This window comes from Embiotoca jacksoni, unplaced genomic scaffold (genome assembly GCF_022577435.1).
Source record: "Embiotoca jacksoni isolate LCO1_2020_lvr unplaced genomic scaffold, fEmbJac1.0.p SCAF_49, whole genome shotgun sequence".
NCBI lineage: Eukaryota > Metazoa > Chordata > Actinopteri > Embiotocidae > Embiotoca > Embiotoca jacksoni.
In genome coordinates this window covers 100790-244968 of record NW_027185402.1, presented here as the reverse complement: position 1 = coordinate 244968, position 144179 = coordinate 100790, and the positions used below count along the sequence as shown (strand labels likewise).

Sequence of the window (144179 nt, the reverse complement as noted above, 5' to 3'; positions counted from 1 at the left end):
ATTAAAATCAGTGTAAATAAAGGCTCAACTTTTTGTGATTGTTACTGTTATATCCAGCCTATACTGCTAGCAGCTGTTTTTACTGCAGTCAATTACTGGAAGTGGATATATTTCCTATGCAAAACTGTTTAAACAATAAAATGAGCTATGCTACAAAAATGACTTCAGTATTATGGCTCTGTCTCCTGTTTATTTTTATTTCATTGGATTTTAAATGATGGCAATTTGGGATATAAATATGAAAGTATCAGTTACATCAGCTTTAGTCTGCGTGTTAGTAAACTGATGAACAGGTGAAGTGCCACATCTGACTGATTTCTGTATTTAAGACAGGAAATACAAAACACATTGAACTGTTGCAGCTACAATTTGTATGTTAGATAAGATACATAGAAGTTCTGTGACCATTTTCTCCGATTTGCTTATAATTGTAAAAAAAAAAAAGTTACAAATGTGAAAAACTTATATCATTAAGATGATTTATCTAAATGCTGCACCATTTTTGGAGGCTGTTTGGCAGAAATGTCCACACACCACATGCGACGCAGCCACTGTGTAATTGATTTGACGTTAAGCCCGACATACGATCTCGTATCAGGCAATAACACGATAACATGATATATTTTTAATAAGTGTCTGTAACACAACTGTAAGGTTCGGGCCTCGCGTCACTCAGGGAAGGCTCTACAGGACCGGACTGAACGAGGGCAACAAGTACTTCCTGCAGGGGTGGAATAAGGACAGTGTCAGATCAGAGAAAAGACGGCTATTAGACTTAAAGTATTAAAGTAATTGGATTCCATTGATTCTCAGAAGTGCGTCTGTGACAGTTTCCCCTGAAAGCAAACATTAGTTTTCATGTCCCGGACTGATCCCATGACCCCACATACCCGTGCTCCATCGTGGTATTACTCCAGCTAATCTATTGTAATACCCCAATCCTTGAGGAATGGGAGCCGGACTACAGTGTTTGGACCGCAGCAGAGTCTGTCTGCTGGGACCTCGGAGGGTCAGGCAAGGTAACATCCATCTGGGTCACTGTGTCAAGTACACGGAGCTCTGATTGAGTAAGGCTTTCTAATGGGATTGAGGACATGGAGGGAGGCAAAAGTCAGGCTAAAGCGCCAATTAAGTCTCATTAGGGACCTGTGTGATGGGCTCAGAGCTCAGCTGGACACTTGACGACAACAACAGGAGCCGTCAGTGGTGCCCACGAGTCCAGGTGCCCCCGTCTGCAGCAGGGGCGCCCTCGGAGTGGTCGTTGAAGCGTTGCATGTTGCACACCAACACCAGAAAAGCCCACCTGGCTTCAGGCAAAGACAAACCAGAGTTCATTTGACTATCATTAAAGAGGACCAACAATGTGGCACACTGATATAAAATTACCCGATCTATAATGGTAATCATTATGCCATTTATCAAAATTGGCCAGTCGAGGCAACATCTGGCTTCAATAGGGGGCTCTTGTCGGTGAGGGTCTTGGCAGCGTCTTGTACCGTACATATTTTCCACTCTCTTTTATCAAGGCCTGCTGTCAGTGATTTGACGAAGCTAAATAGATGATGATTTGGTACTATTATGTTTCGCAGGGCTCAAGCAAAGAAGATTTGTTGATTGCCTTTGTGCTTGTCCATTTTTTTTGTGTGTGTCTCTTTCTGCCCGTATGGATCCAGGAGAGGTAATGGCGCCTTGTGGTTCTCCGGTGTGAGTCTGACTGTGTACCAAAGAGAGGATGGAAGGGGGCGGGGGAAGCACAGCGAGTACTCTCACACAGACCTGTGAGTGCCGGGGCTGGACTGGACTCTTGGACACCAGCCAATGCCAGCACAAAGAACTCTGTCACATCCCCCAAGTTTTATGGGAGGAATATAATATTCATCTTGTGTGCTGTTGGAATCAGGTAATTAATTAATCTGATGATGTCATCTTCTGGCATCAAAGTATGAGTGCAAAGCACTTTATCTAGCAGGAGGTAATTAAGGCAGAATTTGTAGAGATTTATATTTTTTTTGGGGGGGCAGGCAATGTAGAGCTAATGATTTTAATACAAAAAGAACACAAAACAGTGTCTAATATGAAATAGCCTAAATTATAATCCCTCATATTTCTGTCTTTGAAAATGAACACACAAGGGAAGAGGCTTCAGTAATGAGTACTTCACTTAAATGAATCATTTTTGGGAACTATACTTGTGACTGATGCACTTTCATATCTATCTGAAACCAAAGTCTTGGTTTAAAGGATCTGAGACGTCGCAGCACACCCGCAGCTGTCTGGGACCTTGTTCCAGATAGGTGGAGCATACCACTTATTACATTAAAAAAAAAAAAAATATATATATATATATCAGTCTTGTTGTTTAACTATCAACAATACATTCATTTCCCAAAATGTGAAACCTTTTTTCTTTTATTTAATAATCACAGTAATGCCAGTACACCATAACCTGTGCACACCTTCTGAAAAAAAACGCGATGTCGCTCGATGACGTAGTCACTTGCATTGCGGAGCGGCACGTGCGGCTGCGGTGAAAGGTAGGTAGGTAGGTGATGGTAGAAAGAAGGCACGAGGCCTGTATGGAAACATTTAAGTGTTTGAGTCGAAGATAAGGGACAAGATATAAACGACCAAAAGTCATAATGAAGACGGTGTGACGGGGAGGAAAGAAAGAAAGAAAGAAAGAAAGCAAGAAAGAAAGAGGGGAATTATTATCTCAAAGCTCAAAGACGGACACCCGGATGTGGACGCAGAATTCAAAGTGAGAGATTCTGGGTTTTTTTTTGTTTTTTTTTTAACTTTACATTTACGTGCATGTCTTCACAATGTCCATATCTGGAAATGTTGCTTGTCGAAGTTTGTGAACTGTGACAGCCGCTTATATTAAGACAATGCTGCATTGACAACGTTCACAGAGGCTGAAGACGGCTTGTTTTATGCTGACGTCATAATGTTAGTTGGGCGCGAGACACCCGCAGCCAACAAGGCAAGAACTCCCACGGAGCTAGGGCACTAGTGCTCGGTGTTAATATACATGCAGACTATACGCCACTGTTTTCTGTATTGTTGGTTATTGTACCTACGCTGCTTATTATTCACATTCTTTAATTTTTTTTTTTGTTTTATTGGAGACAGCTGGCCGCTGCAGGAGTAAATGCTTTTCCGCCACAAACTGGTCTATTCTTTGAACTTGTTTTGCACAATAGTGTTTTGTTGAAAGTAACAGCGATGTCTATTATATTAGATGAAGGCTTCTTCTCCTTTCTTGTTGCTGGAGTGAAGTTTTATTTTATTTTTATTTTTTTTAGAAGACTTTATTTAGAAGATAAATTCTTTCCATTTAATTTTTTTTTTTTTTTTTTTTTTTGGCCGTGGTATTGTATTAAGAATCATGTAAATTCAGTTGTGTTAATGCCAACCACCAAATTTCTGGTTTTGTGATGGACTGGTTGACCGCTAATCGTTGTTATTACGCGGTTCCCGCCATACATCCGCGCCCAACATATGTGAGCCGGCAGGGCCCCTACTAAACCTACCAGTAGACGCAGGAGGCCATCATCAGACGACATGTCTTAACTGTTGGACGGTGACGGGTGCTTTGTCGTCACGGTAACTTTGCGACGTGGGTCAGATTTTGGTTGGTTTCGGGCGCCAAGCCGACCCGGTTAGGTTTAGGAAAAGATGATGGTTCGAGTTACAGTCGAGCTCTTTCGCAGCACACGCGGCCACAGTTGCAAAAGCACAGGTGTACTAATGATTTCCTGCTTTACACGTAGGGGAACAGAACAAAGCCATCTTTACTGTGACGAGTCAAAGTAAAAGTAAAGTACATGTATGTACATAACTAACGTTAACTGACGTTGCGTGAGAAACGTTACATCATGTAAAAATTTTTTTAACGTTATCTAACTTAAAAATGTCACATACATTAACTCGCACATGTAACCCACCATGCCGTCCTCGTTATACGTCTCCGTCCCCCTGATGACGCGTCCACAAGAGGTCGCAGTTACTGTGACCTTCTGGCCTCCCAGTAAGCAAGCAGCAAGCTACTCGCTCACATATTTGCAACGCTGACCGCTTTATTTAACGGTTTTAATTTTGGGATTTCTAAAAGGCTAAGGAATTTCACGAACGGCCGTCTCTTCTGCCGAAGAACTTTAGCCTTCGTTGAGGGACTTTCAAAATCTCAGACGACAGCCCGCATTTGTTTGCAGAAATGTAGTTGAAGAGAGCTGGGGGAATAAAAGAGGTCTGTCTAAAAGTGCACTGGTCCTAAATAGTACTCTCAGCTCTGTGTATTCCCACACAAATTTGCATAAATTTCATAGTCTAAGTCATGGACTGTGGCTGGAGCGTGTTATTAGTCTGTCCTTCGGTGGTAGTACAGGCCGATCACACTGAGGCTTGTTGTTATCACGTTGAAAGCACCCTGGTATTACACCCAGTGGATTGAGAGTGGGTCTTAAGATCGTGGGATTTGTTCACATATTAAAGCATGTCTGTTTGGATGCGCAGAAAAAGAAACAGGTGTTCAGTGTGTGTGTGTGTGTGTGTGTGTGTGTGTGTGTGTGTGTGTGTGAGAGAGAGAGAGAGAGAGAGAGAGGGAGAGAACTTGTGTGTCTTTGTGTTTTTTCCCTGTGATGTTTGTTCGAAAGCACACACAGAGTGAGAACACGCTGTTCATGTGTGTGTACATGTGTGTGTTTGTGTGTGTGTGTGTGTGTGTGTATGACTTGACAGAGGGGTGGGGGGGGGTGCTTTATTGAAAAGTACTGCTCTCCTCCCCTGTTCAACATGCTGGATTAGCACCAGCAGTTTCCCATGGAGCCGTCTCCTCCCAGCCCCCTGCCCATTTGCATAAGGCGCAGACAGGCGGAGATGTGACAAACAAACCTGGCACACACAGTGCCGGCTGCCTCCCCGACATGAACTCTTTCCCTCTTTCTCGCCACGACAAGAAAGAAAAATAAGACGCAGCTCGAGCGAACCCACCTGCGCTCCCCTTTCATAATAAAAGACCTGTTTCCCCGAGTCCAGGCTGCAGATGAAATTAAAAGCCGCGCCAGACTGGGGTTTCAGGCCTATATTCCTCCTGGTGATCATAGTGATTCACAAGTGCAGGAATGCGAAGGGCTGAAGGAGGTGAGAAGGGCTTTCATTGCTCTGTCATTTGGACAAAACTCCCCTGAATCAAAGTATCCTCCCCCTCGTTTTTCTCTTCCTCCAGGATGGTAATGTTCACCTTAAAACATCTTCACTGTACTGTAGCTACATAACACAGGCTCTCTGCACCGCTGTCTGGCCGCCAAGTTCCTATCAAGCCCCTGATTTATGGCGCTTGATGCATTCCTTGGCCCTGGCGAGGAGGCAGTTTAGCTGAAATATGAGAGGAGATGCAGAGAACACACTCAAACTGAATTTCACTTTAGCCTGCCTGCGCACTGCAATGCTGGTGCAGCTTTAAAAATATGTCTGTGCAGACAAATCCCTTTTTCTATCTTTTGATTGCTAAAGATTTCAGCAATGTGGTCTGTCTGCCTCATCAGCATGCCATGTTAGGTGGGAACAAAAAGGAACTTTTTGCCAATAAGATCCCCTTTTTGTTGGTTGCAATGTGCAGCTTCCCCCCTCCTAAATGACATTGGCACTAAAAACTCCTTCCTTTTTCCCGTGCACTTGCATGTAGTAAATTGCATGCAGGTGTACGTAGGAAAAGAGACCAACACCTTTCCAGTCGTATGTTTTGGTAAATGGCTTTCTTGCTCGTGGAGTAAAGAGCTGTAATCAATCATAAAGGCTTTAAGAAGCAGTTTGTCTTCATTTGGGTCTTAATGTAAAATTGCCGATAAACTGAAGAATCAGATAAACAGAACCAGACATTTCCTAAACAAGGAGAAGTCAGTATATGAAGCGTTCACTTCGCCTGCGTTGCTTTGTCTGCTCCCAAGTTACAACAGTGTGATTACATGCTTTATTAAGTGCTGAAGTGCTCTCCCTGAGTAAAAGCAGATGTCACCACAAGGTCTGTCACTGAGTCTGGATCGGGGTGCCTGTGGTCAGTGTCTCAGCCCGCCTGCAGCTCCCTGTGGTTTCCCATCAATTCAGCACACAAAATCATCACCAAGCCGAGTGGGTTAACAAATATAGACCAACAAAGTCTTTTTTTTTTCTTTCAAGTAGCTGTATGTTTCTATTTCCTTGAACACGTACAATATGTGTACACAAGTATGTTAGAAATTTTAAGACGGTTCACACAAATGATGGGAGGGGGAAAAGGCACATGTTCTCTCCTGCACAATAACGTAGCCTGGCGTGAAAGTAAATGTATGCTGGAGCCTTGTTGCTGTTTCTGTTGGTTCAGCACCATAGACATTCGCACATGATGATGGCGGATCCAGACCTGGTTCAGCAAGAAAAACACTCGTTTTGTTGTTTTTTTGGGGGCTAAATGTAGTCATTGTGAGTATGGCAACCGTCCACAATGCCCTTGCGTTGTCACCAAGCATTCACACGGCTAAGGTGTCCTTGAACAACACACTGCATCTTCGCCAGCTTCTGCTACAAGCTGCTGGTCACGCAGGACATGAGTCTGACCTTTGACCTCTCCGAAGGAGAGCAAACGATTTCCATATCACGCTGCATTTGATCACATCCCAAATGCATGAAAAAGAAATGCATGAGAGGAGAAGAACAACATTCCTCTGGCTGATATTTATACAAACTAGGACATTTATATTAGCATTCAATGAATAAGATGTTTTTTATTTGGACTCATGTCCTGTTTATTTCAGGTTTGTGCTTGTTGTTTTCTTGATCATGTGCACACGTGTGGCCTCTTAAGTTGATTGCTTTTATTTGTAACATCTATCCTGTTAATATGAATTCCCAATTAGTCCTCCAACCCATACGACCTTAAAGGTCATTTGTTCCATTTCATAAATTGGCGCCTTTGGTTAGTTTCAGACACAAAAGACACTTGGTTAGAGTTAGAGAAAGATGGTGGCTTCGGTTAGAATAATGATTTGAACAATGTTTGTGCGTTGAAGTAACTATTTCTCTGAATAGTTTATAGATATGTGAGGAATCGGCCGTTTGATTAGTGAGAGATGGTTGCTCTGTTTAGGTTGATGTTATGAAAATGCCCCGTCCTCTTGCATTTAAAAGTATGTGTAACATTTAATATGCAATGAATGAACAATGGCAGGACATGGAACGACAGAAAAACAATAAACATTGTTTGACAGTCGGTATGCACAGCAAAACGACTCCTCTACAGACCAAATAATCACATCTTGAGACCACAATGTTTCACGGATTTTATTTCGAGGTGACCGCATTTCTGAATTCTTAAAATGAGCGGTGTTCCCCTTTAATGTGACTCTTCCCATATGTGCGCCCTGTGTTTCCCAACACTGGGAGGTAACAATGGGTAGAAATTACCCGCCATTGTATTAATTAATCATTGCACATCTGTAAGTGTGTATGCCCATTTTGGTGCCTGTTATGTTTGTTGACTTGTGTGTGTGTGTGTGTGTGTGTGTGTGTGTGTGTGTTACAATGGTGCTTTGGCACTTTGGCACCTGCGCTACATTATAAACCTAAAGGCTTCGATAATAAGCTGCAGGTGCACCCCTGGCAAACAGGGGGAGGATGCAGGGGGGCGGTGGTGTGTGTGTGTGTGTGTGTGTGTGTGTGTGTGTGTGTGTGTGTGTGTGTGTGTGCGTGTGCTGGCAGGAGGTATAAGGGGGGTGGGGGGGGGGGGGAGGTCACCTGCTGTTGCTGGTTGGCACTCAATATTAGCAAATACATGACGTCAGCCTGGCGCCTATACCTCCTCTATACGGCACGTTCGCTGGCCTTTATTTTTTTTTCAAACAGCGGAAACTACGCTTCTTCCAGGAAACTGGCTTTCAAAGAGCTCCACAAAGAAACCAGCTCCTTTGTCCATCGTTCTCTCCCGTCTGTGGCACTGTCAATAATTATTGATGTTAATTACCATGATGATTAGGGTAATTTCTTTATGGCTGTGTTAGCAGGTATGCAAAGTATGCAGCTGACCACAGGAGGAGCTTCTCTCATTGACAGCACAGAGTCAAATTGACAGCCAATAAGGAGGCAATCGACTACATGAAAATCTGATTACGTGATGAATGGTGCGATGTATAGACTGTGGCAAAGTAATATTGTACTCCCACCTGTGAAAATACTAGTTGGAATAATTGTTTATGTTGGGGGAGGCTACTTAATTTCTATAACGCAGAGAGTGATGTGTTGGTATCCATAAACATCTGCCGCACGTAACTCCTGAGCACACTGCCGCTGCACGCAGTATAGTGTAAGTATTCTGCACAGTTATGCCCCCTGCAGCACATTTCACGCTCACATTTTATATTTTCCATGTGGGACATTTTTTTTGGAAATAGCTCAAATGTAAAAAGTTGCAGACTTTACAAAATTCTTTCCCAGCGTTTTCTTTTTGTAAAGAACCGACTAAAGTTGGGATCATTTTGCCTCTCGAATCTCCTCACCTGCTTAACATTTACTGTACTTTCTGCTGAAACCCTGCTATATTCTCTGTTAATGGCTTCCAGACTTCATCCTGGCTGAGGCACGTTGTTGTGATTGAGCGAGAACTCCCCTCCGAAGCTCCGAACTGCGACCGACACGGAGGTGTTTGTGTGTCTAAGGTATGGCTGACACGACATGGGTGTCCTTGGGTGTTTTACACGCATTATGAAGACGGATCAGGTCAAACCCTTTTGGCCAAAACCAGCGCCATTAATCTGCACCGAACATGAAGTCAAACCTTTTCATGTTTTAAGATCTGAAAACTCTCTGAGGATCGTATTTTGGTTTTAAAGCACATTAACTCTGCAACTGTTTGCAGCCTCACATTAATAATCGGCCCACCTGAAACACGCTGTCGGCTTATGAAATGCATCAAAATGGCAAATTTGAAATCCACGGTTTAGAAGTAAGGTAGCGAGGCAGCATACGGCATATGGCACGGCGTGTTCAAACCTGGCAACAGGCACCGGATTAACAATGAAGATTTCTTCTAAGTGAAACAAAAACCCCTCCAAAAAGGACTGTCATTAAAAGGGCTGCAAGTGTAACCTTCACTTTCATGTGCCCAGGGGAGTGAGCAAGACAAGAGAGGGAGACTTTCTTTTTTTTTTTTTGATTCTTTCAGCTGCATTTGGAGAGACACTGAACATGCATTGAGCTCTTAGGATCTTCTCATCCACGCTTTCCCATATGGCCTATGGATCTCGGCGCAGATCGAAGGATGAGACGCACAAAAAAAAAAAAAAAGAGTCCCATATGTGTGTCTTTTTCTGTTCATTAGCTCCCAGCAAAACAGAAGTACCTCCTCGGCGGCCTGATTGAAATGAACGTTGTTAAGAATGTCAATACGAACGCAGCTCACTTACACGAGGACCTCGCATCCTAAACACGAGTGTTCTCAGATATTTTGACACCGCCTTGTGAATATTTATGAAATATATAGGATATTTCAGTGGCATTTGAAAGATTTACCGTAATACCGCCTCCGTTTATCAGTGCTGTTGGTAAAATTAGTAGGAGGGACCTGCCATCCCGTTGCGTCTCCTCTCTCTTTGCCAAGGAACACAGCTTCCAGTCTGGAGGTGCGGCGCTAACCTGGCATGCCCTTAAAAGCTGAAGCTGCAGCTTGGTACACCTTTTATATCCATTTGGAACACAACTTATTTAGATATCATTCCATGTTATGGTACCTTAAACCTGCGTTGAATGATTTCTGGTCAGTGAACACAACACTGACATATATATATTTTTGTTTTACTGTCATTTTTATTGCTTTGCCCTGTATATGCTGCTGCGACATAAAAATTACCCTCTGAGGGATTAATAAAGTATCTATCTATCTATCTATCTATCTATCTATCTATCTATCTATCTATCTATCTATCTATCTATCTATCTATCTATCTATCTATCTATCTATCTATCTATCTATCTATCTATCTATCTACTGATCGATCTAAGCAACTTAAAAAAAACCAATATTGTGAACACATTAGCAAACAGTTGTGTCTTTATGCAATGAGCAGACAAGAAACATCATTTATTTAGTGTCTTATTTCTGGCTATTCAGCTGCTAAATGTTCTGCTGCATTTACTTGCTGATTTCTAACTTTGTCTGCCGGTCAATCGTTGGCAAGTACAGTTGCTGTTTTATCACTCGTGGCAACCACGCCGTGATGTCACCCATTGCTCTGTAGAGCTGAGGAACTCTAGACTCGAGGGATGACTTTCTGTTGCTCACATAACCTCTGTTTATTTAAAAATACGAAGTGGAACAGCTTTAAGACATAATCTGGCGAAACAGTTTAATGCTCAATTCTGCATATCTACAAAAACACACGATTTTCAGGATTTTGAGGACTATATATACACGGCTGTGGTTTGTTACGGCACAGACCCCAAAACTTCAGGATTGTGCACACTTCTTAACCGACGACTTCGGTTCAATCCATTAATGCCACAGCTCCGCTCCCACCGCAGCGACCCCTCCCTTGGTCAGCTACCAAGTCTAAACAAAGTACCCATTGTACCGGTGCCCTCATTCTTCCTGCAACACCCTTTGAAGAATTTCCCCATCTCTGCCCCCTGTTAACTTAAACCTAAAATTAGTCTTATAGACCCACATCTACCAGTGAGAATATCTCCTTCTGATTTATTATACAGTAGGACTTGCCAAACACCACTTATCTGAGTTATAAAACTCTGCCTGATCTCATTACCTACATGAAGCACTAAAACGTTACCTTTGGTGTCCTGTGACTTCTTTCTCCTTGGACTTACAGTTGCTGAAGTTACAGTGAATGATGGTTTTTTCTTTTTATTTATTTTTTTTATATCTGTCTGGATATTGTTGGACTTTTTTGAAGCAGAACTTTTCACTTGATATTTGTGGAAAATCAGGTGTCAGATTGGGTTGCTGTCGTCATGCGGGCATCTTTCATCGCAGATGTTTCACCAGCTCCGGGGGCCCAACAGGAAATTCCAGCATCCTAAACCCGTCCAGTTCTGGCAGACGGTTTTCTGTGCTGAAACGGACATTACTAATATTTCTTATCACACGGACAGCAGCAATTTGCACACGGCCTCCCCTCGACAGTTTTTTTTTTTCTCCATGTCCCTTGAGGGTCGGGCATAAATCCACTGTTACCTTGAAGAAGGTGTTGACACCGGGCCCAGAACCAATGAATTGCACTGTTGCCTCAATTAGCTGCTCGGGATCTTGTGTCAGAGCCATGAGGACAAGGGGGTGATGTGATACCCTGCAGCTGAGGCTCTGTCACTTACCTGGTGGCCCCATAGTGTGTCTTTGCATATCATGTGCCTGTGCACGCTAACACATACACACTGCCGGCTCTTTTTACATGGATTCGGCAGAAATGCAGCCACAGGGGGCCTCTGTGGGTCCACGACTCCTCCTCGGGCCAGGAATGTACCTCTCTAACCAGGGCCAGGACTGACGGGGAGGGGAAAAAAAAAAAAAAAAGTTACAACTGATGTGATGTTAGATATTCTCTGGAAACTCGTAGTTGCCAGCAGGATTAAGGTTAAGGAGCATTCTGGTGCTAGATCTGCGCTTAGGGGCATCTTGTAGCTCGGAGGAAGTGGTGTCGGCAGAAGGGGGCGAGTGTTCCTCCCTGTTACCCCCTAGCCACCCTCCTCCAACTGCCATCTGATGTGAGGTAACATGTGAGGGCGAGCTTCCATCTGTCCACGGTATACGCTAGCAGAAGGTGCAGCTAATGAGGCTTGATTTGCTGCTGCACCTGCCTCCAATCTGGGGGGTGATGGTAGTGGTGGTGATGGTGGTTGAGTGTGTGTGTGTGTGTGTGTGTGTGGTGGTGGGGGGAGAGGGGGCGGGGATGTGTGTGTACTGGGGATGCTCTATCTCGCCAGCCTCTCCTCCTCTTCCACCCGCCCCCTCTCCCCCTCAAGGTGTAATCATTGGTTAGCTTGTATGGGAGTGCCTGCAGGTTGATGGACCCTGGGAATTCATTAGGAAGTAGGTTAGGCCTCTGGTTGAAAGGGCCTTTTGACCTGCCTCCAAAACACCCTCACATTACAAAGCAGAGGACGATTCAAAGGGAGAGGGGAGTCAGCCAACTCGTCGATGCGTCTTTGCCGCTCACACGATAGCTCGTCTTTTGTTTCAACACAACATTTTGATTCTCGTACTGTTTGTGTGGCGGCTTCTTTTGAAACGAATCCTTCAGAAGCGAGGCTGATTCAGAAACCCTGCGAATTGCTGTTGTTTCGGAATCGGCAGCAAACTGAGGTTTTCTGAAACGCCACCAAGACAAGCTCTTCTTTAGTACTTGAGGATGAGGTTGTTTTCCTCCAGATGGTGTTAGGGGGAGGTGTTATGTCCACATGTTAAATGCAGCATGTTTATCCCCCTTCCCTTTTCCCTGTCACAGATACCATTTGACACAAGAGCTCTTCAGGGGCCAGTTATTCCAGGCCATTGAATCCAGATCAAAACCAGCCTCTGTGTGTTGTTTTTTGTGTTTTTTTTTTGACTCTCCCTTTTTCCTTCACAATCAGTCCCTGACTGCTTCTGAATCTGGAGGGCAAATCATCACCGCAGCTCTGCATTAGAAGCCACAAATATGACCGTGTCTCCCGAGGCAGAGCGTACACCCGAACAGCGTATATTCAGATCTTAAACTTTTACGGGACTTTGTTTGCTGTTCTTGAAAAATGTTAGATTTGCGCATGGCAGAGCAGTAAAAGAAAATCTCTGATCATGTGGTTCTTTGTAGGAATTTCACAAAACAAAAGACAAAGGGCTCGTTGCCCTCAGGCAGCACTTCTAACCGATCGTGAAGCCATTATTGGGAAACCGTCTTTGCAAGCGGCGTGAATAATCCACAAGGTGACGTCATCGCTGACAAAAGCTGTGTGCCACTCTAGATTAATTTCAAATTAGCTGCTCCATTCAGAACAGACTTAAATACATAGAGGCCTGAATTAGAACTTGCATATTAATGACTGACCTGAGCAGACTGGCCTTCCATCTATGCTTAAAATCACCAAACAACAGTTTTTTATCAAGTCTTATATAAACAATATGCCTGATTTGAATTGCATCCACCCCGTTATATGCCACACCTCATGATAGCATGAATACCTGGTGGTTACAATTTGTCCACTCACATTTCAAAGTGGTTGAATTTACTGCAGGCGTCTGAACTGGCAGCAAAACGACACAATAAACGGACTGTATTCTCTTTAGTATCTATAAATAATGTGTGCTACTGAGGCTTCTCGTGACTCTTCAGCCACTTCTTGGGCTGCATTTGACTCTCACTCCGTCTCCTCTTCAGATTCGTTTAAAAAAAAAAAAGAAGATGTCAAACGTGAGAGCCGGTATAAATCAAGAGCTTCGTCACCAAATGAATCAAGAGCCGAGAGATAAATCCGAGCCTTGTGTTGAAATTACGAGGCAGCTCCATGGGAAAAGAGTTTATGCTGCGAATCCGAGAATGCTGATCATCCCATCGGGCTCATTTGTTTACTTTCAAATTCCCTCTTTTGTGGGTTTGGAATTAGAGCAATGTTTGTGCTTGCTTTAGCCATGGGGGAAATCACTGGAGAGGTGATTAAGAAAATGGATACTGCCCTCTTCTGGCAGAAATAATGATCACTTCTCTGTAAATGTATAATGATCACTGCTGTGATCAGAGCGGTGCAGCACAAAATCACAGAGGATGATATGAAATCTTTATCTGAGCTTTTTTTGTCATCAGAAATGTCACAGGAAGTGTAGAAGTTAGACCCCTCCTTTCCCTCAATAGTGCTGAACTCTTGAGACACAATTTAATTACGTGTGTGCGTGTGTGTGTGCGTGTGTGTGTGTGTGTGTGTGTGTGTGTGTGTGTGTGTGTGTGTGTGTGTGTGGGTGGGTGGGTGCGCGCGCGCATGTATGCGAGACATAGTGAATAAGCAGAGGGAGATTTTTTTTACTCACTCCAGCTTGTGCGGAAAGGGAGATAATTTGACTCTGGGTCCAGACATAAATGCAAAGTTAACAATTGTTTGACAATTAAGCAGGCAGGCCGTCATGCTCTAACCAGGTAATTGTCCAAACCTTTTAATGACCACTGCAAATCGTTCATTAAAACGACGTATAAATCCCATATGTTCCCTCTGCCTCTCTCTTGTGTGTAATGGCGCACCAATCTTGCGGCTGACGTGGGTCAGATCTTCAGGCAGGTGGCTGGGAAATGGAGGCAGATGGGCCGAGTGCACGCCACCACTGAATCTGTGAAGTTCTCTCTTCAGTTTCAAGCTGCACCGACGGGCCCTTGAATTATTACCGGGCCCCCCATTCATAATTAGCCCGGGCCTGGTGGGGACCAAAGCCCCACTAATGACGCCTTTGTTGCTGCTGATCTGCGCTGCACAATCAACAAGAGAGGACGTATGACGGGGAGAAGAAGAAGTCCCACATTGAGCGATAACGTGCCTTTAGGGCAGCCTCTCAAAAACAATCACGCATGGTTTCGGCTCTCCCCTCGTTAAAGATGAGTGTTCACATGGGGCGTGAGACAGAGCCTGCGTGTGTGTGAGAAAGAGTAGCTTGTAGGTCTAGAGATATGCCAGTTCCCACAGGCAATATTATTTGATTTGAACCGTCTTTTAGTACCTGTGTGTTAAATACGCCTTTACCTTTTAACAACAATGTTCAGTATAGTTTAATTCACCCACATTTTTAGGTATATATTTCAATTTCAGTTTATTACATGAATTCCTTAAATACCAGTTTTATGTTGTTGTTGTTGTTTTTTTATGATCACGCACCCATGTCTGTTTACATTTATTATAATATATATCTATATGTTAAAAAAAAAAAAAAAAAAGTCTTGCCCAACATGCATCAACATTTAACATCTGATTCAAATTCACCATTTTCTGTCATCTTTCAATACTGAACAAGGCAATAGTGCCTATTTCAGCCTTCAAGTATCTTAAAATGAAAGTAGGGCTCCTGCCATGTTGCGCTTTCCTTTCACTCCAGTAAATAACAGCAGTTCGTTCGAAAGACGAGCAGAGAACAACTTGTACTTTACTGTAAAACTGTCTTTACTTGACACAACCGCTAATGATGTTCTGACCACTTTCATTCCCAGAGATAAAAAAAAAAAAAAAATATGCGGAGACACGTTGTATGCGAAGTATTTCTCCTTAATTTAAGACGAGAGCTCACCAGTACGTTTTCACAGCAGGAAAAAAAAGTTGAGAAAAAAATGACAGGAAGAACACAGCTGCCAGCCACCCACTCCCTCCCTGCTATCTTATTAGCCAGATGACCCGACTAAGTGACCCCTCTGACTTTGGAAACTTTCGGCAGAGGTCAAAAAAGTACATAGGAAATGTTTCCTTTTGTAAAAGCATCAATATAACAATGTAGAAACACTCCATTCGAAGAGGAGTATCGTGTAAGTGTAATGTTTCCTCTAAAGTAGTGAATTGGGAGTATAAAGTTGTTAAAATGAAAATACAGTTGCTTACTTGCCACCACTGCTATTTAGTGGATGATATCTAATGTTATAATATCTGACCTGATTGTTTTGAACATTTTAATGATGTCAAGTGATTTCATAATACTTGCCTAAAATCTATCACATTTTTGAACAAACATCATCCCACTGCCTCCATCTGCCAGCTCTCCTCCACCTGCCCGTTTCAACCCTAACCTTTCCAAAACACACACGCACACACACACACACACACGCACACACACACACACACACGCACACACGCACGCACGCACGCACGCACGCACACACGCACGCACACACGCACGCACGCACACAAAAATAAAGAACCCACTCCCACTGACGAGTGCAGATAAGAGGAAAGGTCACTCATAGGTCTGAAATAATCTCTTTACTTTCTTCCTCTCGGTCGCGGGTCTACCTGGAAGTCAGCTGGAGCAAAGAAGCGAGGAGAGGGAGGGGAAGTGTGGATAGAGGAAACACAAGAGCAGGAAATGAATCACATCTGTGCTTTCTTTTCATATTGAGGACTTCAAAAAGTATTATTTCACATGTATGTCCACATTATTATTCTAGTCATTTCACATAAATGCAGTTTCCTTGAGAGTATGCACTTGAACATCACTTGAGCCTCGGCTACTGGAGGAGACTGAGTTTTTTTGGCAGCTCCTGTCATCTTGGCAACGTGGTGGCACCAGCATCTGTTTCTGGCTCACAGTGGCAAAGGAGGAGCAAGAGGAGGGAATGGATTTATTTTGCACTTTTGGGATCAACCTAAAAAAAAAAAAAACTTGGTCAAATGTGCAGCTTCTAATAGATCCTAAAGTCTTGTGGAGATGATGGCAAAGCTGAGAGTTCTTGTGTTTGGTAGCGCAGTGCGAGTTAGCTGGTTGGTTAGAGGAGTGTGTGGGTGGCGCACTAGCCGAGGATGCATACGTCTATCCAAGTGGGGGTGGTTCGCAAAGTCCAGAAACTTGGCCCTTTTTCAAATTTGTGCATTTATTAGTGTGCATTGACAGCCTGTGTTAAACGATTTCTCTCCACCCACTGGTTAAGTCCAGCTTTGAAGTCACACTTGCAGGGATTACCAATCCATACACGCCAAGGCAGAGGTAAAAAAAAAAAAAAGGAAAATACTCTCAGTGATTGCAGTCACTTTAATTCCTCTTCCGAGTCGAGCGAGTGACTTGAGTGAGGCTGACTTTTACGAGGAAGTCAATAGAAATTAGTTTTAGTGTGCAGGCGGAGTTGCTACATCAGGCCAAATTCAGTTAAATGGAGTTCGGAGGCATCTTTATTTTTCTTTTTAATTTTCAATACACATTCCATTTTGTTAAAGAAATAAAATTTGTAACTTTCTTGGTGAAAGTTAGAGAAAGAGATCGATACCACTCTAATGTAAACCCAAAATGGAGCCAACAGCTGTTAGTTTAGCGTAACAGACTGGAAATGGGGTAAAAGTCTGCTCGTCTCCTCCCTAAAGGTAAAACAATCCACCTACCAAAGTCTCTAAAGCTCACTAATAAACATGTAAAAAAAATGTGTAAAAAATGACAATGTGTGGTTTTTACCCTGAAGTTGCCAGGCAACCAGCCTAAAATCGAGGGATTGGCTGCCAAGAAATAATCTGCCACACAGCTCCCCAAGAAAAAGCACAAATTGTAGCTGTAGCTGCTTACCTGTTTTAGTTGTATCAGAGTTGTATCAGCCTTCTCATGTAACTCTCAACAAGAAAGTTTATTTCCCAAATTGTCAAACTATTTCTTTTGAGTTTTGTGAAGAAAAGAAAAGTTTTAAGGTGCATAATATCTAATGGGTGCATCCAATATGGTCACCGGCATATCACATTTGCATAATACTCACCAGGGTCTACAGAAGTTTAAAACTTCTTTCAATTAAGTTTTTTTTTTTTTTTTTTAATGAATCTAACATTAATGTCTCCCTTCCAAGATGTAATAATTCAGTCTTTGGCACACAACTCTTTTGAAACTGATTATTAAGATGTTGTTCCAGTTGTGTGAACCCTGCAAAATGAACAATGTCTGAGCAGCGCAGTTCGCTGATTACACTGAAACTAAGATGCAGGAAGTCAGCTGTGGAGAAGCCATTTCGGGTTTTTGGCATGTCGGAGCGACTGCTTGCAGCCAACTGTTCAAAACTCTGTTGTTTCACAGATCTGAGCAAAGAGCGTTCACTGATGCAATAAACTGATTAAAAGAGGACATCTCGTGTAATTGTAAGTGGAAAAAAAACTGCATTATGACTCCGTAGAGAAAACCTGACCGTTTTAGATTACTGTTATCACAGGATTCCTCCCACTTTTGCTGAAACGCACATGTTTATTACATGGCTCAGTTCAACACGTCGTGGCACTGTTTTCAAAAGTGCACGTAATAGGACCAGAAGCTAACAGTTTCCAGATAAGATCCCGCTCGTTGCTCCCCTGCTGACCTTCCTGCTGTCAGTAAAACACACATTTACTTCATCAACAGTGCAAAGCTTCTTAAAGAAATCTGAAAATCCATCATTTGAAATGTGATTTCTGCTGGTTTCTGGACATTCTTCGGGGGCACACTGAGGGCAGACAGCCACTACTGTACCTAGTAGATTAGACTTCTCCCACTTCTTCCTGTTTCATTCCATCCAGGTGCATACTGGGAACACTGCCATGTATATCCCTCGGTGCACAACAGTACAGCGCAGCTGTGGAAGCCACCTAAATTTGATTCCTCTCGTCGTAGCCTAGCAACGGTGGGTATTAACGCACACAAGCTGGATGGGTGCAGTTCTGGTGCCAGAGGCAGGATGGGCGCCTGGTTGCAGCTCATTGGCAGATGACATTGAGTGAAAGCTGGCACTCTGAGATTAGGGGATCAGATGCTCACAGCGCTCTTTGCAGGAAGTAGTATGAAATGTAAAATCAATGCCAGGAGGGCTTGACAGGTCCTTTACACTCGACGTGCAGATGTACACAGATACACCATACATAATGTTGTTACACAGCCCATAAACCCACATTACATCAACTCTCTCTGGGAAGAACCCAGTTTCTCCGATGGAAATGTAATATTTGCTGAAACAAACCAAAAGGACATTTAAAAAAAAACAAAAAAACTGTAATCAGATCTTGGCTCCCCCTGCAGATTAGCAAAGTGGCCCAGGATTTGAGGAAACACGCTGGCATCTTTCCAGCAGGCACAAATTCCTAATGTCACCTTTGCTGTTGATTTACTTTGAACAAATAAGCTACTGTTCAGACTTGTTGTGTTAAGAACTTAGCACAGAGGATGTCCTGGCAGCTCCGTGGTCCAAAGTGTGTGCCAGGTAAACACGACTTCCTGGTCTCAATCCAGCCCAGGACCTTTGTCACGTGTCTTTCTCGTGTCACTCCTACCCGCACAAATTAAAATAACCTCAGGACAACGCAGCCAAAAATCACACCTCTTGTGGATTTAAAACACAAGCCGGTAGCATTTCCACTACTGGCTTGAGGCCGCTGAGCGGAGGGGGAGGCAGCTCTCCCCCGATAGTGTTGGCAGCTCCGCTAGCTTCTGTTTGCGAGAATACCAGATGCCTCACGCCACATGCTTCAACCACTTTGATTTCATCTCTGTGCAGTTGTTGATCAGATCTATCTCTGTTTGACACAACCTGCCTCCCCCCCCCCCCCCCCCCCCCTCACAACTTTCATCTTTTCCATGCCGGGCAGGCAGGCGGCCGCGGCTGTCTTGAGATGTCACCCGGTGACGTGCAGTGTCCATCTGGTCTACGTTGTAATGGGCCTGGATGAATGAATGGCCAGCCACTCCACTGCTTCCTTTATGAGTCTCAGCAGTGGTGCTGTCCAACTTTGATTCCCCAGTTATTAGGGAATTGAATTCCCCACTGAGCCGACGCCCAGAGGAGAGGAAGAGAAAGAGACACACAAAAGGAGTGTGAAATCTGTGGCAGTGCTACAGAACACACTGCACAGCCCACCACTGCTCTCTTCCTGGAGCCTCTTCTCTCTTTGTGTGTCTGTAAACAGTCACGCTGCAACCAGAGCCTTAAAACTGGGATAGTTGGTAAAGATTCGTAGCAACAGTCCATCGAGAAGCATAAAATGTTTAAACTGAAGTGTTAAAGTGGATGAATATTGACTCTTTTTTTTTTTTTTTTTACAGAAGTCCAGATGATTTATTCATTTATTTTGTTTACAGTTTTAGGAGCAGCAGTTCAGAGAAAAGCAGGCTGAAGGTCATGTTAATGAACCACGCACCCTATGACAGAGACAGACTCCACTTGGTGGATAACCCTCTGGGGATTTTCCTTCATCTTAAAAACTATCGACCGTTTCCCTCCGAATTTAAAGGGCTCCTACTGGATCCCATCACAAGGGGATTAAAGAGGAAAAGGGCAACTGGGATCACTTGGAGCAGACCCCTTCCACTTGAGCCAACACTCAAGCAGGGATGAAGTGGAGGCGTAGAGACTACCCAGAGGGAGAGAGCACAGAGGGAAGGGAGAGACAGGGAGGTGGCATAGTTTGGATTCCCAATATGTGTCCGGGGAATCCGAAGCGAGGCCAGATGGCACAGGCCTGCCGGTCTTTGGGAATCACAGCATACGGCGGCGGGCTGCGTGGCAGAAGGTAGCGGGAAACAGTGCCGGGGTCAGCTCTTGATGTTGGACGCTCCCCGGAGCGGTTCCTTCCATCCCTTTGAACAAGAGAGCATCTCCACGCAACTGTGCCGCTTCTCTGCTTAATGCGGCAGTTGACTTCAAACACAGCGCTATTCCCTCCTGCCCAAAGCCTCCTGAGTTTGAAACATATGTTATCAGACCTGATGAAAACACTGTGCCAATAACATGCCACTGAGCACCACGCGTGGACATATGTGTTCTGTTTTTGCTGCAACTTTCATCTCGTACGATTTCATTCGACTCACTCGTGAAAACTGACATGTGGAGGCGACGTCACGAAGCCGGAGTGAACGGCGGCGGTGGCGTTCTCGCTGTCTGTCGTGCCGGTGCGCTTCGCTATAGAGCGAAGCGCAATATGATGGCAGCCAATTATATCAGTCAGATTTCTGAGACAGATGTCCAATATAACCTGGTTAGGGCTAATAGGCAGATTTTTAAACAAGAGTAATTATTCATCCTTCACAGACCAGTAAAAGAGACGGATGCTAATATCTGATGCTGAATGTGTGTGACAGGTGTTACCACCAATTTCCCTCAGTCTCCTGTGGCAGCCCCCACTATGAAAACATCTTAAAACACGTCTGCATCCACGTTGCAGTGATCTCACACGTTTTTAACACATACTCTTTGACTTTGGGAAAGAAGCAATTCTGCATGTGCATACTGATTATCTCCCTCTATTTCAGTCTAAATAACAGTTTTTTGGAAGCCAAGTGTGGTGTTATGCTTGTTGTTGCATCTCCATATCCGTGTATAGACTAAGATCCCCTCGTTATTCTCATTAATGGTCCATCTGTCATCTTGGCAGAAGCCCACTGGTATAGAGTTAGCTATGATTAACATTTAATCTATATGATTTTCTAATGAAAGCAGGGGTACCACACTCGGTAATGATTGATTTGTTTTGCTTTTTTTAATAATGGCTCTAGTTGTTGGAGAAGATGTTTTAGTGTGTGCTGATTATGTTGCTATTGTTTTCTTTATTTCATAAAGTGCTACCCCTTTATAGGAATTTCCTTGTTGTGTTTTGCGGCAGTTATCGGTGAGGAAAGCGCCGTCGCTCAGCCATAAGTGATGCGCTCTTTTTTTTTTTTAAATTTTTTATACGGACGGCAGATAATTCATTTCTCAGTTTTACGTAAGACGTGCAGGTTTCACTCGGTGAACTGGAAGCTCTACATGGCTTCTCTTGGATGAAAATATGTGTGCACCGAAATAGATCAGAGAACTATCCACAGTGTTTCGCCGCAGGTCACCCAATGCATGCTGGGCTTTATTCCAACACTTCAGCATTAATCATGAACAGGAATAAACAAGCAAAGAGAGAAATTCATTAGGACTGTAACCAGTCATTATTTTCACCATCGATAAGACTGTTGACTCATTTTAAATAAGATTACTCTATAAAAATGTCAGATAATAATGAAACATTCTCTTTATTGGTCAAATTTGAGTTGAGTGTTTTCCAGTCTGTAAACATCCAGAGTCTCTTTTCTAAGGCTCTTGTTTCAGATAAGGAATAACTAACAGGAAAAAGAGAAAGAAACCTCTCTTCCAGGATGGACAGACATACAAAAGCTATGATGGATATGATGTGTATTGGATCTGGGATGACAACCAATCTTTATTTAACTTTCAAAACTACCCTTCTCAATTTCCTAGATCTTGAGGTGACGTTTTTCTGAATCACTTGTTGGGTCTGACTAGTAGTTGGGAAGTTTACTGTAATATAAAACACAGAAAAGCACTTGATCCTCTGAATCTAGCAATTATTTGCTTTATAAAATTACGAAATCCATTTCTAAACTTGTCACTGATCAATTTTCTTATGCTTTACTAATTGATTCCTTCCACTTATCACATCCTCTCTACTTTCCGTCTGCACTGCAACATTAAGCTAGAATCAAAGACCTGCAGTGACTTGTCTGTGGCCACAGAGTGATTTAGGTCACGTGTGTGTGCCAAAGAAATCAATGGAATGCTAGAAAAATAGGATAATTGATGATGTGAACACACTGATTGGACCTCCAACAGAAACCCACAAGACTGAAATCTATTGATTTTCATACCGGCCCCCAGCTTTTTACTGTCTTTAACTAGCTCTCCAAACTCCCACTCAAAAAATATTTTCTCTAATTATACAAAGTGAAAAACCGACCATATCAATACGGGAAAAACAAAATACCTCCACTCTTCACACGCTGCGGATGCCTGGAGACACCGTCTCGTGTTGCAGCATAGATCTGTAACCGTCCATCGGCTCACCGAGACATCTGCTCTACGTGGCGACGTGAATGGAGCTGCTGGCTTGGGTTCAACCGCGCGAGAGTTGCTTTTGTCGGTGAACGGCCCATTGCGGAGGGATAGGAGGATGGTGTTTACGGTCGCCGCTACCTCCGTGGCCCCCACAAGGAGGATAATGAGATACAGTTGTTATCGGTGACAGCCGAGGGCCACGAGGAGTTGTATCGGCCTGGTGCCGCCACTCTGATCCTCCCAGAGTGGGAGACCAGATTGGGATGACGCTCATGTTCACGTGAAAGCTCTTCTAATTGCTTCTTAGTAGAAACCACACATCTTTAACTGTATTGTATTGTATATCAAATGTTTCTGGAACAGAAATGTGATGTGAACTTCAGATTAAAATGAATTAGTTGGTCAGGAAAGTGGTGAGGACTTTCTGACTTGATTTGCTCAGGTGTTTGGGAAATATTTTGAAACTGCACATTGTAAAAGTAATTACATCACTTTGGTAATTTGGTTACAAATACTCGTTGTTACTTTTGTTTCTTAAACAATTTTTACTCTTTAGAACGCATATATTGCATTATTTTCTATTTAACATATATTTAACCAACAAAAACAAGACACGCTTTAACGAGCTGCTTGCCAACGGGTTTGAGGTATTTACTGACCACCGCTGCAGTTAGCTTAGCCGTAGTGAACAAAAACCAACGACTTCCAACTGAAGAAAGCTCTACACCCACCCACCCACCTATAACAGAAACATGATTGCATCTTAAGCATGTCAATGCAACCAGACGTGCCCTAAAATAGACCGCTTTTTGAAGCCTAATAGCAAATTATGGGATTATTTTCAGATAGACCACCAGAAAACCAATCAAAAGGAGTGAATTTAGGGAATGACACCATTACGACTTGTGAAAAAAAAGTATTATTTGTGTTTTATATAAGAGAGGTTAAATTGGAGCCAGCCCTAGGTGGCCCTAATATGGCACTTTATGGCATTTCAGCATAGACTTCACTCTTCAGACCCGGGAACTATGTCCATTTTTATATCCACTCTAGTGGGCCCCTACTAGCCCACATACTTGGGACAGATTTGTGATGATAATCGCCTGTACAATAGCCTGGCAACAGACAGATTGGGTGTCTGCTGAAACGGCAAACTGTTCCTATCCCCAAATAGTCTTCCTGGGGCAACCAACTTAGATGTAAACACTGAATTTAAATTGTAATCAGTTACACTTCCTGTTTCTCACAAAAGTACTGCACCTCACAGTCACATGCTGAAGCATTGAGAAGTTTTGACCTGAAATATACCTTTGTGTGAACTTTGACACGTCTGTTTCCCGCCCCACTTCCCCCCCACACACAGATGCCATTCATTCTTATCTCAGCGCTCAGGCCAAACATAAAAGCGAATCAGTTGTGGCACACTTTACCCAATATTCTTGCTGGATGTGGCACAACATGTTAATTGATTTGTTCCAAAACCAGATGAAGTGACTCACAGGAATCTGTGCTATATGCCCCTAGATAAGTGCAAAGAAACACAATTTCTGCTTTGAAGAGTATCCAGCAATTATGTGTGGTATTTGCGGACAAACACTATTGTTCATGGAATTTAGGGTCGAAACCGAGGCCCTTACAGATGATTTATGTATTCAGCTGGGGATGGGGGAGGATAAAATGGGCAAATTTCATCTGGCTGTAGAAAGCTCCAGCCCAGCGGGCCTAGAGAAGGCTTAAACATAAGCAGGACGGGTGCCAGGTCCTCTCCTCGGCCATTGTGCTTTAATTAACCTACATAGGAGCTGACTGCTTAAATGTGCAGTGATAGATAAGGCCCCTTGGATGATTGATTTATTTACTGCACATGCTAGTGATTTCCATAACATTACTACCCCAATTACGAACCATATGAGGCACAAAAGTCATTAATACTCAATGTATGTGTGGCCATGAATGAGCAACATACAGTAAAACGTATATTAAATTGGAGATTATCTCCCAAAACATGTCAAATCTTTATGTAATCTGGAAGAAGAATCTCTGGATCAAGATCAGCCAAGGTCACTGATGTTTCAGGGAGGAATGACGAGGAACAGTTCCAATAAATGATCAAGAGATGGTGGATCCACGACTTTTGGAGACATTGTTTTACAAAAGCACACCGGGGCTGGCTTTGTCAAGAGAAGTCTGGCATGGGCCCAGCAGCAGTCTGAGGCTGTGATTGCAGCAGAACGTCTCCATCAGAGAGCACTAGAAGGTAACGGTGGGATTAAAATGGGCACTGCTGGCACATACAGGCGGGCAGGGTGTTTCTTTCTTTTTTTTCCGCTAGGCCATTGTTCCATATGTGCTCCACCTGCGCCTCTCAGAGCCTCGCGCCAAACACACGGCCGGCAGGCTCTACCATCCTTGCTGATTGGAAGTTGCCATAGCGACGCTGGAAGCCGGCGCTGAAAATGGGGGGGGGGGCGCGCTGTAAATCTCAACATGGTATTTTTTTAATTTAGGAAATTGGCAAAGGAAGTGTAGTAAATGAATCGTCGTTAATAATAATTCACATATGGGACAAAACACAATTAGGCTGCTTTTGGCTACAGGCAAAGAGAAGGCAGCTCTCTCTAAAATGTGATCTCATCTCATCAAAGGCACTTCAGCTTTCCCAGTAGTCGGGAGTGAGGAGATAGTACAGTTCTGTCTGATAATGATGTTTATGGAAATAATATCACTGAAGATTATCATCGGACGCAAAGAGCAGCGAGATGGAGACATCAATCATGTAATGATGACCCATAAATTGATTCCTTATCAGCTCATGCAAATGGATGGCGAGCGTGATATTCAGTGCTTTGGTTTATATGATAAACTAACAGAAAACTCAAAGCCCCCCCTCCCCCCCCTCCACACACACACACACACACCTCTGGGAAGTGTACCCACTACCCAACGTTGTTTTGTTTCATAAGTTATTTTTTTCATAAATTGTTTGGAGTGCAGAAGAGAGAGGCGAGCAGCAAAGCTCACCCGTAGCTTTTAATAACACGATGGCCACCATCCAGCTTCAGACGAGCGCCGGGATTGGCTGATCCCTTCACACCCTGGCACCTGGAGCAGCCAGAAGTATGCGCGTGTGTATATATACGTGTGTGTGGGTGAGAGAGAGAGGGAGAGGGTGTTATTGGTGGCTGCACTATTGGAGGCGTGACACCACGAGAATCAAAGGCCCTCACCTGCAACCAAGTGAGAAGAAAAATCATTAAAATGGTTTCAGGCCAAAAGCCTTTGCATAAAATCCAAAAACTTTGTTTAAAAAAAAAAAACATTTTCTCAATTCAAAGTTCAAAGTACATTTCAAGGCAATTCTTGGCTTGGGTTTTGTTATTTTTCGGCAGGTGTGAGGGTACATGCGAGGAGGAAAAACCTGCCTTTCTAAAATTGTCGGGGCCAGAGTTTGTGTGTGACGAACAAAGCGCCAGTGCTGCTCGCAACTCGCCGCGGTGACCCGCGTATTTACGCGTGATTAGCACCCCCTTCCTGCAAACGGCTGTGCAAATATGATATGTACATTTGCATGATTGTTGTCATTCATTTTACCATTAATCCATAATCCAAACTAAACTGGTGGCAAACAGCGCTGTGTGGATGTGTTTGATTGTTCAGCTGTGGTTGCAGGATCTTCTGGTGGCGTAAAATGTGCAAAACGGGGCGTTGGGTGAAGATCACCGCGTCCATAAAGATGGAATAAATGATTTTCTGTCGTTTTCTTGCGCAGTAATCTTTTTTTAGCTTTAGCAGGGATGCATTTCTTAAGTTGGCGCTGGTTTTGCGGCTCCTGCTCTGACTTATCCGGTGTGGACGTGACCTTTCCGAGTCATTGAAAATGCAGAGCAGCGACAGACAAACTGACCTGCGGAGGAATTAGCCGCTGCTCCTTTCGTCTCCTGCAAACCCAACAGCTTGAACACGCCTGGGCGCTGCCTCACAAAGGCGCTCTACGGAGGAGGCCTATTAATCTTCCCAAAGCCTCAAAAAAGCAGAGGAGCCAGTGTGGGGCCCCCGAGTCTGGTGCCCGGGGGCCCCACAGACAGGGGTCCTTGGCAGACTCTGCGGGGTCAATCTTGGCCCCCGATCAAATAGGCGGGGGCGGGACAAGGGCACAGGATGGTGTTACCTGTGCCCTTTAGCAGATGCCAGGCTGCGGCTGGCTCCGGGGAGAGGTGAGAGGATCAGGCCCGGTGCTGCTGGCCTCCACCAACATCAATCAGGACGGAGCTGCTGTTCCTCCATCATTAAAGAGGAAGTGGATGTGGAGTAAGCTGAGAGCTTTTCTCTTTCCAGTGTTTACGGCCCAACGTGGAGCTCGAGTAAATAAGCAACACCTGCGGCCTTCACTGTTGCCTTTGTTGTTAAAACCATCATGAAGAGACACATTTTATTATGAGTTTGATCTCTTGATACGCGAAGTGATAATGGCTGACAGGGTGTAAATCATGTGTTTGCTTGTGCTCAGAGTAAATATTGAAACACAATAGGCCTGTTCAGTATGTTGAGTCTTTTGTGGGATCTAAAAATGACAGTGATCACTGCCAGCAGTTTGCGTTTGCATTTACAAAATGTCACGAATTGTTATGAGACAGACATTTCGGCTGCTGTACATTGTCAGTGCTACATTTTGGAGATGATAATGGCATCGGTACAATGGTGTCTGCTCATTTGTGACAATCTGGTGATCAGCTTTCACTGAAAAGTCTTAAAAGTGCTCCCAGATTGAGACAAGATTGTTGAAATTCAGAGATTTGCAACATGATGAAACTGTTGCAAGAAAAGTTGCTGACGCCTGCGACTCAGCTTGTCGAGTCTCCGGTGGGCAGTTTCAGAACGAAAAGCACATCCTTTTTTCCAACAGCTCATCAGTTCGTGACGAAGTCACCTGGTGAAAGGGATAAACTGTGAGCTGATCGAAAGGGCTCCGTCTTGAACAAAAGAAACAGAGGACCACTGCATCAATTTCTTCCCGAGGAACAACCGTGTTGGACACGACTGTTGCAGGTAACTCACTATCACTATGTTTTTAGACGCTGCAAATGATAAAAAGCTGTCACTTATAATGGAAGTATAGAGAGTTGTTGCTCTGGAAATGTAACTCCATCTCGCCTCGTTGCATTGGTGTAAACCCATGAAAATACCAATGAGCTGATCACATTAACATATACAAGTCTGAGGCCTGATGTGACCTCTTCCCTCGTGCCACGGTTGTCCCAAACATTATTAAGAAATAACATCAGCACTGTATATCACACTGCTACATTAAGCAACATGTGTCTTCATTAAGATGAACAAGTTGAGTAGTCAGTTGGTATAATTAGGGTCACATCATCAAGTCCCTTCTCCCGTTTGGCTGGTTAGTAGTGGTCACAGCTTATCAGTTAACTCACCCGGGTGTAATGAGGCCTTGCGTTGTGCAATTTTTCAGCTTATTTTACTGAGACTGAATGTGCTCCTGTGTAACCACTCTACCTGTAGCGTAGTCTCTCCGGACTGACAAAGCCCGCACAAGAATCCCTGCGAAGAACAGCATTTGGGATGGACGCTGGCGGGGAGACCTCGATTTGAGCCACGCCTGACTTCAGGTAAGCCCGAAATAACCCACTTCTGTGAATCATTTTCTTCTTATGCGCACAAGCACCTTTCAGATCAGAGAGTAAATGTAGCGCAGACACTATTACAGATGACTGCCAGTCATCGTGGTAACAACGGACGGTGTGGTTTGTTGACTGTCCAGTTCTCATAAATACTCGCATTCAAACGATGCAGTGTGTGCAGCTGCAAATAGTCCTCAACAAATACATGATTTACTCCTGTTCGAGTAACGTTTGCCAAGAACTACACTGTCCCACTGTAGTGTGTGTGTGTGTGTGTGTGTTTAATGAAACTATGCTTTTAGTGACCTTTTTAAAAAGCAACAACAATTGTACATGCAGAATTTAGAAGTGGTCTAGGGAGCCACAGACAGTGTCATGGGATTTGTTGATAATAAGCAACATCAATAAACTTTCAAAACCTCTGCAAATAGCACAGCAACTCCATCTGCCGTAGGAATGATTCACACAGTCTGCAGCAAACCACAAAATCATCAGAGGCTCCCGGAAAGCATTGAAGGATCGTTTTAATAGAGCCTGACTGATGGACTTTTGGGGCAGATACTGATATGAGGGAGTAAAAAAAAAAAAATCTGATATCAATTCTGTTTTATCTACAGTGCAAAATCATGATGGAAACACAAAGAACCACATTAAAATGTCATTAAGTAAACATATATAAACAGAATATTTTACTGTTTACATACATGCAATTAAACGATAAACTTCACAGGGAATTTATTAAGTATGAATAATTACAGAAAAGAAACCCTGCAAATGTACCCAGAGCATCTTTTCCTGCCTTATATTCAATAAAAAAAAAAGAGTAATATCAGCCAACATATACACTGATACCAGTATACCTGTGATTGGCCAGTAGAATCAGCTGGCCAACATATCAGTCCAGCTCTACATTTAATACAGCTTAATAATTTGTTTTATTCATACCACAATATTCGTACATGTTGTATAAGTTTATTTCCATCACATAAACAGGGTTCTCATCAGTAACATAATGGTCATGTAATCTGATTATTTCCAGGCTCGGGTGTGGATGAGTATTCTCTTGAGATCAGATCTCTCCCACTCCCATGGGTGTAGTTTTGAACCCAGCACTGACCTTTGTGGAGGGGGGACGAGGTAAAACAGAATTTCATCTCAGACATAAAAAGTCACTAGTTTGTTAATATTATCTACACTCATTAACCAGTTCAAAGTAATGCATGTAAAAAAAAAAAAAATCAAAAAAAAAAATCAAACAGTTGATGTTGAAAAAATGTGCGAGGCGCTGCCCTCTTTGAGAGAAACTTTTAAACTGTGCATAAATCAGACTTAAAAGAAGGCAGAGGACTGCAACTGTGTGTCCTCAAGTAATTTATCAGCAAAGTTAGAGCAGAGACTTTTACATTTTTTTTACTTGCAGGAAGTCGACAGAGGTTTTCTCATATCTCTCCATAAACGTTTAATCTCTTTCATTTGTTGTTTGGGCCTATTCCCAGTCAAATATAAATCAATATCGCCTTATAAAGAATTTAAGTTTCTCAAATGTAAAAAAAAAGGCTGTAATCCGGTTTTCTGATCTGTTAATGTACAAATGTGAAACGTTTTATTTTATTTTATTTCCGTCCAATAAATCTGCTAAAAGCAAAACCCATAAAATGATCCCGTTATTGCGTTAAAGCTCCAGTATCCTTCAGCTGGGTCTATTGCCTCTTAAACAAATAGACCTCGCTCAGGCTTTTCAGTGTGTGTAAGGACTTGTCAGAATAGATGTACCCTGCTGGGGCTGCTGCTCTTTTCACCCCCACAGCCTGCAAGCGCTGAACAGAGCTCTACTGTGCCTCAGCGGACATTGAAATTCCCCCGACGTTTGTACAGTGAATTCCATTTCCTTGCCTTTTGATTCATACTTATTTTTTCCTCCTCTTTTCTCCCTGTGAAGTACCTTTTTGTCCCCTGTTTGAACTTGGGTGAAGAATCGCTCTGCAAATGGAGGTTGGGGTCAGACAAAATGGGCGAACTGAATGACTTAAGAAGGGGGGGGGGAACTATGAAGAAAAGCGGCATGCAGTGACAATAAAAAGGCATTAAATAAAGTCTGTAAATGATGGCTTCTCCTGGTTAAGGCTGTTACTTGAAGTGGGCCGTTTATATAAGAGCAAATGGGGAATTTATCTCATTCAAAGTGGTTCAAAATTTTGAAAGAATTGATGATGAGTCTTAAAAGTTGAACCTCTCCAACCAATCGGTTGGGTCTTAGAAACCATTACTCACTGAAACACAATTATTTCTTATTTTATTTGTTTATTAGCTGTAAACTTTGCTCACAAGACTGATCTGAGACATAAATCCATGTAACTGGAAGCTAAAAGAAGCCATTGGCCCTCCGGGTTCGGACACTTCCTTTCCACAGCAGTGTGGCTGCTCAGTTGTCTCTATAGCCAATCGAAGGTGTCCACAATGACTGAGCTCAGAACAGCTTGTTCTCATCGCAGTCAGGTTCATCTATAGCTGGATGCGGCTTGTGGATTAGGGGATGAAAGAATGCCACTGACTGTGAAATTGCCTGATTTTTATCAGGGATGTTGGGGAGCAGCTGTGCACAGTCCTCTACCCTAATCTTGGGGCTGGAGAGGGGACCGGGCGAGCAGGGGAGGTGTGCGTGTGCATTAGATTTTTCCTCCCTGTGTGTGTTGCGTGCACACTAAGGTGTATAATGGAGAGGTTCTGAATGGTTGTGTTTATGCATGCTCCTTCAGCAGACTAGTTATCGCTGATAAGTTATCCCAGTGTTTTTGCAGCAGTATGGAACCGGTAGTGCCGCAGGGATGCAGGAAGAATTCAGCAGATTACTTGAGGCGACAGCTTGGCTTTTCATGTTTCAATTGATAAAGTCCATCGCCAGTTAAGAGCTGTGTCATAACAATATTATTGATGCGTTGACTGTATAATCCTGTCCCTCCACAATCTAACCAAGCATGATGCTGGAAGAGAGAGGAAGAGGAAGTTTGTCAACATTTTTATGACATTTCCAAGTCCTGTTGCATGATAGTGAGCACATCAACTTTATTGTTTTATTGCCCTTGAAAAGACAATAATTTATATGTATACAGAGGCAGCGGGTCAACTGACTATTTGTGGTTGAACTCTGAGGCTCTATAGAGCAAGTGAGCTTATTTGTTTGGTTTTATCGCTCACAACTTGTTTCAGTTTCCAGTTCATTCTCACTGCTTTCATTAGCCTTGTTCAGCGACACAAAAGGCAGCAGAAAGGCTCTGTACACTACCAGCTTAGCACCAGATGGAAGGCAGACAAAGTTAGCAGTTAACTGGTCCACATAGTTGAGTATTTAGCAGCTGAAGAGCCAGATCTTTTTCTTAGGAGGTGGTGGAGATCAAAATAGAGGTCAAAGGAGAGTGAATTTTTCCCGGAGTGGCCAGATATAAAATTTCAAATTTCTGGTCATGTTTCTCTGTGACTGCTGGATGAGGTAATCAAGTGGCAACCGCCATGATATCACCCTTTGTTTTGTTTTTTTTAACTGCGATTTTGAAGTCCTGAGTCTGGCATTTTAGCTGATGCCTTTTTTGTTTTGTTAGAGCCAGAAGTGACCATATTTGGATGAGATGGGGAGGAATGAGCAGCGGATCTGACTGAGAAACAGAGGAGACGATGCCCACCTGCCAATACCAGCAACCTCAGGCATGTCCCCAAACATACCTCTGTTTTAAGCTTAATATCTAATTAATTATGGAATTATTTTCGTAAACACCACCAGAACACGGTTCAGATAATAACTATTGACTTTTTGAAAAAAATTACTCGTGGAAAAAAAATTATTGACTTATATTTCATGAGAGAAGTTGACACTTTTTTAATGGGAGTCTGTTGGAGCCGGAGATTTTTTTTTTAAAGCTGGCCTAGTGTCCGTCAGTATTGCATTTTAAGGCACATCTGCATTGCCTTCACTTTTCAGACCCGGAGACAACCTTGATTTTTATTTACGGCCTTAGTGTTGTGTTTGTAGCTTTTTTTCCTCTGCCCCCAAAATAAATCAGTCAGTGCAAGTTTAAACAAGTTAATGTAATTTTGATCAATGACTGAACAAATGAAAACACACAATACAATTGCAAAACAGCCCAGCAGGATACGAATACATACAATACAATAGAATGATTGCATACAGAATATTATTGAAGTAAAGGTTTGAGAAGTTGTTTACAGGTAAAAGAGGAATTTTTGCAAAATGTAAAACTCAGGAAATGCTAAATTTGAAATTATATCTCTGTGGTCATTGTCACATTTAGACATTATAGGAACAAATTTACAGGGTGGGAAGTGTCAGTTTGGTCAGCCACATTACAGTATATCATCATTAGAGTCCGGACCATTTACATTTCAGTCATATTATGAAGGGTTTTTTTTTCTCAAAGTGAATATACAGTACAGAGTTCTGAAATGCACTCGGGCTTTGATCCCTTGTCTTTGATGTCCTGCAGCCCACATATAGAAGCATGTTTGGTGTGGGCGACACACGCCGCTGAAGTTCTCCATCTCCTTGTCTCTCTGCGGCTGGGGAATCAGTCTTCGTGGTGGTGGCGGCGGCGCTCAGATATCTGCATACGCAATGATTGGAGGCCTATCTCGGTGGCCATGCCTTACACGCGGACTGAAACATACTCAGCAGGTGACAGGCAAACATATGCCTCAAATGCCATGGGGTCCTGAAGCCGGATCATCTCCAAAGGCTAAACTGGCAGGTCTAAGTAGGGACGGCATTAATACATATTATTCACAAAGAGCATGATTGAACAGAAAAATGTGCCCGGCGTGTACCCAGCTGCTTTGTTGGCACACGGCTCAGCCTCTGCCTGGGTTTCAAGACTGAGCTTGGATTTAGCCGTGCATTCACTGAATTCCCCATGCAGCTCTTATTCATTCATTCAGGCACAGGCAGGGCTGTACCAACAAACTGGTGTCTGTGTGTGTGTGTGTGTGTGTGTGTGTGTGTGTGTGTGTGTGTGTGTGTGTGTGTGTGAGAAATAGGGCGCGCGTTTGTGCCAATTCCCGAATAGTTTTGTAAATGACAGCAAATTCAGATTTTTGACAAGTATATACAGTAAAACGTTTATTGTTCCGAAATTTGCGGGGTTCAAAAAGGCCTCTTTAAGCGTTATTTATTAAATTATACACTTGCTTGCACTGTGCCAGCTGAAAAGAATGAATTTCCCTGGAAAATTAAGCCCTTGATCTTTAATTTCACTCTCACTTGTTGTTACGGTAACCCTCTGTGACATTTCCATGTCAGCGGACGTATAGTTTTACAGTTTTCATTTTCTTTTCCATGACGCCTCATTTACAGATGCATTTTTGACATTTCTTGGCCGATGCCGAAGGAGACTGAACACATGCTTGGTCACGTGTGCAACCAGGCACAGCAAGAATCCACTTTATTTATGTTCTCACCTTGTGCATGCGTGTTTTTACTTTTTCCATTTACATTCATAAACATGTATGGATGCAGTTTTTTTCCATAGCTCGCCTCGCTGCCAACAGGAGGTCAGCAGGTGCTTCTGTGCTCACCAGATGTCACGGTTGTTTTAGACTGAGTCTGATGGCTATATTTGGAGATATGGCGCCCTCTACAGGAAAGAGTTCATGGCTTTTAGGCTAAGTTTTGTTGTCCTGGAGCAGTAGCTCATAAAAATCAATCAGTCTTGCCAATAAAATAAAGAGAGTTTATTCAACTCAACCTTTTTATATAGTGATTCACCTTACAACTATGGGTGCAAATGAGTTGAGTATAGATTTGAAACAGGCTTTATTTAGGTAGTTTTATTTAGTTTAAGTAGAAGCAGTGGACACATAAACATTTGAAACTTTAAAAATTAAGCTTAAATGACAGACAAAAAGTACTTCTGTTTTCAAGTTTCTTTCACACAGATTATCCTTTAAAAGACAAGCTGAGCCAAACATGCAGTGGAACATCAAACATATCAGTAATGATCATTTTGCTTCCTTTTACTATACTCGATTTTATTGGCTGATATTGACCGATCATAAATAAATCAGATCATAATGCTTGGGATTAATTATAACTGTTCTATTTGTGTATTTTGGATATTTATAAGTATTCCCAGAGAAATTAACTGTTTCTATGCACTGATGCCATTTTAATCTTAAGGTTCATGGTTAATGTAAAATATCCTTCCTCCATTACTGTACATATATTTGTCTTGATAACCAAATTTCAGTGGAAATATTTATACCGGAATTTCCTTTTACTTTGTAATATTTGTATTGATGTCGGCCCGAAAATCTTGTATCAGTTGGCTGTACTTACTAACCTGAAAAAGACACTTAGGATTCAAGTTCAATTTAAACAAACAAACACAAAAACTATTGTGGGTAATTGGTGGAGTAAAAGAGTCTTTGTTGTGTGACGAAGCCTGAAAATATGGAAAAAGTAACACGTGATGAACTTGTCTTAAAACAACCATATTCAAATCAGAAAATGAAGCTTATGTTGGTATAAATTATTTGCAGAGATGTGGATTCATACTGGCAAGTTATTTTAACACTTACCTTCACTGTCTGTCGGCTCTCCGAAAGAAATTTGACTGCAAAATAATTCAGTGGGAAGAATGTGATTGGTTTGTTGGGCCTTTATATTTCTGCATTTTTGTCTATTTCCACTCCAGTAATATACAGTAATGTGTTCTATCAATACATTTATGCTTACTTCTGCCAAACTCTCCTTCTGGCGAGTGAGGCAAACTTACCTGCTGTCCTTTAAGTGGCTTGCTGTAAAAATCCGACTCCGCCGGTTGGCTTCCTCTTTGACTTTCATTCACCGAAACACCTGAAGGGGGGGAAATGATCCAATATGCAGCGCTCTGCAGAGAATTGCTCAGTAAAAGGCAATAAAGGACTCTCATTTAGTGCGAGTGAAACTCACTAGATCAAAACACGGCCCTGGGGATTTGATTAAATACCCGAGGATTAATTCCCCGCCACTGCAACTGGGACTGGAGAAACTACAAAGGCATGCAAACACAGGTTTCTTCTGTGCACTCTGAGATAAGTTTTTAAACACTCACTTGGCATGTGATGAACAATGTTGATTTTATCTGTAGGGAGAGAAGACTTTCTAAGCCATTTACAGTTTACACTTTAGTAGCATTTGTAGGGTTTGTTCCAGTGTAACTTTAACCGTACTGCATATTTTTTTCTTCTTGTGTTGAAGTTCCAAATAAACTAAAGTCTTTGGAGCTTCGAGTTTAGCCCACATACCCAGAATGGAGGAATATTTACCATAAACGCTGTCAGCATCCTCTCTGCTGTTGATGATACTGGCTCTCAGATGACTCAACTTCTCCTGCAGAGACAAAGATCAGTGCTTTAATGTTCGACTAAAGGCATACTTGTTTAAACGGGTTTAATAGACTGATGTTTTGCAGCTTGGTCGTAAATCTTTTGGTGCCCTCATGGAGGTCTTCATAGAAACATGCAAATGATGTCTTATGGTGCAACAACAGAGTGGAATAAAAGAACGAGGGGAGGTTATTAGTCAGTTGACTAATAAAGTTGCTTCTTCATAATTACTTTTCAGATGCAGATTTACTTCCTCTTTATTTATTAAAACATGTGATTGCATTGTTGATTTAATAAATTGTATCCTGTCATGTTGTATTTTCTCACCCTATCCAAGCATTTGCTCTATCTTTGTTCCAACATCTCTTGCCCTACCAGACTGTCCATTCCCTCTCTGTCCAGCAGGTGTCCTCAGTGCCTCCTGTCATTCCGGAGTATCCTGTTAATGCACATCTGTCCTTCATTCCTCTTATTAACCACTGACTGCAGACTTTCTACCTTCAAGATGGGTCACATTTACTGTGTTCCTGAGAAGAGTCCATATGAACCCCCTCTTGTGGTAATCACCACCTCAGAGTTTCCTGAAAGCTCCGAGTTGGCTCATGTTGTGGTGGAGGTCATGGAAGTTCATCGATTAGTGAGACTCTTTTGGCGTAATTTAATACATCTGAGGAAAATGTTGATGTTCTCAACGGCCTCACCGTCTCCCTCTGTCATTATCACTTTGCACTTCTTGCATTATGTCACCTGTCTGGTATAGCTTGCTAAATTGTTTGCCTCTTTGGCTTATTGGTGCTGACAACGATGGGTCTTTTGCTGTGCGTGTGTCATTGCCTTGCTGTGGTGCTTTTACGACTAAAGCAACCTCACTGTGCACTTGACTTCCAATGTTGTAACCATAAGCTGATGAGTTCCAGATGAAGGCAGCACAGATAAGCCTGTCTTCATTTTAACCTCTTTTTTTTTTTAAACAAGGTCCAAGTAAAAATCTTTTCAGTGTTACCAGCACAGTCTCTGTCCTGCTTTTGAGTCCAAGCAACACTTAACAGATATGTCACCACCTCCTCTTTACAAATTACATTTACATAATTTTCTTTGGCCGAGTACCTTTTTTTTTTTTTTTTTATCTGAACAAAGGTTTTCCTTTTCGTTTTTTTCCACTGACAAACATAACGCTTCCATCAGTCATTAATGAAGGCAGTGAAGTCAACAGACAGAGAGGTTGACCGATCACTGATGCTTTAATGCGAAGCGTAGCATCCACCTCTCGCCTTCGTCTTACATACTTTTGGCCTCTCTGGCTTCCCATATAACTCATAGCAGACACACCATTTTGAATTTGTGGTCAGTGGTCCATCACTTCATTCTCTTTCATCCCCGTGGGGACCTTTAAAACCCGTAGCTGCCATTGTCTTTATTCTGATAAATGGGCCCTGCACACAGTGCTATCCTACATACCCTATGTGTGGCATGAGCAACAGATGGTCAGCGCTGTTTTCAGGTTTGGTCGTGCATGTTTATCCATTCAAGACCGCCCGTTCATGTGCGTGTGGTCAGCTTGCGTTTTAGTCCTACCTGCTGCTTGGCATCTATCCCCTTCTGAACCTCCTGCCAGTCACTGAAGCCCTCTAGAGCCTCGTCCACCGTCAGTACACCTGCCTTCACCCTCTGCTGGAGCTCAATGAGCTGCTGAAGCCCGTGAATCTGGTTTGGTGCAAAAGTGTCACAGGAGGAGGTGACGATTCCGTCTCGACCGCGTGCTGCAGTGAACAAAAACACGTGCTGCTTTGAGTGACCAGGAAATCTGACCAAAAAAAAGAACCCCATCTCATTTTTTTTTACTGCTGGCAGAACAAAATAATCACCAAACAATAAGTTAACAAGTAATATCATAAATTAAACTGTTCATTCATGTTTTGAATGAGACAGAGATACGGATGTAAAGTGCATTCGCCCAGTACATCTGTAATGTCGGAGAGTCATGCAGATTGTCTGTGATGATCTATGAACTTGTCGTTCAGTGTCACCAAAAGAACAGGAAGGTGGATAAATGCTTTTGTATCCACTATTACAGAATTTATTTCCTCATCTTCTTGGCACCTGGCTGTGCTTAAATTTGCTACCTGCTCCTTTTATTGCTTCCTTTACTGTTTGTGTGCCTCTGCTTTACTTTACTGCTGCTTTAATGACTTATTTCCCCCACGGCGTTTACTCCAGTTTGAATTGATTCAATAAAACACCACAAATTATCAAAGTTTGTCATGATTAACTGATACCATCCAGCAGGTAGTTACAACAGGAAGTCATAGGAGTCGTCAGCAAAAAATTAAAAAAAAAAAAATCATTGGCATCGTAAAAGGCCTGCTGTTCTGCTGAGTAAAAAGAAAATTACAATCTGTAGATCTCAAAGTGATGATACCAGTTCTTCCCCCCCAAAAAGGAGAAATTCAGGCAACTTCTGGTCGACAGTGGAAATAAACAGCAACCTCCGTCTTGAGCTTTAAGATCCAGTCTACCTCATATTTTGTTTGTTGTTTCTGAGTTAGCGGATTTTTTTTTTTATCAGAAAACCTGCGTTACAAACCGAGAGCAGAAAGATACAGATGTTTACCAGGCTGTAATTGTCTGACAGAAAGATGCTCCTGAGCCATAAAGACTCCGAAGTATCTCAGCCGAGTGGTAACAAAAGATATCAGATCTTTTACAGATGCAACATTAACAGAACAGCGTTGCATAAATACCCCAATTACAAGTAGAAGGACTGAATTGAAGACACGATTTAAGAAGAAATAGATATGTAATATTAGGAAAAACTCTCTGCAAATATAAAAATAAGAGTACACTATATTAAGAAAAATGATCCCCATATGAGCATTTATATAGTACATAACATTATTTGACTGTTTTTACAGATGCATCAATGCTAAAATAGAATTGTATATATACAGACAAATATATATTTAAATAAAACCATATGGGGAAATCATTTATAGGGAAACAACTAATACCTCATCTGAACTGCTTTTTTTTTTATTTTTTTATTTATAAGGGATAACCTGAAGCCCAAGTCCAAAAAGATCAGGCATCAGCAGTTACATTTTTAAGTCTTTTCATGCATCACATATGATAAGAAGTTTTGGGGTTAAATCTAAAGCTAAAAAGCAACTCGTAGCTGGCAAATAAATGTGGTGCAGTATCCAGTGTACACTATTTTACATTTTAAATCCAATCCAGTAGAATGAAAGTAATATGTAACGTAAGATAGAAATACTCAAGTAAAGTACCACAATCTGGTACAATCTACATTGGGGTGATAGACACGAGCTTTTACTGGTGACTCGACACTCACCTTGTTTGGTGGGAAGTGAATACAGATCGGCTTCAAGCTGTGGTGTCTTTTTCTTCTGGAACACTGTGAACACAGAGCAGCTTTCAAGTAACATCATCATCGTCATTATAATAGCACATAAAATGTATACAGTCAACATTTATGTGATTTTCTTGGGGTGACGATATCGTAATCAAAAACTATTATTCAAGTCGGAGCTGATCTGAAAAGATTTTTTAGCTCCTGCATTTTAGCTGTTCACCCACAAGATGGAGCCGTGAACTCAATTTACAAACAACCCACTGGTGGACTGCAGCTCAGTGGGAATAGGAAGTAGAAAACATATATCTATAACTGTGTCCGAATTTACAAATATAATGGAATCTGACTAAAAAAAACAAAAACAAGAATGTGTGTGTAAAAATGCAGATTCTTGATTTCTCTCAGAAGACGACCCACATTTAGTCCTGCTTTGAATTAGAGAGCCTGAACCTGAATGATGGTTTCAGTTTGCTAGTGGGAATGAAAGACTACACTGTTTAGCTGTCAGAGGCGGTGGAAGCTGCGGCTGTGTGACCAACACTGGGTTCAAATTCACCATCCCCACCCTGGAAGATAATCCCACCTCTGACGAGACTACTTCCTCGGTGACAGCATCTCCGTTTTCCACCTCGTGTTCAAACACAGCCTCAACTCATAACACAAGCCGGGCTTCATTCACAGTGATGCTGGGCTGCGTTTCCTTGGAGTGTGTGCATTGCTCTACATGTCCACTAATTCCTCTCCGTAGGATTGAATTTCATTCACAGTTGAGTGTGGCAGTCTCACTGAGCTCGAGACATTGCTTCTGACAAAAAAGGAGACTCCTCATTATTTCCACTTGTGCAGTGTTCTCCAATCAGTGGCTCCTCGCCTAATCCTCCACCGCCTCCTCTCTCCTCGCGCACATCTTCGACTGCGGCGGTTGGGAGCGAGGAGCAAAATGTGATCCTTGTGTGGTTTGAAGCTGCGCTGTCTCAATGGATGGAAACCTCAAAATCGTTCTCCTTTCTCTTGTGCGCTCTGGGGACAAGGACGATGGAAAACATGTGTAATGACTTATTCTGGCTGACTTGGCCTTGGCCTGGCCAAGATTGGTTGCAGATGGCAGCCCGGTAGTTCCCTCTCTATTACTGAAGGGGATGGTTGGGACACAGAATTCATTTGGTGCACTCAATATCTTGTTTTGCTTTCTAAGTCCCGTTGGGAAGAGCGCTGGCTCACTAGATACAAGCTCAATAAAAAGCTGCATAATGGGGAGAGACTGCAATTCGTATGTGTGTGTTTGAATGCCAGTGATTGAGAGGCATGGGTGTAATATTGTCTGTGGGAATAACTATTAACTGACAATGTTCATGTTTGCATTTGCAAAATGAAAAAGAGAATTCACGGCTATGTTTTAATGATTCATAAGCCTTAATAACACCAGTCACTTTTGGATGTTTCATCTTCATGAAATATTCACGCAGTTGAAATTGAACAGTTAGAGGCTGTGGGCTCTTGATGCGGGCAAATGGCTCTTTTTCTACCCTCGCTTTTGTTTGTTTTGCAACAGGGAGCGACTGTTCTTGTGGTAGATGGGATCAAAACAAACGGCGTCGCAAAAAAACAGAAAGAAAAAGCCTCTTCGCTCTGTTCAGCCGCACTCCACTGACAATGGTAACGCACATTCCAGGCACTTCCTCCCTCCCACATGAACTCCCCTTCACATACTGTGCATTACTCAGCATTTGTTTTCACGCCAGAATCCTCGGCACGTCTGGAGAGTAGGGAGTAAAAGATACAAACAGAAGAGTAACAAGTCATCACAAGTTACCTTGAGCGATGTAAGGGGTTCTGCTCTCCATCACCTGGGTGCTCTCGGGGCGAGGCGTGGGCGCTGGTGGGCGATTGGCAATAAGCACGGCTTTTGTGGAGTTCAGGATGGTGTCGTATTCATCATTCACCCCCAGTGGTGCGTAGGGATCCTCATCCTCCCCCTCTTTATCCTCTCTGCGTTGCTGCTCCTGCACATCTGCGATGGCGAGATTCCCTAATGCACAAAGTGTTTACTGCACGACTGCCTCGGTGTCATTAGGAAGTTCTGCATGCTGTCATTTCACAGCCGATCGGAAGCAACGCTACATGATGCCTCCGTCAGCAAGGGGAAACTATTCAGTGGTCGGAAATGAACGGCAACCCACCATAATGATATGCTGGAAAAAGAACAATTCCATTACTGGCTTTCCTTCGTCCACCTTCCACTTCCCATCAGTCCCCCCCCCCCCCCCCCACTCACCTGCGTTGCACATCATTTCGTAGACGCTGGCATCGCCGTTGTCCTCGCCTGAGCTGAACATATTCTGTAACAACAGAGCATGAGGAGGCATTTTATGCCTCCACTCACGTAACAAAAGAAGCAGCCCAAGGAGAAGCACTTTCAAGGGAAACAATATTTAATCTGTTATGTTGAAGTTGGAAGACTAATATGTAAAAGTTTTGTTTTTTTCCACCCCTCAGCATTCATCCGATTTGACAATTCTGAAGACAATGCACGCCTGTGATTTCTGGTAAAAATGAGAATTTCTTCTTCGCTCGCTCGACACATCCTCGCTAATTTTCTCACCTGTATCCTACTTCCAAGGCTGGAAAATGAAACGGAAGAGCACAGAGCTGCTAACCACTCTGTCACACTATAGGCTGATATCTGCCTCCAACCAGTACATCATTATTCAGCGTTGTCAGGACAAACGTCCAGATTATTAATTGAGTTTTCTCACCGCATCTGTTTAGGACTTGTTGGAAAAGCCTTTTCAGGGCTTACGCCATGAATTCCAGAGGAGTGCTGTAAACCTGCCCACTAACAGAAAGCACTTTTCTCCCATCAGACAACAAAGCTGCAGCAGAGTCGGCCTATTTCCTAATAGCACGCTGAGTGACTGACAGGGGTATGATCAGGGTAATAATGAAATCAGACAATCTTCCCCTTTCAATCCAAACATATCATTTAGAGAGCAATTCAAGACCCCTGGCTTGACACCAGCCTGCTTCCATAATTAGACGTACAGATAATTATTTACTGCCAACTTCTGATCGAGATGTGAAGCACCGAAGAGCTGCATCGGTAAATGACTTGGGGAAAATGAAAAACTCTGTTTTTACAGTATATTCTGCTGCTGTGTTGTAGATTTTCATCCAAACAAGATTACGGCAACAAAGGGCTCTATGGAGGATAATACATATGGATTACATTTGGCTCCTTTGTTAGTCTAAGAGGATACATTCTGATTTCAATAAGAAAAGTCCCAGGCAGTGACATAACATCAATCTGCAGAATATGAGATGCAGCTCGCTTGGATCAAAGTATCCCTCATATAACCTGCCCTGCTCTGCGTGCCGTTTCCAAGCAACACAGCCAATCACGACACAATTACAATATTATCCTGTTCCTAGTGCTGCAAATTATGTATTGGCTTCCATGAATGTATTACTTAACAGTAGAGGTTCATAACAGGCCCAAAAGGTAGAAAGGACGGGTTAATTGCCGCCGCTTGAACATTGCATTTTAATAGTCGGACGCTGTGCCGAAGCCCAGTGTGGTATTTTCAGAGGTAATTTCTGGACAGGGGAGGGGTCTTTATTTACTAACCGCGAGTGCTGAATCATTTTACAGATGTCTGAAACTGCAGGAGCTCCAGGCATTCCAGACAGTTTTTCACCGCCACAATCCAGGCTGCAGAACTTCAGGCAAAGCGGTCGGTATGAGTTTGTCAGAGGGAGAACAAACCTGCCCGGTCCATGATGAGGAGTGTAAAACTCTATCTACAGCAGCTTAAAACGGTCAATTCACGAGCTGGCTGCTCTCAGCCCTCTGCTCTTGCGTGCTTGCTGTCTTGTAGCACAGCGGTGTCAGGATGAGACCGCTTGATGCACAGCAGATTGCAGAGTGTAACACTGAACCCGTCACACAAGTGCTGTACAGTCAAAATCTGTCCAACTTATTTTTTTTGGGGGGGGGCTAACGGTCAACTCGGCAGGACAGTGGATATTTCACACTCCCGGGAAAAGTAAATTTTGCTCAAGAACGTGCCGTTTTCTTTTAACATGAAACCAAATGTGTGTTATTTAATGCTCCAACAGTCGGCAGCCATACAGCCGGGTGAGGCTTCAACACTGTGGTGCTTTGGGCTAAATGCTAATATCAGTCTGCTTACAACGGCAAAGCGAACAAGTCGATGTTCAGTCAGTTAAATGTTTACCTTGCAAGCCAACATTTGATAATTGAACATGGCTGCGATCCGCATATCGCTTGGTGAACTGCTGCTTTGATGCATCTATTTTGGAGCCAGAAGTGACAATACCTCTTTTTAAGGCATAATATCTAATTAATTATGGAATTATTTTCACAAGGACCTCAACATCACAAATCATAAGGAGTGAAGTTACAACATAATGACCTGTGGAAAAAAATTAATTGACTTTGTATTTTATGCAAAACTTTGACGCTTCTTTGAATGCAAATCTATTGGAGCAGGTCAGTAGTGGCCCTCAGTGGTATTGTACTTCTGCATTGGCTTCACCTTTCAGACCTGGAGACGAGGTCTATTTTCATAAACTGGGCGGATGTGTAGCGCGTTCAATGTTTACTATGCTGGCTTACAGTTGAGCATATTATCACGCCAACATTTGCTAATTAGCACTGAACACACAGTACAGCTGAAACCCCAAGGTCAACCTCATCATGGCGACGGATTAAAAGTCAGGGGGATCGACAAGTGGATTCATCACGTAAGAACGATGAATGTACACAATTTACAGACAGAATATTTACAAGCCATCAACTAGTTGTTGAGATATTTCAACTGGTGGCACCAGCTGACACATCATGGGATTGCTAAAGTCATTACGCTGCGTCTTCGTCATCCTCCGTTAACATAAATTGTCATGGACATCCATCCAGTAGATGTCGAGCCATTTCAGTCGAGTCCCAAGTGTAGCTCTGCCGGTGTGGCTAACAACGGACAAATCGTTTGGTTAAATGTGAAAAACGTTCCGCCGTAGATGTGTCACGTATAATCTAAGCATTGGAAGCGGTTTCTTTTTCCAGAGAGACGATGACAGTAACATTCAAATGATAAACAAATCTCTGGAGTTCGCCAGTAATGACAGTGCCGTTACTGACCAAACAAGTATAATATGTAAAGTAAGGCGAGCACATCACCGGACTGGAGTGAATCACCTAATTTGGCTTTCCTGAATTTGGATAGGAGTATACTGTACGCAGGTGCAGCACGCAACACATAAATAGCTATTTGAAGTGTTTGGAGGGCCTTACAGTCGCAGGTTAGTTTGTATTTATCGAGCTCCACCGTACATCTGAGAGCACGCTGTGAAATCTTGTGTTCGGAGTGCGGAGTCCGCCTAAATGCCAAGTGACACTAAGACAAATTTGTGACCCGCTATTGAAATATTAAATAAGGACTGGGCGCGTTTGTGTTGGTAATTGAGCGAGTACAATATTGCAGTCAGAGCACATAAACATTGTAGATAATGGCAGAGCATTTTCTATATTTGTATTCCAGTACTGCTCCCCTGAATAATTCAGCTTTCCCCTCTGGAGCAGTTCACAGCTAATTAACAGAGAAGTGCGGTGCCAGGGCAGACTACTGGATCTGACGCAGGCCCTGTGAGTGATTCCGCCTGTGTATGAAGCGGGGGACCAATCCATCTAGGATTTATTGACAGTGCTGCTACACTGACGCCCAAATCACTGATGCATCATGGGTTGATTAATTGGAGGGGGGCGGGGGGGTGGACGCTGCAGATCAGTTAATGAAACTGCCCTGCAGAAAAAAAAGGAATTAAACCTCACCTCATAATTACAACTTTTAAAATTCCCCTAATATACCACACGAGCACAGTGTATAGCTGTCGAGAGGAATTTTAATCGCCCTCCAAGAAACCCACAAAGAAGTATTGCTTGTGCGTGTCGAATCTGCCTGTTACGTTACGTCTATAGGCTGGTTGAAGTCCCTGTGGAGAGACCTCTGTGTGACTCCACTGCTCCCCTGTCAGGTGTGCAGCGAGCTCTCACTCGAGCATTCTGATCAAACCTCGCTCACTCTGCAGCCACTCTCAATTAGCAGTTGCGAGGGGGGATAAATACATTTGCAACAGCTGTTGGGGGAGTCTAAATTTCCCTCAAGGGGGAATTCTCTGTGGTTTGACACGAGGCATCAGCAAGAGTTGAAGGTTTTCGGTGTTACAAGTGAAGACGCGAGATAAGGGCAGAGATTTTCTTGTGAATGAACGAGCCTTAAGTTGCTGTCTGTTAGAAATCCATTCAACATGTTAGGGATTCAACAGCTGGCACATTTCATCACCCAAATGACAGCAGTATTGTTTGATTTGCTCACTTATGCTTAGTTAGAGCTCTTCTACAGATAATGCTGCTTCCAGGTTTGAAGATAGCTGAAATACATTTCTTTTCAGAATTAGTGCACATTTGATAAAAGTAACAAAGTGCAGTTTCAAAGTGTTTGTACTCAATTTTGCCATTACAGGAGACTTTATACTTCAATACATCTCCATTACCTTATTAGTGACTATACTTTGCAGAATGAGGCTGTAAACAACAAACTTGCATCAAAAAACAGTATCTAAAGTCATTCAGACATTCAAACGCTGCTTTCACGTTAATGCCTCAGTAATAATAAACCAAAAAATACAATACATGCATAATATTAAGCATATTCTCCCGCAAATACTTCTGTATTGTATTTTTACCTAAGAAAATTTTTGTTGCAGAACTTTTACTTATGAGTATTTTTTGCATGGTGGTATGGTACTTTTACTACACTTATTTGCTTTCTTGCCACAAGTTCGATGAGAGGATTTATTTTACCTTCACGTCTGTACGGTAAATATAAAGCTATCATCTGGCTTTTAGCTCAGTTCTAAGCAGAAATACTGGAAACAGGCGGGAACAGCTAGTCTACCTGGACGAAAGGTAACATCATGGCAACTTCACCGTTTTGATGGGCAGGTGTTCACATAGGATTTTGTACAGATGATATAAAAAAAAAAAAAAAAGGAGACGTAAGATCAGTGTTTGAGCTTTTGAGCTTCAGGTAGGTGGATTTTGTAAGAAGGTTCCAGGTAGCATGAGCTTAAGATGTCACACTTCCCACACTGGTAACGAACAGTGACAGCAGCTCCATTTAATTCTCACATTGTCTCATTCTTGCCTCGACTTTTTCTTTTTCTCTATTCAAAAAGATCATGCCTGAGCTATCATGTTTATTTCTTGTGTTATATTTGGTTTGAAATTTGTATTACATATTAAAATGTACGTGGTGCTTTCAGTCTGCAGATCAGGCAACACCACCGGGTGCATCATGTGTTTTGATAATGTCCTCACCGCCTCACGAAATTAGCATCAGAAGGAACATTATGATGGTTGTGTCCTCCAGGTTGATCAAATTAAAGGATGTGCATGCATGCAAGGCAACTATTAAATTTCATTAGCGAGTGAGTGGCAAACGTGCCGCTCAGGCGTTTGCAAACCTCCACGGTGAAACAGGAGCCCGGGCAGGAGGAGGGTGTCCGTATTATGGAGAAAATTGCAGCCATTACGGCGGAAAATCTCAACATTAGCGGCTACATTAATTGTCTGAATGTATGCGGACGACCTGCGCTGCGGGCCGTTCTGCATGCATGAACAAACACAGCCTTTCAGTCTCTGCGGGGGTGTTCCATTAGGAACCTCACAGGTTAAACATATTCAGGATGAGAGGAGGGGTGGGTGGGTGGGTGGGTGGTGGGGGTTACCCATCCGCTAACGGAGCCAGGAGCTGGGTATAAAGACACTAGTTAGGAGGGAGTGAGGTCGCCCTTGACGCACAGGTCACACTCCCCGCTTTGCACCTTTCTCTCTTCTCCACTCTGTTCATTATTGATAAAGGACCACTCAGTCACAGCCTCAGTGCGGCGCTGGTGTTAGTAAGAGCATTCCTGAGTGCTGCACGGCAATCCGTCCTCCAGCTGTGAGATCTCACCAGCTAGGGGTGCTTTCTGTTGTTTACCTCAGCTGTCAGCAGGTAACTGAAAACTAGTTCCCCTCAGCTGAAATGCCGCGCAGGCAACTCTATAACAACTAATTATGGGTCAATGCGGGTTTTTAATTAGCTCGCAAATCACTGGACATGAGAAGCTGTCATTGGATATTGGCATTTCTAGAAATGTCTTCATGGTATGGAGGGTCAATAACGCCAACAGTAGTTACAAGGATACAAATCATCCTCGGAATATATGACCAGGTTTTTAAAAAGCACGTGGATTGAGTGTGGGATAGCTGACGAGGTGGTAGTTACCAGTGTCTCCTTCAATAAGACGTGAAGCTCCGCGTGGCCTTGGCTCTTGGCGATCTCGGTGGGCGTCCGTCCGTGGCGATTGGCCGTTTGCAGCGCACGCTCAGCACCGGGACACTGCAGAAGCAGGCTGGACACGCTTCTCAATCCGTAGTGAGCCGCGAAGTGGAGGAGCGAGGGAACATCTGCACAGTGGAGCTCCACTGTGGACAGTTGCCCGTTTCGATTAGGCGTGAAAATAAATTTCCATTAAGTCCAGTTATGCCTGCAAACGAGCAGCTGTACATTTACGCACATAATACCTCTCGACGACAACCTCACCAACCCTGTGATAGATATTACTTCTTTTCCATTTGATTACTCGAAGGTGATCTGTTGCAATGTGGGCAATCTTAACACATCCAGGAGAGTCAAAGAAAGACAGCTCGGAGGCCCTTATTGACCTGTTTGTCATGGCAACATTTCCCTCTGCCCTTTTTAGCGGAGTTAAGGATCAATCTCAGGAGCTGAGGAAGCCATCCATCTGCCACATAATGAGCCAAGAAATAATGGAAGGCTTTTTCTTTTTTTTATAGTGAGTAATGTGCATAAGCAAGAGGGAAAGCAGTCCAACTGTGATGTTCAATTCACATCACTGCATAAACGCATGGTCGGAGGGAGAGAGTGAAGGAAATGGACATTTTGTTCTGCTGAAGCATTAGCATAACTGCAGCCAATGTGTTGGATTAAATACTTGAAATAATACTTTGTATTTATTTTCACCTGTTGCGACATGTAGCCATTACTGTGAAGGCCAGGTGCTTTCCACAGTATAACTTCTGTATTTTGGAGTGTGCCTTATGTCCATTTATACTGCAATGAAATATGTAACAACGTCAAATCCAAATAATTTGAGATCGTATGCAAGGGGTTTGAGACGATGGCTGTGTTCCGGCTGGCGTACGTCCCTGAGGACACTCGCATCTTGTGCTCTTACATGTTAGAACTCTGACTTGTGCAGTCCTTGATTTTCGACAGGGCCTAAGCATGTCTCGAACTGCACGCTGTCGTTCCGCTTTTACCGGAAATAACCTTAGTGTTGTTTGAATGCATTACCCAGAAATGAACACGTTTTTGTGCCCTCTGTTTAACGCACGCAATAAACACACTGATGGCTTCTGTCCAACCGCAGTACGGTGGCACTTAGTCAAAAATAAACACTTTTGCGTGGTGTTCTGCACCAACTGCAGCTGTCTAAGATGTCTTAATTTGAAGATTCTTTACATCAGTGTCTCTTTCTTTCCTCTACGTAGACAAGGTGGCAACCGTTGAGTGTGTAAAATGACCATTGTTTCACGCTCAATTTTTGGACCATTTTTTTTTTTGGAGCGCACCATCCGGTGCACTTAGTGTTTCCACACTTGACAGCGTGAGCACACTTGTGTACTCAAAATAGTGAGGGTAGGTATGTAAGTACGCCATTTGTAACACAGCAGATATCTTTGCTTCTTCATCCCTGAAAGACCAAATGTAATTTAAGCTGCAGCGAGTTGAGGTTTTGCTCCAGCTGTGATATAGCTCAGCGAATGTTTTTCCGTGTATAGCTCATAGCAAGCGGTCCAGTGCCGTACCTCCGTCAGGTGTGTTTTCACACTGCAGTCCCTGAAAGCCCCCGGTGGGCATACCCTCCAACAGCATGGACGACAACTTCTGGTCCAGCTTGTCCACAGAGGACACCTGAAGAGCCTGAAATCCAGACATACAGTGAAATATTTTGTCAAGTTATGGCTACAAAGAAAAGTTATAAACGTCTCTTCTGAGACGACTACATTTTAAATTTGGTGAACAAACAAAGGCAGCAAAAAAATAACAACAACAAAAAAACAGTGGGAGTGCGACTGGTGACATAAAGGCACAGTAAAAACGCCTGGTTGAATTCAACCCTACGATCAGCAGAGTGCTGCCTGGCCAGTCCTCGCTTTTAGTCTGAAATTCTCTTGGCAAATTCTTCTTTTGGCATCTCTCAGGTTTGCCCCCCTCAGCAAAAGAGACTTAATCAAATCAAGTGTTGGTGGCGGAAAGGAGGTTAAAACCTGACGTCTCTTTTAATTTCAGAGAGGACTCAGTAAACACTGGCTCGTACAAACATCAGCAGAAATATGCTGATTCAATTCATCTTCTGTTTTTCCACGTCTTTCTAATGGCTGGATGTGGATCGATAATAGGCAGTGTTTCGAGGCGGTGATTGACAAATTTCTATGACTGGGTTACATAAGGATGAGTCACTAAGTAGCATAACACATTTAAAGTGCCTCAGAAGAGTTACTTCCACTGACAGGAGAGGGAACAGAACAGCAGTCAAATGTGCTTCCTGCATTATGAAATCAATGATTGACTATAGTTATTTAAATAAATTTGCAAGTGTTATGAGTTTAAAGTTTGAAAGTACCCTCACTCTTCGTTCTCTTCAATCAAATATAATGTTGGGCTTGCTTTCTATTTTACAGCACAGCCTCTATCAAATATATTAAGTTCAGAAATATAAAGGCCTGGCTTTATTACCAGCCAGTCTTAAAAACTGATCTCCAGATGAATATTTCTTCCGCAAAAATCAATCTTATCTTTTATTAGTATTCGACTTCCATAACGTCTCAACAAGCTGATTAAAGAAAGAAGGATCAAACAAGCAGCAGAGTGCAGGATGTCCTGATATTTTGTCCCTAGTACCAGTCAGGCTCAACAAACACTGGATCCTACATTTCCCATAATGCAACTCATCTGTTTTCCAGGTATAAAGTGACATCTTTTAACCTCTATGCCTCCATTAACAAAAAGAAAGAAAAAAATAGTAAATGATTGCAAATATACACCGTTTATGGGAAAATATCAGAATTCCCCTTTATAAAACTCTGATAAGGTGGATATACTTTGAACTGCCCTTTGATGGCTTTACCTGACACATGAAATCGACAGGGTCTGCTACCCTCGACAGAAGCCAGGTGATTTCTTCCATGCTGGTATAGTACAGCAGCTGTGTGCTGTTCAGTGCCACTCCACCACTATACACAGTCACTCTTACGTTCCCTGCTGGAAAGTCTGCAGTAGAAAACATACACAGATAGCACGCAGCCAGGGCCGAAACAGAAGAGTAATTCATTCATTTATTTATCATACCATCATCATTTGTTCTGATTTTGCTCACCTGGTGCACTGACACACAGGATCCGCTCATTCCAGTGAACGGGCTTCAGTCTCAGCATCTGGTTCTCGCCGGTGAACTCGACCTCAGTGTCGCAGCCAGCCGCCTTGTTTTTCCAAAGAATGAACAACTCGGTGGAGCTCTGCCAAACACACAGTGGATCGCAGAGTACCCAATGTTACGTGGGCTTTATTGGAACAAAACTGAAACGGCTTCCTCCTGACTGGATGAGTGTCTCACCCCACAGGGAACTCTGGAAGGAGTGACCACCATGCTGGATCCTTCAGTCCTTTGCTCTGATGCTGATGGCTTCTGTGCCAAGTGGTCGACATTTGAAGCGGAGGCTGATACACCTGTAAAAGAAAAGATGTCTCACTGGATCGTGCACCAACAATATTTTACCAAATGTGACTTACAGATACCGGTAGGTGCATCTTTAGCCATGCAAGAGGTGCTGCTGGGGGGATGAACAATGTCAGTTGTCTGGTCCATCACTTAGGATCAGGCTGAAATATCAACAATCAATGGCATTATCCACATTTTCTGTTTAAAAAAATAATTTTGAATTAAAAATACAAAGATTTCAGACATTCATGGTCCCCAGACAGTGAATCCTTCTGACTTCAGTGACTCTCTGATCTTTCCTGTCGCACAAATATGAGGTTCTCAATTATGGATTTAAAGCAAATGTCTTAACAACTGCGATTAAATTCCAATGAGATTTGAAATACACATTGAAGTCCCTTTAGCCGGGTCTTACCAGACCCAGATTCATTGCTTCATTATACGGGCCTGGCTAAACTCCATGTGGATTGTTTCTGGTTATTCCATCCTAATGGACCATGTTGGCCACTGAAACGTTTCTACCGCCGCCATTGTCGGAACTACATTTCAAAACAAACACTTGACTTGAACATCATCGCACTTGGCCGACCCCACTGGCCAGTTGGTTGGTCCACTGTGGCTGAGAAAACCTTCACGTGAAGGTTTCACTTTCAGAACGCACTGCAGCTACCCTTACAAAGTATGCGCTGCTGCATGCAGTATGCATACAATTGGGACATATAACTTCGTCATTAAAAATGTGTCTTGACCTTTGATCATATCCATCCTGACCAGGAGCACGACATTTTGAAAATAAAAGGAAAAAAGATGCGTTTTGGAACGAGTGGTACGCTTCTTTTTATGGCTTCTTCTTCTTCCTTTTGCAAAGTGTAACCAGGTGGAGCATGCTGGCCTGCACGCTGCAAAAATATAACCGGCTGCAGGAGGACATTCTGGTATTGTATTGGGACATACTAAATATTTTTCTGGCTCACCAAAATAGTGTGGTAGTGCAGATATTGGAATGCACAGATGGTTTTCACACTATTATCGTAGCGAAGACTGAAGCTGTGACCAGGAGGTGGGCGGAGCCACACTAAAGTGTAATTACTTGGTGACTCCTTAACCTTTTATCCAATACCATCATCAGCTCAAACATTCTATGGTTTATGACTGAATACTTGCAGAACTTGTGACATTTCCATCAGCATTCTGTGTTTAATGCTAATCAGCAATGTGCACTTTAGTGTATCGCATGCTGACACAGTGGTGGTGAAAGCAGCCTGCCAGCATGGCTGTATGGTATTGGTTTAAAATCAACCAAGGTTAAATTACAGTAAGTTAATAACTTTTTGGTATCTTCTGGTATTACGCACATTTTATTTGATTAAAATAGAAACAGAAATGTAAAATGCTAATAATTTCCACTTGTATTTACAGTGGTTTCGTGTTGATTTGTATAGTTACAGAGGCAGTCATGAAGTGCTCTGTCCTTTCCTGGGCTGTGCACTAAAAGCTCATCAAACGCCCACATGTCTGTTGCGTTGTGCTAACAAACAAACTGCATCATCCAGTATGAATAGTGAAGGTACTTCTGGATTAAAATATAACTGTTCATAGGATCCTGGCCTGAAGCACTCCACTGCATCAGTGCAATGAAGTGCTGCAGAGTGCTCTTGTAGTCGCACGGCTCGCTGTGAGTAATCAGTGGTGGCCAAATTTGCATCAAATGTTCCTCCAGCTCGCACACCTGTTTAAAAAGGAGCTCGCTCCTCTGCTTTATGATTATATACAAACAGTACAATTAGGAAAAACAGGCAAGGAGGCAGAGGATAGTTGGCAGGGTAGATGAGGACATGGTACAGATACACAGAGTATCACCATCAGAGATGTCTGCAGCTGGTGTGAGAAACACATTGGGTGTCAATCTTCCACACGAACGATTCACGGGGGGGGGAAAAAAAAAGAGGCTGTAAACAGGTTTCCAAACTGCTGCTTAGGCACTGTCACAAATAATGAGCAGTGTTTTGTTCTCACATTTATACCAGAGGAGCAGCCAGGAGATTTTCCTGGAGGAGGGGCTTGTCTGCAATCAACGTTGTGGTTCAAATTCAGTCTGTTTTTACTGTCATACATTGAGAGATTATTTTTTATGGTGTTAAATCAGCTGATATTGTTATATATTGCTGGTCTTTGAATAAAAACATGATTAATTACTACCCTCTAACTCCCCATGAATTGATTATATAATCATTATCATTGCAGAGTTTCAAGGGACATTGTATTTCAATGCATTTTTTAAATGAAATAGCCTTGTTTAAAAATGTCTTTGAAAACACTGGCAGCATTTGCATTGAAATAATAATGGGATGTTGAGCACAAAACATCAGCTGTTGTAGAGTTGTTAGGAAAGTGAGGTGGGATTTCACACCTGCCTGCTTCGTGAAATAAGGTCAGGGGCCTCTGAGGACGGGAGGTTCTGAGTCGAAGATGCTGGTAGTTCAATTTCACTATTAATCCACTCTGCAGAAGATTGTGGATTTACAGCAGTTTGCACTTTTACTTTCCTTTCTGTGGTGGAGCCAGTACTAAAGTATACTTAAAGCCAAAATAATCTCACACAGAGCTCAAGACAGATTGTTATGAACATGTGATCTGTGATTTAAGAAGGTCCTACAGGGCTGGCTGATATGGACAAAATCTAATATCACAATATTTTTACCACATACCTCAATATTGATATTGTAGTAATATTTTGATGAGATTTATTATTTCTATTAAGTTCAGAAAATAACATCACTTTACTGTAATGCAGCTTTTAAAACCCGGAGAAGACACTTATGTGCAATAACCATGCTACGATATCTAAAATTGGCGGTATTTGGTTTCATATAATGATACAATACCATATCGGTATGTTAAAATAGCTGTTATTTTTGTCATACCTTTTCTTACAATGTCCGTCACCGTGGACAGGTACTCCGGAGCGTCTTGTTCACTAGAGATCTGCAGGCACTCGTCGCCGTTCAGGGGCACCAGCTCCAGCAGGGGGGTCAGACTATCCACCCCACACAGCAGCACCACCACACGGGCCGCAGGGCTCAACACGCGGGCCAGGAAGAAGCGTTGCATCTGACAGAGACCCTCCAGCATGCCCTTGGAAAGGATCAGGAGCTTGCAGGTGTAGTGGGCCAGCCGCAGAAAGTCATCCCTCTGGCTGGACACTGTGGCAATGTCGTAGCAGCAGATCCCGGCCTCGGGGATGGGCCCCGTGAAGAGTGACTCCAAGTATGTAGCCCATTGCTTTGCCTCGGTCTCGTAGATGATCAGCAGATCTTCAACTACAAAAACAAAAAAGTATCTTCTTTTTTTTTTTTTTTTTTTAAATGTGTCCACAATAAAATCATGTGATTTCAGTATTATAGGGAACAACATATTCTCCCAGCTCACTTATGTATTTAACCTGCGTAAGACATATTTACAGCAAAACAGTATCAAGACTTAACTACAGTTGACCCATGTGATGGTAAAATGCTTCTACTGTCACTCTTATACATTGAAACAGCTCAAATGTAAATCCTGCTGTTGATGTTATGTTTAGTTTTCCATTGAAATTTACAAAAACATGCAGAACAGAATAAACCCTGCCATTCCTGGTTTTCCACAGATATATCAATATTAGCTGCAAAATGTTGCTCTGAGCATTACAAAGAATCATAAATCATCAAGACTTGTACATTAAATAATTAATCATTTTTATTACCCGAGTAAAAGTGATAATGATTTACTGAATAAGTAATGTGAATGTGTTTCTCACCTGTCTGGCTCATTTCAACAGTGCTGCTTGTCTGCAGGTTTCACTTCACAGTGACACGGCAAACAGCGGGGTTATTGTCAGGAGGAGCTCCGATAAGAGGGAGTTTCCTGCTACGCCAAAGTGGACAAAGAGATGTGAACTTTTTTATAGCCAACATAAATCCTCCTCTATGCTCCGGGGGCAAGGAACAAGTGAGGATATGATGTTTTATTTGATCAAAAACACAATAGTTTAATAGAAGTTATTTTGTGTATTGAGAGGGGCAGCACATTAAGATGAAAAAGGTCACATTACATTTTAAATGTTGAAAAATAAGCTTCGAGTGGAGAATTTTTTCGTGCTTGCATATTTTCTCATTATTTTAATTCATAGTATCAACAGTGGAAATAGAATAAACCAATACAGAAAAACACATACGAACACATTACTGTTTCTCAAACGAGCTATCTCACACGAGTTATATGTAAGCAAAAAAAAATACTGCAAATAACAAAGGTCACTGCCAAGCAGTCAACAGATGAGCGGAAAGTGAAGGAGTTTAATTGTGGACTTGAGCAGAGTTTAATGAAGTCCTGGTGCCCGGCAGAGCACTAGAACCCAAAGCCAGTTAAAACTAATGATCTGGTGTGAATGTCTCCAGTACAGGCGCAGATAAAAAGGATGTTCTGACCTACTATGCACCCAGTCCCTCATTGAGAAAAATGTAAATGAAATGTCAGGGCTTTATTAACTGCCTTCACCTGCCAAACAACTGACTCATACTACACCATTGTCGCACTAATGGCCGTTTGCCGGCGTTTATTTCCTTTTGAGCAGCAGTGGGGGCAACTGAAATACACAACTCATGAGAAAATGAACTGGTGGAAGTTGAGGTCTCCCTCATGCAAATCACCAGCGCCATGTATCTGGTGACTCACCAGTTACAGATCATACTGTTTCCATGCATGCACATCCACACACTTTCGCTGTGTTCCAGTTGACGTACTTTCCGTAGTACTCTGACAAATAGTACTCTTACATTTTAGGACTCTTAATTGCGTAGTGCGGGAATTTTGAGCGAGTCCTGTTGTTTGAAATCGCACACTGCCGTTTTGTATTGACTAGAAATAACCTCAGCATGTGAACACATCACCCGCCGAAATATCTGCAGCTTTAATTATTTTACCCAGAAATCAATGTATTTTCGTGCCCTCTGTTTAACACACTCAATAAACACACGGATTCTTCTGCCGTCTGTACTGACAGTGTAAACGCACTTCTGCAGTTGAAATTAGTTCTTTTCAATGTCAGAGTTTTGGGCAATAAATCTTTTCTGGTTAATGATCTCATAATTGCCAAGAGTTTGCACTGTATGTTCCTAGTTGAAACATGGCTTAACAACACTACTGGTGAAGCAACACTGATAGAGGCTTGTCCTCCCAACTCTACATTTTATCAGTCAGTTAGACAAAACAAGAGAGGAGGACGAATCACAGTCATCTTCTCCGCACAGTTTGAGTGCAGTGACATTGACCTATGTGAATTTACATCATTTGAATATCTTGCTCTTGAGATCAAAGCTAAATCAACAGTTCTAATCATCACAGTATATCGGCCACCACGGTACTCAGCATTGTTTCTGCAGGAACTCTCAGAGTTGATTTTACTAGATATCACAGATATGATAGATTCTGAATGGAAACTTGAATATTCATGTTAATAACTAGAACGACCACAAAGCTTTGAACTGACCCAACATGTAAAGGAAGCCACCCACCAGCATGGTAACGCCCTGGACTCGGTGATAACAAGAGGGTTACACATGGATAATGTTTCAGTATGTGAATTACCTATCTCTGACCATCACTGTATATTTTATGATGTGATTGTAACCATGCCAAAGACTAAAAGGGGAAATTCTGTTTCAAAAGAGACTCCTTGATGAAAGGGCTGAAGCTAAATTCTCTGAGATGAAGAGATCAATTGAGCCCTACAATCATGAATGCTCTTTAAACGACACAGTTGAACACTTTGATAACACTCTGTCATCTGTTTTAAATACTGTTGCTCCTCTAAAGGTCAGAAAGAAGTCGACTGGTCGAATCTCCCGATGGTTAAACGATACAGTGTGAAAGAGAACAAGAGAAGTTGTCGGGCAGCTGAAAGAAAAGTGGAGGAAAACTGGACTCCCAGTTCACTGTGATAAATATACAAAGAAGCCACGACTTCCTATAACAAAGCAATACGTTTGGCAAGAAAGGACTACTTTTCTAAGATTATTACAGAGAATGCTGGAAACTCAAGAATATTGTTCTCCACTATTGAGCAGCTACTTAACACTAGCCCCGCCCCCCTGCAGGCTTTTGCATCAAAATGTGAAGAACTAGCACTGTTCTTCAGACACAAAGCCACTTCAATCAGAGCCAGTATTGCTGCTCATGTAAACACAGACTAATTCCAAAAATCTTGCAACACAGATGCAACCGTGGAAAAAATGTACCTCCATCACATTAAATCAGTGTAAGACTGTCCCTGGGTGTAACTCCTCCACTTCCTGTATTGACCCGATAACATTTTTGTTATTAACTTTTTTAAGCAGGTATTCAACAGCATTTCAAGTCCTGTCCTAGATATTATAAACACATCCCTTCAAACAGGCATTTTCCCAGATGGCTTCAAAACAGCTGTTGCAAAACCATTACTGAAGAAACCCAACCTCGATGTCAATGCTTTGACCAGCTACAGGCCAAATATCCAACCTTCCATTTATCAGTAAAATACTTGAAAAGATAGTTTTAGTGCAAATAAACTCCTGTCTTAAAGAAAACAACATCCTGGAGTTTCAGTCAGGCTATAGAGCACATCGCAGCACTGTAACCACTTAATAAAATAATGAGCGACCTCCGACTAAACTCTGATGAAAATAAGGTCTCAGTTCTGATCCTCTTAGACCTTTGATACGATGGACCGTGATATCCTGATCAATCGTCTTGAGAAGTTGGTTGGTCTGTCCGACTGTGTCTTAAACTGGTTCAAAACATACATCAAAGGGAGGAAGTTTTATGTCAGTATTGGAGATAAAGTGTCAGAGAAACTGTTGTGGGGTTCCACAGGGCAGCTGCCTCGGCCCTTTACTGTTCTCACTTTACATGCTGCCACTCGGGAACATCATTAGAGAGCACAATGTTTGTTTTCATAGTTATGCAGATGATACACAGCTGTACATCGCCGCTGAACCAAATGATGATGCAGCTATGCGCTCCATCACTGAATATCTTTTAGCAATAAATAAATGGATGAGCAATAATTTCCTAAAATTGAACGAGGATAAAACAGAAATCCTCCTAGTCGGCCCCAAAACAAAATGAGAAATCGTAGAAAATGATCTGGGTAACAAGAGGTAACAAGTCTTGGTGTAATCTTAGACTCAGATCTAGGTTTCAAGGCCCACATTAACAAGGTAACGAAAAGTTACAACATATCTTTGTACATCAGCCTTCAACTAGTTACTCTTGAAGGTCTCTTGCACTTGCCTGCACTTGAACTACCGTGCCTTTAAAATGCATATTGCTTATTTTATATTTTCACTCTATTTGTGTTTAATTTTATGCATTCGATCTGTTCTTATGCATCTCATTTCTTTATGTTCCTTTATATCTGTTCTTATGTGAAACACTGCATTTAGTTCTCTTGCTGTGAAGCACTTTGAGATGCATTTATTGTATGAAATAAACAAATAAAGTTTATTGTTATTAAGTTTATTATTCTGAGTGTTAGTGCACAAATAGTCCATTTGGAACACAGCATTTGAATCACTCACATGTTCTTCATGACCACTCTGATCCATCCTCTAAAACGGGACATGAAGTGTTCAGCTTAACAAATCAAATCCTCTGTAACGTATTATCAAAGCAAGCTACTTTTCCATAACTCGTTACATGGAATCGAAACAGCATGGAAGGTTTCACTTGACCTCAGTGAGATACTGATATTGTTATCACCAGTGTAAACAAACAAGACTGAAAGTGAAAATTTTGCCCTGAGGGTGGTGCCAGTGCCGAGGAAATCTAAATGGTTTATCCTCGTGGAACCATGAATATTCTTTGCAATTTTTTTTTTTTTTGGGGGGGGGAATTGTCTGTTTGATTGAGACGTAATATATTGTGGCCAATATTGCTGCTTTGTCCTGACGGTGGCGCTAGAGAGGACACACGGAAATTCAAAAATGGATAATCAAAAAAAATATCAGGATTCAACTTCAGAAAACTATGAATGATTTCTTATTATTTTGGCTTCTTATGCCAAAGCTTGGGCATACTGTCTCATATTTTTTGCCCATTTTATTAATCTGTAATTACTTACTGTCTGCTGATTTTGACTTTATTTCAGAATGTTTCCTTAAATGAAATCGAGCATTTTTATTTTATCCGTTTTTTAAAAAAAATATTTATTTTCTTGGTATTAATAGGCCTCCATACTGTGTTCTAAATACATTTTCAAAGGCAGCGAAACATCCATTTTTAATTTGAACGATATTTCACCTAATTTTACTTTATCGGCCTGCAAATGTTTTACTTTAAAATGCATTGATTAATATAAATGATTCTTTACTGAATCAGTATTTTTTTTTTCCTCTATTGTACATAGAGCGCTACAAATGCAGAGGTTATTACGGGTTATTATTACCCTTTATTAATCCCAGACTGACACAGAAACAGCCCTTTGAAAAAAGTGAACGCGGAGGCAGAGAGGCAAAGCCGTCGCTCTCCACCAATGGGAAGAGCCGGTGTCGGCTAGGGGGGGGCGGGTCTTGCGAGTTAGCAGGTTTGACTGAGCACTGCGCTCAGACAACTTGATACAGAGTAACAGTAAATCAGACGGAGCAGCTCCTCCAGCACCAGCAGTGAAATTGTAACCCCTGTTGCAAAGTATTTTTGGCCGCAGATCGGAACCGAAGTGAGCTCACTGCGGTCTCTTTCCTCGGATAGACTCAAGAGTTGTTCGGAAAGAGCAACGCAGGGACGCGCTTCCAGTCTCATTTCTGCTATATCTTCATTTTATATTACACTGGAAATGTCCGAAAACAAGCCGAATGATGAACCGAAGTTATCTACGACGGACAGGGTGGTGAAATGTAAGTGTAATTTTTTTTTTTTTTTTTTTTTTTTTTTTTTTTTTGGTTCGTGTCACGAGAAGCCACCTCAGCTCCGTAGCGGACTTCCAAGAATTCACGGTCGCAGCAGCACCACCAGCACCACCACCAGCACCAGCAGCAGCACCAGCAGCAGCAGCAAAAGCAAATGTAGTCGAAAATTGTTTGCTGGCTATGGAGGAAGAAGGGTGTTAGCCGAGCTATGACAGCAGCAGTCAACTAGGAAGTGAGGGTAACTCCAGTTTGTAGATCACGGCAAGAATTTAGCAAGAAATGGTGTCACTGTCTACCTGTGAGGCGTGCTCGTCTCCACATACACTGTTTTCATGAGCAGTGAACAGCCCACAGGCAGCAGTGTGCCACATGCATGGTCATTTTGGATTCATATACAGTGCACAGCTTTATAGTATGCATGCATATATTCCACAGCCCGATGCATCCAAGGGCGATTCCCCCCCCCCCCCCCTCATTTTGCATGCATCAACAAACAGTTGTTGTTGTTTTTTTTACCAAGGCTCCTCTGTTTGTTTGTTTTTTTTCCCTCTCCTCACCATTGCATAATACTACTTGACGTCGTCTGTGTTCTGTTGTCAGAATCGTGTGCTTTTCAGTGCCCGTGCCACATGGGGTGGTTCTTCCTGCCTTCTGTGTTTACAGGTCTGACATTCCACCTTTGCAGTCTACCGTAAGCACGCAATAAAGATCATAATCGAGTCGACCTGCCCAGTTTCATGTCAGCTGAGCGTTCCCCGTGTCGACTTTAAAGTTGCAGTGCCTTAAGCTCACATCCCGCCTGAGAGTATCTGCACTTGATGTATGCGATTTCTAACGTGGGGAAGAGTAATGCAAAGCTGAGCCAGCACTAGTTGCAGCCACCGTCTTCTCCAGCTCCAGCACATCACAACAGGCATGTGCAGGGATCACAGTGTGCACAGGCACATGAGGGAATTGTTGAGTGTTTTGTTTTGTTTTCATTCGGGCTCAGCTGCTTGGAGTTCAACCGCTTGAAATGATTAGATCATCTGTATAACCATTAAACATCAAGATATTGTTGAGGAAGGAGAAAAAGACAACGGTCCAGTGTTTAAAAGCCTGCAATCACTCAATATCAGACAAGCCTGAGCCCTTGCTCGCCAGCACAAATTCACGTTGTTGCTTTTTCAGGCTCGACTTGTAACATTTGAAATGAAAAAAAAAACAAACAAACACAAAAATTATCATAATGATAACTGCAACAATTTCTTTTTCGTAGGAAGTACAGAGCTCACCGGTTGTGTTATGGCTACATTTTGCTTGGAGAATGAGGGGTGAGTGTTAAAAAAAGAGAGTCACAGCATGTCTTGGGTGCTTTCGTAATGAATATTTCAAGAGATGATACCCGTACAGTCTCCACCAACTTGAAGGCTAATGAAAAATAGACGTGACAAGTATGGCTTTTAAAGAGATTTAACAATATCACTGGGTGATTAGGCCTGTCTTGTCAGACGGATCTGCAGGGACTTTTCCCCCTGTCGCTCGGCTGTTTTACGCTGAGGAGATGCACGTCTCAATACTGTATTTTCAGTTCCTCCCTGCTCGGCTTTGGGAAGGTCTGCATTGGTCTCAATCAGGTTCAAATGTATTGATTAACCACCGAGCGAGCCGGGTTGATGTGGCTCACTTTTAAACCCGACGTTGAGATCAAGAAAGTAATTGAACTCGATATTCATTCATCAAGTTTGGAGAAGTCGGTGTTTTGGTAATGCGTCAGTATTATGACAACACAGACGCTGTCTGTGTACAAAGCACCTCTCCAAAATAACTGCAGGCTATAGGTGTGAAGTAATTTGTTTTCAGCTGCCGAGTTCGCCTTGTTGCGAGGTGTCAGTCCAACTTATCATAAGTGCTTTGCATCCACCTGTTTTCCAAATGCATTATCATAATGCTCCTGAAAGCCCTTGCTGCATAGTAATTACTCATAGGAGTTTAATCAACTGAGGCAGGAGGTTGCGTCATTTAAAAAAAAATTATTATTGTTATTATTATTTTTTTATTATTATCCTTGGCAGAAATAAATACTGTATACATGCAATTTCTGTCGTATAACCTTTCTATTTAATGAACTCTGTGACCTTAGTTATTTGATATAATTGTATAGAATTAATTCCAGCTCATTGGTTGATCACCGCAGCTGTTACCTGATTATGTTGCAGTTAAAGAAGGATTATTTTGGGACTCACGATAATCCAGATAATTTTGTCCGAAATTGTGGTCATGATTTATTTCTCCTACAATTATTAATCATAGGACTACAACGAACACCAAAGCCTTTGATTAGTTGATCAATCTCCTGCTACTCGTATTGCTTGTTTTTTCAGACCGACACTCTTAAATGCAAATATATTTAGTTAAACATCGTAAAAGACATAGCAAATGTTCACATTATAGAACCAAGGCAGTGCAATGAATTGCTAATTAAAATAGTTGCTTATTCATATTTTTAATTGACACATTTAGTTTTAGCTCAAATCATCCATCCTCCTTCTTCACTCATTGGACTCGTGTCTTCGATAAACTTGAGTGTTTTCAGACACCGTAGACTCCTGAATATATAATGAACAATTTGGAAACAACACCTACACGTGTATGACGGTTTGTACGAGTGCCGCCCGTGGCTGGATTTACAAAACTAAGTAGTAATATGGTTGTCATGGTGCAATCATGACAGGCCCAGCGCTCCGGAGCCGAGCGAGGTCAGTAATGGTGTTTTTCCGTCACCGTCTGAGAAGCAGGGCCTCCGAGCCACGACGGTGCGCTGGGTCCTTCTCTGTGAGTGGGGATGGATAACATCTGACATTTGACTTTTGAGAAGAGGCCCCCCCGTGCTCAGACATGCGTGGGTTGCAGAGATGGCGGTGGTGACAGCGGGGCGATGCCAGCCACTGATCCCAGCTGGATAGCCGAGTCATTTATAGAACAGAACATTAAGTAATGCCACATACTTGATCCTTGCCTTAACGTGCGGTCACCTGCACACAGATCTGCTCGGCGTTCAGTCTCCCGACGTGTCTGCCATGACGGTGTTTCTCCCTAATCAGGTGCAAACAACTCTGTATTACAGAGATATCAAATTACCAGTCGTCAGGAATTTTCCTGGAGGTGTTGTCATTTTCAGTAATATTTCCTCATTAGCATTCATAAACCTTGTCATTAGGTTTATTTGCATGGGAGTATGATTGCTAAGGGAAAGTTTGGCGATTTATCATAACTACCGAGGTTGTTTATAATTTAAATGTCTGCCGTGTCTGGAATTTGAAAATGGTCGGCTGTGTTTTGGTGAAGTTTGTGTTACTAAACCTGTGCAAATCATTAACTCCGACCTTAGTTGGTTTTTGGCACGCAATTTCTCTTTCTGCTGAACTATGCTGTCTATTAAAATCAAGAGCCAGTAATGGCGTACGTTTTTTTTTGCTCTGTGGGATGAAGACAAAGCAAACAAGGTGGCGTTAAACGGTCTTCATGCTTTTGAAAATGCAATATTCTTGGGGGCCTTCAGTGTGCTCTGGCTGCCTGTCCAAAAATGAATTGTGACTGTAGGAAAATCTGCAATTTATTCACTCTGTTTGGTTGCTGTTCCACTAATGAATAGAATTGATCTCTTTGAGCTGCCTGACAGTCTGATCCATTCATGGCAGCTTCTTGACTTTTTAGAAAGGGTGAATGGAAAAACACAGGCAATACTACCACTGAAGTTATGAGTTATTTTGGTTAACATCCCAAAGAACATGAACTCTTGCAGATAAAACTATTAGTCAGCTGATGAGTCAATCGCCAACAATTCCTATAATCAGTTGTCATTATTTCCATAAAACATCCGTTTTGATGATTGGTTGGATTTCTTTGTCTTTTGGGACAGTTAATTGAATGTTGCTGCTTCTGTGTTTAAGAAGACAAGTAGTGAATGTGAGCCTGTGATTGGTCTGACAGTTGACCTGTGGGTCCTTGATCCGATGCACCGGGGCAGGCGCTTAAATAGCAAGCTGTCAATAACATACCCAGTCAAATTTAATAAATTGCCAAAAGAAAATTCATCATGATCCCAATTATTATTAATTGTGCAGCCATACTAGATTATTTCAACCTCTCCTCATAGTTTGCTGACTGGTCTGGGCTCCTGCTGCTGGGTTGATTATCAGTGGTTGCATCCTGGACTTGTCTAACTTTGTCCCATCAGTGAGTTCACAAGATTTAAGTTGTTTTCTAAACTTAAAAATTAAAAATGCAGTCAGAGTAAGTTACTTCTCTCAGTCAGGGACGCCACCTCCCATCTCCTGGACATGTGAAGAAGTCTGTGTGCTCCTCCTCGTCCTCCTCCTCTTCCTCTGTATCTTTTGACAGCGGTCCACTCACACAGCTCAACCTGTAAACGTCACCTATAACCTCTGAGTAAGAAGTGAACCAAACACACGATCAAAGCCTGTCATGTATCTGCTTGCCAGGTCTGCTGTGACATGAGGGATTAGTCTGGCAGTTTTTGATAACAATGTATTGCGTCATGCCATAGGAGGGGAGACCCGAGCCATCTCTGTTGTGATGTGGTGCTCAGGTAAGGCGGTCTGTGGTATTCTGAACCTGAGTAAGTGCACCTTTACTGCTCATTAGATTAAAGAGGAATTAGGCTCTGTTGTGGATTTAGGGCAAAGCAAAGCGGCGGATTTGGACAGATTAAGCTCCATATAGGGGGATAAAGGCAGCTCTGCTCAGAGGTTGTAATCTGACTCCATGCATTAGCTGCTGCTCTTGCTAATTCATGTGAACAAATGGATGTTGGGTCTTGATAAAGCAAAAGGGGGAGAAAAACTGTTTACCTACCTTGGCATTTTGAGATCGTTGCTAAACCTATAAGTCCAGTTAGGAGGTTTGCAAGCCTTTGAATTCACACTGTTGATACATTTTGAACCGGTACGCATAGAGCAAGCAGTAGTTTTGTAGCTCATATGATGATGGATTCAGTTTTTACTGTGGCTTTAGTATTGTGGCTCTACACAAGATGCTTTATGAGCACCACATAAGACACATTTTCCTCTTTTGCTGAGGACCAGATCGAAAAAAATTCCACTTCTCTTTGCCGATGCCCGCAGTGGCATCTGCGAGCCATAGATCATGATGTTGTGCTATTGTATTTGGTAAAAATCTGCCTCTGTATAAACAAACCCTGAGCATTTCTCATTTCATGGCTGGCAGACACAAACACGCGGAGCTGTTGTGGGCAACACTGGCGAACAAAAGCCATTTGGAACGGAGGCAGGAGTTGTGTGTCATTAGATCCCCTGGCTGGAGTTAGTCGCCGCACAGTCACAAATCAATCAATACGGTGTCTGCAACACATGTAACTACATGTTGGGCACCCAGCACGGTGCGTGTGGGGGAGGAGAGGCTAACCCAGTGAACTGGGAGCATTTGGGTGGCTGGGTTATATTAGAGGCCAGTAGAGTAGTAAATCTGCTTTCTCACTCCGGCTCCCACTCGGAGCACCGACAGGCTGCAAAGACGGCGGATTTGGTGGGGTTAGTTTCAGAGTGCAGCCATCAGCCACAGCGTGGGTCACTTTTTTAGTTAATTGAGAAAGCAGATTTTGGAAGAACTAAGATTTAGAAAAACATCTGTCGTGGGATTGTTGCCAAATGGTTTCGACAAGGACTGTGAAGCATTGGCTTAACAGAGACTCGATTCAATTAAAAACTCTGGGGATGATGATTTAAATCTGGAGTCGTGCGTGTGCGTGTGTGTGTGTGTGTGTCTGTGTGTGTGTGTGTGTGTGTTTTAGTCTGATTTGATTTTAAGAATTATTGAATTGGTAAAATTGTGAATCTGTTCAACTAGGGATGGGAATCACCAAAGGCCTCATGATCATTTTTTTCCCACGCTACTCAAGTCAAAATACCACAATACCGCGATGCTAAAGAATTTGCGGAGTATTGTGATAACACATAATAACATGTATCACCTTTTTCCAATTTTCCAATTGTGTCCCCGAAGGAAACCTTTGTCTGTTTTATCTGATCAAATAAAGTTTTCAGTCAGCTCATCTAACTTCAGTCCTTTTTATTTGCAGTAAATTGGGATTGTCAAGCAGACAGACTGACCAACCCTGTCATAAAAACCACAGTCATAAATATGTTGCATGCATCTGACATCATTCATTTATTTAATTCCATTAGAAAATATCAATAAATATACATATACACAGCACCTGTGTATCAATAAGATATCGGCATGTTAAATATTGCAATACCATACTGCATTGATCCCCAGGGAGTGGGCGAATGAAAGTTGCCGAAGGGAGCAAACGAGTGCGATTGCAGGTTTTACACAGACTGTAACTTCCGATCGTCAGATTAGTTCTGTGAATCCAGCATTTTGACTGCAATACAAGGTCATAAATCCATGCGCAATAACTCTTGTGATACACATAATATTTTTAGCCCTGGCGGAGTCGACGCCAAGTGTCTGCTCAGCAGAGCCGACTGCAGCCCCAGAAGTTGGCTGGTGCGAATACTTTGTCATCTTTACAGGTGGTTGCACAGATCTTTCGACTTCTGGGAGTTTATCACAAAGTTTGCAAAACTTTCCTGCCGCATAGGTTTTGTGACAGAATGTGAAGGAATATTTAAGTGCAGGCTGTCTCTCGGATGCTTCGCTCCTCTGCAGGGCTTCTTGACAAAATACGGCGATGTGCAGTTATGGTGGTGACAGAAGTAGAAGTAGCTCAGATGTTGGAATTATCCAGCTGTATTATCAGGAGAATATTGCATTGAATAATCAATAGTTTGATTGATTTCATACAGCGAGTAAATTTACTTTGAGCAGAATAACGCGATTTGATCCGCATAACTTATAATCCGAGCATCCCCGTAATGAATAAACGTTTACACCTCTAGATTTATTGCCTGCACAAGAATAGCTGTCTGTTGATATTTTGAATTGACTGCATGTTTATTTAAACCCGCAGGCATGTGCACACACGGCCACCTTAAACCGCATTCTAAATGAGCAACCGTTTTGGCAACGCTGAATAATGTTTTGTGCTGCAGAATAAAGTGTCCCCACGGCAACGGGCAAATCTCGCGTGGATGAATACGCGCAGTATTTTCACCACGGTTTCCTGCATGCTAAATAGGAGACGTGTCTTCGTGGATCGGGACAAGCCCCGGCGTGCTGCTGTGTGACCGATTTAAACATAGACACGCACGCTCCCGTGTCGTCCCGGGCGGTCGTTTGTATTTAAATATGGGTAAAATGAGTAAAGCCATCTGCGGGTTGCCTGTAAATGGTAGATTAGGGAGCGGAGGAAAGTCACCGCAGGGGAGGGGGGACGGTGTAACTCTCACGTCGACTCATCAACTCAATGCATGTACAGCCGGGAATGACACGGGATGGGTGCACAATATCTCATGGCAACTTGTTTAGGCGAGATTGCCTCTCCTCCGCTATCAGCATCTGTACTTGTTGACACCCACCCACACACACACACACACACACACACACACACACACACGCACACGCACACACACACACATTGAGGGAAATGCAAATGCAACCTGTTCCTATGAAGAACTAATGAATATGCAGATTATTATTATTTTTTTCATTCCCAGAACGTGGGCGTGTGTGAACATACAAAATTTGCAGGCAATATACAGCTTGTTCACTTAATCCGATATTATGGCCGAGCAGGTGAAGCCAAACCTCAGCTATGAGTGGTGTTGGGTACAGAACTCCATACTTTTGTGCCACCGACTAAAGTCCTTTAATACCCGCCCGTCTTCCATTAGGAAGCCCTATTTCACTACGTGTTGGGAGTTGTGTGCACTGCAGGAACTGGAGGCATCAGTGTGTGCAGCCAGGTCGGGTATACTGAAATCATGCGAGGTGTTTCGGGAACATCAGTAAATCGTAGCGGCTAATGATAGCTGGCACGTGAGGCGTTTAGGGGTTATCTGTAAATTGTAGCTACAGAAAACAACCCGCGTCACGCTTTCCCCCTCTAAACCGAACCATGGAACATTTTTAAACGATATGTAGCCATAGGAAGTTTCGTTTTGGTGACTTTTCTGTGCCTTTGTGCGTCAGCTGCTCAGTCCAAACAGGGACATTGACAATGTTTTACAGAATGACTCTTTTAAAGCAAATTTGCCTCTGTACCATTGGACCCACTGGAGCGAATACTGGACACGACAACCGTGAATTGTTAATTCTCGACTTTTCTCGTTTCAGTCAACGTGGTCCAATCATGACGCTCCATTTTTGCTGTTGTCCCAGGGTGTTTGATGAAGCCTATCAGCTCTCATAGCAGAACAGGATTTCACAAAGACTTCTCATTTGTCTCGGTGGTGTAGCGTTGCATTCCACTGCAGGTTTGTTTTGGCGGGAGTTGGGTTTGGCCGATCGTGGTGCCTACGCTTCAGTGGGCACCACGAGCAGCATCCGCCAACATGGCATCAGCGCTGTGCATTCGGACACGTTGCTCCGGTGGTTTCTGGCCAGCGACCGGCTTCAGCCCTTAAAAACGCAATATGACATTTTCCCAGGCAGCGCTCATAGCTGTTGACTGTGAACCATTGGACCCTTGAAGCAAAGTATGTGTAGGACTTGTATTAAATGTCATGTGTACCAGCTTGCCAGTTGTTTGCTGTACAATGAAAGAATGCAGTATGAGGTTAACCTCAATCCCTCACCTGTTTTATTTCTCATTTCATTTCAGCTGCAGTTCAAGACTTATTCAATCAGTTCTTTTTAATTAAAGGACCAATCCATACTTTTCATCAAGTGTTATGGACGAACGTAAGTAAGGCCACAAGGAATACACAGGGACACGTGCAAATGCAGTTCTGCATGGAGCCTTTTAACAGTGAGGATTTTTTTTGGTATTTCTTAGCCACATTAAACACGTTAACTAAAATGAGCTTGATTGAGGAGCCTGAATTACAGATGGGTAAATAAGCACATCATATGCCGTGTAATTTTCCTCTGTTGATCCTGGTGCGTGAAATGACAACTCCTGGGGGGAGGGAGAGGGGGGGGGGGGGACTGTTCTTTCAGGTGTCGTCAGCTTTACTCGCTAAAATACCCCGTGTGTGGACGAGAGAGAAACTCCAGCTATACAAATACAGCTGGAGGTGAGTCGAGGCCCCAAGGTTTATTTACACTCATTCACACGCGTTAATTATAGACCACCTGGCTGAAAATGAACCCTCTTCTTCCATGTGCTGGTGAATTTGGTCCCTGCTTATCTTGGTCTTTTCAATGGATGTCAGCATGTTCTATAATTGACCTGACGGGATGTTGTCCTGTGAGATTGTCATTTGCTTGACCAGACACGACAGTATTTTCTGATGTTGGCTGACAATGCATCCACATATTAATTATTCATAATTTTTTTTAAACTTTTTTTTAAGGGAATTATTTAAATCTTTTCACGTGCACGTTTTCAAGCCTCTGACTCAGTTTGGGCTTCTTCTTTGTTTTTTTTTAAGTGAATTTTGCATGAAATTACCATCAAGTTGTTTCTTTTTTTTTTTTTTTTTTTTTTTTGTCATTGTTGTTTCATTTATCAAATTTTTTTTTTTAGCTCATAGCAAAAACAGAAAGGGGTAAAGAGGTGTTGAGTTTGCCCCGGGGCTGATGATGGCAGGCCACTCAGTCACTCCCTCCCACATGGAGAGATGAGAGGACCGCTGCTTTGCCCGCTCTGCAGAGGCTGACCAGAGTCGTGTGTGTGTGTGTGCGTGTGTGTGTGTGTGTGTGTGTGTGTGTGTGTGCGTGTGCGTGTGCGCGTGTGTGTGTGCGTGCGCGCTGGGGGAAGACACAGAGCAGAGGTGGCATATATTTGTTCCCCTGCCCTTGCTGGGTTGTCCGTTAAATTCGGCCCTGGAGTCGGTTCAAAAGAAGACCAAAGAATTTCCCCGGGGAATATCCCCCTCGTCATTTTAAGGTCAGTTTATCTTGTTCAGAATTAGATTTAATTTACACTAGAGCTTGTCCACGAGCTTGCCAGCCACTCAAGGCAGTCCCAACCCCCTGAAGGTTGGCCTTTGCAGTTGCCACGCCAAATTGAGCCCGATCATAGTGCAAACTGATGTGTCATCTGTCTGAGCTCTCAGTGTGCCTCCGTTAGCCAGATTGCGGAGAGGTTAGTGTGTCCCATGGCTCCGATTGATTTTGTGCCTGTCCAAACACCGCCCGGGAGCCATACATTGCAACGACCAGTCATTCTGGCTTTAATGCCGTCCCACTCCCTTTTGCACCATTAAGAGTGGAGGGAGAGCGTGCGGTATCTTTCTGCTGTAAAGTGGGACTGCCAGTTATGAACACTTCCATTTTGCCCTATTGATTGCATACAGAGAGATTCGCAGCAGACTGCGCTTAATGCACTGGTCAGCTGTCATTATTGTGCATGTCCATATATGCAGTGGTGTTTTCATATTTGTCTGCTGAGGACTCAAAAGAATGTCAAATGTGAGGAAGTAGCAGGAACCTCCCATTTCTCTGGTTTTTGTTTGTGTTAAATTCCCTGAAAACTGACTCATGAAGCTGTGAGAGACTTGTTGTTTCAACAATCTCTATTCTCTGTGAACGCCTGAGCCCCAAGATGTGCTCCATTGTTGGTGATTAATACCGTGGTCACACCCTGGTCCGACACAGACACGCTCCCTTGCTGTCGTGTTCTTGGTAGCTTGTTTGTTGTTTTTCTATGTCATGCACACCTTTAATCGTGGCCTGTCCCTACACACAATGGCAACATTGTTGGGTGACACAGCAGCTCGCTGGCACACAGTTTGTGCTGTGAACACAAGTTTGGGTTTGTCTGCATCCGTGTCACACAGAATACTAAAGAGTACAATGTCTCTGACAGCTTTTCTACCGAGGCAGTTACTTCTGTCAGGCTTTTCTTCTATCTTCTAAAAAAAAAAAAGAGAGACATACTGCGCAAGGCAGATTATTTACTTTTTTACTGGCTCAACTATTCTGTGTCTCTGTCATGTATTCCAGCCACCCTCCATATAATATTTCATATTTCTGTCTTCCTCCTCTCCTCAGTTTCAGCTGTATTTCTGCCATCCCTGCATTCAACCTTGACTACAAATCTTCCGCCGGGTCATCGCCTGCCACTCATTGGGCATTTCTTTTCATTCCCGTTTGCGCACCACTCGCTCAGGCTGCCACTCAGCTCAACTGTGTCAGACCCGTGTTGTAAGACCAAAACACCCATAATGCTTCAGGCCCGTCTCCCTGTATAGAACGTAATCCGATACTCCGGGAGGAATGTGGCCAGCCTCGGGACGGCCAAATCGAGGTACAAATCAGCCGGTCGGCCAGCAGATAGTGTGTCTCCAAGTGATTTTAAGCCAGCGCTTTGGCAACAATTGGAGAAATGAAATCAGTTTAGTATTTACCCTCCACTCGACCAAAATTCACGGTTGTTTTCAATCTCAAACTCCCCATGACAGTAATGATGTCAGACAATAGCAAGCAGCATTAAACATTAGTGGAGTTTTGTCTGTTTTGTCGCCAGCAGTTAAGAGGGCAGGGGCTTGTTTTCAGCCCAACAGATGGTGTATACAGCACAGAGCTCTGCAGTCCCACAATACTGATCTGCAGCACTGCATGGGATGATTTTTTTTTTTTTTTTTAAAGCTTATTTTCTACTGAGGAAAGTAAATATGGTGTATATTTAAGTTGGGGGTGGAATGCTTCACAAAATTTATGGTTTGGATAATATCACAGTTCTGTGGTTATGGTTTTCGGTTCAGTTCTGTATATTTTTGGTTAAGTATGGGTGGAGGGCGCTGCCAATTTCAACATGCTTTTCATGTACTTGGCCAAAGAAGTTAACATTTGTGTGCCTTTACAACATTTGGATAGGAACATAGTGAACATACACATTCTTCATTGTAATGTCTTAAAGATGGGAATAAAAATGGCCTTAAAGACATAGAGGTCATCAGCAAAACTGCGTACAAGTGAGCATCAGAGAGAAGCGTGCTTATGTCTCGTAAAGAGGGAATGCCTGCAAAATGGAGCTTTTAATCTCCCCTTATTAAGTGATACAGGGGCCTGTCGCATCTAAGGTAACCTTTCAGTTACCCAAGAGGTCCATTGTGTGCGTTCAGAAAGTATATTGTATTGTAATGCGGCTCAAGTACGTTGTCATATGCTGAACCTGCATCCTCCATGATTCCATAGGGCTGCGTATCTTTTGCTATAAACACCCACAATGCTTTTAGTTTGGGATTTTACCTTGTCTGAATCTGCATGGAGAAGCTCTTTCATACCCAACGTTCTCCTCCTTGCACTATCAAGGGACACACCAATGGGATTTCCTCTTCATAGGTTCACCATATTGGAAGTGTTGCCGCTAGCTTACGCAACACATGTTGCACAGTGCTTTCATAACTTCACATTTTATCCACCACTTTTTCCCATCATTGTTTTTGGTAACAATAAACCCGTAAGGCGTCCATACAGCAGACCAAAAGGGTGTTGCAAGGTGTTGTTGTTTGTTTGTTTTTTTTGTTTGTTTTTTTGTTTTTTTACAAATAGCTGTTTGAATTTTTTATTTTTTTATTTTTTGTGCATGCCTCAGCTTATTTCAAATTAACTGAACAATACAGGCATGCCCTGAACCTTGACCAGCAAACAGAATGGGTCAGATTTTTTACCAATCCACCCAGAAATTTGAGTGCCAAATAACTTAAATACTCTACCATGTAACTGTGTTATATATATATATTTTTAGAGGAAAATAGTTAGTTGAAACATTTTCAGCATTTTTAATCTTGCATAGTCACTCGTTTTGTAGATATACACTGGAATTATTGAGCATGTCTGTTGCTGGGGAGCTCTTCTGGGATCAGCACACAGCAGGAATGGCTTTTATACATCTAAAACCTCACTATCTGGTCTGCAAATGTAAAAATGTTTGCAGGCACAGCTGGTGAAGTGCAGTAGAAGAGAGTCAAGGCTCCCTTTAGGCAGTCAAGCTGTCAAGTGCACTAAACTTACTCACTGACCTGATCCTCAGGAACACATGAGCCTTGTAGCGGGCCCTGTTTGTCCCAAGGGGATCAAGGGTGCGACCTAGGCAGCTCACTGCTGCTTGACCCGTGTATCCCAAGAGTGCCTAGAGTCTTATAAAGGCCGTGGCCCTGACTTACACTCTCATCTTTGATTGGATGCTTACTGCGGAGATGGCTTTCGAATGTGATGCTTTAACTGCCTTTAATCTCACTGCTGAGAGTAAAGCCTGCACAGATGGTGCCTTCAGCATAATACTCTACTAGTGAATTTTGAAAGTGCTTTCTCTGCAATATGGAGGTCAGGCTGGCGGCAGAGCAGAAAAGATTTACTTTATAGTCACTTTTAGCCCAGAAGGGTTGCATAATAGCAACTACTTCAGGGGCTCCGTCACAGTTTCTGCTGATCTGTAGCGCTCATCTCGGGGGCAGGGAACGGCGAGACAAGATATGTGTGTGGTTGGTGTGGAGTTATAGTCCTTGCTGACTCAGAATTCCTTTGGTCTTTAGAGAAGTAATTCCTTTGTTGCCCGCCCTCCCTCCTATGCCAGCCCCGTGCTGTTTTTGCTTTTCTTTCTTGGCAGTCAGGTATCCCTGCTGGCAGGAGAACCCACCACACCCGCACAGTCATGGCTCAGAAACAGAGATGGGCTTGAGAGGTGGGTGTGGGCAAGGGGGAAAAGGAAGCGATGGCAAAGGAAGGGGACTCTTAGGGGCCTTGTTGTCTTGGCACGAGGTGGGAGGAGGTTGCTGGCTGCGCCATCCCATTGCCTCACCACCTGTCCTCTGAAAAACCAGTCAGTCTGCCAGAAATGAAAACTGAAATGGATAGCTCGGACACAAACATTTCATTTTAGAAAAATGCTCTTTACAATAATGCATATCTTGTTCTTTTTTTTTTTTTTAGCTTTTTTCTATACATTAATTTGTTTAGAACACATATTACATATTGTTTTCTGTTTCTGACCCATCCTTGTTCTTTTGACACAGCATGGAGGAATGCTATTTCGCATATGTGATGTGGCTATTCTTGTGTGGTTGGGAGGGTTTGCCCCAGTCCACAGATCATTGTGATAGTTGGCAGGGCAGTATGCACTTTCAAGTGGAGCAGGTAACCTTCCCAGCTGAGCGTACTGGGGCTGGGGGTTAATTAATAATGAGGAATGTTATCCACAGTTCAGTGTGTGTTTTATTTGGGTCAGCCTCAGGTCTGGTATGCCCCGTTTACCGAGTGTTGGTGCAAATATAGACTGGCCTCATCCCCTCTCTATGTGTCTAGTAATTGCATTCTAGAAATGCCAACATCGCGGCTGCCAACAAGCCCTCCTTGGGAGGTGCGATCACGCCTGTTGAGGCATATTATCTCAGAGGCAAGCTGTGAATGAGTACAGAAAACACTGAAGTCAGTTGGAGTTTCTGGAACGCACCAACATTTTTCTATTGATTTACATTCCATATCGCATCATATTATATAATACTGTGTTCGGCTAGATTGTCCGTGTGCAGGCATACGTGTCGATTTCTAATTAGCGAATTGAGATGTACGACTTCGGTCAGGACTTGAACTCTTGCAAGTGTAGAAAAAAAGTAGCCAGACAGACTTTCCCGATGGTCAGTGTATTCTATTTAAATCTGATCCTATATTTTCTTGAATTCAATATTGCATGTCAAGATACTTGCAGAAAATGTGTTCTGTAAGACAACATTTCTTTTTGGTGTTCTCTCCGAAGGGGTTATATACGATTGAAATATTTAAAAGGGGCTGGAAAAGCAGCTCCAGTATGGCTCTTGACAGATGATTGTAGCAGGCAGTGAAACCGGAAAAATATTCAGCCGTGTGGCGGATGTGGAATAGTCGAAGGGTTCCCTGTCAAAATCAAATAGCATTTATGCTGAAGATGCCTATCCCGAAACATTTTATAACCAACCCACATTTTAAAGCACTTTGACAAATGTTGCTACAAAGTTGTCCAGTTTAATTGTGGTAACATACTGTCTCGTATTTTTACTTGCCTTACATTTTATCATTACAGTACTGAGTTTCACACGCTCAGTAAGTAAAGCTTTTGAAGTCAGACTTGTGGTTTTGTGACGACTTCAACCCTGGCTGTGGATCTGTATCACGTCGAGCCACCCGTCTGCCTGTCACTGCCCACTCACAGAACAAGCCACCAACAAGAACGCTTTGTGAAGTGGCTGCCGGCGCTCCAGGGTTAGTGGGGACATGTGTTCTCGATAGACCTGTGTCGTCAGTCCTTCCCAATACAAGCGCCAGTTGACAGCATGATGGAGAGCGGTGGAAGACTCGCACAAAGGTGGTTCTGTCAACGTGCAGGGCCAGGTTTTTGTCCAGACTGAAATCCAAACATGCCCACCAAACCCAGCTCAGCTGCCTGACCTTTCCGTTCACCATCTGAAAAAAATGAAATTGAAAGTGAAATTTTTGATATCATGGATTTTTTTTTTGCAAGGCGGAGCTAGGTTATCCAGAAGCCATCGATAGTTTTTAGATGAACCAAAGAACAGTAGAAATTAAGGATAAACCAGATCAAACACAAACATGCACTGGTCCGAACTGAGCTTTCTGTCTTATTGTCTGTTGACGGCCATAAAATATATAATGCAGCAGCAAAAAACTACAGGCGTTGTCCGGTCAAGAGTGTCTTGCTTGCGGTGTCCAGCAACTGAATCAATTAGCGTGTTGACTCTACATTTGTTTTTCTTTCATGATAGCAGGCTTTTAGGCGCAGTAGGGGAAAAAAAAAAAAACGGGAAAATGCAGGTAAGTGTTGCTATGATGACACTATCTGTCTGTTGTGTGCCACAGGTTCCTTTTGTGGGAATAGCTTGCATACAGCCAAGCATGCACCCACAGCACCCTGTCTTGCAGATCCTTTCAGCCTCCTCCATTGTTCCGTCTCTGCTATGCTCCAAAGCTGATTACAGCGCCTTCTCTAATGAAAGCTAATCCTGTGTCACGGCATTGTGGAGGAGTAGGGAGGGGGGGGGGGGGATGTGGAGGGGGGGATGTGGAGGGGGGGTAAAGCTAGCAGGGAATGTCTTCTTCAGGGCCTGTCAGAGTGGCTTTCAGAGGAAACGCCAGGGACTGTTAACGTCTCTGCAAACCTGGAAATCTGTGAGGAGTTTTACGTGGAACTTTTTTTTTTTTTTACTGTGCCGAACACCTCACACACAGCGCTGCCCTGCCCTGTCACCAACCAAGGGATTCACTTAAACTTTAGTCTAGCCGTTTATCCCTCTCGTCTGTGTTTTTCTGTACTGAAATAAGCATCATTAGCATGACATCTTGCTATAGTAATATCTACCTAACAGGAATAAAGCCTAACTCAGTAAATTGAGGACATTACTTTGAAACATACATCTTTAGCCAAGGATGAGGTGTCATCATTTGTCATGAATCACGCTTCTCGCTATTGATTCCTTGACCTTTTGCATTTTCAAGTAAAAACGCAAACTCATCCTGTTTGCAATCATTTGATTTTGCCAAAGACTTCATTTATCATGGATGTGATAGCCTACGTTGTTCTCTATGTCTGTATGAAGAATTTTGTTTTGATGTATGTCGGAGCTTTCGTACATAAATTACTATGACAAGCGGATGCTCCAGTACCTTTGTGCACCTCACTGGAGTCATTTTTATGTAAGCTCATGTGATGGCCGGTCGTTGGCCTGCCGTGACAGAATGAATACAGCCGATAGCTCAATACGGAATTTTATAAGGACATTGACAAAGAAAGTGTATTTGATGGGGATCGGGTGTGTCATCGCTGATAACAGATCCATTTAATAAGGTCATTAACAACAGAAACCAATCCATTTTATTGGACTGAAGCATCTCTATTAGTTTTCAGCAGCTTGCTTTTGAAATGACTTATGATTATTTAAATTTGGAAAGCACCACTGTCAAAAGAGCCAATATGATAAATGTCTAAATATGAACTCCATGCTGCTACTTTTGCTATTTTGCATGTTGCTACCAAAACAATGTTTAGGCTACGTTAACATTTGGATGTTACTTTTCTGTATGGAGCGAAAGCCATCCGTGCTTCTTGATGACGTGGTCAGTTAAAGTCCATCAAAGAAGAGTGAAAGCTGTTGTACCTTAGCACTGCTCCTTTTGCTAAGAGGAGAAACGAGAGCTCTTTCATGGTGTCAACATTTAATTTGACTTTCTCGACATTGCTCTGACTTGACCGTGTGGCATCAAGGCGCGGCGTACACGTTGCTGTCGACTAAAAGTTGTGCGAGGGTGGTACATCTGCAGGGACATCTCGTCAGTGGACTCTGAGTCTGGGTGTGAATGTTTTTGGTCATAGATTAGCAGATGCTCCGTTTTCATCCATTTTGTTGCGTTTTTACTTCATCGACTGATCTTTCACTCCTCCTGGCTCAGGCCCTTCCCCCAGCCCTGCTCCATATAACTCTAGTCATTTGCCAGCCGTGATCAAGGTCCCCGGCGGCCTCTGACTGTGTCATTGATCCTCTGCTGCACTGATGGCTCGCCGCACACCCAACCACCACCAGAAAAACAGCACAGGGACATCCCTTAGTAAATGCCTGCCTGCCCCCCCCCCCCCCCCCCCCCCCCCGCCCCGCCGCAGCATCCGCCGCCTACTCCCTTCCATCCACTCTCCCATGCATATATATATTCATCCATCCCCGACATTCACCCACGTCAGCCTCCCACGCTTCAGCCCTCAGCTCACTAATTAATCAGGTACTTAGTCAGAGTGCTGTCTGAGCAGCGCTGCATTTTGATCACCTGCTTCTGCAAATGTTTCCTACGATTCTCATCAAAAATCTGTTGAGGCAACAGTAGGATTAGCGCTTGCTTGTCACTCACTCTCGCACTGCTGTTGCGTGGGTCTCTGAAACACCGCTATGGGCTATTTTCTGTCAGAGCTCCAGGGTCTTTGATAACCCTGACAGCCATGGCAGGACGGATGCAGGTCTTGGTGTATTGTTGGCTTGTTTAGCACACGACCTGTCCATCTTGATAATGAGTTCTCCCCAGATAACTGTCATTGACGGCAACCTCTGTGCAGATGGCCACACATGTTATTGCAGTGAACAGCTGTCAGATGCACCATCACGCTCCTGTTGCTTGTGTTTACCTCTTTATGCCAGTATGCCATTTTTACACATGTATGATCAGGCTTTCTATTCAGATTCCTGCCGTTGGATCAGCTCGGTGCAGAATGTAGCATGCTGCCGGCAATTCATTTTTTTAAGCCAATATTTTGATAGATGAAAGATTAAGGCTGAGACTCTACACCACTGTTTCCGTGGCAACCCCTTTATTCACTTTTATCTAATATCTCTCCTGTTTGTAGATGCTTATGTCTCTGCAGCACATCGTGGTGGTCAGCAGCTCTTTAAAGTACAGTAATAGTCCACTGGTAGCATTAAATTAAAGTCGCAGGCATAAGTGCAGCAATTAATTATGACATTGACCACAGGCCACAGCCATAGACTAAACTAAGGAAAGGAAAACGTGTATAGTATGATGATTAAACAGTTACACAACTACATGATAGATTCATAATTTTAATTTATAGAAAATTTTAATTCCAGACTGAAGCCGTGCAAGGACAGCTGCAACAACATCCAGTGGAGCTTTACAATTGGAGGATGTTCAAGAAATATCAACAAAAGGACTGTTACAGCTTAAAAGTATTAATTTAAAGGAAAATAATAAATAGTTTGAGGACTCTTTTACATTTAAAACCATATCGGACTGAACTTGCCACAGCATCATGTAATGTATTACTTCTTCTACAATAAATGAAGGGAATGAATTGAGTAATTTGAAGAGTTCATTTAGTAACTTTAGGACATAAATTATTCATTTCTGGGAGCAGGCGAAGTATTACAACCGTACAAATTATGAATTCTACGTAGCAATTGTTAATTTGTGTGCACGAGTGATTGAATAAGTGATTCCTGCTGTGTGCTGTAGCATTACTCATGTTCATGGCTCGATATGTGTCTTTGATACAAGCCCCCTGAGTCTCTGTTCACAGTTCTGCTCAGACCTCCTTTGCATTTTTATTTCTTCACTTGCAACCAATGACTCTGCTTCCCTTCTCTCTTTCCATCTCTGGGAAGGTGAGCGTCGTTGGCTCTGCTCTCCTTCTTTCCCATAACAATAACAGCACACAGATGTAATCAGCCGACTCAAAGCACTGAGCTTCAAAGCTGTGTGCTCTGCTAAGCGCTTCGTTCGGGGCCGGCTTCCATCCCTGCTAATGCATGGTAAAGAGGTTCACGCCGATTTCTAAGTGAACTTTTCACCATCAGTCCTAATGTCCTCGGGCCCTTTTAAATTTGTGGTCAGTGCTCACTGGGATGGGAGTCCTATACGCTCTATAGGTTCACTTCCATCTTAACACATCCTCACATGACATAATACGGTAGTTTCCCTCTTCGTTACACTGAGTCACATTACAAATAGCAGGTGCAGGGATTCTGCTGTGCTGCTGCATCAGCTCCGTGATACAGTCGAGCCTGTTTGCAGAAATATCCAACAACTTTAAGTGAACAGGAAGGTTCCTGGTCTATAAAACCTTAGATTAATGTTTCTCTTAATCACGCCTCAAGTCCCTTCTATGATCTTGTTTAAATCCTTTTGGCATTGAAATATTCAATTTGTACTGCTGACTGCAACGGAAATCTATGTCGTGATTATTGAATTTAGGAAATAGATGATTTATAAGAAGTGCTGACTTATGAATTATTGATTGACAGCGTTACAAGCTTTGTATGTGGGTTGGAGACGGAGACAGAGTTGTAAAAAAAAAACTGATGGGCCAGTTTCCGTTCTGACTTATAGACATCGGGCGGTATTCTGTGTGCGAGGTAGGTCATGTTGCAAATAATTTATCACCTCGTGAATATAATGTCTTGTATGGTTCAGGTGCTGCCGTTATTTGCTGTCAGGAGAGATAGCCATATGATCTCAATCTTCTGCATTATGCATGTCAGGTAATCAGCTTCCGAACGGTGTAATAATGAAGCGGTGAAATTGCTGCCAGATGACATTTGAAGTTGAGCTGCGTTCCGGTGTACAGTATGTCCTTTGTTTCCTCCCGTCTCCAGAAGCTCATGCATTCTGTTCATCCTGGACTCCTGTCCCACTCCAATTCACTGTCGTTATGTAATTTAATTAACAAACCCCGACTATCGGTAGAGAGTGAGCTGCACACTCTCACTGCCCCTATTCAGCACTTGGCAGTCGTTCTCTGTGCATACAACACACAGTGGATGCTTCATCAACAAAAAGGCTTCCAACTGGAGAAAAAGTCTGAGTGTGATTCATTTTTAAAATTTTTATTTCTGCACTGTCAATAGCAGATTAATCTCCTATACAGATAGCGCAACGACACTATACTGTTATCAGCTCCTTTTCCTTTTTCTTTCTCTCTGCGTTGACTAATGCAAACAAACACTGCTGCATATCACTCCACTTTGGTTGTGCTGTCTCACCTGGCGCTGGTATTTAACTCGCGTTTGATCAGATAGTGAGTTTCCACTTGATTCATTACACAGAGATCTTGCCTGTGCTGCCGGCCACTTACCTGGCCTGAGGATAAAGACGCAGCACCGTCATTGAAAAACGCAAATGGACGAGCCAAATCATGACTGCTGCTTTGTGTGAGTAAGGAAGCAAAGTTATAGATCAGTATCACACTCTAGATTAGACACCACACTGCCTTTTGCATGATAGCATCTGCCCAAGCAGTCAAATCACCTCTGGTATTCTATACTCTGTATTCACTGACCTTTGTTGCACTCGCATAGTTCCTGCGTCTTTGTTCTGGCTCAGCTCCCTGTTGGTCATGCTGAGATTTCCACTGGTCATGCTGAGTCTTAGGGGAGGAAAATTGCTGGTATGGTGGCCTGTCTGTTGGAAGGGGGTAGAGGGTTTGACGTGGGCAGTGACAACCCGGGTCTCGCCCACACTCCGGGAGGGCCCCTGCTGCATCATGCAAACGTCAGCCATATTTTTTCGGGTCAATTTGGCATCTGATGGAAAGCTGCTGCGCGTGGCAGGTTTGAAGTTTCTGGTCCTGGAATTGGAAGAATTTCTAGCGGTGGTTGCTTGTCTTTGCCCGCTGCATCTGTCTGGTTGGAATTCATTTGTTTTATGAAAGCCTACTCGTTGGCCACGATCCTAGCCCAGCTCAGACCGTACAGAATGAATATTTTCTTTCAAACAGAGGTAGTTATTAGCTGGTAGCTTGTGGTTCATGAATGGTTTGGCTCACCGCAGTCACGGTTTGCTGTAGGTATTTCTGTGCAGTGGTGCTTGTTGCATATCAATTGCATGACCATATTGTGTGCAGATGGTAAATTTGCAGACTCATTCTTGCTGTGCAGGTCTTTTCTGAATTCTTCAAATTTCTCCTGAATATCATTAAATGCATTTGCACTGATTTGTGTTGTTTTTAAAATGTTTGGATTTGCACACAGCTTTTCAGAGAGCTGGCGGGCCTCTTTTAGAAAAATGATGTGCAGGAATTGTAGACATCTGAACTGCCACATCAGGCCAGACTCACAATCGCACGCCATGTTCTTCACTAAATGAAGCCAGGGGTCGGTGAGCTCTGCAACAGTCTGTCTCACTTTCTCCAATTAAGCTGATCTGTGCAGCACCATATGACTGCGCACCTCCCGCTGTCTCCTCAGAGGGATTGCATTAGCTCTGAACTACACCAACCTCAACATCTCGAGTTGACCGTGTCCCACTGCCTCTCAGCAGTTGCAGAGACGCCGCGTCCCGCGGTGCAGATTTCTCCACATTCACACCTAAATGTCTGCTGTACTCTGCATAGTTATTCTTTTACGATTGCTGCATGAACAAAAGTGTCCGGTGGGGGTTCATTACCTAAAGGTGATACATTCAAAACCTTGATAAAAATGCTCCAATGTTGCTATAGACCTGCCCAATGCAGAAAGGTTTACTTTCATTAAATACACCTTTAAGTTTATTTTGCACGCCCCTGAGACATTCAGAGGATTAGTGCTCTATTAGGCCTTAAACCTAATGGCTGATGGATGGCTTTAATTTGTAGCTTGGAAATTACAATACTAATCTGAGACAAATAACCAGGGAAAGTTAAATCAGCCTCCAGATTATTATTATTATTTTTTTTTTTTCATCCTCTCTGACCTGCTCTCACTCCCGTCATTTCTCTCTCATGCTAGATTTGAAGCTGCGATGTAATTTCCCAGTTACATAACCGAAGGGAACAGAGAAATGGTAAAATTAATGAAGGCTAGAGCGACCAGCTAATGGAGAACATTTTCTGAGTCATACTGGAGTTTCAGGCAGATTGCCGCGGGTCAGTTTATGCTCTTACGGCTATAAAGCTTTCTATAAAAGAACGGATAGATGCACAGGGTTATGCACAACAATCAACAACTGCTCGATGTTAAAGTCCTGGTACCGCTGATAAGAGCACGGTTTGGGAGTAAAAGGATTTGAGAGATTTTATTCTGTTAGACTTTGAACAGCTAATTACTGCAATGCATCGTTATATAATGCAATATGTGACACCACAATTTCTTTTTTCTGTTCAGATAACGAAAAACAACTGAAAGTAATCTTTTATTTTTTTTAATTTTAATTTTTTTTTTTATCCTTGATGGAGTTTTTAATCCATGTTGGCCTGGTCCCTCAACTGCGAGCACTTCATTTTTTGTCATGGGAGTAACACCTTTTTGTTTTGAGTGCACAATGTGCCATGTAATGTTCTGGCAGAGGTGGGTGTTACTCTTGTTAATAAGAGGGCTGTTAGAAATTCCACAAGGGTAAAGTTCACAGTGTTTCCATTGTCACGACTGTAGGAAATAGAAGCGTGATGTGTTGAGAGTTTGCCGGCGTTGCCAACAACCGCAGCTTTCTCGTGGGTTCTATTCTATTAAAGATGTTTTTTGATTTTGGTTTTTTTTTGTGATTTGAGTTTTAGAACGTGTCACTTTTTGTCACATCAGTCGGAGCAGATGTGGCTCTTTCTCGACATCGACAGTGTTTGTGGGAACTGCTGTGAAGTCAACTCGCCTTTGTTTCCCGTTGGATGTTTCTATTTAGAAGGGGAGTGTTTTTCAATTTTCACCACTTTCGAGTATTTCAATAATTGAATGACTATGATTATTGTTTATGGTAACCAAATAAGCATTAAAGCTGTTAGATATGGGGTTTCCCCACGTATCTTCCTCCTGAAACTCAATGCGTTCAGCCTCCGGTGTGTTGCTACATAGAATCCCCACTACGCATGTGATGTTTATGAAGTGGGTCTACCTCCAACTGTCTCGCCACACAATATATTTTCAGCAGACACACTTGAAAATAGCTAGTTTTATTTTTATTAAGTTCAGATTTAGCAGCAGCGTCGCTGTATGTCGACTACCTCGGGAGTTTACTTGTAATTGCATTAATAATGAATTGGCTGACAGTGTGGGCTAAAGAAAATACTGTAAGCATCTTACCCTCTGCTCCCGTCTGACTGCTACACACAGTTGCATAGAGTTCACGAGGACGGCCAACTAAAATCAATACTCCTAATATTCAGTGATTCATACTCGCTCATTCTTATTTCACTCGGCTGTTCGAGCTTCACTGTAAAGAATAGAGTTGGGAGTTTGACACGAGAAGACTGAACTCTGATTCTTCAGCTAAAATTAGAGTTTCTCAGTACTCACCTAAAATCTGATTTGAAAGTGTGTGCCGGTGTGCATAATGTGTGACATCACAACTATTTTGGAAACACTTCCTGGTCCAATGGGCAACTTACACAATGCTTAAACATGAATCGTCTTGATTTTTATTTTTTTTTTTTGTCATGAGGGAGGTGGTTTTTATTAAAATGTCTTTTTCAAAGGGGGAAACTAGACAGAAAATTATTATTAAGAATAGTCAAACATGCCCGAATGGGACCTTTAATCATCCTGTGTGGTACGTTACATAATCAAGCTGCAGAGTTTTGACCCAGCTGGCATTTTTAAACCACAACTACATTTTTTTCAGGTGGAAAATGCCCCCAAACAGGTTCATAACAGTTGACATGAGTGTTCATACTGTATGTGTTCAAACATCTCTGGGGCCGGTGCGGTGTGGTTGTTTGGGAGTCTAAAGCCCCGAGGCTCCGGCTAGAGTTGCGCAGCAGGTGCACAGGAGAGGCCAACCCGGGGCCTTGGGTAATTCTATCTCCGATGGGGATCTCTGGATGCCCCAGATACCCAAGTGAAGACATCAGTCTTATATTGTTTAAGACTATTTATTTTAGCGCATTGAGTATTTATTTAGCTTAAACTAAATTTAGATGAGAAGTTTGCATATTTATCAATAAAAATAGCAGTTTAGGAAAAAAAAAAAAAATCCTTGTCAGCGAAGTAGGACAGTCGTAGTTTCCGTTTAAGTTGCCAGCATCAGAATGTTGAATTTAGGATATCAGAAAAAAGTTTTCCCACTTCATTTGTTGGTTTATGCAGTGGTAAAGTGCATTGAGTTTTGTAGATTAGAACAAGTGTAGAGAAAAGTGTAAGTCATCCCCAGTCAGATAGCCTGCCTCTGTCACCTCGGTGACTGTCACAGTCATGGTAACTGAAAATATCCAGGGTGAAACTGTGCAAGTCCAGTAAATCTGCCATTTCAACGTCCGCCTGTTAGAAAGCCTTAAGCGCTGCAGCCGAGATCCCAAAAATCGCCCGTCACTAAGCACACCGTGACACAGATAAAGGGCAGGTCTGATTACCACTGATGTTCGACAAACAGCCATCAAACTAAATGCATTTGTAACTGGCTTAGTGCGCAGGATGTGGTCTTAAATTGGGTCTTTTTGTGTCTTTTCTATCAGTGAGTAAAAGGCTCATCAGGGGATTATAAAATATGAACACACTTGACTTTTGTTTAGGTGGAGGCCACTAAAAGTCGGTTTTCCGAACAGTAAGTTCATTTAAAAGCCTCAAGTTCCTTTTTACTTAATTGATGTCAGCTGCTAAAATGGCAGTGACATGAGGTCCTTTCAGAGTTACATGGTGAGGTTTCTGTTCTTTTGTTGCAAGTTTTCATTTAAAATCTGTCTCTACACTTGCTGGGCTTTTTGCATTAAAAAATGTCATCTATTTTTTTTTTAATGTCGTAATTAGATTGGTGAGTGTTTTAAATCAAAACACATGCTAAAAGCATTCGAGCTTCTTGATGCATCGGTTGTGTTTAAAATTGCTGGAGTACATTGAATTGCTCTGAAAAGTTATCTCTTTTAAGCCACTAATTACACAAATTGACAGAATCGGAGATTTGTTGTGGCATTAGTTTGTCTAATTTCAATGATGCCTTCAGGAACCTCTGGAATAAACATCATTTTTTTCTTTTAAATAACTAACTGAAATGTAAATATAAATGCATGTTAGACTGAAGAAGACATCTCTACTCTTCCTATGAAACAAATGAAACAGCATGTTTAAATATAGAGATGGTTACACATATTTAACCCTGCATATACTCTGGTTATTTAGACTTTGTCCTCACATGAAAGGCGTTTTATGTTAATAAAACAACAGATGTCTCAGTTCTGTGCTTCATTTTCAAAGTGTAATCTGGTTTTCTATGAATATTGCCCAGCAAACTAGAAGATGTGTGGGTCTGTTATAAATATTGAAAAGTGAATGACTCACAGATCATAGCAGCAATCTGGTAAATTGTCTCAGAGGGTGGGCTGGAGGCATGGGAGTGAACACCAACTCCGTCTCCGGCGGGGAGTCGATCCCCTGGAAGGTACAAAGTACCTGCTAATCAAACGGCTTAAATGCCGTTTGCTCAGCGATGTGGAATTACCTGAGTATTCTCATAAGCCTTTTGTCAATGAAATGTATATTAATGGACTGTAAATATGTCAGTCGTCATTATGCCTTTTTTTTTGTTCTTTTTTTTTTTTTTACCCTTGCAGCTGTCCCTTTCCCTCCCAGTCACCGGCTGACAGCTAAGGAGGTGTTTGACAGTGAGGGGAAGCCCAAAGTGGACGTGCTGAAAGCTCACCTAACCAAGGAGGGCCGCGTGGAGGAGGCGGTGGCTCTCAGGCTCATAGGAGATGGCGCTGCGATCCTGCGTGCAGAGAAGAACCTGCTGGACATCGAGGCCCCGGTCACAGGTCAGATGTCACATATGACGTATTGTTTTTGTGACCAGAGTAGAGCTGGAACAACTAATCAGCACATTGATGGGTCAATTTATGGTACTTCTTCTGTGTTACTAAACTATGATGATATTTTACACTCTTAGGGCCTGATTTACCAAGATCTCAAATAAAGGCTACTAAACTGCGTGTTTCCCCCCAAAAATATGCACATTTATTTGGCATCCGTTTTGCGTGTGATTTATTAAGAGTATCTGCGTCACTGAAATCAGGTGCAAATCGTTGTATTTAAATGAGGAGTTTGCGTGTGTTAAAGTGATTCCAGCAATGGAAAACAGAGCGACCGCAGAAGGTTTGGTTTCCTGCGTCTCCGTCTCACCACAATAAGAGCAACCGTCTCTCCAGATTTGCGCACCTGGTCAATACGTGCCTTTCAGTCGTACTAAAATACACAACAATCACTTCTCCCATTTTGTACTTTCAGGTTTTGTTTCCCCTCCCAGGATTTTGCATGTTTGAGTAGAAACGGCCAATATTACATATGCATTCAGGCAAACACGCAAAATGGACAACGTGTGTTGAATTGCACATTTGAAAGACGTAATCCCCACTGCACGTCGTTAGCAGATCAGCTCGGACATGGTTTTGGGGGTGGTGTGAAGTTTGCATGTGATTTTACAGACGCAGACTTTTAGTAAATCAGGCCCTTATTTGAATAAAACAAGACTTTTGAAGATGTCACCATGGCCTCATCACCTCTGGACTGCTTAACAACTTTTCAGGAAAAACTTCAAACCTCCTTCAGCAGAATTTAAAGAAGGTTGAAACAACTTGCAGATACGCTCGCGTTCGAACCAAAACACAGTGGAGGAGAGGACTGAATGTTGACAGCAGTATGAAAACTTAATTTTGCCAATTAACTGAGTCACTGTACCTCGAGGCCACACGTGGACCATGCAGCGAGCCATTGTAGCGTATTTTAAGAAGCACGCAGGTTCAGTTCATCCAAATTGGCAAAACTAACAAGCCCGCTGGCGCTCACTCACTTCGTCGGTTTGTGCATTAAAACACTGTTCTGACGCAGGGACGCGTCATCTCTGACATCACCCTGCTTTGCTTGTGGACTCTAATTGCTCCCAAGGATGTATTAATCTTTTTTACACTCTTTCTAAGCACCCAGCAACTGAAGTTGAACTCATTCACCGCTGCCTAAGAAGGAACAATACTGTTGTGGGAGGTTTGCTGATGCATATGCACAAATCCAGCACAGCTATTGTTGTCCTTCTTCCTGGTCAAGTGGCCGTCTCCTCCATTAGACTTTCTGATGAGGCTTCTTTGATGTTGTTGTAATCAACAGGCAGAGACTTCCTCAAAGGATCTATGGCAACCCATCATTTTCTAGTATGAAATCGTTCCCACAATATAGTCCAGCGAGACTCGTGTTTATATTTGGCAGGGATTCAAAATAAATTCATAAATGCACGGGCCTTTTTTAAACAGTCTCCAATGTTTATTGAGGTCATTATGATAACAGAATATCTTGTCTGGCTGTTTAAGAGGGTGAAGCTTAACAAAAACATGCAAACGAGTTGCACAATCGTAAGCCTTGTTTTCTGCCTCCGTCTCTGCGTTTGCACCTGAGCAACAGATTAGCAATTATTTAGCTTCGTGTATTTACATGGGATTTTCACTACAGCATTATCGTGGCCAAAAGAATTCATTATCAAGAAATCTAATGAAAATTTTAACAAAATAATTAGAATGCTACAGTACGACAGAGTGTAACATTATATCTGTATTGATAGTAGGTGTTCATTCATACTGATTACTGCTTGTTATGAAACAAATAAATGAGGTGAGGCAGTATGTCCCGATTTGAAATTATCGTTCTATTTATATTTGATTAACTGATTATTAATCCATTAGGAATCGATCAATAATCTTTCTCTAACCTGATTTGGTCAGCTCAAAGAGGTCGATCTACACCTGCGACTAAGCTGTCATTGTTATGACTATTAAAAAAAATAAAAATAAAAAATATATATATATATATATAGTACACACACCATAGTATATAGTATATAATATATCATATATATAGTGTATATGGCACTTTCCCACCTTGTGCACTTGTGGTTTTGAGTCAAAGCCTATTGTTGTTGTTGTTTTTTTATCTGTTTGTTTTAAATGAAATGTTCCAAAACTCTCTTATTAAAAACAAATATTATTTCTGCCCATCGCCTAGACCTGTTTAATTTGGTTCCTTCATTCCCAAACGTTTCAAAGGAAGAAAGTATGCTGACAGTATTATTATATCGTGACACCCCTAGTATACACATAACCATCTGTCTTATATATTAGTGGTGTGTGCGCATGATGAAGTATCACTGTGCAAGCAACGCGTAAGGTTGAAATCACTATTTGTCAGCTGGCTGTGCACCAGTGCATCCCACTGAATGAACTTGTAACTCGGACTGAAACTCAACCAAATTGTATTGATCTTCCATTTTAAACCAAACACCTCTAAGTAAGTTCATTTCCACAGCGAGGCAGCGGTTCTGCTCGTTCTCTGGGCCTCTACTCTCATTGTGGTGGAGCGCAGAGAAAAAAAATAAAAAATATGAAGAGACTTATTTTTAATTTATTTATTATGTAAGATTTTAACTTAAATACACTACAAATATGACTGCAGGGAGGAGGGGTGGGAGGGGATTCGATTTCTGTCTTGTGTTTATTACAGGTAATGTAAAAACATGACTTGATTTCATGGCTTAATTTGACCCCATTCTGGATTGGTGTGCATCAACATGCTCTGATACTGACCTCCCCTCGTGGTCAGATTGTCTTTTAAATTCTAAGAAGCCCTGCTACCAGCTCGCTTTTATATTTTCAAAGCATAACAAAAGATGGATCGGGCGGTAAGCCTCCTTCCTTTGTTGTGTTACACAGAAACGATGGACAGCTCCGGTTCTGCGCGCAAGCCCAGCTCCTGAGGGTGTGTGTGTGTGTGTGTGTGTGTGTGTGCGTGTGTGTGTGTGTGTGTGTGTGTGTATGCGTGTGTGTGTGTGTGTGTGTGTGTGTGTGTGTGTGTGTGTGCGTGTGTGTGTGTGTGTGTGTGCGTATGCGTGCGTGTGTGTGTGAGTGTTCACGAGTGCTGCAATGAAGCACTTCTTTCTCTCTCCCACTCAACACCCCTGTCTCAACCCCTCTCCCACTCAGTAGTCTTTTTCGACAAGGATTTCTCTGTTGTGCGCGCTCATGCTCCCGCTGTGTTTCCCTCTCGCGCGCTCCCGACCTCACACACCGTTCTCTAGAAACCTTTTTGTTGTTGTTGTTGTTGTTGTTGTTTCTTTCTGTCTGCCATGTTTTAACACCGTGTCAGTGGTCAGGAGCCGTTTCTGACTCCCATCTCTCTACCCATTAAAACACCTCCAATTCCAAAGTGCCACATGGTCAGCAAATTAGTATGTAAATATTTATCATCGATGCAAAGCGCCATGACATGTCAGCTATCTCCCTCTGCTTCTCTCACTCGCGCAGTCACTTCCTCGTCGGGCCAGATGGCAGGTGGGGTTTTCATGAAGGGAGGGGGGAGGGTGTGTGACGAACGGAGCTGGCTTAGGCTACTGAGTACAAGCTGCTCCCATGGCCTTCACACAAGTCAGCCATCGATAGAGCTCCTACGGCCACATCACCAGGCAACAGCGAGCTTTTACACTGTTCATACACCTGCTTAAAATGCGTGAGCTCCACTTTGAGCGTGATCTCTATCATGACAAAACACGGTGAAACGCGCTTCACTTGAACCACGTGTTGAGGTGAATTTGCACAATATGATCTGAAATGCACTCTGTGTATTTTGCCTCAGCTGCCCATTTTTCATAACATTAGCCGTTTCTGAGAATGTGCAGTGTTGTTGACAAGGAAACGATAAGACCTTGGTTGTGGAATTTCCTGCGTACACCTTAAAAAGGTCGTACTAGACCTTGATGAGAGTGGCAGTTTTATGAGCTTAAAGTGACGCGTGTTTGCTCTGCACAGCATTGCAAGGCCATTAAATCTTTCCAATAGGTTCTTATGCAACAGTCTTATAATGAGAAATACACTTGTATGGACATTAGAGCTAGAAAGATAAAATCCGCTAGGCAGGATTTGGCGTATCGTGGATATAATGGTATTTGCATATGGTACCCGATACATGTTGAGACAAGTGAAAAGAAATGAGACCATATAAATCAAAGTGGAAGAGGGTGAGAAGATATTTTTTGTGGTCTTTTAGAAACCGTTCCCTCCACATACAGCGGCAAACAACAACCACAGTGTCCTGTATATCAGCGGGCAGCAGCTATTGAGTGGGTGGCTACCCAACTCTGATACTTCTATGGCACCGACCCAAACTGATTCAGTACTATCTGCTTTTGAAAAATGCCCGTTCATTCAGTACCAAATTTCAATATCTAAATACAGCCAAGTTAAAAATTTCTAAAATGCATAACTTTTTCTATGTTTACAGAGCCATAAATCTCATCAGCGTCAGTGAGCCGGAGCTTTTGCCTCTACTTAAACATGTTGAAGTCAAGCTTCTATCACATCGCGGTGTTTGACTCTCTTAGAGCAGATTTGTGATGACACATCTCTTTGAGTTGCCTGTCTTATAATGAGAAATACACTTGTATGGACATTAGAGCTAGAAAGATAAAATCCACTGGGCAGGATTTGGCGTATAGTGGATATAATGGTATTTGCATATGGTACCCGATACATGTTGAGACAAGTAACTGGGGGCTTCTGTTTGTGCAGCCTGCAAGCTTGCATCTAGTGCACGCATGTGAGGCGTTTAGAGAACATCAGTAAATTGTAGCATCAGGCAGTAACTTGCATGTGAGGCATTTAGGAGACTGTCTGTAAATTATTGCTACAGAAAATGTCACTCTCCCCCTCTAAACTGCATCAAACTAAACATTTGAGCCATGGTGAGTAATATAATTTTCTTCACCTTGAAATGGATTTTTATAAAATTGAAAGAAAGTGATACTTCGATGAAGGCAAATTGTCCATTTTGATTTGTCTGTGTGAAGAAAATTACCATCAGCCCATTTTATTTTTTTAAACTCTCAAATATTGATGTCTCTATTTACCTTAAAAAAAAAAAAAAAAAATCCAGTATTATTGAGGCCTTGCTCATTGCCGGCGACATAAACCAAAGTGCTTATAAAAGTTACAACAGGAGATAATTATTTTTGCGACACAGAAATTATGTTGAAATGAAATCTTTTGTTTTTACACGTGAAATCCTGAAAAGAAAATAATGGAAGATGAGAGCTCAAAGTTCGTATATAGTAGATGTATTGGTTAAATGGGAGGCATTAAATTGCTCCAAAGAGACCGTTTATAAAGGGTTGGGTACTGGTGGTTTACACAAACACAGTCATTTGAAGACGGCTCGGCTCTTCAATGCGCAGCAATAAATCAGACATTTTGATATTTATTGTTTCTGCTGTACTTTTAATATGAGCTTCTGAAACACTGCCTACAGATTGATGTTCATAACAGATTTCTAACTCCACCCCCGCCTCTGCATAAATGCATGCTCTGCAGGAGAGTGGCATGGCAAAAAACCGGGGGATATTGTTATCATCCAGTCTCAATCAAAACACGATCTGGTGCAGTCTGCATCGCCGTTGATTTCACTCGCTCAATGAGCCCGGCCTTTGGAGTGGCCTGTGTAGGTTCTGAAGCCAGGTTGTGTAATGCCCACCACCCACTCAATAGCTGCTGCCCGCTGATATGCTGCTACTCGGAGAGATCACTCTAGCGCAGAAGCAGGAGATGGCCAGAACGAATTGTTTCTCACTCCAGATAATATACTCCCACCTGCTCTTCTTATGTGGGCTTTGGTTCTCACCTCGTTCTTGTGTGTTTGTGTGACAAGAGGGAGGGAGGCAAAGCATGTCTGTAGGTGTACTGGAACAGAGTGATGGGCGGATTGTGCGTTTGCTGTGATAAAGCAGAGCCCCGAGCTGGAGGAGTTGAGCTGCCGTAGTGTTTCTGTTTGATTTGCATCGACCAGCGTCGTACACGCTCGGGCGGAGTGACAATCGCGTCGGTTCTTTTTGGCCAGTGATTGAACTCCCTGCATCGCCGTGTCACCCCGCTGTTTTCTTCACCGGCAAGTAATAGCTTTTCAGAAGGTCAGCTGGAGGTGCAGTCCTCCCACACACAGTGGGTTTGACTTGTGCTTCAGGTGAAATTTCAGCCTCTTACTCCCTCACTGGACTTCTACAAACATAAAAATATTTGTAATTTTTCCGTGAACACTGAGTTTTTAAAAATATCGCTGTTGCGGTTTGAACGTAGCCCTACAGCTCAGCGGAAAGCTGGATTTTCACAGTAACTGCTCTCTCGGTGGTCATCTCTTCAGACAGTATTGTATTCTCCAGAGCACGGTTAACTGTTTTTAGACCAGTTGCTTTACAGAGGAAATGATTACCCACTCCATCCATCAGTTTTTTTTCATTTACACAGTAGTTTCACTGTTTTGTTGCCATGGGTGATGCTCAAAGACGTCCTTTATCAGGTCAGTAGCAGCCTAGGTTATTTTTTTTCTTTTTCCCTTGAGAGATATAAGTTGCCATTGTTTAAATGATTCATTGCAATTGGTGTGTTTCCATGGCAATAACCAGCCGTTGCGTCACACACCCTTCTGGTTAAAGCAAGATCAACCACTAGGACTGGCTAGTTGTCCCTTTCAGATATATATTCACACCTTCGTCACTCAGGGTGGGCAATTTGACCCTAAAATGATATCACAATATTTCAGAGTGTTTCTTTAATAATGATATTCTTGACAATATGACCAAAGAATGAAAAATATTTCATTATGAATTCCACAAACAGACAGTCAGCAAACCTCAAAATAAGTGTTTAAAGTTTTATATTGCAGATCATACAGAAGAGTTCCAACAGTCTAATATTCAGGAAAAAGAAACATATGAATGTGTTTTTTTCGGACACCTGATCTTTTGTAACCAAACCACAGTACTGAAGTCGCATTGCTTTTTGGAACAAACTCGTCCACCGTGGAGCCGCTTTCAGCCATGTTTGTTGAAGCTATGTGCAACTTACATCAACAAGTCGAAATATTACCATTATCAAGATAGGATTTTTTTTTATAATGGTAGAAATTTTATGGCACACCCCTACTCATGACACAAGTAAACTAGGCGTTAAAGTCATATAGGAAAATAAAAACAAATATGTACATTAAATTTAATCAAATTAGGTAATGTCAACTATGATCATGATATTTACATGATCAGGGTGACTTGTGAAAGTTATTGTTGAAAGAAATGTGGGGATTTGTTTTACAAAAAATATCTTGTAGGGCAAGAATATGCGAAAGAAATAGACATAGTGATTTGGTTGGAAAAGCAGCTGTATGTTACCTGATGTCAATGATCTCAAATCTTCAACAAACTATGAAGATAATGTGTGTTTTTTCTTGTACAGATGAATGAAACATTTGTTATTAAAGTTGTATTTATCAAATTACAGTTTGAGTCATTTTTGTTCCATTAAATCTATTTCCCACCAACTTTAAAACCAATCTAAAATAGATCAACGTTTGCACTAGACTTGGCTTGATTGAGGGAGTAAGGACATCTTTAGAAATTAGACACAAATAACAAGGCTCCTTTTTGAAGTCATTCCCCGCTGTGGATTTTAAACAGTTGCACAGTGTGGGTTTAATAAAAGACAAATGGTAAAGCTGAGGTTTACGATACAGTCAAGGAGAGCCGATTCTCCGAGTTGTCTCACGAGGCTCGTAACTTGAGATAATTGCTCTCCAACGCTGTCCTCCAGCTCCCACTAATTGGGCATCTCTGTGAACGACTTTTTCACATCCTCTTATTGTATTTCTAGCTCCTAGATACACTTCACAAGGCAACAGCCTCACAAAAAGAAGTCTGTCCTTTTTAAATTAGATTTAAATCTATTCACTCTGTTGTTAATTACTTAATTAGGCGATTACTAGAAGACTAGATGAATTGAGGCACGTTGTCGTCAGACATGGATGCCATGCTTATCGTTGCGGTAACTGCGATACTGTTCAGTGAATACTGCTAATTATCTTTGCGTTATTTGGTTAGTACAGCTTTCAGATGATGACATTTCTAACTTGTTTACTGAACTAAAAAGGCTTTAAATTTAAAAAAAAAAAGAAGACAAAAAAAGAATAAAGGGTCTGTTGGTGTTAATTGTTGTTTTGATCACATTGGCTGTATAGATTTAATTTAATGTGTAAATGACTTGGTATCTATTGAAATCTAAGCCCCTTGTAACATGTTTTTCCATGGCCATGGTTATTATTCTAGTCAACACTATTTAACATGTGGGTGACTTGCACTTTATTTTATTTTGATGTTGCAGTACAAACAGACTGATCGAACACCCATCAGTTTATTTCCATCTATCCACACCCAAGTGGCAACGCACCGTGACGTCACCAGTTGGTTTGTGAACAACTGTTTTGAAGCCTCGAGTCGGACATTTCAGCCATCGCTCTCTTAGTTTTTTTTTGTGTTTTTTTTGGAGCCCATAGTGACCATATTTGGACGAGAGGAGCAAGGGGTGGATCTGACTGAAAACCCAAGTACACTATGCATGTCAACCAATACCGGAAACCTGACTGCACCCTAGACATGTCCATAAAACCAGGCGTCCCCCCAAACACACCTCTCTTTGAGCCCAATATCTAATTAATATTCAGAGTATTTTCAGAAAGCTTTTTGAATGGAAGTCGATTGGAGGCAGAGTATTTTTGGAGCCAGCCCCTCATGGCCCTCCGTGGTATTGCGCTTTGAGGGACTTCTGCATCGGCTTCACTTTTTAGACCCGAGACTACGAACATTTTTAGATACAGTTTGTCCACAGAGTATGTTAGTTGATTTAAACTAAGGACTTCCTTGCTGTGGGGACACGGTGCCAATCCCTATGCCATGATTGTAATTCCCAAACTAAAAACTAAAACAACTGAAGTGCAAAGGGTGTTGAATTTGAAGGCATTCATTTAGAGAATGCAGTCAAAGCTTAAAATGAACTTTTTACCGTAACAATAAAAGCATTGTAGTAGCATTTACAGCTAATAATACAGTTAATAATTAATCTTTACAGCATTACATGTCAATTGACCTCATTAAAATCAATGGAGTCATGTAGTTACAGCTGTGCTGCTGAAAATGTTTTAAAGCCAGGTTTCAATCCATGTCTGTGTGTCGCTGCACAATCCTTTTTTAGTACACTGTATCAGTTGTGTTTACCTGTCATGGAGTGACTCCCCGCTTTCCCTCAGGTAAAGACCACAACAGCAGGAATGAATGCTTAAAATTAAGATCCTGTGGTCCCCTGGGATTTCTCACCAAATTCTGCTCCCATTTCTCAGGAAAAATACCTGCTGGGATTTGACTTTTAACACGTGTTGTTGTAAGTACAGTACAATTCAAGTTTGAGGAGTTTAATGTGAATATTTTTTCAAAAATACTTTATTAAAAATTCAGTAACTACAGGAAAAAAAACGAAATCAAATCAGTATATAGTGTGACCAAATTTATCCTTCAAAACAACGCTCTTCTGCACACTTGCACATATTTATTCGATGTACTTGGCAGGTAGTTCGTTCCCAGCATTTTTGAGAATTTATCACAGCTCTTATGTGAATTTAATCTGTCTGTAGTTGCTTCTGTCTCTTCATGTAATCCCTGCATGACTCCATGATGTTGAGATCAGGGCTCTGTGGGGGTCACACCATCTGTTGCAGGGCTTGTCGTTCATGATGTCGCTGAAGATAGTTCTTAATGACTCTGGCTGTATGTTTAGCGTTACTGTCGATGTGTGCTTAACTCTCTCTCAGCTTTCAGTACGTTTTAAATTTCAGCTGAAAGTCCAAAACCATCATTGAGGTGAAAAACAGAAAACAAATACAATCATAGTCTACTTCTAAAAGGACTTACTGTGCTATTAGAACACAGACACATGAATATGGAAACCTGTACTTTAAATGTATTTCTTAATATTGTAATAAAAAACATCTTTTTTTATGGGGAGAAGTTGTCCAAAAGGCAACCAGCTTAGAACAAATGATAAGAAGATTTATGACGAATAATAAATAAGTTCAGGTGAAACCAACCCTTGAACCACCCTTTTATAGCATCTACAAAATTGACTTTTAAATCAGATGACCTCACACTGTCAGTCAGTGGTGGCTAAGCAGCAAATCTCCTGTGTCCTCTGCATATCCCATCTCCCCCGGGAGTAATAGAGTACAGGATCACATGGGGCGATAGGAAACCAATCCAGGTTGAATCATTTGTGGTGGCTAATTTCTGCCGCAGATGTGTTCATCTGAGAATACTCCCCTGACAGTGTTTAATAGCCGCCTGCTGTGCTCTTAAAAACAGCATAGAATTTATATGACAGTAGATTGACGCATGTCAAGTGGAACTGGTGTTCATGGGAATTCAAGTGAAGTAACAGACAGTATGAGGTGAACATGTTCTTAGTAATCATCTGTTAGTAATTGCTATGATGAGCCAGATTTGTAATCGCTGTTAACAGCACAAGTTCAGAAATGGATACAGCTGAAAGTTCTCCAAATGGTTTCAGCCAATGAAACTTTAGTGTATTTGGCAACAAGAGGCGTGTTCATATTAAGTCTTACTACCAGCCAGTTGAAACACCTCAAGGTCATAAAGAGGTTGAAAGAGGATGTGGTGGAAAAGCAAGGTATGAAAATGGACATTGAAGCCAACTCTTATGATTCCTTTCCATATTGGACAAAGAGTTTATATAGAAAATGGGGTGCGATGTAGTATTAAAATGTGTGCAAGTAGGAAGACGGCTATAACACTCTGAACCATACTGAATTTAACTTTTAACATTTAGAGCCTGCCATGGAAATGTGAAGCTAAATGTTTTATAAATCCCATTTTGTACATTACCACTTTGTGCCGATGGCCAGTACCCAACTGACCGTAAACAATTATTCCTTCATGCACACTACATGGCCACATTTAGCATTAAAGGCTGTTTACTTACCAGTCTGGAAGGAGCGTTACGAGTCTGTCTCCGGCCCTGAAAAGCAGCACCAATGCGAACTCCTGTTCTGCTTCTGTTTTGCAAAGACTTTTAGCCATTGTGTTTACATTTAGCTTAACAAGAGGTTAGAATATGCTAATTGTTCTCCCTCATGTTTAACTGAGGGCAGCAAAAAGGCTCCGGCTCCATAAACTCCCATTCAAATTCTCATTAAATACAAAGTCAATAAATTTTTTCCACAAGTCATTATGGTGTCATTCGCTAAATTCACTCCTTAGTTTTCCAATAGATTTCAGTTTTCTTCTTAGTTTATTAGACCTCAAAAAGCAGTATGTTTTAGGGGCGTGTCTGTGTGATTGACAGGCCTGTGGTGCAGTCAGGTTTCTGCTAAAGGTGGGTGGGCACAGTGTCTCCGGGGATCGAGTCAGATCCACCGCTACCTCCTCCCCAGCTCGTCCAAGACGTCAACACTCCAACTTCTTCGTCTTCTGTGGATATGTCTTGGGAAATGTTATGTAAATTAAGATTATATAAATTAATTTTGCATTGTTTAGTTAAAAACACGAATATAATGGATGTAATAAACAAAAAATGAAGTGTTGTCTGTATAATAATGACATCCTCTGCCATCTTAATAGCAGGTTCACATGGACATCGAACATTGGAGCTCTTCTCATCTGATGGAAAACATGGAAATAAGCCACCATGTTTCTATCATCTGTTTTTATTCTGTGCTGTAAACTCGCTGTTCCCCTGACGTGCTTTTGGTCTTCTTCCTTCCATGTTCCAGTTTGCGGAGACATTCATGGGCAGTTCTTTGACCTGATGAAGCTGTTTGAAGTTGGAGGATCACCAGCATCCACGCGCTACCTTTTCCTGGGGGACTATGTCGACAGAGGGTATTTCAGTATTGAAGTGAGTCTGCGTATTTGTTTTTGTCCTCACAAGGGCCCTAATCAAGTGTGACACACACCATGTGCTCGACTGAAGCTGTGTTTATTAATAGCTTTCTCTGAGCGCAGATCAAATCATGCAGCAGATATTGGAGTGGTAATAGGCTTTTGTAATAACTTCAAATGTGGCCTGGATAGCAAATGTCACAGTGTAGCTTTGGGTTATATATAGAGATTTTTTAATATGAAGCAAAATACACATATTTAATCTGGAGCTGCAAGGTTGGAATTGACTATATATATATATATATATATATATATATATATATATATATATACATTTCCTGCCATGTCACCTGAAATATCATACTGTTATTAATAAAATATATTTTAATGGAATGGGCCGCACCTGTCCTCTGATGGTTCCCTTCCAGGTTTGTCATCTCTTTTTCTCTCTAGCAAGCTAACATGCTGCAAAACGTGCTGCATGAATGTTTCATTATGAGCAGAACTACTTGTATTGTGCTACTCTGTAAAAAGTGATAGTCTCTGAGTACTAGTGAAGATGACAAGCTGACTTTTCCCTGCTTCTTTTTCTTCTTCTTCTTTGTTTCAGTGTGTGCTGTACTTGTGGGCCTTAAAGATCCTTTACCCCAAAACACTGTTTTTGCTGCGTGGGAATCATGAATGTCGACATTTAACAGAGTATTTCACATTTAAGCAGGAATGTAAGTAATGCTTTTGCACTTCTTTTTTCCTGTTAATGTAAAAGTAAGTCAAAGTCTGTGAAGCTGTCGAAGGAGAATTGAGTTATTCTTTCTAAAAGCTGTTTATTATGTGTCCAGTTTAACCGCCGACCTCAAACGCTCACTTAAAAGCACCCTCTGGCTTGGTGTTGGATTCACTCAGACTTTTGCCCTTTTGATATTTACACATGTCAGATCTACAGTATTTCTATTGGACTCAGACAGTGTAGGAAAAAAAAAAATAACAACAAAAGCCTTGTGCTGTTTTTTTAAATATGTTTGGGAAGTTTTTTTGGCACTCTGGAGAGCCTTTTCCAACCCAGACTAGCACACTGCCCCAATTTTTGAGTGCGACGTTGTTTGACTTGGCAATGCTCTCTTCTCCCTGCCCTGTTTCCCCCCATGACAGGTAGAATTAAGTATTCAGAGAGGGTGTATGACGCATGTATGGACGCCTTCGACTGCCTTCCCCTGGCTGCACTTATGAACCAGCAGTTCCTGTGTGTACACGGAGGACTATCTCCAGAAATCACAAATCTTGACGACATCAGGAAAGTATGTGTCTGATTTGACATCATTTTTCTCTCATAATTTCATAAATCTGCATTTGATGTGTGTGTTTAAACAGCAAGTGGCCGTTAAAAGCTTTAAAAATACACATCATTCGTCGAAAATTGTCCGCTTTGTGTATTTTCTGCATTCATTCAAGTTCATGAGAAAAAAGAACTGTGTTCGTTTTTAGCCTGATGTGCTGTGAAAATATCAAACCTAGCTTTCAATGCTTGAAGTGATTCACCCAGATCTGTCTCAGATACTGCTCAGGACTTGGACACGGGGGATTTGTAAGCACCGGTCTGCTCTTCGCTCTGATTAAAAAATGGTGAAGAGTCGGATCCTGCTTTCAAACTAATTCAATCATTCCAAATGGATTTGGTGGCTGCAATCAGAGGGCATGCACAACAGAATTTGTTCTATTGAAGTGTCCATCATGTTACCCATCCAGTAATCCACAAGCTTTTGTTCAGAAAAAGAGCTATCCTTGCCTCAAAGCAAAGTCATTTATCTTCATTGCTTGAAAAGAATCAAATTTTTTCAATGCATTTTGAAAAAGATTAAAAAAAAAAAAATCCTTCGAGGTACTGAAAGATGAGCGCTGTCTTTGACATGTCGTCAATGCAGTATAACCTAGAAAACAATTTAATATCACCTCACTGAGCATGTTAGCTGGTTTAATGAGGAATATTTCTACAATAGCCAACATGACTCTGGCAGAAGAAGCAGCAAAGTATTTTCTCTGCAGTCGTGCGACACCTTGAAATATTTCCAGCCAAACAGACTGACAGGAGTTGGTTTTTTTTTTTACCTTTTTCTTCCACAGCTAGACAGATTCAAAGAGCCCCCAGCGTACGGACCAATGTGTGATCTGCTGTGGTCCGACCCCCTGGAGGACTTTGGGAATGAGAAGAGCCAAGAGCACTTCACACACAACACAGTGCGAGGCTGTTCCTACTTCTACAGGTAAGAATTTTTCTCTTAAAATTTTTAGTAAAGTAATATTTTAAGACATTTATTACTTGTCTAATGGTGATGTTTGTTTTTACTATTACATTCATGATTCCAGGCAGCTCCTTTAATTCACTGCTGGCATTATGTTCGCATTTGCAAGCCTACCATGTTTTATCTCTGGCAACTGGAATTAAAAACAGTATCTCGGCGGCGGTATTTCTAAAAGGTCGTATTGTAATTTGGTTCTTTGATTAATTTTAGGAAAACTAAACAACCCTACTGATTAGTTCTGGCTGTACTGTCTGTGATTTTCAACACAATGAATAACTTTCAAGACAGAATATTCAAACAAAAGGAGAGCAAAACAGTCTTGTTTCTTGATGTCCATTTTTCGTCGTTTTCTTTCCCCTGCGACAGTTCGTAGAACATGGTGTGCATTTGAGGAATCTCCAAGACTCCTCCTTCGCCTGTCGCCAGTATTTATGTAACCCGCATCACCTTCATTTGAGCTGAGTAACTGAACAAGCCGAGGAAATGCTCGGAGCAAGCAGCTTGCTCTGTCACAAAACGTAATGAACTGGCACATTACCACCAGGCACAGTCCTGTCTCTGAATGCGTTCGGTACTCCCTCCGCTCATTACGGCCTGAGCAATGCTTATTTGGCCCCGCCGTGCCCGAGGCAAGCCAGGAGAAGTGTTCAGAAATGTCCCGAGGCCCCTAAAATGCATTTTCGCTTTTCATTTTTCTTAATGGCAGGTGTTTCATAACTACTGGCTTAATAGTATTTTAATGTTCAGGCTTAGAAATGGACTCCCAGCACTTCTGCTGTTTTGTGAGGGCATATTTTGCCTAATTGTCTTTTCTTAGTTTATTGAGACGTTACATCACATATCCACAGTGGGTCTGAGTTAAAAGAACATAACAGAAATGGTAGGTATTCGCCTTTTTTTGACTTCAAATGATGTGACCGTCACATGTGTTGTACAAACATCCGATTTAACATGCTGCCATTTGGTCAAAATTCCTCTGGAGTCTTGTTTTCGTCAGTGTCCTCCACTTCATCTGCCCAGGGGACGGTCGCTAATTGGCATCACACTGGCTTTCAGGATTTATGGGACAGTTTAAGCCAGACTGAGAGCGAGCCGTTCCTCAACACCCCTCCCGGAAAACAAAACATCAGCTTCTTTGTTGCTTCTGTCTTGCAGCAACCAGTATTTCCCCCTGCACAGCAGGCACGCTCGTAACACTTTTACAAACGTAATTCAGGCATGAAATTGCACGTTTCAAATATGGTTACTTTTATTATTGCCTCCCCTTAGCAGTACAGATGAGTCAGCCCAAAAGGGATTTTTTTTTAATTATTTTTTTTCCCTTTTATTAAAGGTTTTGATATCAACCCAACTTTAAAGCCTTAATTTTTTACAACATTTTTTTACAAAGTGGCCCTTAGATCACACATGATGAACTAATTTCCTCGCGGTATCCAAGGAGCTCATTAACATCTGTGTTCTGTAGTTGGACATATGGGGGATGATCGAAACTCCGAATGCAAACTGCCAAAAAAACAAACAAGGCCAAAATGCGTCTTGTCTACCGAACAGCACCATATGGCACATAGCTGCATCTGCTGCAGGAAATCAAGCGAGAACTAAAACATTTATCTCAAATTTTTTGTCCCTTATAAAGGAAAAACAGACTCCCTGCATTTTTTATTCCTTCTCGGCATCTGCTCTCGCCTTTTTCCCCATCCCTCCCAGCAGATGTTTGTTGTGATTGAATGTACCTCTTCTCGTGTCGACATCATTAATGAACCTCACCTTACCCCTTCAGTTTCAATGATTAACCCCGGCGCCAAGCAGGGCGTTTGTTAGGCATGCACGCAAAAATAACCTATCAAATCAAAGTCATTTACCTGTATATATTTACATTACAAAGAGTCTATAAACCAAAAAGGATTATACATTAAGAGATGCATCAAAGCTGCACAATTAACTGATTATTTAACCGCAGGTTTTCTGTACAGCAGTAGCTGAAGAAAATGTACAGATTGGATTTGATTGCAGCATGTAGGTCCTTCTTTGTTGTTCTCTGATTTTGCAGGGATGTTGAGCCTGGATTACAAAGCTTAGTATAAGATCACAAACCTGTATTTTGAACAAGCACATCATATTACTTCCTTGAAACTAAAAGATTTTGGTGCTATGATGTATTTATGGATGCTGGGTGTACCTTTTTTTTTTTTACTTACATATTATTGGGTTGAATTACAACAGCCTAAAAACAAGACAAAGAGACAGTGGGCTCCAATCAGGTTGACTACAGGACACATTTTCTAGTGATTGAAGTAAAACAAAAAAAATTGACATTACACATGATCATTTAGATCCCCTCACTTGATTCCTCTGCTGTCTGTTTCGCACAAGGCTGCAAAGCGCCCTAAATCTTCTGCATCACTGCCAAAGCTGCTAAGTGACTGTTATATTAATCAGCCAAAAATGTTGGAAATAAAACAGCATAAAAAGCACTTGAATTTTAGCCCCTATTATTGTTGGGAAAAAAAAAAAAGTCCTCCCACATGATTGGAGCGTTTCAGATGTAAAGCACCAATGTCACTCACTCATCGTGAGCTGTCACTCACTTGGTTTATTACAAAGCATCCCACGATTCACAAATCCTGATGTCCACCGGGGTTTTAATGATGTTTGGTAGAAACATCTCTCAGATGTGTGCTGGCGATGCCGTTATAAAGGCAGATTACATTGAGATCAAGGCGTTTTCCATGAGAAATACGGTTTGCCAGTGACTTGTCTCGTGCCTTTTTCATTGTGCGGAAATTTCCATTGGAAGCTGCTGGTGGAGGATAGAAGGCTGCCGAATGGAAAACTCTTCACTGTACTTGTAATCTTGATCGTTTCTTTTTTTTTGCATAAAACACGCTGTAACGCTCCCCAGTGATAGTTTTCTTAAAGAAGCAGTCTGCTCGGAATCATCAAGTCATACTTGACATTTTCTGAGTTTCATTCTCAAGTAAAAATCCAACATATGAGAAGGATCACACCTACTGCTCCTACTGTGTGAAAGTTTGTTTAACAGTTATGCGTATTATGGAATATTTCTATAATTATACCTTTGCTCATGAAAATGTTTTTTTTTTTTTTTTTTTTTTTTTTTTTTTTTAAGTTAAAGAGCCTGCTTTAAATTTCAGCTAGAAGTTGATGTTTTTATATTTCAGGGCAATCTATCTATAGTTGAGCTGCAGTTGGTTTTAGAACAAATTTAGTTTGAACTCAGTGTTGTTTATCCACTGTTTCTCTGAGCCCAATCAATAACACCCATGACTTATTTAGTTCTTTCTATTGATTGTCCTTCTGGGATTTTTCTTGATGTATGAGTAAGCCAAATGTCCCTTTTTATTCAACAGCTACCCTGCAGTCTGTGACTTTCTACAACACAATAACTTATTATCTGTCATCCGGGCCCATGAAGCGCAGGATGCCGGGTGAGTGTTGTGGCGTTTTGTCTTTCCCCATCACACTGTCACACAGCAGAGTGATTCAGACCAGGGTATTAAATGAAAAGCTACCTTGGTATCTTGGGGGGAGGTGAGGGGGAAGGAGGGGAAGGGGGGGGGGGGTGCTTCAGGCTGTCTGGAGAGCGGGTTCGGGCGCAGTCTGAACTTTCGAGAAGAGTCACGTTAATCCAAGTAATGAAAATGAATCCAGCATGAGGTGTGAGTTGGCCAGATGTGATGTGACAAGAAGGATTCATGCAGATCTTGTTAACACATAACAGTGCTTTACAGACACAACTACACAGCAAAAATAATGGCACAACAGGAGGCACAGTAACATTTCACACTGCGAACAGCCCTGGAAACCTTCTTTGAAGAGTTTGGTTTTCAGAGTGGGCAGGAGGGTGAATGTGTCAGGCTGATCTTCCTCTGAGCGAGGTGAAGGCGGTGGGAGGCACAGCACAAAGTTGTTTACCGTCGCACTCCCACAGCGCGGTCACATGGGGCACCTCGCCACATCTCAGATGAGATCACAGCCCCAAGACACCTCAGACCACACGTAATTATGTCGCTGGATTCCACTAATGTTTTCTCTGCAATTTGTAATTTTTTTTAAATATTTTACTAAAAGCACCCAAGAATGGCTGAGAACAAAAACCGTTGGACTGTTTTGAGTTAACCGTCTATGAGCCCTATCAAACATCTGAAACATGCAGTCTGGAGAAGGCCCCCTTATCCAAGTTTTTTATGTTTGTCTTCCATTTCTTTCTGCAATTCCCTGTTTTTCTCCTCACATTTTTTCTTACCATCCTCCTTAATCTCCAGTTCCTTCTTCTCCTCCCTCAGTTCCTTATTCTTCTCCTCAATTTTTGTTGGTAACCACCTCCAGTTCTTTATTCTTCTCCGTACTTTCTCTCTTGTCACTCAGTTTCTTATTCTCCCCCTTCAGTCCATTCTTTCCCTCTTCTAGTTGTCAAAGACATTCACTATGAGAGCAGTAGTTGCATTTGACTACTCAGTTGGTTCAGTGTGATGAAAACTCATGGGCATGTTTCACCTGTAACTCGAGGATTTATTCCCCTGAGGCTGTGCCGAGGTGCCCCCTCTGGCTCATGCATCAGCTTGACACAAACATGGAGCCAAATTTACAACCATGCTAATCGTATCTCCAGGGCTGAATGTTATTGAGTAATCCATGAGTGAATTGTTGTAATATTAACTGATGCTTCTCATGTGGACATTTTTACCAGATATCGCATGTACAGAAAGAGTCAGACCACTGGCTTCCCGTCTCTTATCACCATCTTCTCAGCACCCAACTATCTAGACGTCTACAACAACAAAGGTAAGCCGACACAATAAGTCATTGTCAATCCTGTTGCATGAATACCAGTGTCACTGTCATGGCTTGCCTCAGGGCGACATCACATTCCCAGGCTGGTTTCAGATATGTGCCAAATTTAATGACAGTATTTGAGCATCCCTTTTTTTTTTCATGACATGTTAACATCGCTTCAGGAAAAGTGCAGATGTAATCATTATTATTAAAATGGTTTTATTGTACATGCAAGCTGACAGGGCTTACAAGGACACAAAAATAGAATGGAGCCTTCATTAATTCTTTTATTTTTGTCCTGTAAGAACATTTGAACAAAGTTTGTTTTTGGTTTTATTAAAATGATGCTCGGAGTCTTATATTTTACTGGCCCAGATAACACTGATAAGGAACCTCTTCTTGTTTTGCATTTTTAAAAGCTGTTGGCGTCTTTATATTCATATGAAGCTTATCGATATTCCAATGGAGAAGCATTCCACCTCATATCCAAACTACACAAAGGTTGGGTCACGGTATTGCACTTGTTCAGTGTCAGAAAGTGACACTGTATGACTCTGATTTTTGGTCAGCTCAGCCAGGGAGCTGCAGGGAAATGAAGTGGCCCGGTGCCGGTTCACTTGGCACCCGGTGGTGCCCTATGCTGCGCTACAGTGCACACGCATCAAGATAGGCTTGCCTTTGTGCTGTGAGTCAGCACTTCCCCCCCTCCGAGAACAGGCGGTATCTGCTTTAACTGTGGGGGCACGTTTGAAGTGGAGGCGGCAGTGAGCAAACCATAGGAAATGGAAATGGGAAGGAAAGAGTGATGGTGCACGCTGTTTTGCAACTCCTCTTGTGATGAAATGCCATAATGCTGCGGTGCTGCTGGTGTTAGTGCATTACACAGGGAGCCTTTTTTGTTTTCCTTTTGCCTGTTTGCACCTATGTTGCCCTTGGATGAGAGATTAGGTTACATTTGTTTACTCCTTTCCCCCCTGAGCTGCCTCCGTGCCTCCTTCCCTGCACAATAAAGATAGTCAAGAAACAGCGAGGCAGTGTGCCGGTCTGGATCGTTGTTTATTATTAGGAACCCATTTGTTCCATGCCAACTAATCTTCCTATGGCTCATAGTCAACACAACACAAAACAAACAAACAAACAAACAAACAAAGTGATGTCAGGCGCATGTTGTTTTTAGCTTTGGCAACCAATCGCCTGGAAAATCCTTTGCACCTCTCGAGCTCAATATGGAACAGTCAGAATATCTAAAATGATTCGGTCTGCACCCTCGTTTTGGTTGAAACTGGCTGACCTTCAGCTGATAACATGTTCCCCAGAGCAGGAGTGGTTATCAGAAAGAAAAAAAAAATACCTCTGTGTTTGTTTTTAGAGCTGACTTCATTGAGACACCCAGATACATCTTACTTAACAGGACTATGTTTTTTTTTTATTTCTCTCATCATTCACTGTCTGCTGCAAAACGAGACACTCTTTTTTTCTTTGGCTAAAACTATTTTAGGCTTAAAATGTAAATATAACAGCAGATAAACAGTGAAAATAAACATCCCAGTGATTTTATGTTAAAGCTCTTTAAAATTTCAACAAATTACTTTTTTCCAATTGAGTGTGTTTGATTTCTTTACAGTTACACGATTCATTGGAGCAGACACAGCTAACCAATACAGTCCTATCAGTCCTGTTGATGCTCTTCTAATCAGTCATGTGGGTGGGGTTCATTGGTAGAGCCAAAGCCTCTGTAATGAATTGCTCTGCTCTTAGCTTCGTGCTGGAGCTCCGAGCCCGCTGAGCAACGCCCCTGTGATTGATGGCCAATCGAGTGGGCATATAAGTCTTACAGGGGAGGGAGGAGGCATCAGCCGTTCCCATCAATCCTGTGCTGGGAGTTAGCCAGATTAACCAATGAGACCTCTCCATGTGGGAGGGGGGGGAGTAGGGAGATGCCTGTCAAGAGAAGAGGTGGCGGAAGATATCAGTGAGGCAACACAAACAGACAAGGAAGAACTCCTCTCCCACAAGTGAATTGAACTTGGAGCCGAGCAGGAATAATCAGCACATGAATGATGCTGAGGATGTGATTCTTTAAAGATAAAAGTCCAGCTTCGAGATGCCGCCCGTCCATCCTCGATGCTGGTTTTGCAGAAAGTGTCAAGCGTTGACCAGCTGTCCATCACCGCTCTGACCCCTGCTGCCCCTTTAGTGAAATCCAAAAAGTAGCGCAGGACACTTGTGAGCCAGCGGGGAAGCTGTGTTAAATGAAAACGCAGCAGCAGTGATTTAGCAGTTTTCACCATTTGATCTTTCACGGTTTGAGTCCTGAAGTGACTGCAGGAGGAGAGAGAGCGAGAGATGGGGGAGGATGGAAGAGGGGGTGGAGGGGGTAGTTGGCAGTTGTACACTTTGGAGATTGCTTTGCGGTTTTGTATTAATGGAATGTTTTCTGCTGCATCATTATTGACTGGTCCTGAGAGCCAAACTGAATCCTAATGGTTATGTTGCTTGGAAGGAATAAAAGCTAAATGACAGTGAAGGGAACAGTGAAGGATTGGTCCATCTCACACCAGTTAAACCTTATATAACCAATTTAATGTTCTCTCTTCTGGAGTTGTTTGATGCTGAGGTGGAAAAAAAAAAAGGGATTGGACTGATGGAGTGAAAACAAACAAAAAAACAGAGGAATGATTTTCCACCAAGTTAAAGGTTCAGGCCGTCGCTCTGGTTCACTCACAGGTCAAACTGGACATGGGATCACTTTTTACTCCGTTTCCTTCCTGCAGGCTGATGGAGTGCCATGATTGGCTCCTGGCCCTGCCACTGGAATAAATAGTAGGGTGGCAGCTAGGGACGATGGCACAGCGGGGAGTTCATTTTTCCCTCCTCGTCACGAGTGCCAGCGAGAAGAGTATCCCTGGCTGCAGATGCCCACCCATCTGTTGTCACTCTGTTCATTACCGGGCTTCCCTACAGTTTTCTGTAAACATGAAAACTTTTCATGTTGCATCAGGCAAGAAAATAGAACATACAAACTGTTTTGGTACCAGCTGGAATTCATGAATTATTAGTGTGTTATCATTTACATGGGCTGTTGATGAGCGTGTCCACGAAGATTTTATAGATTCCAGTTCTGCTTCCTATTCTTAACATGTTACTTGAGTAGGAACAATAAAAATACTTAATATCGAGTACCCATACAGAGGAAGACTGAGAAAACCCCATAAAAAGCTAGTGTGTGAACTCTGAGGGATTTGTTTTCTTTCTAACCGAAATCCTATTCAAATCAGAACGTAAATCTACGCTGCCGCAAACAGTCCAGACCTCACAGGAAATTGTACGAGATGGTGACACTTGCCCGAGCTCGACATTATGACAACCAGTGGCCACATCATTAATTGCACTGCGTTCTTGTACCACGCTGCAGAAAATGCAGCGTCATTTCAGACAGGCTCCTGATGTTGGTGCAGTGATTAAATCTATCTGCATCGCTGCTGTCTTCTGTGATCCCTGCCCACGCTTGAGTGCTTGGTCCTGGTTACTACATTGTGAAGCAGCATCGATGCATTCATTACAGCCTGAATGGACAGAATAGGTCCGAAAGGGTCTCCTGAATAGGGAGCGCTTCGAAACCAGAACCAAGACTCAACTGTGTGAATACAGTTCAAATGAATGATGAGAGACACAGATTAATGTGATGCCACAAATTCTCACATTGATTTAATGTACACGGATGGCCCTCAGTCCCCCATTTCGAACCCTGAATGGAATGAACCAAAGCGGTCTAAAGGCCTGGCGAGGAATACAAACCCAGTAGAACCTTATACCGTAGGCGTTAGAGACAGATATGCAGTCAGCAGTAAGCGTAGGGGAAGGATAGTGGGAATCTCCCCCTGGTCGCAAAGCAGATTTAACAGTCCTCGTTACCGGGGAAACCGGCTGAAGGCACTCCCTCATGAATAATTAATGAGTGGGCGTCACCTTGCAATATCTGTGTTATCATTGCAGCAGGCTTGGCCTCAGCTACCCTACAAAACCACCGCCAGAGCAGCAGAGCAGCAGAGACCTCTAGTGGCCGTCACGCAGTGTTGGCGTCAGTGGTGGAGTTGCAACACAGGCCTCGCAGCTGGCCGCCGCAAGTGCTGTGACCTCCCACCGAATGACAAATAACTTTGCATATGATTGTGCATTTGTAGTAATGAGTGTTCAGATAATAGGGACACAAAGAGCTGCTCGTGTCATCCTCATCTGCATCTTGAATGCAGTGCTCTTATTAAAAAAAAAAAAAAAAAAGAGAAGCAGGCCTCGAGGAGCTCGCACACCAGAGATCCACGAACATGTTTGTTTTGCACGAGGGAGGTTGTCGGGCGTCTCTGTTCCTTTAAAGGGAATCTGATTTGAAGGAGCGACAGCAGGGGAGCTGACCTTCTCCACCGCTCTGCCTTTTTCCCTCCGGGCTTCCATGGCTGCATTCAATCAAGTGCCTCAACGATGTTTATGCAGTATGTGATGTTTATGCAACGGCTGCCCACGTGTGCGATTGCTTTCATGCACGCCTACGCACTCGGATAAACACCCACAGCTCCGTCTGAGAGGAGCGTGTCAGAGTAATACAATGCATTTCTTGTCGGACTTAGTTGTAGTGTTTTGCTAAAATTGATAATAATGCCACATTCATTGTACAAGTTTATGGATGTTCCCCTGCAGGAGAGTTTTCTGTTTGTGTTAGAGTGTGTCTGTGTGTTGGTTTGTGCTTGCCTGGGGCAAAGGGATGTCCAGAGTTAATTGTAGTGCTTTGCAGTACTTCATAGACCACTTAGATTGTATAGGTACTGCACTATATGCATTACTGTGCCTCACTGATTGCACAGACACACATTCGCGCGCACACTGAAGCAAATCCCGGCCGATCTTTTCTGACCCGATTTGTGTTGCGCCTGACTTTATACGTGTTTGGATGCCAGGTTTGATGACTTGCTATTCCCGAACCTGAGAGGGGCTCAGGCAGGAAAGTCCCCCACGGTGACCCAGCCGCGGTGTCCGATTCCCCCAGATCTGGGCCACCAGACGGGCCTTGTGTATTAGAGAAGCTGAGGCCGCTATATACAGCAGGGATATATTTATGTTTGGCAGCGCTCATGTTTTCTTCCACACCCACGTTCACACTGCGCCTTAATCATGGGTGAGGTCACATGGGGCATACTGTGGTCAGTGTTTGGGAGGTGGTTTCTATGTGCACAGAGAGCATGCGGTTATAATAAAACAAACTGAAAAATATACAGAAATATGACTCAAAGAGAAAGTGTTTCTATGCAGCGCGAGCTTTGAAACCGGCTCCAGAGAGCGTACCTTTATGTACAACATATGTTAGTACTTAAAGCGTATCCAGGCAAAAGGAGGGACAGTTGTCATCCCAGGTGTTGCGTGCGTTTTTTTTTTTTTTTTAATATAATCAGCTTCTGTCAAATAGGCTTGAATTAAACACACAGATTACTTATTCTGTTTTCACACCCTGACTGTGAGCACCAGTTTAACCACACCCGCTGCTGTCTCTCCTGATACATGATTAATATAACTGTTTGAATAATTTAAAGCCACTATGTGTGAAATTTTGTACGCGAGTGTAGCATTTTAAATATTCTGATTGGAATAATATTAAGTTCCAGAAAAAAAATATTCAGGTATTGAATTTGGTGACATTTAGGAAAATACAATTGCTTGTTTTCTTGCCTAGAATGAGATGCAAATATCAATATCGCTCTTATATCTGGACAGTAAATATGACGCTCCAGAAATGTATATGTTCTATGTCATTTGTTTAATCTGAATGTTTAAGGAAAAAATGAAGGAAAAAAAAGCACGTTTTGCTTTTAAAAAGGGGTTCTTCACATTTCCTGCACTGTTCCTTTAAACCTTCCTGCACATCTATTTTGATATGTTTTACATTTGAAGGACAATGTGGTAATTTCCATGTCATAAATCCAGGAAAACAGGAATATACTGATGAGAGTATACTAATGGTCTTAATTGCATTCAGTGCTGTTGCTTGTGTTGCACATCAATACCTTAGTTTTCTGTCTCTGCCTGTTCTCCCCCGTCCCTCCTCACCAGAAATTGCTTTTCTGTTAATTAATGAAAAGTGCTCAGCCTCATCGAGCCTAAACGCTGAGCCATGTGTTTCTGTGATGTTATTCATGTATCCAATCCTGTAAATGACAGACGTTTTTCACCCACTGGGGGCGGTAATCAATATGCAGAGGAAATGTTCCAGAGGAGGGAAAAGCCACATAGATTTTTTTTTTTTTTTTTTTTTTTTTCTTTTTTTTTTTTTTCCTTAAATGCTGGTTACCTTCATTTTGGTGCTGTTGCATTTTACAAACCTTAATTTACACAACTCGGTTTGTAATTTTGCATATAAATTAGTCTTCCTGTCAAAAGTGAGAGATTGACAAGTGCTGACTGTGTCGATATGACCTTCGAGTGGAAAAAAAAAAAAAAAAAAAAAAGAAGTGGGTCTTTGTGTAGGTAGTTTTGTACTGAAGCATTTCATTTGCTGTCATCGCCAGAGTTTGACTGACAGCGTTTGATGAAACCTTGAGTTACGTCCAGGCTTCGTTCTGGCTGCGGATGACAGTTTTTGGCGACTGTACACTCGTCTCGATTGTTTTGTTTTTAGCCAAACGGAGCTCCGTGGTAGTCAGTGGTTTTGTTCAATCGCACACCTCCACACAGCACCTGCAAGCTAATGAATCATTAACCAGGAAAGGTAAACAACAAAAACACGCAGCAAGTTTTAACATTAAAACTTCACATTAAGTGTTTTAATCATGTGGATAAATGCAGTTGTTCTATTTAATGTTTAATAAACTATAGCTAAAGAAAGGAATGTCAGTTTGAGCAAATTAATGCGTGAAGAATATGTCGGTCTCCTTCTTTTTCTGATTTCATTAATAATTTCACTATAAAGCAATCTCTGGATGTTTTGTTTGATTTGTAGCCTGTTGGATCCTCAGCTGACGGTGTTGCGGTAGATTGAGTACTTTGGGCGACGTCCTCCGCAGACCACTAACGTGATGGACATTTTAAAGTGGTGGTTAGGGGCAGAATGGGAACTGGTAATGGACCTGGACCTCAGTCAGAGCTAAGCCTTTCTCTCTGTCTGAAGTATGGATGTAAAACCTGTTTTAATGTATATGTACACATTATAAATTAAAGGCATTTTCAAACAGCCTTCGTTTATTTTAATGTGACATCAAATCGTACATCCACACCTGTTTTTCCACATCACGCAGCGTTATTTGCTGCACAGTAAAGCAACTGAGGTGAACTTTTTGTTCTCAGGCTGATTATCATGAGTGCGGTGGGTGTTGAGAAAGTCAAGTGAATGTTTTTGTGGCAAATATTCACCCTGTGTGTCCCAGGACCAGAAAGAAAGCAGAATTTCATCGTGTTTCGCTTCACACATTTGGAAATCATTTTGAACAACCTGCTTCCTTGTCTTTTCTTTCCAGCGGCGGTGCTGAAGTACGAGAACAACGTGATGAACATCCGACAGTTCAACTGCTCACCTCACCCTTACTGGCTGCCCAACTTCATGGACGTCTTCACCTGGTCCCTGCCGTTTGTTGGAGAGAAGGGTGAGCACACACACACACACACACACACACACACACACACGCACACACACACACAGACACACACACACACACACACACACGCACACACACAAGCAAACACACACTTTGGAGAACATTGATTGCAAATAGTTCTGTTAAATGTTGTTTCCACCACTGAGGGTTAATGAACATTTATTTTCCTGAATCAAGCCTGGCCTTGAGAAATGTAGCACAAACGCCGTTACAACAAGCCCCGTGCTCTCTGTGATCTATACGTACATGTGTGTGTGTGTGTGTGTGTGTGTGTGTGTGTGTGTGTGTGTGTGTGTGTGTGTGTGTGTGTGTGTGTGTGTGTACAATAAGTCACGTCGAACTCTACAAAACTTTCAAACTTTCTCAACACGAGCAGAGGTCTGCACCACAGAGGTCGTAGTTGAAGGTTGTCCCAGGCGTTTGGTTTGGAGGTTGAGCTGTGACACATCTGTGTCAATTCATCACACATGACTGAGGCTGACACGCTCAGTTCAGGAAGCCCAATTTAGGCAATGACCCTTCTGCACGGAGTCCTTCCTCGCAATGTTATGAGCTCACTGATGGACGCTGCTCGATGTGTGGAGGAGGTGAACGAGTGCTGTGACTTCTTGTGCTTCAGCACCCTCCACAGACACTTTTGGAGGCTGATATGAAGATGACTAATGTTTCATATTAGTTTGATATTATTTAATAGATAAGTGCAACATTGTGAAATCTCTCTTTTTTTCTTCACAGTAACTGAGATGCTTGTGAACGTATTGAGCATCTGCTCCAATGATGAGCTGACAACTGATGAGGAGCTGGACGGTAAGCAGACAGCCGGCAGGTTTCACTGCAGTTTGCCTTAATTACACTAGAGGGAGACGTCCGCCAGAAGGAGTACCACGCATTCATTCATTCATTCAAATCCTCATACATATACACACTTTTACATGCAGTTATCAGAACACTGAGTTTAAATATGTCATACTGTTAAAGCAAAAAAAAAAGAAAAAAAGTAGGCAGTGAAACATCCAGAAACCATTACAGTCCAATGAGTCATTTTTGTATTCGCGTTCATCAGCATGAAGAGAGTTTCTTTCGACGACCCAGGAGATCCGCAGACCTTTTTAAAGCCTGAATATATCTTTTGGTATCAAAGCTGAAAGCCTTAAAGTTGTTAAAAATGCCTTAAATACACCTGTTGAGGGTGTTTTATTGTACTTTGTTGCTGTGCCGCAAGTCCTCAGTCACACGGTTGTCATGCGTTTTATCGTCATAGAATAAGTGGCGACTTTGAGTCATCTGTTTGATCCCAGGTCAGAGCTTATCTGCAATGAGATGACCAGTTTTCCTCTGCCTGCCCCCACCCCTTACTGCCAAACAGGAAATGATCTCACCAGTCCTCCTTCCTCCTCCTCCTCTCTGTCTCTGTCCTTACTGATGCTCCCAGTTTGACTCTCTCACACGGGTGGAGTGTCAGGATGTCGCCGAATTTCACCCACGTTTTTCTTAATCGAGTTATCAGGAAAGGGGGATGGAAAAGGGTCGAGAGTGTAAATTCACAGCAAAAGTATATATGCATACGAGAGACAAGTATTTGTTTTATACTCAAGAATTTCTGATTTTTTTATCATTAGTTTTCAATGTCAGAAAAATAGCTTTTCTGCCAGATGTTTTATATGTTGTAAATTTTTTTATTCTTCTTCTTTCACTGAAGTAACAACTGGAATTTTAGGAGTGGCACACAATTTCAGATAAATACAAGTTTTAAATACACATTTAATATTTTAAAAACTAAACTGAATTACAGTGGATTTGGAGCACAACTCGTCCACTACAGTTTCTCAAATTATTAGCCCTCCTTTAACATCTCATCATGTTCCACCAACTCATTCACTGGTTTCAGTTGATCCACTCGGCGCCTGCATCCTCCTCGTCGTTGCTCCTCTTCAGCTCATTTCTTTTTCAGTTTTCATATTCTGTCAGTTTCTACTATGTTGACATTTGAATTGTTCTGTCCTCTCTTATTCTCACTCATGATCTCCTCTCCTCTGCCCTTATAATTTCTGATAACCCTGTCGTTGCTGTGCTCTTTATCTGCTTTTGTTTCCATGGTTTCCAGTTGCCATTATATTGATATTTCCAACATCACATTTTCACATCTTTGTTTTGGCATTCTCCATCTCTCTGTCTCTGTCTCTCTGTGTGTGTGTCTCTCTCTCTCTGTCTCTCTCTCTGTGTCTCTCTCTCTCTGTGTCTCTCTCTCTGTCTCTCTGTCTCATGCTGTGATGTCACTCCCTTGGTTACCACATCTAATTTCTCTTTTCTATGTTTTCCAGAGTTTTGTGCTCAAGGCATCGCTTTCTTTTACACTCGTTGTGCTTTCTTGCCTTTTATTCTCGCCGTGTGGCCCTCCCACTCTTCCACCTCCTCCTCTTTCATTTTACAGCCATCCACTGATCTCTCTGTCCTTTCTCTTGTCTTCTCTTCTGGGGGTGTTTCATGAGAAGGACAGCTAATATATCCCCCCAAAAAAGGTACAAACACTGGTCACACTGGTGTGTGCAGCGATAGATAGACTGCGTGCTCTCTTGCATTTCAGATGTCTGTAAACTAACGTCACTGTTTAAAGCGCCTTCTAACACCTCAGCTGAGTCTTTCTGAAAGATATGTCAGTAGTGTCATAGTTACATACTCCTGTATTAGCCAAGGCCTAAAAGAGAAAAGACTTTGACTTTTGAGGGTCTTATCAGTCGCCAAAATATTGGAGTCTTTAAGCAATGACACTGCAAACGGTAAGAAAGATATTTGAAGCTAATGGTGGTTTATTTAACCTGAGGATGACGGGAGTTTTAAACGAGACATCGGAACTTCAGCTCTTTTCTTTACCCAGCTCTACACCGCGCATCAACTTCATTTCCACCCCTCATACTCATGCATTTTCCAAGCCGGCTCCCTCGGGCCACGAAACTGTTATTTGACAAAAGGGTCTCTTTAAACAAAGTTTTGTTTTTCCAGTCCAGGAAAAATTCAGCTCGAGTCTCGGCAACGAAAACACAGCACAGGAAAATTCATGTAGAGAGTGCTCATCGGATGCCATGTTTGGAAAGGGATCAGGATATTTGCAGACGATGCACACCGACCAGTTTTAAAGTGATTAAGTACAGTATGTAGTAGGTTAGAGTTAAAGGGACGACAGCTGTAAGTGACGTAACACAGACAGGCAGCATGAATGCACTGAATGCTGTGTTTATGGATTCAATTGATTTTGTATAATCTGAACTTCGGACTTCAATAACAGCAGCTGTGCTTGTATTGTGTTCGTCTCGTGCACTTCTGGATAAAACTAATAGTCCAACAAACATGCTCTGCCTTAGCACGTTTACTAAATTTGATGGTACTTTAGAGAGGCCTTTAGAGATCCAAACAAACACACAGACGGCGCTGTAGATCGCTTTCCCACAGGACGTGGTTTGGTACGGATGAATCAATGTTTTTATGACTTGGTGTGACCTCTGACCCCTCCAGGTGCCACAGCTTCTGCTCGTAAGGAGGTCATCCGCAACAAGATCCGTGCCATTGGTAAAATGGCCAGGGTATTCTCTGTGCTCAGGTATGCAAATATAAAAAAAAAATGTTGCGTTCCTCTCAGTGCTATGGCGTTACAAAAAAATGAAACCAACTATTTAAAGGTGAACTATCAAGATATTTATATTAACAATGGGTTAAAGGACTACGTGTTAAATTAACAGGTCCCGCTGTCGTGTCTTTGTCGATATTGTTTTAGTTTTACCACCCACAGCTTCAGTGTTTTGGCTGTTGACAGTGAAACAGCTTTGATGCACCGACAGTACACATCCTACTCGGCACCAAACTATCGACAGAGAAAGTTAGCAACTAGCTTGTGAACATAGTAGAGCATTCAAGTGAAGAGAAAGACATATTTCCAGAACTAAATGGTCTGCACTCGTTTTATCACCTCAGCAGACTTTAAACGCATTACACTCTTTCTCATTCACCCACTCACACACATTCACACACCAATGGCTACAGAGCTGCCATGCAAGGTGCTCGCCTGCCGTTAGGAGCGACTTCGGGTTCAGTATCTTGCATGTGGACAGGAGGAACCGGAGATTGAACTGGCAACCGTACGATTATTAGTGGTCAATCTGCTCTCCCACAGCTGCCCCTCGCTAAAAGGACTGTATTCATCAAGTGGCCAGAAACACCCCTTTAAATAGATGCTCGTATAGCTCTGTGGGCTGTCTGTGTAATGATGATGAATTCTTTTCCTACACACTAGCTTGTTACACTGCCCCCTGGTGGGCAAATAATCTATTAATACTGCTTTAATGCTGTACACTGAAACTGCCAAAGTTAAATTTAGTTATTTCGTCGATCGAGTTGGTATTAGGTTCCCCAAATACACATTTCTGATGTTTGATTGTTTTCTTTCCTACTTCGTACCTAATGCATATATTCCTGTGTTGATATTTCAGAGAGGAGAGCGAGAGCGTGCTGACGCTGAAGGGACTGACCCCGACAGGCATGCTGCCCAGCGGAGTTCTGTCCGGTGGCAAAGAGAAGCTGCAGAATGGTAAGACTGCCACAGAGAACCCCAAGACCCTCTATGGCCCCTACAATGGACACACACACACACACACACACACACACACACACACACACACACACACACACACATACAAATTCCCCTTACGCAGCAGAAGCCTGAACAAAGTGCTAGCTCAGTGTTTAGAATGCTGTATGTACTCCTTCACTGTCTCCCTCACTCGAGTTTAAAATCACTGCCTCAAAGTAACACTGTAAGTGTAGTTGAATGTTTCTGGTCAGTGTGAATCAGTTTCCTTTCTATATTTAATGTTTAGTTTAACAGCTGCTGCTTGATGTGGGTTTTCTTTCAAATGTGTATGTAGTTCAGTGTTTTTCCTGGATAAATGACTAACAAATGTGAAGTAAAACAGTCCTCTACTTGCAGCAGATTTTCTTTGTCTCTTTGTCCTCTTGAATGTGTCCCCTCTTGATGTGTGGCGTTAACACCCTGTCTGCCTGTCCCTGTCTTCTTTCTGTATTTCCACTGATTTTTATCTCAAATATCACCTGTATCTTTTTCTTTCTCCTTTCTCCCTAGAAACTGCAGGTATATTCGGTTGTGCAAGTATTTTGTTGTGTTACTTTTTTTCTTTGTTGTGAGACAAGTTTAGAGTTCAGTTCACCCTCTCATGTTGAATTCCAAACACTCCCTCAGTGAGCTTGACAAGCTGCTGCAGCAGCAAGGAAATAATAATAAAAAAAAAAAAAAGGCTTTTCCAGAATCACCTTTTACAAACACTTTCAATTCAGTGGGACTCCTGACAGAAACGGTCTCCTCACTGTCCAGATATGAGCTGTGAATGTCAGCAGCACTCTGTCAGGGTAAGACACAGGTCTCTGATGACTGAAAGAATGAATTGGAATGGACATAACCAAACTGTGAGTGAAAGGGGGATAGCTGCTGTCTGCCTTGTCATTCACCAAATAAAAGCAGAAATCCAGACCACTTCCCTCTCCTCTCACAGGTTCTCACACCACATCAGCTGGTTCTCTCCTGACGTTACATCGTGCACAGTAATCGCTTACCTTCATGATAATATTTACTTCTTTACTTTAAAATGAACATATGTAACATAAGTCACCATTAGGGGATTTTTATTAACAGGTAAAATGTAGTATTTTGCCCAGGAGGGTGTGCAGAACTTCAGCAAACTGTCTTTGTACTGTTGTTACGAAGCAAGATCTACCCAAAGTTTCTGAACTTAACCAGAAGCCAGTCACACCAGACTGTCAGCATGTAGCAGTAATCCTCTCAGTGTAGAGACCTGACTAAAGGCCTTTTGCACACTTTTTCTCTTGCAATTAATTTGCACGTCAGTACATTTTGTTTTTCAAACAAAGATTTTTCTTAGCTTTCATAATGTGAATAAAGGCATCGACCAATCCCATTCTGAGGGTTTTCGTCAGAGAATTTTCATTTATTTGCTGAAAGATGTGAAGAAAGATGTGAAGAAACAGGAGTATTGAAGTTTTCCTCCTAAAGCAAAATATCTTCATACTGATATTAAAGTATCAGCCGTGCAGATCCAAAAAAAAAAAAAAATGCCCTTTTAAATCTTGCATTTTTTTTCTGAAAAATGTGCTGACACAAATCTATTTGAACTTTTTTTTTTTTTGTAAAGAAACTGTCACTACTGCACCACTGCCTGTATGAGTAGGTCTGATAGAAAATATTCGCTGGTATTTTGCTTTTTTACTGCACAAAATTTTGGCCTTAAACAATAAAATTCTTTACACAAATTATATAAGTTTATATTGATCAAACTAGTCAAGAGGGACAAACTCTGAACTCATCCGAAATTGCATTTTGTTATATGCCCTGCTGTGGAGGGAAACAGTGACCAAATCAGAGAATTAACAGAAAGCCAAAGTTCACAATCTCAGTCAGGAAGGATGGGATTCTTGTCTTTACCGCTGCCCCTCGGATTTAAGATGGAAAAAAAAAAAAGAGTCTACTTTCCTTTTTATTCCAACATTGAGAGGGTTTGAAAAAAACACCGGGACCTCCGGACAAATGTTTCCCCTGTTGGCCGACATAACAATAGTGGTTTTAAGGATTAAAGTATATAAATATGGAAGCTGAGGAGTGTTTGTTTTGAAGCTCATAGTAAGCAGCTGACACTAAAGAGAACCCCAGTGAAGGCAGAGTGATGTCCGGAGATTCCTGTTGCAACATCGGTAGAATCACATTGCTCCCCTCATTCAGGCAGACACCAGTGTGCTTCTACTGTAATGTTGAGTCCATCGGCCCATACCGTTTCAAGTTTGTCGCCTTTATTTTTGTGATTTCTACTCATCCTCATGGCAGTGTTGTTCCGTAGCTCCTCATCCCTGTCTTTGTGTAAAGCTGATTTGGTAGAGTTGTGTTCATTTATAACGTCGAGGCTGACTGTGATTGATCGGTAAGTGGTTGCAATGCCGAAAGGTTTCTTCCCCTCCCGCCTCACAAAAGTAAGCCAGCACTTTTGATGTCTGAAAATCAAAAGATGCTCCAGCTGCCTTTCCAGATGCTACGCAGTAACCGTGCTCCATGTGTGTGTGGTACTTTGAACTTACATTAACAATTAAGCCGCAGCCATAAAACCCACAATCTCACAGCCACGCAAACCTTCTCCCTGTTTCCCATTTGTACTTCAAACTTTCTCCATGTGCGCTTCTTATTTGCATAACAGAAGCGAACTAATGTATTTCCAGCTTTTATTGTGTCGTAGTTGCTGTTAATGTTCGTTCATTTTTTTTTTTTTTTTCTATCACCACAATCACTCCCCTGTCGGACTTTTTCTGAAAGATGCACTCCTCCCGTGAGGATGTGTCACCTTCCCTTAACAGATCTGGACCTCAACACAAAGCTAAGGCTCATCCCTCTTCCTCCTCCTCCTCCTCTTCCTCCTCCTCCTCCTCTTCCTCATCTTCCTCTTCCTCTTCCTCCTTCCTCCTCCTCCTCTCTCCACTCTCTGCTAACACTCACGTGTCCTTTTGTAAAAATGTGGAGATGACGTTAACCTTTTGTTGTCGGCATTGGCTGTCTTTGCTGCTCATTGACTTGTTCCTGGGATCAAAATGAACTCCTCTGCTCACTTCTCTCATTCATTTTGCAACCCCCCTCTTCTTCTCTTCAGCTACTATTGAAGCTATTGAGGCTGACGAAGGTAAATGGGTCTGGCCGCCCTCGTCTGTTGCTTTTCACGGCAATAGACCGGGGGCTCCGCTGGGTTTTCATCCATCTCGCTGGTGCTTGAGTAGAGTGTGTTGGGTGTTTGGGCTAACAAAATGTGGCATAGTATTAACAGAGGAAAAAAAAAAAAAGAAGTAAGTAAGTCAGGAAATCCTGTGGTCGCACGTTTTAAAGGGGAATACATTTCATAGCACAGATTTCATAATCACAGGGGTCGTACTGTGATTTTGAGTGAGTGCAAAGCGAACGCTACCCGCGTTCCCTTTACATCTAAAATATCCTTCATACAAAATGGATTAATGAGAGACGGTACAGCATCAGGGCAGAGATGGCCCTTAAGGAAACACACACACTTGTATGGTGTGGGAGGTGTATATACAAGGGTAAAATCAGGTCATCTGGCAGCTGTACTGAGCCTTCGCTAGATACCGGAGACCCCGGCAACATACTGTGTCTGTAAAGCCCCTGAAAACCTGGCTTTAAAGTTTAAGCCGGTCCCCACAGCGATAAATACAACCCTGATTGATGCATGACCTTTTCCTTAATCAGTCCCGCCCACTTCAAACCAACCAGCCAACCAACCAACCTCATGTACGATCATTCTCAGAATGAAAGATTCGGTTTTCGGGGCCTTTAGGAGAGAGTACGTCCCACGGCACTTCTAACATCTCATCTGGACGCAAAATAAAACAATTTGAGCCAACAAGGAGCCCTTAATGTCCAAACAGATGTTAATAAAGTCACAGCAAGAGTTAAACTGTGTGCTGGGTTGCTCTTGTTCTGCACTTGGTCGCATGAACCGGAGGACCGAAGTCCCAAGTGTTTCATTCATTAATCAGCATCATAATTTGAATGCTGACTCTTGTCGGTCTCACTTTCAAAGATAGTGCACCCCCTGCTGTGCCCTCACACAATACCATGAAGTCTTGCTATGAAAGCTACTGAAGGTTTTTCCCCTTTGAAACAACTGAAGCAGTTGTGCATTGTTGTTGCTGTTGTATTTCTACAATAAAACGACAGTTTTCTTTGGAGTTGAATTGGTAAGAGACTAACGCTCCACAGGAGGCTCTGAAATCCAAATTGGATTCTCCCTGATAAAAAAAAAAAAAAAAAAAATCTGTTGTATTTGCATCGCCTTTAGCGCAAGAACAACCTCAACTGCGAGCTAAATAGTAGTCTGCCGGCTGCTATTTACGTTGAAATTGTCCAGTACTTCCTCTCCAGCCCCGTAGAGGACAGTCCGTTGTGGTGTCGAGACTCTTCTCTGCTTCTCTCTCCATGTGGATCCTCTGTGGCCCTGCTGTGTCGTGTTCTTTCCTGTGAGCTGCTAATAACCTGTGTCTGACCTGTGCTATGCAGCAACACAACTACGCTACCCATCATGCGCCTCTCTCCGCACTCCCCCAATTTGCTCTCTAAAAACGATGCCACACACCCCCCCCCCCCCCCCTCCCCACAAACCACCACCACCACCACCACCACCCCTTCCTCCCCCCTTCGCATTCTAGTAACGGGTCATCTTCTTTGCGATCATAATATTTATAACCATTAAGACCCTCGATCTTTGTGAAAGGTGGACGTAACAAAATTGAAAGCTAAAAATCAGCTGAAATAAAACTTGATCAAGCTGAATATCGGAATAACTCCGTACTTAAAATGCTTCAAGTACCCCAGTGAGGTGAAAAAAAAAAAAAAAAAAAAAAAAAAAAAAGCTGGCAAAGTAAATGCTCTTCTGGGAAATCTGCCCTGATTTTATTCATTTCACTGGTGTTTTAATACAGCGCTCCGATTTTTTTTTTTTTTTTTTTTCAATTCCGTTTATTCAGTTCTCTTGAATTTGATCCCGTTTTTATTTTAAGTCTAAATCCCATTGTCACCTCCACCCATCATGACCTCCAGTGAACCCCTAATTGCTGCATGCTCCAAGCAGACTAAACAAGTCGTTAGCACCCCAAGTATCTTTGTAGTGTCTTTGTACGTGAGCTCAGTCTCGACGTGGTTCTATTTTGTGGAAGTGAATGTCTCAGTGGGCTCCACTCCAGTGTTTCTTTTCTATATTTATTTTCTCTCCCTTCGTTCCTTTTTTTTTTTTTTTTTAATTTTATTTTTTTATTGTCTATTTGCTCATTTCTCCTCCTTCCCTTTTTTTTTTTTTTATTTATTTTTTTGTCGTTCTAAACTGTGATGTGACGGGGCCGTCTGGACGTTTGGGGTCCTCAGGTGTTCCGAAATGTGCCTGTGCCGAGACACTGTTTAAATATCATCGGCCACCAACAATGCTGGAGATTTAAAAAGCAGCATCGCAAGATGGCCGTTAGATTGGTCCCGTGTTGTCGAAGTCTTTCCATTCACAGATACGGAGTAAAGCATGGAGTGACGGTACAGTGAAAACCTGTTGACCCTGATGCCAGCAGTGCCCTTTGTAGAGCTAGAAGGATTATTTCATCCTTTTGTCTGTCCGGCTACATTATTTTGAAACTCTCATAAATGGTGTCAATGTGTTATATGATCTGTTTTGTCATCTGTTTTTAGAACATTTATCATTTGACATGATCAATGCTGTGCAATATATCCTGTTGTCCATCAAAAACCAAATCATTCAAACAGTTACATTAGTGCTTGAAGAGTTAGTGTAACCTTATGGATAGTAAAAAAAATTAATGTCACATCATACTTTAACTCAAAGAATAGTTCAACAATTTGGGAAAATAGATTTATTTACCTCCCTGGGTAGAGTTACACGTGGACTGACACTGCTCTCGTGTGTCAGATAAATATCAGGCTACAGTCAAGTCAGCTTTTTTTTCCCCTTTGTATATTAAATAAGCAAGATATCCGTCAACCGGTTCAACGCAACTGTCTTTTTCTACTTTTAGACCAACACGTTTGTCATTCTTCCCATCCAGCACTCTCACCGTTTAAATAGCAAATGAGCCCACCTGAGCAACCGTGGGTGGGTTGGTCTTTAAATCAGGTGTGGTCAGACACATTGTTGATGTATTGCTGAAAGCGACTGACCGACAAAAACCTGGTCTGAAGTCAATGGTGCAGTATTCTGCTGTTGTTTTAAGGGTGCATTATGAAAACAGCCGTATGACTGACACGCAGAAAGCCCACAAAGATGCAAAAGATTAAAAAAAACATCAGTTTCCTCTGCGCAGAAGAGTTCTTTCCTACAAATCTGGCGTTATGATAGCAATCCACCGCTGTGGAGGCACGCCTGGTTTTTAAAGCGTGACGCCGCCGTTTCATTTCATGTTAACGCTCAAAATACACCCTACGATTAATAAACGGACTAAATAAAACAAAAAAACTCTTTGAACCGCGTGCCTGACTTTGTGCTCAGACTGTCCACCATTACCTGCAAAAGTGGATGTGTATGACGCATGCAGGATTTTTTTTTTTGTTCTTTCATCTGACTGTACCCAAGAAGGTGGAAATGTGCATTTTCCAAACTGTTGAAGTCGTTCCTTAAAGCAGCCCATCTAGACACCAACGTCACGCAGTTATCATTAGTGTAAACGGTAGCTTCAGATATTCTGTTTTCATGGATGACCTGTAGTTCAATGAGCCGGCAGGATCCTCAGACGTTGTCACTTTCTGAGTAAAACCGAGGTTTCGCTCATGATTCCGTGAACCGAGATCAAACCAAAGATAATCCAGATGTGGTGATGTGCGGGTGAATGTGAGCAAGTGTGGCCCCATTCTTTTAATTGTCTAAACCCCCCCCCCCCCCCCCACCTCCCCTCTTACAGTCCCTCCTGATTACTCCCTTTTTATCCCCCTTTTTCTTGCATCTCAACAGCCATCAAAGGCTTCTCGCCCCAGCACAAGATCACCAGCTTCGAGGAGGCCAAGGGTCTGGACCGCATCAACGAGAGGATGCCGCCGCGGCGGGACGCGCTGCCCTCCGACGCCAGCCTCAACTCGCTCAACAAGGCCCTGTCCTCGGAGACCAACGGCACGGACGCCAAGGGGAGCACCAGCAGCGGCGGCAACATCCAGTGAAGGCCAGAAGCAGGCGCCACCTCGGCCGACAGGGCCGCCTCACCCCCCCCCCCCCCCCCCCCCCCCCCCCTCCCCGGCCTCATCGCGGCCCGCCACCACTAAGAAGGGGCAGAGGGGTGAAGGAGTGGAGTTGAGAGGGGTGGGGGGGAGTGCTGGGAGTGCGGAAGGGGGGGGGGGCGGAGGTGCCTAGGGGCTCACACTAGGGGGAACATCTCACTTGCTAGTCTTTGGATATGCCTTCAAAATATTAGTTCATAGTCAAATCTGCTAAGTTATTGCCAGGTCACATTTCTGAACGGTCCGGCCCGGAGACGGGGCCAGACTCTGCTCCAGACCACAGTTAGTCAGAGAGACGGAGAAAGACAGGGAGTCAGATCTTAACGGCGATTGAATTTCTTTTATTTCCTTGAAAAGACCCTTGCTCATTTACACCGAAACGGAAAGTCGTGTAACTTCTTACTAACTATTGTACGTTTACAAAAACACAGCACTAAAAAGGACAGAACATGAGATCATGTTTTTAACATATAAGGGTGTACAAACTAAATAAGGACTATTTATTGATAACTTTTTTTTTTTTTTTTTTTTTTTTTTGCTACTCTTATAAAATAGCTCTGAAATTAATTAGGCAGTCTTAAAAAGAATGTTGCAATGTTGTCGAAATGCCAAATAATGGAACGTTTTATGGTTTTGTACATATTATGCTTACCTCAGGTTCTTTTGGTGTGTGCTTTGACCTGATTATTCTGTATAATGGCTAAATAACTCGGTAATGAATACCTATTTTCTTGAGTTTCATAACTGGAATTTACACTTACCTATCTATCATTTGCAAATATGTTTATTTTTTGTCTCTTTTGGAAGGGTGGGGGGGGGTAGATTTTATCGTGGCTTGCTGGAATTGAGTGTTAATTTTTCTCTTTTTAAGTATTGCGAACAAAGTAAAAATAGAGAACCTATATTGTGTAAAAAAAAAAAAATACAATAAAGTGTCTGCCTATGCATGTTTTATAAAAATCAAACAAAGGAAATAGAAATTCTGAATACCTTTTGGCTGTGGAGGCCTGTTTTGAAATATATTGCGCTTTAGTGAACATATACTGGAAACGTATACCTGCATACTTTCAATTAACACCATGATGCTCTATGCCTTCAACTTCTTTTGTAATTGAAGCATTTAATTATCTAAGATGGATGAGAAATCATATTTTTAACCCGCGCTTGTAAGTGCACACAGTCCAATTAAGCATGTTTGACAATTCTTGTGAGGTGTGTGGTTACATGTGGAAACTCCAAAATGCATGATTAGCTGTTTGTGTCATATAACAGGTGACTCGGTTTAGTTTTGTTTTGTAAATGTGCCACAGGACGTGTAATTTGATTCTTCTTATTATTATTATTTGGAACTCTGCTTTGTATATCAGTTACAGGTTTGATACTGCTCAATACTTTAAGATGAAACATGAAAAAAAATATATACTTAGATCTTTTTTAAGAACTGCTTAAGTGCCCAAGTAATTCACTACACGACATGAAGCCTTGCTTTTGTAATTTAACTTCAAAACTGTTGGCAGATGATGAGGCATGCACTTGCAACTATGAAAAGTATTTTATATAACTGTTCAATAAAAATGTGCATGAATTTCAACTTGAAATCAACCCGCGTCTCCTCCGAGTGTGTTTGCGTGTGACTCGTTCTGACCTCCCAATAAGAAATGGGCAACTCGATATGCATAACAGGAAACACACTCGCCATCATTTATAATTCAAAAAGACGGTCTACCAGAGTCAGGGTTTCATTCACACCTAAGACTTCAAGAGGGGAAAAATGCCTGAAAACAAATACAAGAGATCTTAAAAGACTTCTCCAAACTCGGCATCACCTCTAAGCCTTTTTTAATACGACTCCATAAACCTCTTTATTCCTCTGTAAACTCAATTTAGAGTCGGTGTTTTGCTCTGCTGCTGTACAGTTCCTCTCAAACCAAGAACTTGGCATCTCCTGGCCACTGTGTTGATGGGAAATTGCTTCTTGGCAATTCCTCAGCAAAGGTGTTTCCTTTTCATAAACCTTAGTGACTTCTTTGATTAACTCGGAACACAAAGCCAAGATTGCACAAACATACCTGCGTATGAGTGAGAGATCTCAAGCCTTATTCTTTATATACAAGGGATTAGAAATAATTTAGTATTTATTTTCAAATTACATTTCTAGCAATATGTTACTTATTTACCTTTTTTGGTTTTGGTTTCATTATTGATTTATTTCCCAAGAGATCTCCCCTATTTCTACATAGTTATAACTAAATAAAATAGTCTAACATGAAGTATAATTCCTCAGTTGAACTAAGATGCAAACATTTTCTCGTCCCTGTTGTCCAAACTGTTTTTCTTTGGTCCCTCCAACTGAAATCGAACACAATGCTCAAATGAAAGGAAGTAAACTCTGACATCCTGTTTTTTTGGGAGGGCCAAAATAGCAGGAGCTGTGTTTTGTTGCTTCTGAGGGAATACGATGAAGAGCAAGTGAGTCTCCAAAGTGACAACGAAATGAACTCCAAGCGCTGGAGGAAAATCTGCCCTCTGCCTCAGCTGCTTCATTCAAAAGTCACAATAATTTCATATGAAACAAACTTTACACTTCATTCATAGCATGCGGCCTCGGCGGCAAGTTTATCGCCAAACTTTGTGAAGGCATTGTTACATAAATAGTGAAGAATAGTGCGACGTCACGGCTGGTATTTGAGCAGCTCCCTCGGGCTGTCAGGGCTTTGTCATCGCTTCCAGGCAGCATTCAGCATTCAAAACTGCCAGTTTGTGTTGTTGACGCGTGCGTGTGACTCCCGGTGTGTGTGTGTGTGTGTGTGTGTGTGTGTGTGCGTGTGTGCGTGTTTTTCAGTGGATGAAACGCCTATTCCCGCATTTTTCACCTTTGTTTATCTGACATTGTTACCTCCAAACATCTCTTGAACGCTATGTAGTTCAGTTAAATATGAATTTTAATCTGATTTATCTGACCATCACAAATAAAATGGCTTCTGCGAGGGAGAGTTTCCTCTCAACTGGTCAAGTGGTGTCAGAGCAGGAAAAAATAAGTGATGGGAGTTGCCTCTGCAATTAAACACATTACTCAAAGCTGAGATTGTTGTTGAATGGACTCAGGCTTGCACCAACCGGCTGGCTTGTGTGAGTCTCCGCGTCCACCCACTCTACGTCAGGAAGGGAAACCAGTGTATTTCCTTGCCTTCTTTATCCAAAGGAAGTGCCAGATTAAGCATCGGCAGCACAGCGCCCGGGCTTGGGACACCTTTTCCACTCAGTCAGAGTCTGTGGGAGAAGTTCGAGGGGTTCGCAGCGGCAGAAATCACCATGAAGGTCATCAGGGTTCTCGTCCTCGTCCTGCTAGCATCCGTCCATGTCTTCACACCAGGTAGGAGAATAATTCAGATGGATTTCTGTTCAGAAGTCTCTTAAAAAATGAGCTTCAGTCTTGTTTGTGTACATTTTAAGGATTTTTTTTTTTTTTTTTTTTTTTTTTTTTTTCCCCTTAAAATGGCCTCCTTCACTGATCTAAAAACTGAATCTGAGAGTTTTCTATCAAGTTGATTCTTGGGTGAAGATGCATCACTTTTTGTGTGTGTGCTGCCGCTGATAATGTTCCACGTTTTCCTCATGTAGTTTAGTTTGGTTTTGGTATGTGCACAGATAAAGATCACAGTGTTGTTCAAAAGACACTCGCGCTTTGAAAGTTTACCTCAGAGACGTCCACTCAGACAGAGTGCTTCCGTTCATCCAGGCTGAGATAAGTGTTGTTTGTAGGCAAACACGTCTTCGGTATGTCCTCCAGTTTTATCGCAGATTTTTTTTACACAAACAAGTAAGAAAAAGTTGCTCATTATTTTTGCTATACTGAGAGGAATTTATTTGGTGAATGAGTTATTTAGCACAAAAAAGAGCCTCGGGACGACCTGTCTTAAATGCCGGAGTGACAATTGAGTGTCTGTTGGTTGAAGGCAAAAAAAGAAAAATCGTCTGGCTCTTGATTTGTTTGTTTTTCCCTTGTGCAGAGCCAAAAGGTCCTTAAATTGCTCTGCGCTGGGCAGATAGGTGATCTAACAGCAGATAGGCAGTGGGAACCAAAGTGCCCGCTCTCCCGCAGAGACAACAGATTATTGTCCTGAGACCAAAATGTCCCCGCCAGCTACAGAACTACTTCCAATGTTTAGCAGTAAACATCTGGAGGAAACACCCTGTCACGGTTTTTGGGTCTTTTGGACAGTTTCCTCTCTGGTTTACTCCCTCCACCCGCCGGAGCTCCTCAGTCTCTCCTTGTTTTGGTCTCCCGCATGCCCCGCCCACTGTACCTGCCCCGCCCACCTCACCTGCTCTCAATCAGCAATCAGTTTAACTGGAGTTTTGTCAGCTTCACGATGGACTCTTCTTCTCCCTCAGTATTGTGTTCGCCTGTCTGACCTTTTGTTAGTTCAACAAGTATTTGGAAGTGAAGCCCTCTGTTTGCGTCAACCTGCCTCGGTGCTGTGAGTTTGGGTCTCTTCTCCATGACCTTCTCGGGCTGTTTCATTAAACCGCAGGAGATTTGTTTCCGCAACACAAAGAAACAAAATGAGAAGAAAAGTTTTCTCTCGAACCTTCATTGTGTTTCCATTGAGATTGAAACTTTTGAAAACATTCTGATACTGACAAAACCTGTAATGGCCGCACAGGTTTCATCATCGAACTTTCGATTTGCTCTGAAATACTCGAGACTTAAAACTTGTCTCTTGAAAAACTTCAGACAGGACTTGTCTGAGAAGAACTTCACTTGAGCCTTCACTTGAGATTTGCTGCAGTCATTTGAAGCTCGACTTATTATTGTTTGTAATTTGTTAAAGGGTAGTTTTTGGGGATTTTTTTTTTTCCCCCCAGAATACTATTGGTGACTTTACTTGGACTTGTCTAAATGGACTTAAAGTCACAATCTCAAAGATCTCTTTTTTTTTTTTTTGGCGGCCACAGTGGCGGCTGTGTTTTGGTCTTCCCGGAGATCCAGTGTCACGTCGGTCCGTAACTTACACTGACACTCCGTGGCGGAAGATCGATGCTAGATTGGATCAGCGGGGAGGGACGCGCGCTCTAAAACTCGACACTGCTGTGATTGGTTGTTTCACTGTCAAAAATGGTCCTTAACCCTATCATAACCCTCCCACACTGTCACCGCCTATTACGGGCAAAGCGCACACCGCTGCCCGGTGATGGGAAACGCATCATGAAGTGTGCACGCCTGTTGATTTTCCCTGGAAATGTCACCACCGATACTCAGCTCACTCGGTTCGTCATGAAACAAATGCAGGCCCGATCCTCATTGTGTTACATCACTGAGCCATAATATTTCAATAGATATTTAGTCAAGAGACCATCTTCAAGTTTATTACTTGGACTTGCTCACCTGCTCCGAAACACCCAACACTTCTGCTTTAATTAAATGACATGACCCCCGAATCCAGACGGAGCTGCATGTGGTCGGCACTGAAACATTCAGTTCGGTCCCCGGAGACCTCTGTCTGTGTGAAACCCGGCGTGGGTCAGAGGACAACAATTGTGTGTGTGTGTGTGTGTGTGTGTGTGTGTGTGTGTGTGTGTGTGTGTGTGTGTGAGGGGGGGGGGGGGGGGGGCAGGATGCAGTTTCACGCTGCTGCGGCACTTCGAGCAGAGGATATCCACATCAAAATGCCGCCGTGACCTCCGGCTCTGTCTTGACCCGTCATCCCCAGTCTGACACTTGGAGAGGAGGGTCTTTGTCTCAGACTCTGGCCTTTTAAAGCCGTGCCAAACAGGAACGATACAACAGCGGACCGAAAATAATCTCTAAAAGAGGAAATATTTTACAAAGATAAACCAACGCTTGTGTTTTTGGGAGCGTTTAGAATTCATAGACGACACATTGGTTTCAACTATTGCCCTCTGACGTCAGAGAGCGGGACGTCAAGCGTCAGCGTTACTCGTGAGACTGAAAATAATCGACGGCAGCAAATTTATTCTTTCAAAAAAACAAAATTCAGAACTGCTCATTAAAATGTTTTGCATCTGTCAGCGAGGACGGTTGCTGAGTTCATTTGTCACCAAAGAAAAAGTCATTTTAAAATGTCCTCAGACGGTTTACACGAGGGAGCTGCAAGCTCCGTTTCTGTGGTGTGACATGTCTTTAACTTACACTCGTGTTTCTGCTTTAGTTTCATCAGATGAAACGACTCAACAACAGCAGCAACAAAAGACAACACCATCAGTGACGGTGAAGACAACCAGTAAGTATATGTAGCATTGGTATTAAATGATTTGGAAAAAAAATTTATGAAAAAAAAATACATATTGCAAATATACATTTACTTACATTTGTTGCAAGTGCGTATGACTGGCTCAATATCACTGGTCTCTTTGGGTTAAATATGATGCTATAGTTGGCAGCCAGTTAGCTTAGCATAGCACGAAAACTGAAAACGGGAAGAAACGGCAACGTTGGCCGATTTCTTACAAAAAAAAAAAATTCGGTACATTTCTACAAGCAAAATGCAGACGTTGTTGTTGTTTTTTTTCCTCCTCTGTTACTATCACAGAGATCGATTTTGATTCTGTAGAAACATGAGCTCAGTTGTCTTCTGATTATATTTTTCTCCAGATATTATGAAAGTTATTTGAGTGTCTTTCTTTTCAATAAATCAGCAGCAGCCCCAACAGCAGCCCCAACAGCAGCCCCAACGGCAGCCCCAACGGCAGCCCCAACAGCAGCCCCAACAGCAGCCCCAACGGCAGCCCCAACGGCAGCCTCAAACATAACGCTACCTGCAGCATCAACAGCAGCCGGCACGTCTTCTGCTGCTCCTTTTTATAAAGAAAGCCCAACAACTAAGAACAGTGAGTATGTATGGAAGTTCAAGTTCTCTGCTATTGCAACATAATCGGTGTCGTTTTCTGGTCGGATTAATGGACGTGCAGAGTTTGGGACAGAAGAACTATTTTTACCTGTAACTTCCAGCTTACATACAGTGAAAATAATGAAGTAGTAACGTAGAGGTAAAGTTGTGGAAAAACTTGGAATACTCCTTACTCATGGACTTATTTTGTTTTTAAAATGCAGTTTTTAACTGATTTGAATTTCCTTTCTTTTGTTTCTAGGCAAAACTGAGCTTCCAACCCCAACTATGAATGCTACAGCATCTACGCCCGCACCTCCAGGCCACCGAAATGTGACCACCTCATCTCCAGTTGTGAACCAGCCAAATCAAAGTTCGATTTCTATTTATTTTGGTTTGTCGCAGATTTGCAGCTGTGTGTCGCGATTTTTAACTTTACACCGAGCTGTGGTACAACAATGATGTAAATGAGCATTTAAATGAAACCAATGTCCAACAACGTATGAAGGTGAATGTGTGTTTTGATGCACCATTCAGTCCAACTTCATGCCTTATGTTCCGTTTCTGTTTCTAAGCACGTGGTACTGCTTTAGAATTTGTTGTATTTGATATAATTCTCCTTTTTTTTTTATTAGAGAAAAATGAAACTTTGGCACCGATATCTCATCAACCTTCTGAACAAATAATAAAACGTGACCCCGTTCAATAATTTAATGATTACCAGCATGTGTGACGAAGCTGTATGCAATGTTTTAGACTTAAAAACTGTATTTTAAGCATCGTCTGAAGTTGTTTATTATTTTTTTTTTAGCATCTGACAACAGCACTGAGAAACCAAAGTCAGGTACGTACACAATGTTTTAGACTTAAAAACGGTATTTTAAGCATCGTCTGAAGTTGTTTATTATTTTTTTTTTAGCATCCGACAACAGCACTGAGAAACCAAAGTCAGGTACGTACACAATGTTTTAGACTTAAAAACGGTATTTTAAGCATCGTCTGAAGTTGTTTATTATTTTTGTTAGGATCTGCCAACAGCACGGAGTCAAAGTCAGGTACGTACCAAAATAAAATAAGATCACTTCTGGACTCAAAGCTACGTCAAATCATTTGTAACATTTTGTTATTTAAATGAAGACATACCAATCTTTATTGTCCACAGTTACAACTACTTCTGCTTCAGGTACAGTATATATTTGTATTCATTGTTTATCCTCCTTTTGTCTTGTACACAACAGTATCATCCTTCATCTTTTATTCTTTAAATAAATCTTAACTAAAAGCCATAGAATATGTTTTTTATCAATAAGTCTGTTGTACACCTATTTGTGTGGATTAAGCTCAAATTTACAGATGTCAAATTATTGATTGATGTTTTTTTATGGCATTAAGTGATTAACTAATTTGAATATGATAGAATCCCATCACATCAATACAACTGTGATGGTCCCAGAAAATAAGAAAGAAAAGGCTGAAGAGAAAGGTGCTGGTAAGTTCTACTGTATGTAAATGAAGACTGGACGACACTGTAGCCTATATTCCATCATGAATAATTTTGTATTATGCTGTTCAGTGATAAGGGACATTACGCTAATTAAAACACGTCATATTTAAAGGTTCTCAGATGGGCGGTGATGAGAAAACACCTCCCAAATCAGGTAATGTACTCCACCCCCACCAGGGATTCAGCACTGATCAAAGAGACCAATCAAAAACAAAGCTCAAAGATTGAGCAGCGGATCTGGACGTAGACAGAAGGCCTTCCTGTGCAGCCAAAAGATGCAAAACCAACAGAAGGAATGTTATATTCTACACATAAACTTTTTCCTGAAAACAATATATTTGGATTTAACCCCTTTGTAATCACCAACATCTCAAATTATAACTGTAATTTAATAACATCTTTCTTCTCAGTAACTAACAGATTACATTTCTTTTGTAATTGAATGACTTAAATCCATTACATGTCACTAGTGACTCCCCCGGCACTGTTTATCCAGCGGTGGACAGTATTGTTTGTACCTACTTTTATGGCAGGTGTCGGCCTCATAGTGGCGTTAGGACAGCAAAAGTGATTCAGATTTCTCCTTTTGGGGAACAGAAACGTTTGTACAAACATTCGTGGTTCTGTGTCTGAGATTATTAGAACTCCCAAAATGAAGCAACAAAACCCTTCGTCCCTGTAGATTTCATTTCCGATCGGAACATCTGTAAAATCTGAGAAAAAAGACATATTTTCACAAATCTCTTCTTTCATAGACAGATGAGCGAACAAGGTGCCACAACCTGAAGGACAACTTCTTAAACTCCACTGTGACTTGCTTATGATTTTTGGTCAAACTTGGAGGGATGATGGGTTTAGGCACTCAAACACAGAACTTATATTCACTTGCTTGGCCATAATAGGGCAACTAAAGATCCAAGTTTTAAACCGGGAGGTGCTGCACCTGCAGCGCCTCTCCTCCGCTGTTTGATTGGACATTAATCTGCTACATAGCAGTCCAGACGGATGTTGATGACTGTGTTCTCCAACTGCAGACAAAAGGCTGTGGTGGATTTTGGCTCCCGTCCTCCTGGTTGGAGCCGCTGGTGCCATCTTCCTCAAATTCAAAAGTATGAAAGTCCACGATAACGCAGGTATACGCACCCACAGGACGCACAACAGCACACACCTCAACTTTCGTTGACATATTTCTGCTGCGGAGTGAGATCGGCAAGTGTCACTGTGTTTATAAATGTCTTCTCTTCCGCAGAAACCAACGATATTGGAACTGAGAAGTAAGTTTCATATTTTAAACGCGTGGATTTTATTTTGAAGAAGTGTTAACGCGCAACTCGTTCGTCCCTCTGCCTCCGCAGCGCTTCTTTCCAGAGCCGACCTGAGAGCACCAAAGACGGAGTCATGCTCCTGGGGGTGAAGACGTCAGGTGGAGAGGAGAACGGTGAGTGTCTGTGTTTCCTGTTTGTACGTTGTCCCATCGCCTGCTGAAGCCGTTTCTCCACACGCAAACTCAATCATTTGAGGGAAGTTGCAGGCTTTTAATATCTCATTGTACTGCACGGGCTTTTGGGGCTTCGCCGGGCAACAGAAGGTGTTTCCTGTGATTTTGCGCCCCCGCCCTCAAACAAGCAGCAGGGCTTGAAAGATAGGGACTTCCCAACATAAACACAGATTATTTTGAACAGGAGCTATTGTGCAGGCAGTGAATGTCAGCGCGGCCCAGACGCTGGAGGGCGTGCGTGGTGAATGCGTGTGCACATCCATAGTTTGTGCACACACTTTCGTACCCCTTCACCCCATGTATGAAGGGGAAAGAATGCTGGCCCTGAACGTCCTACCTTCCTTCCCTAAAACAATCAGGCCTGGATGTGTTGGCTGTGAGTTACGCAGGGAAGTGGAGTCATGCTTTAGGAATTCTGCTGAGGAAGAACGTGTTTATGTTGCCACAGACTACTGGATTTCTTTGGATTGCAGCTTTATAACTTCTTATCAGACTGCATAACTCGTTACTAAGACATACCCCGCACCTAAACCCGTCCAATACCGCCCTCATGATCCAAATGTCCACTGACAAAAATCACTTAATACAGACATAATAGATTTAATTAAAAAAAAAAAAAATACTGCTCCTAAAAGTTGCAATAAATAATAATAATAAAAAAAGATACAACTGATCTTCTTAAAACACGGGTTTTTTTCAGGTTGAATTAAGTCTATTTTTAATCACAGATGTGTTTCTATTGTTTCCTTAATTGCTTCTGTTTATGTTTCAGCTGCTGTGAGATAAATACCAAAAAAAAAATGGGGCAGTAACATCAAGATCAAGTGGATGAGTCATAACTAACTGTCGCCCACGCACTGATGGTCTGAAAGAACTGTTTTGATGTTTCATGTTTTTATTTGTTTTAATAGTGAAAAACGTTGTGAAGCAGGAAAGTGTCGAACATCAGTTGTCTTGTATGATTCTGTGGCTTAAAGCAGTATTTTTTATTCAGCAGGGTGTGTGACTGCGGTCAGAATGAACAAACGTTTTCTCAACAGTATGGACTTCAAAGCTCTTTAAACCAGACACAGGCTAAATTCTCTATGCAGATAACCGAAACTTTTTTTTTTTTATTATCAGCACACCCTTTATTTGATGCAACACTGCTGTGTAGCTGTTGGGCTACAAACACGTTTCCTCTTGTGCACTGACCTCAGCTCCATCACATAGTTGATATAAATCACAGTTCATTTCACTGCTTCATAATCAGTCCTTTGGTTTGATATCACCCGTCTTTTGTTGAACTGTTTCATAGATTATGGTGGATCGTAATTGTTTTGTGTCATTCGGTTTCACGAAATAAAATGTAATAAAAACCGACTCTTTTAAGGTGCACTCCATATGTTTTGTTTAAAAAAAAGAAGAGAATATTTTGTACCACCCTTACACTGTTTTCTTGCACATCACCACTGCACATTCACCAGGAATTCTGTTTGTGCATGTAGGAGGACTTTGCAGTAAGGGTGGAGTTTTTTTTGTTTTGTTTTTTTTGCAGTAAATATAACATCCAAGCACAAGTAAGAAGTAAAGTAGAGGGTTGTTCTTAAAGATACCGGAACTGCTTTATCCTCTATGGCTGGAATTTGTTAGTCAACCTCAATTTCCTCAATAAGATAACTGAAAATAGTTTTGTTGTGCAGCGTAGATTCATTAAATCTGACCTTAAAGTTTTGGTTTAATTTTTAAAATAGTTTTTAAAGTTTTGAAGATTTTGCTCAACACAATACTTAAAGTGACTTTTCTACTGTAAAGTAAACAAATAACACACGGATAGTTTTTTTTATTATCATATATTTGACATGTATTAAAGGATTCATTGTTTGGGAATAATACTTAGAATGAGAAATATCTGCCATGTCTTCATTCTGTTGTAAAACTGTAAATTATCGAAAATATACTGTGTGTAACCTGGATCACCACCAACAGTGTCAGTTCAGTGATTCACCACTAGAGGGAGCAGACAGTCAACACAAGATGAAGTTGTTGCCATGTTTTGTTTTTTTCTTCCACTTCATGCACCGGTGTTAATTACAGAGAAGTTTCATGAGGCTGTTAACAGAGCAGTGAAATATTATCAACCAGTGTACAAATCTTACTTAGCTTACCTGTTCCTGCATAGTGTTCATAACGTACTGTTCATGCAGTGCAGAACAAATGAGGCCAGAAGTAAATGGCACCACATATCCACAATGGTGATTTTATTGTAGAAATGTGAGTGATTTATTTTTGCCATTTTGTTCTCCTGACCTCCATTTTGACTGGATTCACACACAGCGTTATTCGGCTGTATCTGCAGCCTCTGAAAGCTGAGACCGGGCAACAGCTTCGACTGTGGGCACACTTCCATCATAGACCCACTGAGCAGGTTGGCAGAATGCCCATCACACACACAACCATGATGCCTCAGCAGCTGTGGCTTCGGCTGAGTTACAGTCAGGATTGCTCTTCTGCTACTCACAGTGTTCAATCTCTCTTTAGGAAAAAAAAATACTTTTGATTCATTTTCACTTTCAATTCTGAAGCAGATCTGAGATTCTTACTGTACAAAATCAATATAAATGTGATCCTCAGAATTCATTTCAGTGAATCAGCTTTTTCCGTCGGTGCAAACTTGGACCTTTGCTGAATGTTGTCTTTGTAAGGCAGCAGCCTTCTTGATGGAAAAGTATTGTGCGCGTCAAGACAACTAATGACAAATTAAACATGTGTTTTGTAACGACCCTTTGGAACGACACATGAATGTGAGTTCATGAGATATTCATAAATGATGCATTAAAGCACTTGTGACCCACTATTTGCCGAGATCACGGGGTCAATAAGAGATTTTATTTGCTGCAACGACTGTGTGCGGCCTGTTTTAATCGACTTTTAGGACCTTCTGATTGGACTTTCATTGGATTGCTCGTGTTTGTCAATGTCATCGTAAAGCTCTGAGCAGACCAGTAACGCTCACATATGTGCCAGCACAACTCCTGCACATACAGCCAGCGAAATGCAACTCAGCAAAAAAGACTCGGAGGGTGCAACAAGCGGCACGTTTCACTGGGAGTGGACTGGTGCCAGCCCGGCATGCCGTGTGTCTTTATAGGGGATACAAAAGTGGGTTCATCTGAACTGCAGTGGATTAGTAAACCGAAACACAACACATTTTATCTTCTGCCTCATTCAGAGGAAACAGGAATTGGAGCAAACCAGCGAGGAGAACGTGGTTCACTCGCCTTACAGACAGAGAGTGAAGGTCAGAAGACGAGGTGCTTCACGTTACTGTCCTTCACTCTGCTATTTTACTGTGCAGTCTATACACAGCGCATGTTTGACACGCAAGGCAAAAAGATGAAATCCAGCAGTCCTTTAAAGTCGAGCACGGTGCAGAGCAGACGGATGGAAGCGCAAAAAGCCACAGAGGCACAGAAATATTTGCTGACAACAAGAAATGGATTGGTCCTGCAAAGATATGTGTAAACATATGAAGCCTCCCGAGCGTTAAACATTTCACTCATGAGTTCAGAAAAGAAGTCCTGTCAGTCTAAACTCTTTCTCATTCTGCACTCTTACCAATCAAAAAGCTTACTTTTTTTTTGTTGGGACGGATGCACGCTAGAAAGATTTCCTGCCTGAAAATAAAATGAGGAAAATCTGTCACTGCTTTATTCTCAAGATGATTCTCTCTTGTATGAATTTCACTTAACATTGGTGGCGTAATAACTGCTTAACCGTTTTATTTCCTTAAATACTTTATGTATGACTTTATGCAATTGCTGTAGACATTGCAGCAATATGTGTACTACATGATTGTCAAGGCAGCACAGTTAACCCACATTGTTGCATCTACAGATCTGAACACATACGCACAGGTTTTAGGTGCTGTGTCGACAATAACAGTTTTCCTGAAGGTTCCTCTGAGATTGAATGTTTCATAAGACATAAAAGTGTTAAATCTGACTTAACTTGATGACCTGCATAGACTTTACTTTAAACTCTTAAATCTATTCCTGCCTGTAAAGTTTTTATGAGACAGTGTAAAATGTCAAGGTGACAGCTCTGTCAGCAGCTAGTGACTTTATCCGACATAAATATAGGTCAAAACCTCATTTAAATAACTGGCGTAACTACAGCTGATGCTCTGCACTTTCGAAGCGTGGTCTAGAAACATTGTCTGTATTTGTCATATATGCAGACCGAGATTGATGAATGAGGCATTAGGTATTTCTTTTTACTATTTCAAACTGAATATTTTAGAAGAAACTGCTTGTTTTTATTCCCTGCTAATAGAAAGCCTTTTGCACGTGACAACAATTTTTTTCTTGACAAATTGATGTTTGAATGAACTTGCACAGTACTTCACGCAGCATATGTTCATCCACAAAGGCAGCAGCTAAAGAATGTGACTTTCTTTCTGAGGCAGATCTGGTTCTCCTCATGTGACGGGCGGGTGGGGGGTGATGGTGGTGGTGGTGGTGGTGGTGGTGGTGGGGGGGGGGGTGAGCACTCGCTCTGCTGCCCACTGGATTCCATTTCCCTTCAGCCAGCAGAGCTGCTGGGGGTGAGAGGCCCTGATCCAGTTACTGGGAGAAATCTTCCCTGTGTGATGAACTGCTGATGAGCTGAACAACTGTGCTCAAGTGTTTTGCCTGCAAAATGTACTCACACACACACACACACACACACACAAATGCACATACAAATAAAGTAGCATAAGATTTTATGGCTGCGTGTATCCAGTCTGAGGGCTTCGTCACATGCCACGGACGCTTTTTTTTTTTCATTTGGTTTCGATAAAACATCTGGGAAAATGGTTTGCTTATTTTGCACATAATTATATGCCTGTTGTCAGAGAAGACTTCATTCACTCAGATGAGTGTAGTATTAAAATGACAACAACTAATCCTTCCTGTGGATGCAGACACCTGGACCCTGTTTGTTTGGTGGATGTTTGGTGGATGTTTGTTTGGTTTAGATGTATAAATCATTATTTGATGGAGCTGTTAACAACTCAGACATGGGAAATGTGACCTTGACTACACACTGCTTTTTTATAAGATGTCAGAAGCCAAAGCGGTTGGAAACCACTGGTTTAATCTTTAACAATGTATATGTATTCAACATCAAGTACCTCAAAATTAAGTAGCATCAGAGTAAAATAACTAAAGTACTTTCCTGCACTTATCCTTGTGTCAATACTGCTGAAAATGCTGCCAGTGCCTCGGCTTTTATAATATAGATTGTCCTGTTCAACAATTCTTTGTTGAAATTGGAATAAATAAAATATTTTGGGTTACATGATCAAAGATGTCTGCAGTAATACCATTTATTTGAGCGAAAACACGTCTTAAGGTCTCTGTCTATAATGAAACTTAATGGGTATCTAATAAAGAAACGTGTTCACTTGCATGTATTGTAAAAAAAAATAAAAAAATGTTTGAGTGACCCACATCCAGCCAAACAGGTGGATGAACCTCTCTGTGGAAATCAAAACCAGAGTTATCACAATGCATCATCTTTTTGAAGCAATTCTGTCTGCCAGCGCGGTGTCACCCCGTCCACGTAGCAACACTAATATTCTGCCCGAGTATTGGTCAATAAATTCATTTAAACGTTATTTCACAGCCAATCAGGAACGAGTTTCACTTCACGCGCTCCGATTGGTCAAGCCCCTCGGGTCAGCTGAGTGGAAGAAAGGTATAAATATCCCTCGGAACTTTTCGCCCGGTGCACTGTGTCTGTGTGTCTGTGTGTCTGTGTCAGTGCGTGTGCATTTATTTATTGATTTATTTATTGATTGATTGATCAGAAATCGAATGAAGAAAATAACTTCCCGCAAAATAATATTTAAGGTGAGTCATTTAAGCATCGCGAACGAACTCGGCTGTTAAGCTAGAAATTGGCTGTCGAAGTGACGGCGTTTTAATGTGAACAATTTTGGAAAGTTTTTTTTTTATTATTTTTTATTTTATCGCCGTAAGCATCCTGTCGTCGCCTTCATAAACGAGTCCCACGTTTCCTCTTTGAGCTGAAACGGTGCGCTCTGACTGACGCGTTGACGCCGACGCCGCCGCCGCGTCGTCTTGTCTTTCAGGCAGCTTTTGTGAAACTACAGGAGCACGGCTCCCTCCTGGAGAAAACAGGACTGTCACCATGGTTGCAACAAGCACATTAAAGACCAAAAGCAGCAGCGAATGCATCTCGGACTTTGCTGACAAAAGATATGAGCAGGGCTGCATTGAGAAAGGTGAGCTCACTGGCGTTTTCTCTCTGTGTGTGTGTGTGTGTTTTTCTTTGCAGGATACTTGCAGTTGTGAGCTTGTTTATCCCTGTGTGGTGCAATGGCTGCAGCAGTGGATGGGGAGGGGAAGGTGGGAGGGTGGCCGGGGAGATGGTGAAGTCATCCTCTGTCTGCACAACAACAGCCTGCGATTAATGGCTAATGTAACACCGTCCTTTCTACCCTAGGGCGAAATGAACGTGACACAAACCTCCATTGTTATCGGGTTTGGTTCCATCATGAAGGAGGTTTTTTTTTTTTGGGGGGGGGGGGGAACTCGGCAGCCTGTTGTGATGTTGATCTTTTCCTCATGTGCGTTGACACATATTCACACAACGCAAGCCAAGAAGGCGTGCGAAAGCAGCAGACCCATTCATTTTGCTCAAAAATATGTTTCTCTTGTCTCGTGGATGTGCAGAGATTAAAACTAGAAGCCTTTTTTTTTTACATTCATCTACTGAAAGGGTACATTTTCTCAAAAAAAAAAAAAAAAAAAAAAAAAATCGGATTTTTAAAGGGTTAATTTTTTTTTTTTTTTTACAGTGAAGTATGAAACATGTATTCATAGACTTCAAAAGGTTCTCGGACTCCTCCTGTTGCACATGGCGCAGGAGGAGGGAAAAAAAAGACTTTCCTGAGTTGTTATTTCATGTTACGCCGCTGGATCGACATCAGCTCCCGTGTCCCACGTGTTTTTGACTAATGGTCCATTCTCGTTCGCAATTTGAGCAGAGAGTGCTCAAGTGAATCACATTTTTTTTTGTCAGATTTTTGGGGAAGATGGAGAAGTCGCAGAGAGACAAATCTGGTGAGTGGAGGTGGTGGGGGAGTGACTTGTGTTGGAGGTGAGAAACCTGCGCATCGGAGAACCTAATTGCCATTGTTAAGGTCATTGAAATGTTTTCCCTCAGACGTCACATTTGAACTTGATGGTGATGGTTTGACCTGACGGGGCAAATTCACAGAGAACAACCATGCAAATGTCAAAGAGAACCCACCTGGTTGTGTTCCTGAGCCGATGCTCCTTCTTCACTCTTGGACACTGAGCTTTTGCCCCTTTTTAATGCAAATATCTCTCAAATCACCTCGCTTGGCTCATGGCGTCATTGCCATAGGCTTTTTGAAGCATTTCAAGTGTCTCCATTGGCGATGTTCTGAATTTTACACAAAATTTGACATGCGCCCTCTGATAATGTCATAAGAAAACGCGCATTTGCCCATAACACTGGTCACAAATGGTGTATAACTGAGGTACTTGTCTCGATTAAAGCCTTGTAACTTTGGAATACTTACTCACGACAGTCGCAGCCACCTGCTGCTCCATGCACATTACTCAACTGTGCTTCATTTGTTCCCAACAGGAACAGTCTCTAAACCTTTTCATCGCACCTCGTTTACATCTTAAAACACATCTGGAGAGGATTTTAAGATGAGAAAGCGGGTACCGGGCTAAATGTTCAACTTGCATTGTTTTCTCAGAGTTGGATTTCTGGGATCACTGCTTGGCTGAGCCTCAGAGGAACGCAGACGTCACCGAGGACAGAACCTGCCAACAGCTGGCCAAGATGTTCGAAAACTGCCTGTCTCGGGCCAAGAAGACGACACTGCACTGCTCCTCTGTGCTGGTACCAGAGAAGTTAACGCAGAGAATCGCTCGCGAGGTCCTGCGGCTGGCGTCCTGCGAGCCCTGCGGCCTGCGCGGCTGCGTCCTCTACGTCCACCTGGAGCTGGACAAGAGCTGCAAGCAGCTGGAGCGCATCGCGTACGACGCCAGCGTGGTGCCCACGTTCGAGCTGACTCTTGTGTTCAAGCAGGACGGCACCGCCTGGCCCAGCCTGCGGGACTTACTCTTCATGGGAACCTGCTTTGCCCCAACGTTCAGGCACGTACTGAAACTGAGTGCGGGTTTCCGGCTGGTCAAGAAAAAACTGTACTCCTCCTCGGCTGGCACCGTGGTGGAGGAGTGCTGAACTGTGGCTGGGATTGAAGCGGGATGTCTGCTTTCCTGTGGGCAAATGCACTTCTGCTCAAATGTTAAATGATGTCATGTTTTCTACAGTGTTTTTGTACAATACAGTTTTGTCAGTTCAGCTACTAGCCAGTCAGCTTGTGATGGAAAATAAGATTTTATGCATAAATGAGCCTCATAGTTCTGGGTTTGGCTTCATTGTATCTAAAAGTACATTTTTGAATCGGTAAAATTTTTAACTTTCTGGCCATTTGGGTTTCTTTCTAACAAGAGCATTTGTTGCTCAAACGCTATTATAAATTGTACTTTCTGCAGATGAATGTAAAACTGTGTTTGAGAGGGACGTACTGTAACGTGGGGACACTTTTGTTAAAGACACTAGCCACTTTGTTGATGCGTCTGCGTGTTTCCAGATACATTGAATGTTCAGCAACCGTAAACACACCTGGGCTTGAATAGGAGACTGACCTTTTTAGTCGTTGGGGCCATACAGTACGTAGCTAGTTGTGTAATGCTGTATGTAATGCCGTGGATGTTTGTCTTGTGAAAATGCTGCTGTCATAGTGTGAGCTTCTTGCACTAGGGGAATGTGGATGCCTTAAATTATATGTAAGTTTCCCACTCGGATCACTGCTACCTTTTTACGTTTAGTGTAAATGTTTTAATGCATTTTTATTTTTCTACCCCCCCCCCCCCCCCCCCTCCAGATGCACCTTTTCATTGCAGAGCCTTTATAAATTATTAAAAGGTTGGTTTAGCCAAATATAGAGGATTATTTGTTTTTATAATCTCTTATTGACGACTTGCAAAAAAAAAAAAAAAAAAATGACTTGAGGCCTCGCTGGTATTTAAATTGTTATTGAATTCTCAACTGTTTTTCAAATTTGTCAGTGTTGAAGGCAACTATGACTTGTCCGAGACAATAAAAAGATTTAAACATGGTTTTACACTTGATTCCGTACGTGCTCCTTGTTGATGTGATCTTTTAATTTTATTTTCTCAGCGGAGAACATGACTGTGCATCTCCAGCAGCCGTGGCAGGGCCTGCTGAAGTCGGGACAATGCCGGCTTTTCAGACAGAACGGGCAACTACAAGGCCTCGACAAGAATGTGATGTTGTTTATGTGCTCGGTGATGATTACCATGGCAATCATTTTCAGCTTGTCGTCGTCATGAAAGACGCTAGCCTATGCTGCTCGAGGGGGGAAAAACTCCTTAAGTGCCATCGTGACGCGCTGAACTTTTGGTATTCACTTTCACATTCATACCTACATCATGTTATTGATTCTTCCAGCTCCCACATGTGTGAAGAAATGTCGTATGTAGGCAGGTTATTGCACAGGAGCAGCAACGTGTGCTCATGCACTGTTGTAGCTGCTTCTGTGAGCTCATCAGCTGCTAGTGGTGCAAACCTGCAGAGTTTGTGTTTCTCTTACTGATATTTAATAGAGGTGCCTCCGTATTAATCTTCGGGGACTCCTGGGAAACATACACACACGAGTCGGATGAATTAAAGCTTGTGACACTTGTAGGACTGTCTTTTGTCATCAGGACTTATTTTTTTTCCTTGTGTAAACGGTTTTGAGGCCCAGCAAAGTGGGCCA

The 144179-nt window shown here is 42.3% G+C and overlaps 5 protein-coding genes across 18 annotated transcripts in view; 4 read left to right on the top strand and 1 right to left on the bottom strand.

Moving 5' to 3' along the window:
* LOC138210904 (nuclear factor 1 B-type-like) overlaps positions 1-170 on the top strand; it is a 72491-nt gene extending 72321 nt beyond the window's left edge. For all 9 annotated transcript variants that reach the window (XM_069170288.1, XM_069170285.1, XM_069170281.1 and 6 more), the window contains one exon: positions 1-170. This exon is cut by the window's left edge and continues 6383 nt beyond it. The gene's annotated coding sequence lies outside the window, so the exon portion shown is untranslated.
* Positions 171-32229: 32059 nt separating this feature from the next.
* Positions 32230-54602, bottom strand: LOC138210919 (B-cell scaffold protein with ankyrin repeats-like). Its single transcript, XM_069170356.1, has 16 exons — positions 54550-54602; positions 53678-54073; positions 50649-50761; positions 50412-50550; positions 50163-50305; positions 48841-48955; positions 47234-47433; positions 41157-41224; positions 40699-40874; positions 38865-38927; positions 37091-37275; positions 35456-35519; positions 35242-35271; positions 34924-35003; positions 34727-34761; positions 32230-32903 (listed from the first exon to the last, which is right to left on the bottom strand). The coding sequence occupies exons 1-15, from the start codon at positions 54560-54562 to the stop codon at positions 34729-34731; spliced, it is 1818 nt and encodes a 605-aa protein (XP_069026457.1). The 5' UTR covers positions 54563-54602; the 3' UTR covers positions 32230-32903; positions 34727-34728.
* Positions 54603-59403: 4801 nt separating this feature from the next.
* On the top strand, positions 59404-126047 carry LOC138210913 (protein phosphatase 3 catalytic subunit alpha). 5 transcript variants are annotated; one of them, XM_069170344.1, is made up of 15 exons: positions 59404-59662; positions 85707-85907; positions 97777-97901; positions 98496-98607; positions 99035-99180; positions 100004-100143; positions 103554-103631; positions 104894-104988; positions 112479-112604; positions 113352-113423; positions 115109-115135; positions 116127-116211; positions 117098-117195; positions 120329-120358; positions 124190-126047. In XM_069170344.1, exons 1-15 carry the CDS (start codon positions 59602-59604, stop codon positions 124390-124392), a joined length of 1599 nt encoding a protein of 532 aa, XP_069026445.1. In that variant the 5' UTR covers positions 59404-59601; the 3' UTR covers positions 124393-126047. The 5 variants fall into 5 exon arrangements, 4 of the variants coding, with proteins under 4 accessions (XP_069026445.1, XP_069026441.1, XP_069026443.1 ...); XR_011179297.1 differs by having other exon boundaries at positions 59506-59662; positions 117748-120358; positions 124190-124259; XM_069170340.1 differs by lacking the exon at positions 115109-115135 and having other exon boundaries at positions 59506-59662.
* Positions 126048-127510: 1463 nt separating this feature from the next.
* Positions 127511-136263, top strand: LOC138210902 (putative uncharacterized protein DDB_G0290521). Its single transcript, XM_069170276.1, has 14 exons — positions 127511-127822; positions 130623-130694; positions 131110-131301; positions 131563-131673; positions 132112-132144; positions 132220-132252; positions 132326-132355; positions 132463-132483; positions 132718-132789; positions 132917-132958; positions 133839-133937; positions 134054-134078; positions 134160-134242; positions 135075-136263. The coding sequence occupies exons 1-14, from the start codon at positions 127762-127764 to the stop codon at positions 135086-135088; spliced, it is 888 nt and encodes a 295-aa protein (XP_069026377.1). The 5' UTR covers positions 127511-127761; the 3' UTR covers positions 135089-136263.
* A 3802-nt stretch (positions 136264-140065) lies between these two features.
* LOC138210901 (DNA damage-inducible transcript 4-like protein) lies at positions 140066-143517 on the top strand. Of its 2 annotated transcripts, XM_069170272.1 has the most exons (3): positions 140066-140178; positions 140421-140573; positions 142086-143517. In XM_069170272.1, the coding sequence occupies exons 2-3, from the start codon at positions 140480-140482 to the stop codon at positions 142574-142576; spliced, it is 585 nt and encodes a 194-aa protein (XP_069026373.1). In that variant the 5' UTR covers positions 140066-140178; positions 140421-140479; the 3' UTR covers positions 142577-143517. The 2 variants fall into 2 exon arrangements, with proteins under 2 accessions (XP_069026373.1, XP_069026374.1); XM_069170273.1 differs by lacking the exon at positions 140066-140178 and having other exon boundaries at positions 140192-140573.
* Positions 143518-144179: the final 662 nt, after the last annotated feature.

Bases quoted from the DNA above. Each gene is read 5' to 3' on its own strand.
- LOC138210919 (XM_069170356.1), bottom strand. The intron at 37,276-38,864 runs GTGAGTGTCGAG...TGTTCACTGCAG, and splicing joins TTCACTTCCCACCAAACAAG to CACGCGGTCGAGACGGAATC. The intron at 34,762-34,923 runs GTAAGTTTGCCT...ATTATTTTGCAG, and splicing joins AGCCACTTAAAGGACAGCAG to TCAAATTTCTTTCGGAGAGC.
- LOC138210902 (XM_069170276.1), top strand. From the start codon at position 127,762: ATGAAGGTCATCAGGGTTCTCGTCCTCGTCCTGCTAGCATCCGTCCAT. The intron at 132,145-132,219 runs GTACGTACACAA...TTTTTTTTTTAG, and splicing joins CACTGAGAAACCAAAGTCAG to CATCCGACAACAGCACTGAG. The intron at 132,959-133,838 runs GTAATGTACTCC...CTCCAACTGCAG, and splicing joins GAAAACACCTCCCAAATCAG to ACAAAAGGCTGTGGTGGATT.
- LOC138210901 (XM_069170272.1), top strand. From the start codon at position 140,480: ATGGTTGCAACAAGCACATTAAAGACCAAAAGCAGCAGCGAATGCATC. The intron at 140,574-142,085 runs GTGAGCTCACTG...TTGTTTTCTCAG, and splicing joins GCAGGGCTGCATTGAGAAAG to AGTTGGATTTCTGGGATCAC.
- LOC138210913 (XM_069170344.1), top strand. From the start codon at position 59,602: ATGTCCGAAAACAAGCCGAATGATGAACCGAAGTTATCTACGACGGAC. The intron at 85,908-97,776 runs GTCAGATGTCAC...TCCATGTTCCAG, and splicing joins CATCGAGGCCCCGGTCACAG to TTTGCGGAGACATTCATGGG. The intron at 98,608-99,034 runs GTAAGTAATGCT...CCCCCATGACAG, and splicing joins TTTCACATTTAAGCAGGAAT to GTAGAATTAAGTATTCAGAG.